The 118,541-nt window shown below is 35.2% G+C and overlaps 5 protein-coding genes across 6 annotated transcripts; 4 read left to right on the forward strand and 1 right to left on the reverse strand.

Annotated features, from left to right (window-relative positions):
- Positions 1-46,274: 46,274 nt before the first annotated feature.
- On the reverse strand, positions 46,275-54,880 carry LOC127847197 (protein PIF-like). Its single transcript, XM_052378934.1, has 9 exons — positions 54,825-54,880; positions 53,614-53,695; positions 51,648-51,842; positions 50,832-51,020; positions 50,155-50,307; positions 49,547-49,745; positions 49,014-49,176; positions 48,474-48,650; positions 46,275-47,885 (listed from the first exon to the last, which is right to left on the reverse strand). The coding sequence occupies exons 2-9, from the start codon at positions 53,687-53,689 to the stop codon at positions 47,832-47,834; spliced, it is 1,206 nt and encodes a 401-aa protein (XP_052234894.1). The 5' UTR covers positions 53,690-53,695; positions 54,825-54,880; the 3' UTR covers positions 46,275-47,831.
- Positions 54,881-60,306: 5,426 nt separating this feature from the next.
- LOC127847202 (sushi, von Willebrand factor type A, EGF and pentraxin domain-containing protein 1-like) lies at positions 60,307-69,581 on the forward strand. The gene is made up of 14 exons (XM_052378948.1): positions 60,307-60,400; positions 60,760-61,031; positions 61,212-61,485; positions 62,161-62,334; positions 62,569-63,348; positions 63,517-64,755; positions 65,045-65,212; positions 65,549-65,716; positions 65,965-66,204; positions 66,548-66,742; positions 67,068-67,229; positions 67,507-67,856; positions 68,245-68,415; positions 68,743-69,581. The coding sequence occupies exons 1-14, from the start codon at positions 60,307-60,309 to the stop codon at positions 68,794-68,796; spliced, it is 4,341 nt and encodes a 1,446-aa protein (XP_052234908.1). The 3' UTR covers positions 68,797-69,581.
- A 1,349-nt stretch (positions 69,582-70,930) lies between these two features.
- Positions 70,931-78,196, forward strand: LOC127847207 (uncharacterized transmembrane protein DDB_G0289901-like). Of its 2 annotated transcripts, XM_052378969.1 has the most exons (7): positions 70,931-71,124; positions 72,378-72,454; positions 73,100-73,151; positions 73,375-73,974; positions 74,212-74,706; positions 74,930-74,971; positions 78,059-78,196. In XM_052378969.1, the coding sequence occupies exons 1-7, from the start codon at positions 71,031-71,033 to the stop codon at positions 78,103-78,105; spliced, it is 1,407 nt and encodes a 468-aa protein (XP_052234929.1). In that variant the 5' UTR covers positions 70,931-71,030; the 3' UTR covers positions 78,106-78,196. The 2 variants fall into 2 exon arrangements, with proteins under 2 accessions (XP_052234929.1, XP_052234922.1); XM_052378962.1 differs by having other exon boundaries at positions 70,936-71,124; positions 73,375-74,706.
- An 11,855-nt stretch (positions 78,197-90,051) lies between these two features.
- On the forward strand, positions 90,052-97,059 carry LOC127847221 (uncharacterized). Its single transcript, XM_052378974.1, has 5 exons — positions 90,052-92,677; positions 93,522-93,704; positions 94,118-94,228; positions 94,783-94,869; positions 95,960-97,059. Exons 1-5 carry the CDS (start codon positions 90,071-90,073, stop codon positions 96,290-96,292), a joined length of 3,321 nt encoding a protein of 1,106 aa, XP_052234934.1. The 5' UTR covers positions 90,052-90,070; the 3' UTR covers positions 96,293-97,059.
- Positions 97,060-108,558: 11,499 nt separating this feature from the next.
- Positions 108,559-115,565, forward strand: LOC127847233 (uncharacterized). Its single transcript, XM_052378985.1, has 5 exons — positions 108,559-111,183; positions 112,028-112,210; positions 112,624-112,734; positions 113,289-113,375; positions 114,466-115,565. The coding sequence occupies exons 1-5, from the start codon at positions 108,577-108,579 to the stop codon at positions 114,796-114,798; spliced, it is 3,321 nt and encodes a 1,106-aa protein (XP_052234945.1). The 5' UTR covers positions 108,559-108,576; the 3' UTR covers positions 114,799-115,565.
- The last annotated feature ends 2,976 nt before the right edge of the window (positions 115,566-118,541 follow it).

Below are 118,541 nucleotides of genomic sequence, written 5' to 3' on the forward strand. Positions count from 1 at the left end.
CTGTTTTAAACACAAATTAAACGTGTATACTAAATCCTATTCTTTATATTAAATATCGAAAATAAAGCGCCAACCGAAATCCAATTTACCAAAGCGACACAGTGTGGAACACTTTATGGATAGATACATGCGATAGTGGAAAGAAATAACGGAACATCCTATGTGAAGACCATTTTCAGGCAATTCTTCCAAAGCTTCTATGTAATCAGACTTGAGGCTTTATCATTTGCCGTTAACAGTATTGCCAAGCAACCAACGTGGGACAAGGAACGGGCGAATCCATCGTTTACGATCAACCATTATTGCTCCCGATTCCGTAATAAAGCAAATCTATTGCCAAATCACATTTTCACCCTAAGCATTTTTCTTCGTGTCTAAATGTTATTGAAAGCCTATATAGTAAACAATCAGAGTTCCATAAATGCGTTTAACGGTCTGAGTCTGCCAAGCCCAACAGAGGTGCGTGTATCGACAAAACTATGGTGTAGTATGCAGCCATAAGAATAAATAAAGCACACTCAGTCTATCAGATGGTGTAATAACGTGACAAACAAGATGGCGACGTGCCGAAACAGGTATTGTTCGCCGTTTTCTACCCTTTTTTACTTTTATTAATTGTTAAAATGCCGCTAATGTTCAAGCCATATCGGTAACAAATTGATTGGCGTTTATATTATATTAATATTCGCTCAAAATCACTACTTTACTCGCTGCGAAATTTCAGCTCCCGCTATGAAAATTCGCAGCGAGAAAAAGCGAGATAAATACCGAATATTTATGCGAAATAAACGCTTTCTTGCATACATTTCTTTGACGTCATAATTTACAATTGCATACCATTAAAACTGTCTGTTCTTGTATCTTTGTTAATAAGCGCAATTCTTGAAAATGCAGTTTTTATGTTCACTCGTTATTTACACTCGATGATTCGACCAAAATCAACCTGGCTGGAAAGTGCGCGGCATTTTTACAAATAAGGGTATACAACGGCAAATAATACCTGTCTCTGCCAATCTCCGCGCAAAGATTTGACAGGAACCAGCGTAGCTGGATCAAATTCCTGCCTTCAAAACCAACCATGAGATGATAGCCGAGCCACGTGGTAAAATAGTTTTATCGTTGTCTTCTTATGGACCTAAACGTATACACTATTTTCAAATATAAAACAGATACTACTATTCATAATATCATACCTTTATCTAATGAAAAATAAAAGACTACAGAATAAGGAAGGATTTTCTTGTGATGGCAGAGATTGTATGTGAAAGCAAAGAACGACAACTCTTCTTGGAGATTGCTGTCTCGGCATGGACGTCGCCATCTTGTTAGTCACGTGATTACCCCTATATATTTTTATTATAAATAAACCCGTCTGTCATTTTTGATTAATTAAGTTTAAACTTAAGTATAATAGAATTCTGTTTTCAAGAACTGTTATCCATAAATAACAAGAATTATACTAAAGCAACGTAATTTGATATTAATTTATAAACGATAACCATTTTTTTCTGAAGATTCTCAGAAAAGGGGTTATCCAGCTCTAGTGTTGATACGCTTTTGATGTTGTTGTTTTCGTTGTTGTTAAATTGTTGTTTTTTGTTGTTTCTTTTAAACGATTCTCTTAAATTATACCTATAAACTATAAACATTCTTAAAGCGTATTCAAATAGCAAAAACCGCTCCGTGTTCGTATACCAAAAACTACATCATTGCATTTATTTTCCTTTTACCAAGCAATCGGAATATTTGGTATTAAAAAGGCTTGAGCTACAAGTCTAATTATTGGTGTTTTCAAATCATGGGTTAGTGCCAAGCTGTTTTATTTTTTTCGAAGATTATAAAGAAAAGCTAGATGAAGATCAATTATACAATTGCTGTTTTCAATTTCTCTGCCACGTGTTATAATATTCGACATTACGTCAATGTGGTTGAGTGCTGTGTAACCGTTATTTGTATTGTGCTTGGAACATTCTTAAGTCAGCTTAGAATTCTTTTTTTCTTGTTTTATTATTTCTTGGAACAAACACCTTTACCACTATTGTACCAACGAAACATGTTTACTTTCCTGATCTTACTTTTGACATAGAGGCTTGAAAGTAATTTCATAAATGTCCATTTTCACCACTAAAATATAAGTGATCGTATCATGTAGTTTTTAATTTAAGTAAACATTTGTCTGTGCCATTCTCCTTTTTACCAGATATACTGCATAACATATTCAGCCTCTCTCCTGTTATGCTTAACTATTTATAATTCAAATCTTTCCTATAATATGTTTCAATATTAAATCTCAGTAATACCAGAGCGCGTTTAATGCATAACATCACGTTGACTTGTTTCCGAATTGACACAAATAAATTCCTTACTCGCGTATTGATATTTATATAACATTATACCTCTCTTGACGTTGCGTGTCACTGTATATTCGTGAAAACACCGAAATAGCGGTTTGAAAATGGATTGAAATGTTGTTAAATATGAATTGTGCTTCTCATATCGTTGAAATATGAAAATTTGTCTCCCGCACGCAAAACCGTACAAAATCTGTTGGAGATGAATTGCTTACCATGTGCTTATTATCCGCAGCGCAAGTTTCACCGTGGGTTGTTATGGAGCAATATATATTTGCCTAATAATATACGAACATATTGACGGTTATGATGAAAACTGGTATTAAATTAATTATTTAGTAAACATATCGTGATACAGGTTCAAAAAATAAGTAGCTCCTCGTTTTCAACATCATTTCCCGATTATCGGTTGGCAATAATTTTCAGACAAAAGAATATTGCAAACAAAAACAATAACATACAGCTTTTAAAATTAAAATGGCACAAACTTGTGAGTTATGACGTCATACAAATGTCTACCAAATATCGTCATTTATGAGTATGGTGAACCTGTGTATTGGTATTTTCATTGATTTAAGGTAAACAATTGTTTGTTAATATTTAGCACTCATTTTCATTTGTCGGGGAAATTAACCAACATAGGTAGACAGATGTAGATCTAATTCATTAAAAAATGCTGTGATCGTTTTAGATCTCCACTACAGTGATAAAAACTTTAATTTATCACCGAAATCAAATTTTCTTTCAACAATTAATTTTATTATTACACTGAAACCATATGATACTTTGTTTTATTCCACAGCCGTTAAACAATTACTACATGGATTAATCTCGATGTTAAGTGGTTGTTGTTTTTTGTGTGAAAGAGTTCATTTTACAGGACTGTATTAAACTTCACAAGATTTGACACATGATAGTAAAAATCATGCGCCCTTCCTTTGGCAAACCTACAAACCAAAATTCCGAATCTGTCAATCAGATATCGTTAATCGCCATCAAAAACGTGTTCTAACCAGGCCTGTTTATTTATTGGCATATCGATGGATTTACTTGGTTATAACCTTGGTTATGTCAGTAGGTTCGTGTGCTACTCATTCAAACTACTTTTGTACTTTTCAACAAAAGAATAATACATGTATCATCTTTGTAACACAATTTCGACCTCGCCGGCTGAACTGGTTTGGAAAATATTGCGATTTGTGTTGTTTGTTTTAATTTGTTCCATTTTTACAGAGCAATAATATTCTTAGTTTTGTAATTAAAAATGTTTGTGTTCATTTTTTATATATAATATTATCTAAAGTTACCGTCGATGTCTTTATTTTCGAGTTAGCTTAATGACAGAATTGTGAATACTTGCGATTATATATAGTTTTCGTTATGTAACAACTTTTATCAAAAGCAGGTCCGTTTAAAAAAAAAAACATGATTAATAGTGTATTCCGTCTTGCATTATTTATATATAACTAAATTAAAAAGTCCGTGAATAACTCATTTCTTATATTTTACCCTTACATGCCTTCTTCCGCAATTTGCTTTTTTGTTAAAACATCGTTCAAAGTTGTATAAATACAATCACGCGCTATTCTTGGCGAACGATACGTTTAGATACAACATACATATTAAAATGTGTATTTAACATTAAAATATGTTTTAGCGATAGCTCACAAAAACGTTATAAAACAACACTCATTACATATGGTAACAAGTTTGACGCAGTTTTAAAGTAACACATATTAACGAATGCGGTTACAAAATTACGTATAATCATGAATTAGAAACTAACTTACTAACTTAACTTTCAAACCATGAATAACAACCATTTCTGATAAGGCTCATAACGTATGCACATTGTTAATAAATACTGTTAAGAAAGATTAATTATATACATGTAAGCATAAGATTATGAATTCAATGTTTGATATAAACGAATGCGTCAGTCAATGACAGGCGCCTCCGGTAGACGAGAATGAACATCAGCACTAAATGCACTAGAGGCGCTTGCATTCATTAAGTCACGTGGCACCTCAGTTGTAATTGATAAACATTATTAATGTAACTAAAATAACAGCTCGAATATAGAACTATGATTTTTGTTTATTATGTACATTATTACTTGATGTTAGGTGGATATTATTGCGTGTAAGTGACGTCACGTGAAGAGAGTTTTAAGTCCGAATAGCGTCAATCAACTTAAATTATCGCGATTTAATAAATGTTGAGTTCGGCCTGTATAAAGAGTCAATTGTTATTCTGGAGGTAGTTTGTCACCAGGACAAAACTAGTTTCAATGAAATTATACGTACGGATTACTACAAATAATATTGTTTAATGTGTTGGTTATTGCGGTAATAACAAAACGTTATGTGCTCATGTGCGTGTTATATAAACCTTTATATATAAAAGGGCCTTTATTTCTTACGCCAATTTATAACACTTAGAGAACAATTATTTGCATTTTCTTACGAATATACAAGTATATAAATCGCCGATGTAACGTTGGAACTATTTTTATTTACACTCCACCTTTTTTCCGCAAACGACATACGTGTGTCTTTTTCTGTAACGCAAACTAAGCACACAATTGAAACAGCGAATAATCAATATGATGGCATGTGTTTTGTTTACTGCAGTTAAATTATATTATTATACTTGTTAATAAAATGCAAAAATACAAAACGTTACCAGTTTTGTTAACTTAAGAATTTCCAATTTACTGCTAATGTGGTTTAAATGCGATATATAATGAGTAATTATTTGTTTGGGAAAGGTTGCTAAGTCGGGCGTTTTAGCACGTTCCTTTACTGAATAATGTCCTCTGATTTCCGGAACGTCTTTTAAAACATACTCCTTACATTCACTTAGGTATTTTTTTCACGTGTTTAATTAGCTTTAAAAAAGTGTCACTGAGTTCCAAATATGTAACTCCAGTTCTATTGGTGTTTAAAGGCATGCTTGATTCATTTAAAAGACTTAGAGTTTGATTAGTGCTTTCCTTATTTGAATTTATTTTCAGACACATCATTAAATGGCCCATCCATATTTTGAAGCTTTTATTGACAAACCAAGCTTGACACATATATACAATTATAAATAGTGTAAATATATACGTTTTTATCAATTTTGATTGACTTGATACTTTACAGAAAAAGTAATTATGAATTTGTTCTTTTATTAAAACGTGCATTATCAAATTGGAATGTGTACAAAAGAGAAATCGATGCTTCAATGTTTTCAAATTGATTATAATAACGATTACCTACTAGATTTCCCTAACACGTAATGCTTTTTCATACAAATCAAAGCTTACCTCATAATAAACTTTATACGACACACACTCTTTTATTACCCTACAGGTACGTTGAATGAAAGACTACATATTTCTAGAATGTGAGGCTTAGGTTAAGAACCGGATGGTGTTTGAAAAGTTAATGTCTTTCCGTGCAAACCTCCTTCAATTAGAAGGATAAATACAAGTACACGAAACCGAGAACATAAAATGTTCGATGATTTCTCAACCCTCGAGCAAGGATACAGCAAGAGTTTTACACCTAATGCCCAATGGGATGCATGTGAATGTAAATAAAATTTGAGTAGGTAAACATCTAAAATATATGTGAAGAAAGCATAATTAGGTGTAATACAAGTATCGAAAGCCACATTTTGCAGTTTTCAATAATTGTGAATATGTGAAATATTCATGTTTTATTAAATATGTAATTTCATGTTTAATCGAACGAGTAAATTGCTTCATTTTCTTAACTAGAAAATAAATATATAATGCGAATAAAACACACTTTATTATAAAAGCACCGAAAGCATAATATTAATGGTTATGTTGTAAATAAAATAAAAATGCGCGTTTGGATGACGTCGTTGTTTGAAAATTCATCGTCGGAACACAGGGTGTATATTCTTAAGGCACTTAGTTATATACCGTAGGGAAATTTGGTGGCAATTTTCATAAGTTCATTAATATTGATAAGCAAATTAATGGGCAATGAAATTATTCTTGAAAGTATTCACTCTTTGAATGAGGTATTTGAAGATAAGATCAGGTGAACGTATAACGTTTATAATTTCAAAGCGAAAGGATAACAGTAAATATAACAAAATGAACACCGAAAGCATTGCAACTTTGCATTTTAAAACGAGGTGTTGAATAAGTTAATTTGTCTGCATAGTAAGACACGTAAACCAATCCGTTGCCTCTTTAATTGTTCACGCCAACAAACGTGTGCTAGCCTCATATCTCGCAGTAAAGCACGAAGCGTATTTGAGTGAACGTGTATGGTATGTGTTGTGTCGTCAGGATTTCCATAATCCACCATTTGTACTGCTTCTGTAGGGTTTTATCAAAATCAATTTTAAAAATACAATCCACTCATTTGAAGTTGATACAGTGGCTATACGTTTTATTACAGATTGTCAATTGAACATATACTCCCCAAGTTTTTAGCATAACCGAAAAACATTAATCAATCGATTAAGTATTATTGTGTTTCGAAGAAATTTTGAATTAAGAGAAAATGCCATACGGCACAGCCTCTCATTAGTAACGTATTTTGTTGTTTTAATGCTTAAATGTTTACGTTATTATTACTGTTCAATTTTATTTAAGAAATAATAAATAGGATTTATACACGAATTCATATATGGTCATATTTCGTTACTGCTTGGGCTTAATATCACAGTTCTTATGAAATGTAATATTCACCTTGTTATTGTTATTTTTCAATTAAGTCCAAACGTCCGAAGTCTGCATTCGTCTGCTGCGTCGATCTATTTCTGTCTCGTTATATAAAAAGTCGTGTATTGATTGTCTTGTTGTCTTCGGGTATCGTCTGACAGCTGTAGTCCAAGCGTGCGTCATTCGTGCCAATAGTGTGATTGCATTTCTTGATAAATGTCGAAAACGTCTTACCAAAATACAGGGGGTCACTAAATTAATCGGACATCCTTAAATCGTCCGTGTTTTCTTGACGTTTTATATGATTGACAAAAATGATTACCAAACAATGTTAGATTGTGGGCGTACCGTTTTATGAAATAATTGTTTGCCGGTAATGTACTAAACACATGTAAAAGTACACGCTGAAATTTCGAAATTGTTATTGCATTTTTTCTAAACCACCAAATGAGTGTTTATCATTTGCTTGAAATATGATACTAATAAACACATAAAGTAAATTTAAAATTATTTTGATTATTTCATGACCTTATTCGCCCGAAGCAATTGTCAACCAGACTTTTTAAGCAATATTTGAAACTAATATGCTTAATATAATTCCACCAACAATATAATCCAACGTAACGTCTCAATTCCATCAATTAAGTGAATCAATCAATCATTAAGTACAGTAGCTATCCAATAAACATTTTTCTTCGTATTCTTGAAAGGTACTTGGCAATTTTATGGCGAGCTGTGTGAAGCTCCAAGAAAACAATTTTAAAGGTTCACCTTCAAGTTTAACTTGCTAGTGAATTACTAGGACATGATTTACAAAACCACACCGTAATATAATAAGTCTGAAGATTAGAAGCTGTGTATTTTTTTCATGACAACAGCTGGACATGTTCAAGTGTGGGTCAATTCTATGTAAGTATGACTAAACGAATGTTCAATAAGCGATACTGTAAATGCTAAACAGCGAACTTTGGTAACATTTCAATAAACAAGATCATCTTGCTATAAATAAAACAAAATGTAAAACATTGGCGTTTATATACCGCAATAAAGCGTTTATGTAAATTATAGTATGTATTTTCGATCCAAACCGACTTGTTTTATCCGTCAAAACTTTATTTACACTATGCTGCAATCCCGAATATTAGGCCAAACGTACACGTTTTTCCCAATGGAACTGAGTACATGGTCTATGAATTGCAAAATATAATAATCCATGAGATTTGTGCTACACTGCAGAGCTCTATAAGGTGATACGATCCGATCACCGAAAGCGCTGGCATTAGTTGCTTAAGGGCATGGGTAGGCAATCGGTTAAATCTTAGACAATATGTATATCAAAACTGTATGGAAACATGCAGACGAGAAATAAATACATTATATTATATTACAATAGAAAAAAAGTTATGTGAACAACGAGCAGCACATTCATGATAGCACGAAGAACGCTGTCGCTGTTTGCGGCTACTTTGGCATGTTTAAATAATCAGTGCGGCTTGATAAATGAACAAATGGTTTCTCCAGCGAATAAACTAATACAAGGTTTGGCATAAAATTCAGGAGACTGATATATATAAATGAGCCCCTTTATGTGCAACACGTTTTTTGTGGGGACCGTGTAGGTTAAACATGATAAAGTACGATGACAAGAAATCTTAGCACACAACATCGATTATATCTTAAGAAATTAAACAAACATTGCACTTGTCCAATACGCATTAAAAATATGCGTTACAATATATAAAACACGTCATTAATCAACTTCGGGCATTGAACTAAACATTGACGTTATAACGTTGTACAAATGTATACGCTTTTAAATGAATGTTATTTCAGATTGTCAAACAACCTCAAAAACATCCCATGAGTATCCAAAGAGATTTTACTGACGTTAAAATCAATTATAAGATGATAACATATATCGCCAGTTTTTACAACTTTAGCACGTCATTGGGACTAAATGATAATTTAATATTGCTTTTAAGTGGTCTAAACAAACAACAAATACATTAAGTTGTGTAAATATTGGTTCATAACGTGACAGAAACCAAAGTATCGGTATTATTGTCGGGCGAATGTTACAGATTCACAACGTTCTACGCATTCGTGGAAAAACAAAATTTAAAATAAAAAACGTATTATCATTTTGTCACATAAATGAGTTTGACTTCGATCATAAACATAAATTTGTCAGTAAACTATTCACTCTTAAATGCTTATTTAATCGTTTTTCTTGTGTTCGTTGAATCAAATAATGTAATTCAAATATACGTCAAAATGGGTCAATCAACCACTCGTTTAAAATAACATTGGGTTTAGTTAAAACAAATGGTATATCATGGTAATACTATTTTAAACTGTTGAAGAGATATATCAGGCAATAGGAACACAGAGTATTGACACTTATAATTACAGCACAACGCTTATGCCTCTTGCACTAAGACCCTAAATATATATGCTAAGTTTTCCCAAAAGGATTTCAACTTTCGCCATACAATAAATCTTTAAAATTGTATGAAAAAATATTGTTCGTGCTTTAAACCAATCCTCCAAAAAAACAATATACCGCAGTTGATTACAGCAAAGCCACAAAATGTATTTACAATTAATTATAAACCTTACATACATATGTAAATGTATTCAATTCCAATAATGTTTATACTCATTCAAATGACTTTGCCTCTGTTGTTCTGGTTGAGAATATATGTATTATATATATGATATATTTATATCAGTAAATACAAATTGAAAGTTTCTCCTTTTTATAACGGAAACCAACTATATTAAATAAAAAAATCGAATATGTGATTACCGCCTCTCAACGGTCCATGGTGGGTTGACAACGGATTTAAGGACTAGCCGAACCTCAGAATTTATCACAACCAAACACGCGTCTAAAACGATCTGAGCATAGAAACAAAACTGTGACGGACGAGTGAATCGAAAAATGGGCACAAACCTTAAGTGTACTTGTTTTGTTAGTATCGGACATGTATTAAACGGTGTAGGGGATCGGTTTTAATGTTATATGTTTACAAAAGTCAAATATGTTTCATCTATAAATATATTTAACTTTCGATTAAGCGATGTATCTACTGAAAATTCAAACTATATGTAAAGAAGATCGTTAATATATGTCATCCGCATTACAACAATAAGAACCTTTGCTTACAGTCTCCTATGTCAGAGTAATACAACATTACGAAATGCCTGGGGATACGTTTAATTAAGCAATTAAGCAATCAATTAATCTCCATTAATTTAATCATGAGAAAAACTTGTGATATCAACTATCACTTAAATGACAGAAAACCAACTATGACATATGATGATCAAAACAAGGATCACCACATTGAAACGGTCGGGGAGGGGTAAATTCGATGTGACGCTCCCCAAAGCTCACGCGTACTACAGACTTAATCAAAAATCGAACCCGTGATTAAAACATTTCTCAATCACATGTACCTCAGAAGACAGAACATGAGAACATGTTAGCCAACACGTGACGTGTGAATATGTTATCTTTTCTTTTAATTACAAGTGTCTTTAAGTATTGGAGTTTTTAAACGATTCGGTGATAGGTTTTAATGCCATTGATTTGCATTATATTATAATTATAAGATGTTTATCTTTTGCGATGTTTTTTGTCCTCGTATGTGGCCATAGTATTTTCTTTCATAATGTGAACAATTTTATACTATTATGGCTGTTTGGTACGACGCTCGGCAATAAAGACAGTAATACTGTATAGTTTTTATATCGTTTTATATTTTAAAGGTTGAACAATCTAATTTCCGGCTAACAACTCATTCATTAATAGCATAAAATTAATGCAGTAACAACTATTTGCCAAAATATGTATTAAAAATCAGATAATCAATTGTCACGTGTTTTACACAATGCAATTTACATTTCTCAGGATACTCTGCCAAGTGTTGGCTAGATATCAATGTCTCTTTTCAAAAGTACTATTCTCCCGGAATACCAAACAAAAGGCCTTATAGTTACTCCAAATCCTTCACATACGATTGCGGCTGTAAATTTGCGCATTTTAGATATAGGAACAATATGCATTTCGCAAATATGCCATTTGTGCTATGCACATGTTCACAAATAGTTGTAAAAGAAAGAAAAAGTAGCAAAGTGATCAACATATAAAGCTATGGTATTCATGTTGTTTGGTAATAATAAAAATAAGTAACCTATATGCAGCAAATTAGAGCAAACTGGTACTTTTCGTTAACCCAGATCTATATATAACCTGTTCAGCAAAGATAAATTTCCAGATCTGAAGCTGGAGGCGTCAGAACATAAACACTTAATGCGTCAGAAATTCCGGGACTTGTAATACGACGTTGCACCTGAAATGTAAGGGCTGGAATGTGCTAACGTAATAACGAATACAACTGGTCACTTCAGAACCGATGTTGATTTGACAGCTTGGTGAAAGGAAAAAATAATTCGCACTTGTGACATAACATGTTGAGAAATGTAAACATTAGCTACGTCCCACATCAGTTACATGTGCATGGCTTTTTTAAAGTGTATACGCTCTTTTTTTGTATTTTAAGACGTCTTGATATGTTGCTTGCATACATAAGATAATTATTAGATCGTAGTATGATAGATATGTTAAATGCTAGTTTAGATATTATTTTCGTTTTTAAGTCTAACTTAAAATAATATGACTGATTTGCATAATTGTTACATTTCGGAGTCCATAAACCAAGGGTCAAATGTTTCAAACTTGCGTTGTCGTTTACTTTTAGTTGGCATAGAGTATATAAAGTCATATGGAGTTACAATTATTGCAGTCACAGTATATATCGTTAGATGTATTGGAGTATTCTTGTTATGTAAAAGTCATTATATGCTATTGGCAACCAACAAGTGCCTGTTTTGTCTGATATCTTCAAATTGTATCAATACGCATAGTTTGAAGCTTGTACTTATTTAGACCTGTTATTTAAATAGAAATGACAAAATGTCAGCAAATTTTGCAGTATATGATATTTACATTTTTTCTTGAGAACGTATGTGCGTGTACTTTAAAGCATGCACGCCTTGTAATAATATACCCGATTATTATTTAACAACATCGACTTCCAAATGTTGTCAAGGACATGCACATGGTCCCTTAATTATCTTCTATCCTACAGTTAAATGAAATATTTAGAATTATCTTCACCCGATTGAATAAACTTTAGGTTTATTCAACAGAATACCTTGATACAACAGCTAGAAAATGTACATGGAAGTACTTTTTTGCCTTTCACCTCTGGTTTAATGTCAAATGCAGTTAAGACTAGTAGACGTTTTAACTTGTTAAAAGGTATCATGATATTGAATGAGCATTTTATTGTCAAAATACAAAACAGGAAAAACATTTATGTTGTTATTTTATTAAACTGTAACCAATGACAATAGTCATAAGCATGAAATAATAATACATCATTAAACACTATTACACACTAAAATACTGTTGTCTTCTTCAATCAAACATTCAACAAGTAAAAAGTATTAAATAAAGAAAAATTAAATAAAAGTATAAACAGAAGAACACAAGTGTGAGATAATATTTATAGTATAACATTTAACATTTTATGGGATGATCTATTGTTAAACGAAATGAAATATAACTTATTTAATACTACAAACGAAACAGCAAACGGGCAAATAGAAGACACCGGAAAGGGAGAATCGCAAAGCCCAGGTCATATTGCTCAAGACGTATCATTTATACGATTTTATTAAAATGTACAGATTCGATATAAGGATTCCTGGTGATACATTTGATGATGTAACTTCTAATGAAGTAGCCAGCATTCCAAATCCTGACCTAAATGAATGATTTGTGGACATTTGCATACTGACTGAAAGTATTTTAGACGGGAAAACAAATCAACATTGAAAAAATATGTTGTTGCGATATTTTAAACGGTTCATGAAATTAAAAGACGAGAGCAGATAATTGCATGTACTTAATATTGGTATTTTGGATAAATATGCTGCGAATTTCATTATTTTATAAAATACTAAGTCAGGAACAGATTATGAACCATCTAGTATTAGAACATGTTTCCTAACATAAATAGGAAACATTAAAGATCAATATAAAGGTCAAACACTGGCCCCGAGGTCAACCTATCTAAATATACATTCGCAACAAGGTCCACGAATCTAAAGAGAAAAGGCAAAGGTAACAAGCCAAAAGCTGCTGCTCCAAACACTGTACCAGATGCAGATTCTTAGTTGTCAGACGAACAGTTCCTTGCTGAATACCATGTGGCACAACAACTGTAGCCTCTTTGGCCTTCGGGGAACCACGAAGCAGTATAATATCTGTTTTAAGTAATTTATTATTCTTTTAGTCATTTCCTTTGTTTTCTTTTTATTGCCGAAAAAAACAATAAGGTAACACATATATATAATTATAAACATATAGTAAAACGTTTTACACAAAATAAGTCGGCAAAGTATATTTATAGCACACAGATTTTAGTTTATTATTTTAACAAGAAATTTTCAAATTACTTTTAACTTTTATTTGCTTTTGCTGATTTTGGTTTCAAACATTCAAACAAAATTGCCTCAATTTTCCTATGTTTCTAATGGTCATCTCTTTTAAGCTGAAAAGACGTAACTCTAAGAACGGGAGCAGATGGAACGTTGTTCCCTTAACTGAATGAGCGCCCAACCAAAACAAGGACAGGAGGCGGCATTTCAAAAATCCGCGGAAGGTGCCACCTAGGCAGTATGCCATACAACACGGCAGATGTTCCTTTGCAGCCTACAGACTGTTCGACTCTAAGCGACCAAAGGGATATTGTCAACCACAAAGTCCTTTCTACATTGCGCTCAGGACCAAGGCTTTGACATGATCAAATTGCGAGTGGAGTGGTTTATTATGCAAAGTTTTGACATTAATAACCTGGGGAAGATGGTTCAAAGAATGGCTGAGCAGTGGAACATCAGCGCCTGTCAAACCACTCTGTTCGCAAGCGATTTTTTCAAAAGATCGGGGACTAAAACGTTTCACCTACGGATATTTTGCATTTCACAGGTCCCAAAAATGAAATCTGTGTTGAATTATAGTTGCGATTATTCTTAATCAACACAGAAGGTAGGATCACAAACCATCACTGGGAAACGATGCAAACCAGTTATTGCGACTGTGACGTCCCCGTCATCACCATCAAGAATTAAAAATCACGATGATAACGATGCAGCTTCATTATTTTTCCACTCATCCGGAACAGAATCACGTGTTCCTTTCAATTTCAATAAAACTTCAGATACACTATCAGTTTTATGGGGAAGTCTTCACAATTCACAATTTCAAGTTTAACCAATAGTAAATCCAACAATCAGTGTAATTGGCATGACTTTTGTTTTAGTTTATGTTCAAGGTCCATTCGTGTGTATTAACACTTCCACGTGTGCTGTACATGATTCATTTAGGATTGCAAATGGCGACCTTTAAAAAAAGTAACTTAATTTTTTTATTATAAGTTAATACTCCATATTTAATAATAAAATGTGTATGTCATTGAATTGAATAATTTTAATTGAGGTATTTAATGTTAATCCCTTTATTTGTCAGCAATCTTACGTTTACTTCCAGAAATATTTCGCATTCATGCGGAAGAAGATCGACATGTTTTTTGTATATTAGTACGAGAGTAAAATATGTTAAACATTTAAAGGCATAATCTCCGTTTGTTTACAGTATCGTTTCGTATAGACTCGTAAATTGTTTTTATTATTTTGTAGGAGCGCCGTTAAAACCTTTCTTGAACTCGTAAAATAAATTCTAGTACACAATCACGCTAACATAGTTTTCTCTATTTGTTACTCTTAACAAGATCGTCAATCCTTAAAGTAAACATGGAACAGAATAGAGTGTAAAGACATTCCAAAAAATGTGGTGGGTAAACATTGGTTTTATAATTTAATCTTGGTGTATATATATGTATAAAATAAATTTAAGTATTTATAAACAATTGAGGAAAAATGCGTAGATTATTTTGATTGTCCATGACTTACCGGTAGTATGATTCATCATAAATGGATGCCTTCAACGCAAGACCATTCGAATTGCATTGGAACGTCTTTGTTCAGTGCGAGACGATTGTACTGTATATCGTGTTTAATGCAAGACATTTATGTATCTGAAATGTGTAAGCCTTATTGAACATGTCAATTGAAATGTTTATTCGTATATTCGCTTTGAGGCATACACAAAAACGGTAACGACTTTGTGGTAGAACGTGTGAAGATCGAACGGTTCATAATAGCCTTCCCGGTTATGGTTTATAAAAGGCTTCAAAAAATTCTGAAGGTATATTTATTATTCTGGTTTGATTAAATCAATGCTAAATGGAGATAAAATGATGAAAATCCATAGACATGCCATTTAGCTGTATGCTTGATCCTACAAATTACCTAGATGACTGTTCTCTAAAAGCATGTTTAGTAAAACCATTTTTTTACAGTCGTTTTCAATTTATTTCCTTCCCTCCGAAGTTAAAATGAGCCCAACTTTCCAGTTCGCAAAAACTTATCTTTAAACATCCCAACGTGTTTTCATGAGTTAACTTGGTCCTACATTAAAATCTGTTTAGTCAATTCTAAAGAATTTCATTTCCGCAATTGGTATAACAAATAAACGGTTGCTCTATTGTTAGAAAAATCATGTCAGCTCATGTTGAATAATAAAAACTATGAATATTACCTTTGCGTTCATTTCTGAAACCGACTTATGACAATACTCCAGTATTTCAAAACAAAATCCAAACGGAAAGTAGTATATGAATATATAATAAAACTGCCGCTTGTTTTCTTATTAGTGGAAAAAACACAGTTGTATGGTATTGTTATCAATAGCAACCGGATAAAACGTTTACACGAACGTATATACTTTCTAAATACGTACATGTCTGTAAATGTTGATCGTCCGGTAAAAAAGTCGATAATTCTTGATTATTCTTGAACATATTTCTTTTAAGAGGAGATACATGATTGTTAGTGAGGCTCACATTTCTTATCAAGTCAGGACATACGGGCACATACAGGAGACCCCGTTTTTTAGGCGTAGACTTGCTACATATTCGAATATATTCCCAATACAAATGTGTGAATAGGACGGACAATAGAAATTGTACTAAAAGCATTTTATTTGACAAGATAATAGTACATTTATTAATAAGTGAAAAAACTAGCTTCAAATGTGTTCCAAGTCCATTGCGTAACGAACTTTTTGCGACTATTAACCACGTTCAATATCTTAAATATACAAAGAACGTTTCTCCATACGCATTTATGTTCAAGAAACCTAAAATATTAATACTACAGTATGCTTCATACCCCGGTTATTCAAACATCAATCATGCGTATTCTTTTCGTCCAATAATGGTCAGCACGAGTTCAGTCAAACGCGAAATTAAAAAAAACAACGAGCTTCCCAATGTTCCAGCGCCCGTGTCAATTGCTAAGAGACACTGAATGATATATGGTCAAAGTTATTGTGCGGCTGGAGTGAGGCAACCTAAGCAAATATTGATTAAGTCTAACATCAACAATGACGTCCTTTTTGTACTAACTGGCGGGTAAAACACATTAGGGGAAATTGTAAATTGTAAAATCTTGTTTTACAATTACTAGCAATAAAAGCACGTTGTAAATGTAATAAATGGAAAATTATGTTGAATGTGTTTGTGGTGGTTAACTGTGGGAGGAATTTATGCTGACGCATGTGGTGATATTTTATACAATAATTGTTTGCTTTATGCAACCATGATTATGTATAACTCAAAAAATCATTTAGAAAAATAACTCATAAAAATAGATTATCTTGCAGCCGTCTGAGAAATAAAGATGATTCTGTCTCCTTGATATATAATGGAAAAACACTTTTGTTGCAGGTCCTGTCACTAATATAGGCAAAGTATTGAATGATATTAAAACTTGTGCAAAACGTATACAGTGACATTCCGTTCATTAAAAAGCCATTTTAGATTTTAAAAAAGCCACATTAATGACATAACAATTGAAATCGAGACTGGAAATTAGTATACAAAACTGTCAATGTGGATAAGAACTTCAATAAATCCTAATTCAGTTTGTCGAAAAAAGCGAAAACGATAAATCCGCCCCAGAGGAGCCAAAGATATTGAACAGATGGAAATGTCGAGTATACGGAGCTAAAAAGTTGTACAAGATTCTGCAATGCAAGCACACCACCATGATCATTATTTAGTGTTCATTTTGTTTAAATAATTAATCCTTAAATGACTCAATGTGCAAAACATTTTTTAACGTGATACGAATGTAAATAGCATCATTCCGATGACATATTTAACACATATAAATGAAAACCATCCAAGTAAACAAAAAATACCATTTTACAATATTTATCAGCCTAAAATATAGTTTCGTCGTCTGCAACAATGAGCGTAAACGTACCTTTAATGATGAAAAGTACAGATTCATGAAAACCAACGTTCTAGTTCATTTATGACCAAATTTGTTTTAGCATTTAAAATGTTTCAAAAATTGGTTTAGCAGTACCGTTGTTACAATATTCTATCATGGTATAACACAATATTTCGGCGGCACACTTATTAAAAATCATCGTTTTTGTGTTTACTGTAATTGTATCCATTATTGTGCGGATTCATCCAATTATGTTTTCAGACGACATTGAATTTCCTCTTATTTCACATCCAAGAAACATTTCTATGCATTACATGCGTTTTAATTGTACCTTCTTAAGTGTTAATTTGTTGTTGCTCTTACTAATTGATGTGGTACACATTCCATTTAGCACACTCGTATTTAGTCTTCTAAATAATAATACTAAAATTGCTCTTCCTCTTTGATTTGATGAATTAATATGTACATGTATTTCATGATATGTGTTCACATGTTGTATTTACGCGTATGTTATATATGTTACTTAAACAGTATTGTTAGGTATTATTAAGTTTTGTTCAATCAAAGTGCTTGTAAGGTGAAAGTTGAAACAAAGTTCATACACAAGCCTCGTATCGACATATTTGGCATCCATTATATACTGTAAAGATAGTTATTGGTCTGCCATTTTCAATTATATGTCACCCTTCTACGTCTTTAAGTCCGTATGTTCTAGTATAAACGTCTTGCTTTGTTTCATTTCCGAGTATATTTTGGCATCATTAGTACAAGCGCTTGCCATGAATGGCACTACAAAAATTGGTTTTCAGAATAAATGTCGAAAACGTCTTGTAGAAAAACAACGGTTAAAGGGGCAGTCAACCAGATTGACGAAAAAAGAAAAGTTCTAAAATATCGTCATTAAATGCTTTATATTGATAAATTTAAACATTGGATCTAAACATTTCCAGTAAAAACATCAAGAATAAAATGAAAGAAAAGAAAAAAAGTAACCCTGAACAGGGTTCGAACCACTGACCCCTGGAGTCCTGGAGTAAACAGAATACTCGGCCATCCATGCTCATACAATGAGCATTGTATGTTATACTTTACATAAGCAATCCTCGTAGTTTCACAAAATATAACGACAACAACAGAACTCTCCAAATTACCTGGTAAACATACTTAGTAAAATTGTATTACCAAATATACTGAAAATATGAAAACTGAACAACATTCTTCAAGTAATGTTATATACCAGTCGTGATATTTTAATTAATTATATAAACTAATAAGTGTAAAAAAATACAGCATTTTAGAACTGTTCTTTTTTTTCGTGATTTATAGCAATCTGGTTGAGCGCCCCTTCAACTGTATTTATCTGCCATTTTCAGAAGCAGTTGTTTCAAAAGCATTATTGCCGATTTTTGTTATGGTATGTGGGCGTTTTGTTTGATGCAAGATACGTTATAATCAAATTACATGTACTTACAGTACTGGTGAGTACTAACAGTACTGGTGTGACGATACTTTTGAAGAGGATGGATATATACAAGCATCAATTTAAGTTGATCTACATCATCACAATTGTGTATGTGGGTACGAAAAAAAATGTTGGTACACCAATTTTGGGAACGAAAAAAATTATGCCAAAAAAAATTTGGTTACGAAAAAAATTGGGTACGAAAAAAATATTGTAACAAAATAAAAATTGGGTATGAAAAAAAAAATAGGGGAAGAAACAACTTTGGTACGGAAAAAAATGGGGGCACGGGGACGTAGTTCCCCTTGGGAACTTGACCCAAAGTCAAGTCACATATTTCAATGTAGGCCATGTCAAACTCAAAGTGTCAAAGTCAAATGAAAGATGCGTTCATTAATTGTTGTCCCATTGTTTACTACTGCTGTGAGTTTTTATATAATATAACTGATGACCATCATGTGAGAGAAAACTCACATTAACTAAGTATATCTGGTTTAGCAGCCTTTAAGATAACAAAGTTGGCTAGTTTTCAATTTTGTGACCCCCCGGGGCTGGGTCAAATTTGACCCCAGGGGCATACTTTGAATAAACTAAGTAGAGAACTCTTAGATGTCACTACATACCGAATTTGGTAGCACTAGGCCCTACGGTTATGGATAAGAAGGTTTTTAAAGTATGCACACAACAGGCTTTATATAAGCATATGTTCATTTTTGTGACCCACGGGGCAGGGTCAAATTTGACCCCAGGGACATAATTGGAACAAATTTGGTAGAGGACTATTAGATGTCACTACATACCAAATGTGGTAGCACTAGGCCCAATGGTTATGGACAATAAGATTTGTAAAGTTTGCACAAAATAGGCTTTATATAAGCATATGTTCAATTTATTGACCCCGGGGCGGGGTCAAATTTGATCCCAGGGGCATATTTTGAACAAATTTGAAAGAGGTTCACCCAAGGAACATTTGTGAGAAGTTTTATCAGAATTGGACTTTTTGTTTAGAAGAAGAAGATGTTTAAAAAAAGTTAACGCACGCACGACGGACACAGGACCATGACATAAGCCCCGCTGGCCTCTGGCCAGTTGAGCTAAAAACACTTGATTAATGTTCGAAATAAAATCATTTGATTCATGACAAAACCATTATTTGAGCCATTTCACAGGGAAAGGACAGTCTAATCAGTATCCAATTAAACTATTTGTTATTGTCAGAAAACCACTTTTAAGCAAACAGCTTTCAAGCAATTGCAGACTGATATGGATCCAAACTGGCCACAATCACCTTAATGTCTATTTTACTGTGACACAGTTCATTTGACTTAAAAATGATATTTAATACAGTCGATTGGTGTATAACTGATAGCTTAGGACTTCGAGTCTCATTTCAACGTAAACACCATGCATTCAGTAATTAAACCTTTAAACCTCGAAAGACAATTGTCTTTCCAATTGAAACATGCCAGCGATTTTAAAATTCCGACAAATATTTTTTGTTTACAGCACAAATTTCCGGGTAAACTGATTCAGCAATTATCGGATCGCTTAGGTTTTTATCGGATTACATGTGTATCGTGTTATTTCTTGAAATTTTACCCAGCATTTGTAAAACATATTTCAAGATATGTACATTTCCAGAAAAGGAACTTAATTTCTGCGTTTAATAAGACCGAGCTCATGGAATTTCTGCACAACTGAATAAGTAATGGCTGTTCAAAGCTATGCACTCTATATTCGGGTCGTTTTTAGTTGAATACCTTGTTATATATATAGATTTGATAGTGAAAACTATGTTTTCAGAGAAATCGATTTTTCGTTATCATTTTACAATTTTTCTTTCAAAATGATGTTTTTACTAATATATATCATAGCCACGCGCCAACCCACATGTGTATTGGACAACTTCAATTGAGTTTTCATTTAGTTTGAGACAATCCCCGCATTCCCAAATATGTGTCGCCACATGTTCGTTATCCACTTAATCACGAGTTGCAGCTTTCATGCTTATTTTATGTGGTACGCATCAATTTGTTTTCTGAGCATTCTTACTGTTAGAAAGGACACAGTATACTACAATATTACATCAATGAACATAATGTTTACCAAACAAAATCTGCAAAATTCAGAACATCATACGTCTTCACATTTCCTTTCGTCACAAAAATGGTGGGTACACGTGACCTTGTTTTGCTATCGAAAAAAGAAACAATTGTAAGTTAAACATTGATACACGTCAACTAGAACATGAATCGACTGAACAATGATAGGAATTTTGTATTCACTATAAATCTTAACATAAATAAAAGTATTTTGCAAAGAACTTTTAACTTATCCTTTCCCCCCTTAAATCTGCTATACACCAATCGACTGTACTAAAATAGAAAGAAGAAATAATACAAACCCGTAATATGAGTAAGGACTTACTCACTCAGTAATCAATGATTTCAGGACATCTTGGTGATCTGCAAATCCCAAGTATATGTTGATATAGGGTATCATAGTCATTCAATAAGTCGCAAAATGCTCGAATACAATTTCCAAAGCAAAATGTGACTTAAATTGATAACCAAAATACCAGTCGAGATAGTCCTCGACCAAGTTTCTTCAAATTATGCCCCTGGGGTCAAATTTGACCCTGCCCTGAGGGTAAAAAAATTGAAAATTTGCTTATATAATACCTGTTTTGTGCAAACTTTAAAAATCTTCTTGTCCATAACCGTATGGCATGGGGCTACCAAATTTGGTATGTAATGACATGTAATAGTCCTCTACCAAGTTTGTTCAAATTAAGTCCCTGGAATCAAATTTGACTGTTCCCCACGGGTCACAAAATTGAACATATGCTTATATTGGGCCCATTTTGTGCAAACTTTAAAAATCTTCTTGTCCATAACTATTGGGCCTATTTCTACCAAATTTGGTATGTAGTGACATCTAATAGGTCACTACTTAGTTTGTTCAAATTATGCCCCTGGGGACAAATTTGACCCTGCCCCGGGGGTCACAAAAATGAACATATGCTTAAATAAGGCCTATTTTGTGCAAACTTTAAAAATCTTCTTGTTCATAATTATAGAGCCTAGGGCTACTAAATTTGGTATGTAGTGATATCTAATAGTCCTCTACCAAATGTGTTCATGACTCGCAGATGACCCCCTATTGATTTTCATGCCACTGGGTCAAAGGTCAAGGTCACGGTGACCCGAAATAGTATAATGGTTTCCGGATGATAACTCAAGAACGCTTATACCTAGGGTCATGAAACGTCATAGGTACATTGATCATGACTCGCAGATGACCCCTATTGATGTTCAGGTCACTAGGTCAAAGGTCAAGGTCACGGTGACCCGAAATAGTAAAATGGTTTCCGGATGATAACTCAAGAACGCTTATGCCTAGGATCATGAAACTTCATAGGTACATTGATCATGACTCGCAGATAACCTCTATTGAATTTTAGGTCATTAGGTCAAAGGTCAAGGTCACGGTGACCCGAAATAGTAAAATGGTTTCTGGATGATAACTCAAGAACGCTTATGCCTTGGATCATGAAACTTCATAGGTACATTGATCATGACTCGCAGATGACCCCTATAGATTTTCAGGTCACTAGGTCAAAGGTCAAGGTCACGGTGACTCAACTTAGAAAAATGGTTTCCGGATGATAACTCAAGAAGGCTTACGCATAGGATCATGAAACTTAATAGGTACATTAATCATGACTCGCAGATGACCCCTATTGACGTTCAGGTCACTAGGTCAAAGGTCAAGGTCATGGTGACTTTACACAGTAAAATGGTTTCCGGATGATAACGCAAGAAAGCTTATACGCATAGGATCATGAAACTTCATAGGTACATTGATCATGACTCGCATATGACCCCTATTGATTTTTAGGTCACTAGGTCAAAGGACAAGGTCACAGTGCCAAATAACGTATTCACACAATGGCTGCCACTAAAACTGACAGCCCATATGGGGGCATGCATGTTTTACAAACAGCCCTTGATATTTTTTGAGATGATGCTTTACAAAGAAAGATGCTACTTTTGTATTTGTAATAAATGTGTGAAAGGCTCTTAAGAAGGAACAAGATGAGCAATTTCTCCTTTTATCACAATTATTTCTACCCTACCTGATCATTTCCTTCAGATTCCATTACAGTTTAATTGTCGTCTGCAACCTCTTTCAAATTGGGAAAGTCCAAAATGTGTCGTTTGGTCAAGGGTTAATGCACTTTGATTCATATGGGTCTTGTGAATCTGTTTCAAATCAAATGCATAGATTTTAGCTTCAACATCTAAAAATATGTTAAATAGAAAGAACGACAATATCTTTTGGAGAGATAAATGTACCTACGTTATAAGCAAAATACCTGTGCAACAATTCCCGGGCTTTTGAGTCTGTTTAGTTAACACGGTAGTTACTTTTTCCATATATAAAAATGCTCACCCTGCCAACTTTAAGCGCCCAGTGGGACGAGGGATAGAAAGAGAAAGTCACATGCTTTAGTACATTTCAACCCATGCGCATTGCACGTTTTTTTCGCATAAAAAACAGTGGAGCGATACAGGGTCATCATGGCCCTCTTGTCTCAATCGGACTGGCTCGGTCTTTTACATAGGTTGCCATTGTGAAGATTTTTTTCATGGTATCATAACTTAGACGATGCTTAAACAGCATCGTCCAAAACAGTACATCGAAAAGAAGCGCATGACCGAAAATAAAATAAAAAACACTGTTATATGTGTTCTTAAACTTGTCTCACCACGCTAGAAAATTAAAGCAAATTTATCGGGAAAAAGTATGCACGGAAATAATTAAATTTAACTTAAGTTAAAAGTTCACTTACAGCTGTGATTGTTATTTTAAATTTTACCATTTTAAAACTTGAGTGGGACTTTATAGCTCTCACATTTAACAAACGATAAAATCATATTAGTGTATATAAGGATGTTTTTTTCTTTTAATTTTAAATTTAACAGTTAAAACTACGTGCTTTTCATATATTTTACTGTATATAATTGTATGTTTGTTGTTTCGTTAAATTAATAAAAATCACATGGCCTGAGGCAGGCATTGAAGATTCTATGTTATCATGACAGTTGAACGGCTGCTAAATAATCACGCCGGGTATGCGAATACTTCGTTGACGGATGGCACTTCACTAACAGAGAACAACAAAAGCCACGCGCGAGAGGTGAGTTCTTCAGCTTTTTTGTATTTATGTTCTGTTTATTTGGTTTTTAGACACAGAACATTGTTTGGGTGATTAATGGTATAGCACTTCGTATTGCGAAGAAAGAAATTCGCGAAAAAAAGGGTGAATTATAAAAAAAAACACGATAAAATTCCATCGATAATCAGCATGAATTGAATGATCAGTACATATTTTAACAAAATAAACATACTTGGAAATAAATCAAGAACGTGCTAACTATTCGAAATAAAAGATCAATATATCCAGTAATGTTACATGTTACATTTTAGTTTACTAATGTATTTGAGAAAATTCAAATGTTTTAAGAGTCGCATGCACATTTTTCATCTGCACTTCGTTTACCGATCATCTAAAAAACAATGGCACTTCGTTTCCCGACATCTAGACACTTTTTTCCAGATATAACACACTCGTTTTTTGTGAATCAAAAATGCAGAATTCGCTGTGGAATACTGTTAAAGTAAGCAGGCAATAAATAAAAATGTATGTACTTAGTACGCAAATAAAAAAAGAATTACCGAAGCATGTTCTTATCCCTTTGAAATATGATTATGATTTGGTATAAATGTGAAAGATAAATGTTAAACAAATTGGATATATCTAATGAGTAAAATCTATATGACCATATATTTTAAATTACGTTCTAAACGGCTGATCTAAAGCATTTATCTTCATGTCCAAATGAAGGTACTAAGGCTATTTACTTATATATTATATAATATGTCATGAATAATCCCTCTGCTTAAACTGCCTCTCAGAGATTATAATCAGCAGCGATGCAGGTCCGAAATTCTATTGGAACTTTTTGGCTCCATGCCAGTAAACGAAAATAGCAATAAAAGAACGGGCGGGGTCGATTTAATCACACGACAGTGGTGTAAAAAATTATGCATATCCGTCTTTGTTTTTAATATAATCAGCGACGACACTTTCCGCCTAAACTGGATTTTCGTCAAGAAGATATCGAGTCTTCCTCTAAAAGAAAAGTACAATAACGGCGCAAAGTGTCGTCCCTGATAAGCGTGTGTGTATTGCACAGGCTAATCTGGAACGATACTTTACGCCCATGCATTAAACCCCCTTTTTACAGAGCGAGGCTTATATATATGTATATATAAACATGTATGTGTGTGTGTGTTTGTTTGTGTGTGTTATGTACACATTTATTTAATACTAAATATTATCTCATTTGAAAATTGCAATTATAATAAACATAGTATAAATTAACCGTAATGTGATTTTTGAAAAATATATTTTCAAAATATTACATATGAATAGCCATAATATAAATAAATGCATTTAAGGTAGAAGATAAAACTCAGTTATTAGAATGCCCGCTTTGTTGAAAGTCTCCGTAATCTGAAGTGCCCTTTATCGGTAAACAAAGTGCCTGCAACTTTATGTATGCCACCTATTACAACATGCACTATCTTTGTTTATATTTCATTGAATACTATCAAACTTTCAGTATTTGAAGCACAGTGATTACTCTACATGCTGGAATAGCAAACACTTTCTTGCAATAATTCTAAGTAGTTTTATTTTGTTAAAATGTTTACTGTTCATCCAGTTTATGCTGTTTTCCGATCGAATTTTCTATTTTTTGGGGCAAAACTGTACCATTCTTCCGTGAAATTGTGTATTCCCAATACAAAAGGATACACCATTTATCAACTCGACCATGTGTCTTGTCTTAAAAACTAACTATAGGATACAACTTTAAATAAAACAGAGGAACTTACCTCTCGCGCGTGGCGTTTGTTGTTCTCTGTTAGTGAAGTGCCATCCGTCAAGGAAGTATTCGCATACCCGGCGTGTAATGGAAGGGTGGGGTTTAAATATCGCATTCATAACATTCAAAAATGATGTACTGGTACAGCATGAAGATCAAAAACAAAAACGCTTAAAGGGACTTTTTCACATTTTGTGTATGTTTTAGCATTCGTCATTATATTCTTTAAATTGATAAATGTTAAGATTTGAGTTTAAAAACTTCCAGTATTAAACAAAATCACAATTACAGAATGAAAAAAACAAAGTAATCCAAACTTGGGCTCGATCCATAGTAGTAAAAGTCAAGCGCTTTAACCACGCGGCCAGACTCGCTAACGTTACAGTAAATGTAGTGTATCCTTTATATAGGTAGCTAACGTTACAGTAAATGCAGTGTTTCCTTTATATCGCTAACGTTACAGTAAATGTAGTGTATCCTTTATATAGGTAATCCTCATAATGATACAAAATATAACAATTTATATTTGTTGGATGTTGGCTTTTCCATGATTAAAGGGAAAATATAATTAAATGCTAAAGTGACGGATTTGCTCTTTTGTATACTCTTTATTTAAATTACGATTTAATAAGATCGACGTCAATAAGATCGACGTGCAAGCAACTGCGTTTGACGTGGTCTCGATATTTTTCGTACACACAGGGTCTGTCGGACCGTATTTGGTACAAAAACGAATATGTACAAGTTTGTACCATATTCGGCCGAATATGGTACAACTGTCTAATTGTACCATATACGTATCTGCAGTTTTGGGGTAAAATGCCTGACCGAATATGGTACAAACTTGTACCATATTCGGATGAAAAATGTACCACATTCGTTCCGAATATGATACACACTCATCATCGTAATCATCATCATCATCATCATCGTTATCTCATCATCATCATCATCATCATCATCATCGTTATCTCATCATCATCATCATCATCATCATCATCATCATCATCATCATCATCACATCAATTATCAACACCCCAATGATCATCATCGTTGTTATCTTTACCAACACCACCATCATCATCACCATCAAAACCAACATCATCATATCCATTATCATGATCGTAATGGTGATCACAAAAGTTTTTTGTGTGATGATAATGACAGCGATGTTTTCGGTCGATAATGAGGATGTTGTGATGATGATGACGACGATGAGAATATCATCATCATCATCGGCCAATAAACATCGCCATCATCATCATCACAAATATTTTGTTATCATCATCATCATTATCATCATCGTCGGCCGATAAACATCGCCGTCATCATCATCTAAAAACTTATCATCATCATTATAACCATCATCATCGTCCGATAAACATCGCTGTCATCATCATCCCAAAACGTTTGTTATCATCATCATCATCATCATTATCATCATCATCATCATCATCACCACAATCATCAAACCCCAATCATCATAACCACTGTCATCATCATCACCACCACCATCATCATCACAATTTTTTTACCATCATCATCATCACAAATGTTTTGTCATCATCATCATCACATATTCATTTTACATTTTGTATTTTATAATTTGTTTCATTCAAGAGATTCAACAAACTTGTACTTTTTTCATTTATTGGTATACTGACAGGATTTTTCAAAGTAATATTGAAGAACATAGAACAGCATTTAAATTTTAATCCAACTGTAGCATTTTGACAAGACATAATATACATATATACATTCATTTTAGTAGCAGCCAAAATATCCCAAATGTGCTTCGTAAAAAGTTACCAGTAAATGAGCAAATGACAACAAATTTCCGGTAGAAGAACATAATCATCAATCACAAAAATAACATAACAGGTTTCCAAACACCGATATACATGTATATTTCACCTGTAATGTCTGTACATGACATCTATGATATCATACCAACCGATTCCACTAACACGCAAACGCAGCCATGCGTTTGCCCATTTTGGCCCCTTGATGATTTCTTTTATTGCCGAAATAAGACCGCTGTTTCTGCCCGCTCTTGTTAATAGGAAACGAACGCTAACAGGATTTCTGTTACTAGTATCTAGTCCAATATCCGGCCGAATGTAAATTCTAGGTGTTTGCAAACTCATTGACCTTATTAAATCTCTAAAGGGTTTGCCGACCTTCGCCAACACAAACTGGATTGACGGGTTTGATTGTATGCAGAACTTAAAAATTTCAACTTGAATGTGAAGTGGTAACATCAGAAATGGAAAAGTCGTTCGCTTCTGTGCTCTCCTATTGTTTATCATATCTTGAAGCTCTTTCAGGGCTGAACACACAGAGACGTCACCGTTGTCGCCAGAGTCACCGTTGTCGCCGGAGTCACGTTGTCGCCAGACGCAGCGTTGTCGCCGGAGTCACCGTTGTCGCCGGAGTCACCGTTGTCGCTGGAGTCACCGTTGTCGCCGGAGTCACCGTTGTCGCAAGAGTCACCGTTGTCGCCAGACGCAGCGTTGTCGCCAGATGCAGTGTTGTCGCCAGACGCAGCGTTGTCGCCGGAGTCACCGTTGTCGCCAGACGCAGCGTTGTCGCCGGAGTCACCGTTGTCGCCGGAGTCACCGTTGTCGCTGGAGTCACCGTTGTCGCCGGAGTCACCGTTGTCGCAAGAGTCACCGTTGTCGCCAGACGCAGCGTTTTCGCCAGATGCAGTGATGTCGCCAGACGCAGCGGTGTCGCCGGAGTCACCGTTGTCGCCAGAGTCACCGTTGTCGCCAGACGCAGCGTTGTCGCCTGACGCAGCGTTGTCGCCAGACGCAGCGCTGTCGCCAGAGTCACCGTTGTCATACGACTGTTCTAAGCGTGATATTATGTCCTTGTACACGCGTTGATTGATACGGATACTAACGTAATGCATGCCAAATCCTTCTGGGAAATACCCCAATGCAATTGTTCCAACATCACCATCGAACTTTCCATCTGCTGACACAATTGATGAGTGTTCTAGTCCTCGGGTAGAAACTACCAGGCACTGCAAATTATATTCTCTCATAAGTGCAATGAGCGTGAGGTTGTCGCCGTATGTCCCATTCTTAGACATATTCTTAACGTATTCATCAAATGTTTCATCATAGACAAAAGTTTCATAGAAATATCTGTTTTCTACAATGTGATGGACTGCTTCCTTACGTAAAGCATCTACGTCTTTGTATATACCAATTTTACCAAGTTGATGCGATATAGCAGCAAATTGACAATTTCCATCCGGATTTGGGTCCATGGCAATATTCACCCCATCCAACAACTGCAGATTTTCATGGTGTGTTAAAACATGATAGTACTTAGTTCTGTGATTTTGTTTCTCTGAGCGGTTCTGTTTTAATGAATGTTTTTTAATTTTTCGTTGTTTCTCTAACGCAACAGTTAGGCTAGTCATGTTTTCGACCCCAACCGATTTGCTTACGAATCCAAGTTCGGGTTTGTTCGGTACTTGAAATGACACGATATAAACACCATTTCGTTTTACTTTTTCTACCTTGCCTTCGATAACATATCTTTTGGTTGGCACCCTGGATTTTCGAAAGGGATAGCGAATTAATACTGTCTCTCCTACTTTGTACTTGCTTGGGGAAGTTGCGTTTTTCAACAGCGACCTGTAAGCCTTTTTATTTGCTCGCCGTATGGTTTTCTTTATTTCACGAGAACTATGACGTTCTTTGGTGGCGTGAGACCCCCAAGAACTCGTTTGAAACTTGTGTTTATGGCATAGGCTAAATCTTGAAGCCCTTCGACCCAGTTAAATCCACGTTTACTTTTTGTTGCAAATAGAATCTTGGCCTTTATAACACTGTTTGACCTTTCACACTTGCCCTGTGATTGAGGATGATACGGCCTACTATTGATCATTTTGATGTTGTACTTGTTCAACAAAAGTTTCATACTAGGGCCTTTAAATTCCAGTCCGTTGTCACATTGGATGATGTCAGGGGCAAGGTTAACCATCAACACGTCCTCTAATGCCTTTGCAACTTCACGCGAACTCTTCGTTTTCAGGGGTTTTGGCATAACGTACCTAGAATAAACGTCCACGACTTGTAGAATATAACTGTATGTGGACCCCTTGTAGCTAACACTTTGATTTTTCATGTTAATTATGTCAATCTGCCATCTTTTGCCTGGTTCCTCTTCTGTAATTGTATTTGGCTTTGGCTTGTTTGTAAATCTCGGATACTTCTCATGGTAATACTTGCTATTGTACAGTATTTCAAGGATAGCTTGTTCCGAGAACCCCGTGTAATTTACTTTCAGTTTGTTGTAAATAACCCTTGCTCCACATCCTTTGTTTTCCATGAACATCTTCTCAACAAATCTAGGAAGATCTTCTTTCACAAGGACTTGCTTTCCGCCACACAATAAAGAACCCCGGTCACCAAGCTCGAAGTCCTTACGTTTTCTAATCATGGCCAAACAATTATTCTCTTCAGGTGTCCGTTTCTTCACAGGGACATCGAACGATCCGTTTAAACATCTGACAATAATGTCGTACTTCGACCTGGGCAAGCACCCTAATTGCTTCCTTTTTCTCCTAATTGCTTCCTTCATCTGAAATTATATAATAAGTTATTATACATTTATACTTCATTAGTTAATAGAGCTTGTATTGAACACCGCGTGTCGAAAACGAATGTCTCACGACATGAGCTGAGCTAAAATCACTCGTCTGATAGCTCCGCTAAAATTTACAATCCGAACTTCCGGGCAATATGCGCAATGAAAGTAGCAAGTACTTCATGTAAAGTTTCATTGAAATCCAACCGAATTCAAATTCAGGGGAAAAATAGCGGGCAAACTTATGGCGGTCAACGGACAAACGGTCTGTAGAAACCAATGCTACGTGGATGGAAGGGATATAAAGAAGGGGCCCTGGGGGCCTAGGTCGCTCACCAGAAGTCACGACTAGGCAGGGTTCGAAGGTCAAAGACCTATAAACTCCATAAAATTTAAAATGTTCAAATCTACAGATTACAGGAGCTCGATCTGATTTTGGTGGAAAATACACTTTCGAAAAAATGACTGTAGCTTAAATATTTTAGCAGTTTAGGAGTTACGCACCCGGAAGGAATGCCACGGACAATTGGATAGACGGACGGACAACTGCAAATGCACTCTGAGGGGGGGGGGGGGGCATAAAACATAAAAATCAATGCATGTTAAAACATCAATGCATATTAAGACAACTGAAAATTAAAATTATGTACAGTACTTACTGTCAAGAATTCTTTTGAAGTTTGAAGAAAGTTTGGATTTCAATTCTTTCTAGTCGAAAATCACAACTTTTCTTGCCGACCGCCAAGTCAAATATGGTTACTGACTTCTGAGTAAGACTCGTGTGCAAAATTCCCGCCTTTTTTAAAGCGGCACGTTATCAAAGAAAAAATCGGAAACTTCAAAGCTTTGTCGGCTTCTCAGCAATATGACGTCGGAACGACAAATCAACTTTACAAAGTAATGTTTAGGAATACAGTCACACTTGTCTAAAGCAGCCAGTCAAACATCCTTATTTTTGGAGAGATATATTCATTTAAAAGAGCTCAAAATCTCTTAAATCGGATTTTGGTGAAAATACACTTTCGAAAAAAAAAGTTTTAAAAATTTGAAAATTGCTATTAATGATCTCCACGAAAGTATCTGGCCCGCCCGGGAATCGAACCCAGGCCGCCTGCGTGCCAATCTGACGCGCAACCGACTGAGCTAGCCGGCGAAACAGTTACACAACCAGCAAAATCCATGTAAAGTGTGGTTAGGTTAGCTGTTTCTGTTACTGCTAGTTACGACGACGACGACGACGACGACGACGATGATGATGATGATGATGATGATGATGATGATGATGATGATACTTTTGTCACTTCCAATATTAGGTTAATACAATGTATTTGAGTTTGAAAAAAAGTTTACACATCGGCAGACTATTTCATTTATTAAGAAATACATAATTTATGTACCATATACGTAGGCCATTTTCATTTTTATGAGTTTTTTTGGTATGTACCAAATACGTTTTGGCGAGCATAGAAAAACTTATTCCAACCGAATATGGTACAATGTTTGTACCATATTCGGTCGAAAATTGTACCATCTTCGGTCCGAGTATGGTACATTTGTACCATATTCGGCCGAATATGGTACAAATGTACCATATTCGTTTTTGTACCAAATACGGTCCGACAGGGTCTTCACAATTGTACAGACGCAATTTGAGGGTATTGATTTAATCGTTTCACACTCAGAAGCAAAGTGGAAAAAAGCTATGTGCAAACAGCATAAAAACCAGAACAGCCTATGAGTAACTTGCAGTCTGTTTCAGGTTTTATATTGTTTGCTGCTAATCAGTACCTAAGTGTTTAAAATGAAGCCTTTAAAACTTAAATATAGTAAGAAAGGCCTTTAATTAAGTGCTACTTTCTAAATGACTACACATGCGTCAAAATACCTATCTAAGGGGTAATGTTTAACAAGTTCATACGGAGCATCAAATTTTCATTATATATTAGAATAAATATACCAGCCCAGGCCGGCGTGTTCGGAATAATACAGTTTAATGTGTTATTCGTGTGTAACACGGTAATTAACCCATTCATGCCTAGCGTCTAGAAAAAAGGCCTTGGCAAACAGCGTAGACCCTGATGAGACGCCGCATGATGCGACGTCTCATCAGGGTCTGCGCTGTTTGCTCAATGGAATTTCGGTAAGAAATATTCTAAATATAGAAATATATAAATAAATATACTAGACATCCCTTATTTTGGAATGGGTTAAATAGGCCACACAATTTCGAAGTAGACCACCACATGTGAATCATCTTGTAGGGTTTGCATAGAAAGTATATAGAAGAACTTTCATCACCCCCCCCCCCCCCCAAAAAAAAAATAAAAAAATGTTGGCCTCATTGTATTGAACCAAAATAATGTTCTCGAATCTTTAAATTACGTCAACCCAGCACTAGTCTTACGCTAACACGGAGGCCATTATCAGTAGAATGACGAGTTTTCTTCAAAAATACAAGCTAAATATGACACATGTGATTTTTATATATGCTCATAAGTACAGACATTGAATATTTAAATGAAAAATACCCAACATGAAAACGCCTTGTCTCAAGTAGTTTAGGCACGGTAGTTATCGATTCATATCCATGCATTGCAGTTCTTGTACTATATTTGGGGCAAAATCTCACAATAACAAATACAAATATTTACTCAGAGAACATATGTTGTCAAACAACGATAAAGTTTCACATAAAGAAGTAACCGTCATATAAATAATTGTTTTCATAACAAACAACGGAGATTGTTTTCATCCAAACCATACCTGTACTGTATATTTGTTTCTGTATCCTGTGATTTTAATGAACCAGAACATAATGCCATACCCACTGTATATTCAAATTAAGTTCCAATGACGAGCTTCAAATGTGTTTGTGATATTCACTTACATATAATCTTTCTATATAACATTACAATGTTATAAAACAATATATAATTACATCAACACAGGTCATTTACTGCCCAAGATAACCTTGAGTGTCCAATCATTTCCAATGTACTGCATACTTTTATAATACTGGTGTATGTAAATTCTAAGTACTCATACATTTATTAAGTAAAGTTGAACAACTTAATAACAAGAATTACTGAATTTAATGCGTTCCTTACTAAACGAGCGATGGATATTTCAGAACTTTAAAAATGTTATATATAAAAACACTTACAAAATATGTTTAATTGTTCTTTTTATTTTATTTTTAATGGATAAATGTGACTTTAAAACTACAGCATCAATGTTACTCTAAATATTGACATACACGCCTCTAACACTAAATGACCATACGGTGCTGATCATACCCCTTTATCTCATAGCTATTTCCCTGACCGATGCATACATGGCTAAAAGGAATAATGACTTCTTTTGCACTTTGCATGTTTTTAAATGTATACGCGCGGTAAACGCTGCAATGCTAGAGAGAAACAATAAATTATAGCAACGCACACAACGCAAGTACTGAAAGCAATATCGAATATCGAATTTCTTAAACGCATGATTCCATATACACGCCGGATGTGGTCTGTCAAATGTGAAATTACATACTGGTCTTTCTTCAAACAGAAGACCATGTGAATTCAGATGCGCCTTTGAATTATATTGCCGGAATTATAAAGACATGTCTTAGGTTAGACAAACTTACTTAACCTGTGCGAATTGCTTATATCAACAACAACGGTTTGTCAGTCCTGAGTTAGCCTGTGCACAGGCTAATATAGGACTACACTTTACGCGCATGCACTTAACATCCTTTTCACAGAACACGGCTCATATTTCGAGTCAATCAATCAATGGATTTGTATACCTTTTTGGTTAAGGTAAACATTAAAACAGTCGTGCAATTATGGTAATACATGCTTAACACAATGTCCTTTGACGTCGCAGTGGCGTTGTGGATATGGTGTCCACCGAGCGACAGTGTGTGTGTGTGTGTGGGGGGGGGGGGGGGGGGGTAGTATGGGCATGAACATTAAAGTCACACATCAATAGTCAACGATCACGTTCAAATCCATCGGCAAACTTATCTTCTTCAAAAGCTGTATGAACACATTTAATTGTTTTTATAGCATTAGCATGTATCACTTTCGATAAAAAAAGCATCCTCAGAACCGATGTATTACTTTCGAAAAAAAGAATCTCGCGGTTTATCTGTAAGGAGTGATTACGCAGTGTCACAGGTCTCAGTGCAGCACAATTCTGTATTATTTCAGATAACGTGTATGTTTGTAAACACGATTTTATCCCGCATCTCAATACGTACAAAAATGCCATGTATTTGAATATTGGTTTAACAATAATTTTTTTGTTGTGCTAGATTATGGATATGCGTGTAACACAAACGAAACAGAGGAGTCTATAAATCATGCACATGAATATTTAAAAAAAACAAGTTCTTATAAGAAATCCCATGCAAAATATATATATGTTTAAAACAACACTTATACACGTTAGCCTTAGTAAAATATATGCAACACGTCATCCCAGTTTGTTATTAGTAGTAACCTTGTCAGAACGCAAAGTCACAATATATTTTCAGATAAGAGTACATGGATCAAACACCTGATCTGTCAGGAATGCCTTGATACCGTTCATGAAGCTGTACACCCAGGTGTACGACATGTAAGGAATATAAACCCGTTTCTGCCTAGTGGACTTTCCCATCCTTCTAAATTGGATCAATATATTTCCAAAATTAGGGATGTCTAGTATATTTATTTCTATATTTAGAATATTTCTTACAGAATTACTTTAAGCAAACATGCGGCGTCTCATCTGGGTCTACGCTGTTTGCCAAGGCCTTTTTTCTAGACGCTGGAAATAATTGGGTTAATATAAACACGAAATCAACTGACAACTGAAGCGGTGATGTAAGAATGTGAAATTTTTGTATGGGTAGAAAACGTACGTATTTGAAAATTGTAATATGAATGTCGATCGAAATTAGTTGTATGACGGTTGTTTAGTTAAAAAGTTCGTCGTTTTGTCGTTTGTAAGACGTGAATATCGCACACATTGTGTCTTGTACATTCATGCCTTTGTTAAAGTTGATCAGCATATTTGTATTAGTGAAGTTTTTATCAATTGTGTGTTTACCTGTGTTTTAGCTCGATTGTGCAATATAAGTCTCACACTGGAAAAACGGACTTCAAGCGCATGCTTATCTTAGAAAACACTTTAAGCACGTGCATTAGGCCCTGCATTCCCAGAGCGATGTTTTCATATGTATTTACGGTTACCGATGTCCAATTGCACTCCATAAATTATGCAATCCAAGACGAGGTGTTTGGATAAGCTATGAGTTCAGTTTAACTACAGTGCATCAATTCTTTCTCTGGATATTGTACGAACGCATTTTCTTTCTCTATTAAGTCCAAGTGACATTGGCACTAGCCCCTACCCGCTAAATAGGCAATATAAGGCGTGGTCTGGATACACTTAGTTTATATGGAGAATCATTTTTTAGTTTTAATGCTTCTTGTCATCCATGAAATCTAGATAAACGAAAAACTGTTATCCATTTACAGTATATTTAATAATTGAACTTTTTTATTCTGAAAAAGTCCATGACTTACCGAGTTTTCATCTGGAGTTACCTCACTTAGATTATTTTCATATTTTGTATAGGGAATAAATACAGTTTGTTTACAACAGGCGTACACGTGTACTCTTTGAAATATTTTCGTAATAACAAATACTTTCACATGTTTTGTTACACAGTATGTTAATGCATGTGCACGTACTTCAAATAGCGTAATAATGGAGATCTATCGAGTAAACAGGTTAATAATGGAGATCTATCGAGTAAACAGCGTAATAATGGAGATCTATCGAGTAAACAGCGTAATAATGGAGATCTATCGAGTAAACAGCGTAATTATGGAGATCTATCGAGTAAACAGCGTAATTATGGAGATCTATCGAGTAAACAGGTTAATAATGGAGATCTATCGAGTAAACAGGTTAATAATGGAGATCTATCGAGTAAACAGGTTAATAATGGAGATCTATCGAGTAAACAGGTTAATAATGGAGATCTATCGAGTAAACAGGTTAATAATGGAGATCTATCGAGTAAACAGGTTAATAATGGAGATCTATTGAGTAAACAGCTTCTTATCAGAGAGTGTCAGAACATAAATATCTGATAACCTCAGAATGCATGGATGTTATAGAAGAATGTGAATGTAAACAAGAGTTTGCAAAGGGTATCGTAAAAACATGTTATTTATCTTTCTTTGTCAGATGTCAAAATAGTTTGTTTTCATATGTAAATTAGTCGTTTATAGTTTTCTTTGAATAAAGCTTTAGCCCAAACGCTTGTCATGTAAGAATCTCTAAAAGATAAGTCTTGTTCTGCCGTCTTAAAAAGATGAAGGAATAACACGTGACATATACTATTACATATGTATACATGTTGATTGTAAGCATGTCATTGTGTGTGTTTAATAAACTTAAAATCTTGAGTCATTACTCGATATCAATATATTTGCCTCTGTGTAAAATGTTTATAAAAGTATTTTTGTATTTATTAAGAGATTACCTGCAGCAAATCTACTGTCAAATATGAATGAACAGACACGAAATTATGAAAAAGGTGAACTCATGACGGTCAAGTAGGGTAACGTCTGTAGTACACACTAAAACAAAGATAAACGAGAAACAAACATTAGTAGCTGTATTTCTTTCAGGCAATTTATTAATTTGTAAATGTATTACGTGGGCAGTGAGGAAATACGAACCTGTTATTGACATTATGTTTTAAGTATTCAGAACAATACTGTTCGACAGGTCAGTACTATTTCAATAAACATAAATATTCATTTTAAAATTTATTTTTTCGGCCAATTGTGTACGCATACCGACCACTGAGGTACATTTATCAGCAAATATGTATCCGTACAGTGATTCTTTCACTTACATGCTGGAACTGGTCATCCGAATGAGTATTCGAGACCAATTACCTATCTGAAGTGCAATGTTCAACACATGCTTTAACCTGAATCCTAAACTTATAATACTGAAACAACAGTAAAATACTTTAAAGGGGCCTTTTCACAGATTTTGGCATTTTTTTAACTTATTCATTAAATGCTTTATATTGATAAATGTAAACATTGGATCGTAAAAGCTCCAGTAAAAAATCAAGAAAAAAATTAAAAAAAGGAAAAGAACATTGCCCGGAGCAGGTTTCGAACCAGTGACCCCTGGAGTCCTGCCAGAGTCCTGAAGTAAAAACGCTTTAGCCTACTGAGCTATTCCGCCGAGTACACATTCTTGACGTATTTTATACCTCATATAAGCAATCTTCGTAGTTTTACAAAATTTAACGACAAAAACAGAACTCTCCAAATTATTCAATCGTTTCGCGTTGCAACGCTTTATAATTTTTAGGTTTTAAAATCGTCAAAAGATGCATATAATGGCTATATTAGAGCATGGTTAATGTTCAGTATTACTGTTTCCTCACAAATATGATAACTAAAACGAAAACTTACGAATCTGAAACAATTTTTTTCAATTTTGTCAATTTACCAAAGCGTGAAAAGATCCCTTTAAAGAACACCTGCCAAAAGTACAACTTTGATTACATAAAAGAAAACTTTTTAACTTTCGGAAATTGAACGTGAATATAATCATACTAGTATGTCGAAGTTAACAAGAACAACAATTTATATTTATTCATTTGGTCAAAATAAGAAAATAGAAAATCATTTCCTTTACGAGAAAACTATATTCTTCTGATATAAAAAAAATTATATGGTAACACTTCTTTACCAAATACACTTAAATAGTCAACGAACGGAAGTGAATAGCAAGTTATTAAACAATCTGATGTACGAGTGGAGTTATTACAAAAGCGATTCTTGTGATCAATGTTATACACTTGACGCTCACTGGGAGAAAAAGTTATGTGTTCGAAATACAAAGATAATGTGGTAAATGTTATTAAACAAAGCTCTCCGAAATTAAAAATAAGGTTGCGAATGATTATCCGAAAAAGAATGTTGCTTCCTGTGTTCATTCTAGTCTCTACATATTTCTGAATACAGCAAATTCATATATATTTTACCAAACCGTTTGTGTGCATCATTCATTGAACTTAAGTGACACTTGTTAAAGTTCTAGTTATATATTACCAACGTCGACCTGAACAGAAGAACACAATATAGTAACTACACGAAATGTACCAATAATGAATTTGTCAAACAGTTAAACCAAAATGAAATAAACTTCAAAATAGTTGATTGTTCAGAGATTGACAATTCAAATTAAAAGAGTCCCTTAAAACAGAGAGTCACTATCACGACTAAAATACTTGTTAAAATCCGTTGCCCTTTTGCATGGCTCTGACATAATGCATATACAGCACACGACAATAGATGCAAGACACAACTTTGAATAAATAAAACAATTATCCAAACTCGGATAATCGCCTTGAAGCACTCAATTGAAGGCCGGGGGGAATTGAACCGATTTATGGTTAGGCCAAACTCAGATCGGAAATTATCATAAATCATGCAGGTTTTAATAAACATAAATATCATAGCATCGCAATTTTAATTAAAACAAATCGAAAACAATAACAATGTTGATAAATAATTTTGAAGACATTATAATAAAATCACTAAATGCTGAAATTAAAGCACTGAAACATAAATGCAACTGTCTAAGGCACGATTTAATGACATATAGGTATCCAATTAGTCCCTTCTTGCTGAACTATTTAAGAACCAAGCTTCATATAGTACACGTTTCAGAGCATCGCGAGGCATCTAAGGAATAGGTGATATGTGCAATATGACACACCATTCAATACCATACAAACTAATAAAAAATTCATAGCGGTTTATTTATGTTGACAACAGATTGTACATATGCTTTTCATTATTTCAAGATAAAAGTGCGACAACGAAATATGTATTTGCTTGCAGAAAACGAAGACTAGTATAAATCATTTGAATGTATTTATTACATCTGTTTCCAAATGCGTGCGCATCATAAGCGGGTGATTAAATACAATTTGATGGTTATGCCAACAGCCCATTGCATTAACGGCGAGTTATAAATACTCATAAGACAACACTGAAAGCTTTGTTGACAAACATAAAGATGCAATGTCATTTGAAAGGTGTGAAAATGTGTGTACGTCTGTTGACAGAATCGGTAATAGTTGACATGTTGTTAAATATTAACACCTTTGAAGAATTATTCGAAAGCGTCATCCAGGAAATATGCTGTTCACCTTATTTGTAAAAGTGTGAGTTGACGTATACAGTCATGGTTCTCTATTATTAATATAAACAACATTAACGTAACATTGAAGCAATGGATACAGTTTAGTTATTAGTAACGGACAAAAAAAATGCACAGAAGCAAATACATTTTTAAACACACGAAGTCCCGGTGCACTTGCAAACAAAATCTCTATAGAGCAAAAACAATTACTTTTAATAATACTTTTGGGTTAATATTTTCATGTATCATATTTTCATTAAGTGGCTATCTACTTTGAAAATGTATTTAGTACTTGTGTACAAGTTTAGCTCGCAATATTGAACGGTTGCTGTATACGCATATATAACACGCTTGGTTTATGTCCTTTGTTATTTTTGTGTATGGCTTTAAAAGAAATTCGAATACTCGATAAAAACCGATTCCAGTACAAATATTAATTCTATCATCAAATCAGAACTATAAAATATGCATCCAAAATATCAGAATTCAAATTAAATGAAGCAAGAATGTATACGTGTATTCTCGTCATCCTTATAAAAAAATCTGCATTATATGAAACGCTTGCTGCGTGGCTCATGTGTAGGTAAAGATAATCTAATGAGTCGTGTTCTGAGAAAACTGGGCATAATGCATGTGCGTAGTGTCATCCCAGATTAGCCTGTGCAGTCCGCTTTTATGGTATTTTCAGTTTCAAGGAAGTTTCCCTTTACCGAAAATCAAGTTCAGGTGGAAAGTGTCGTCCCTGATAAGCCTGAGCGGACTGCACAGGCTAATCTGGGACGACACTTCACGCACATACATTATGCCCAGTTTTCTCAGAACGCGACTTTAATTTAGATGCTGAAAATTTCCGTGAAAGCTTAGAAAGAAACTCAATTTCTCCTTTATCTTATAATTATTGCCATATTTAAAAATGTTTGTCGTTGTTGAATTTAAGCTCAATATAATGTTTGCATGAATAAACTCATGTTTATGTATAGTAAATAATTGAAGTTGAATATGGATAGCCTATGCATTTTAATTTGCTTTTTAAGAAATTCTGCATAAATATTAATGTTAAAGTTGTTAAAAAATGTAGTTATTCATACCAATGGATTCCATGAACCTGTTGGAACCGATGTAATAGCCGACCTAATCAAACGGCAAATGTGCATCATTATTTTGTACAGTCAAAAATTAAAACTACATGTAAAACTCTGGTACCAGATATTTGAATAGTCTTACAAAGAAAGGTCCCTTGACATTCTATGCATACGAAAATACATGCATTGGTATTTGAATTTAGATCAGGTTACCAAGAACTTGAAATAGAAAGGGGTCGATATTCTTATATTCCATTACACGAAAGAATTTGTAAGTTTGTAATCGCAGTTATACGAACTACTTTTGTCTACTGAGTAGTAATACATCGTCTTGTCCATGTGCAATTCGTCAAATATGAATGGGACTATTACCCATTGAAGAAGAAGGAATCGCCTGTTCTGGGAAGGACAACACCTGTATGAAAGAGTACCCGGGCCCGAAGGATTTGGACAAGTACAGCAATCAACAAAAGTCTGGTGAGTCATAACGTAGATTTAGGTAAATACAAAACAAGTTGAAACGGAATGTCATTTTGTTCTCATTTGTCAAATGTCTAAGGATGTAAGGGCACGTTTTATTACGAGTAAATTTCGTAGAAATCCCAATGTTATGAAATTTAATATATAAATGTCAAGTCAAAATGAAACTTATATTAAGGACTTAGCATCGTATATTTATTTACCTTGCATTAGTTAGACGGAAGGAGTTACTTACGTTGTAGGGTAGCTACTTATCTTTTACTACATTTTCCAATCAGTTAAATCTAAACCAATTCATGCTTGCTGGTGTTATGCGCACACATGCTTTTGTATAATGCAATTATGTTCCATAACTTGTGTCAGGGGCCGGTGGCCTGTATATCACATATAAACCTTTGTTGTTGTGGTTGTTGTTGTTGTTGACAGTCGAACGCGTATTTTCATTGAAAGAATTTTGCATCAAAACTTAGTGTTGTTTTTTAAAAACAAGACGTTGGTATCGATGTAGCGAGCTTTCAATGCAGGCCTTTCGCATCTGAATTGCGTAGTTTAGCGAGAGCATGTTAATTCAAGACAATCGTACTTGACCGAGTTTTCAGTACAAAATGTCTGTATCTAAAATGCGTATTGTCAGAGAAAGACTTATCAAGCGAAACTGTATATTTTAGCTTTCAGCTTTTGCACTGAGTGTTTTCGATAAAATACTTTTGCTTGTACACTGTGCGGTTAAAATGCAAGAGTTTGGCATCCGAACTTCTTGTTTTTCAATGCACGACACAAGCATCTCAACTGCGTGTTTTTAATTTTAAATTTAGGCATATGCACTACATATCTTCATTGCAAGACGTTGGCATCTGTACAGCGTATTGTCATTGCAAGTCATACTAATTATTCTCATGTTACAGTAAGTATATATGTATATGTGATGTTATTTCAGTTGTCTTTGTTGTTTTTATTGGGTTGTCATTGCTGGCTGTTATATGGACACCTGTGAAGCTACGATGTCTACTGCAATATTGCTTTCCCCTAAAAATGTCGAAAACATCTTTAGCAAAAAAGGACTTCGGACATCCTTCCATATCCGTTATTGAAAAGCAGACTTTTTATGTTCAGCTTAAGTGCACGTAAGATTACGGAGCTTATCAATGGACCATATGCTTCAACTTCGGTGTGTGTGCATCTATAACCGTATTTCCGTTTTGCTCGTATATTTTAGCGGCAGTAAGGTTAACAATAAGATTGTCCTCAACTTAAATATTACAAATTATTTGGAACTAAACTTTTACAAAACTTGGTTTTACTTCATGATTCGATAAAATGTCTTATTGCATTCATTTTTGTTCTACATCGCAACAAAATCTAATTGCGATTACATATTTGTTTTAATTAAACAGCGTACAGAAGAGTCGACTTAAGGTAGTGCCTTAAGGTATTGTCACGTTTAAATGTATAGTATAAATATAACTTGGGATATGTATCACGAAACAAACACATCGTCAACGCATTACTACCGGTTCATCGGAACCAACACCGAAGTGCGGCGGTCTATATGTGATTATTTATTTCCATGTTTGGCAGTTGTAGGATCAGTTATTATATTAGTGTGATAGTATATGTGTATTTTTAACTTTGGTCAAAAGGCGATTTTGTCTAGGTATGTATAATAATACATATTTATAATGTGACAGTGTCATAATTATATTAGTTCCTTCGTTAAACCAAAACGGTTGCTCAGGAGTCCTCTCACAACATGTGCATTAACAATAAATGTGTCCTGTCTTGTCTTTTTATAATTGGTTAAGTCTAGTATCAATTAAAATATGAAAAGTCCTTCTTTTGAAAATTAGAATAAAAGCGATATGCCATGCAACGTGTACGAAATTTCGATTCGCCCAAATACAGACTCCTTCAGGAAACAGAAGACAGGGATTTGGCATTGAGATCTCGACTAAAGAACAATAAAACAAACGATGTCCCTGAAAACAAGCACCAAAATGTTGCAACCGCGCATCAAATAAACAAACAACACATGGGTGTGATTGATTAATTGCTTAAAACCAGAAAAACAAAGAAAATCTTAAAAAATAAACACTTTTTTCGACCATACTGAAAAACACAATTATTTAATGAAGTGTACCTTTAAAGGAAACTCAAAATTTTGCAAAAAATGGGGAAAAACGCATAAACATCATTATGGCTCTATTTGTCCTACACATATAAAATTGTTGGTGAAAACTACTAGAAGAATTACACAAACAACGCATTTGAATATGACACATGATACGCCATTTGGCTTGCGTTTTTGTGCTTGGATTCCTTAGGCAGCGCGAGATTTGAATCGCGTATAGAAAAACGTATTGAAAACGAGATTACCATCTTATAATGACTAATTTTTTGTCATTCAACAGACATTAAGTGATAAAAACTTGTTTAAGGTTTCTTCAGACACGATCGGATATGTTTTGCGATGCAAAATGGTAGTTTCGTTACTTCTTCTTTACATTAAGAAAACGATAAAAGGCTAAGAATTTCTTTCTAAAACAACTGCAACTTGTCAATATTACCAGTGGAGATTCGCACTTAGTGTAATCTTAAACAGTGAGAGATGTAAATATTCGCTACACATACTTGTTCAGCACCTTCAAGAAATTGCGTTATACTTTTACAATGATTAAATACCAGTATACCCTTCTTAACTTTGTTGTATTGTATCATTCCACAGATGTAAAGTATTTCTCCGATTTGGTCAAATTGTTTGCACATTTTTTCATTTGTTTATACCGATGAGCGATGAGCTTCCACTATAGCTATACTCAGTAACCCGCTGCAATGAAAACACGACACACATCAATTTGTCATTGACATTAGAGATTGTTTTGCTGCATCCGATTTGATAGCTTATAGGGGCAAACTTGTTCTCATAAAAAGGCTGTTCAACTGGGACGTCCGATATCGATTAATTATGAAACACTTTAAAACTGATGTTGATAACAATATTCGGAGAACAATGCCTTTTAACACGAAGAAAAAGAAACAAATCAATGTTTGAGTAAAGCAATGAAAGTGATCATATCTCTTTTGGGACGTAAAAAAGAAGACCTAGACTTATGTGAATGAATATTGCCAAAGTTACTCACAAAAAAGACAATCCTATGGGATCAAATAGGATATAACAGACATTTAATCAATGAAGATAACAGTAGTGTTAATTTTGTTATGCATCAGCATCGCTTCCTTGAATAAACAAATTGACTTGCTATCTATTTTCAAACCTAACATTGACTGAAATATGTAGGGCAAAATTATATCTCAAATAGTTAAAGACAAGAACAGGAAAGATGTATGGGTGTCCTCTTTCATTCAGAAATATATTCGTCAAATAAAACTGTGGAATTTTCAAGCGTGTTACCATTATTTGAGTCGAGTTCTGAGAAAACTGGGCTTAATTCATGTGCTTAAAGTGCCGTCCCAGATTAGCCTGTAAAGTCCGCACAGGCTAATCAGGGACGACACTTTCCGCTTTAATGGTATTTTTAGTTTCAAGGAAGTCCCTTCTTACCGAAAATCAAGTTTAAGCGGAAAGTGTCGTCCCTGATTAGCCTGTGCGAACTGCACAGGCTAATCTGGGACGGCACTTTACGCACATGCATTATGCCCAGTTTTGTCAGAACAAGACACAATTTTGCATTCAAATACGCTGTTTTAAAGTGAACAAAAGTAAGTGTATTTTAAATACTTTAAAAGCAAAACTGTATAAGAGACTGTTAGAGTAAATAAATGCAATTACGATAACTCAGTCTCTTAATTGTTCGATTGTCATACCACATGCTCTAAAGTGGACTCAATCACCAAAATTCTGTAATTCTAAAAACAATAGTGTTTCCAACTCACAATAAACTTCATATTAAAGTGATATTATGGGCATCTAACAGAATATAGGTGTCTATCGCAACCGTTGTTTATTTTTGGTGTTTTCACTTCATTTACACTTATGTTTGTTAATGAAGCATCAACATACTAAACAATATCCCGGAAAGAGAAAAATAATCCATTTGAATATCAACCGTACTTTCGTTTGACAACTGACGACAGAAAAGATTCGATGTACGATGTGAGTCTAAATGTAGTTTTCATGCAGATTCGTTCATACGACACAAAGACACAATTTTGTTTTCGGATCATTTCCGTTTAGAGGACTGAGTGAGTCATGTAAAATATCGAAAATGATATATATTTTTTATAAACAACTGGTAGCAAGATGAATTGCAGATAATTGGTCAGTTACCACAATTTAACTTATTCTTTCCAGCTCAATTCAACAGTGAAAAATGCCCATAATATCACTTTAAAGATAGCAAAAAAAATAGAAAACCAACATAAGATAAAAGAATAAATTGATATCTTTTATGTGATGGCAAATTTGAGATATAAATAACACTTTGTTAAATACATGTTGAACAAAAACATTTTCATTTCAGTTTATATACAAAAACAGTTTTTTACTTCATAAACACATGCACAATATACATCGTGTATGGTATTGACGCTGCCATATGGTTGTTACGAACGTGTGACATAAACAGGTGGACTGCAATTTCTTTTTATGCTAAATTTATGTATTAACAAATAATTATGTAAGTTCAAAATTGTGAGCACCAACGTCGCGCAGTCATCAATTAAAAACGCCTTATGCAATCATGCAAATTTGCATTAAAACGAAATGAAAACAAAACAAAAACGATACGCCTAATTGATTTCAGATTTAGTTTAGATTTAATAACAAAATCGCATGATGGGTTGTAATATTCGGAAATATGGGAATTTAAACCGTCGCTTTAATAGGATTGTTCTTTTATGATTGACACTTGCTTATAGTGCATAACGGGGACGGACACGTGTGCCCTAACAGATACTTTTAGGGAAGTCTTAACATATTGTACAGTATTATATTGAAATAAACAAAAATGGGAATGGTTTAAACACGTGTTGATTATGGCGACAATTGTATGTTTTGAATGCGCACAGTTTAATACAGTTTATCAATGAGACAAAAAGTGATTGTTTTGCATTAGGTGACGACCTCATTTATAATCCGTGCTATGCTTTGAGGTGAAATACATGTTTTAGTTCTTATTTTATAACAAGTTGGTCCTTTGAATCAAACAGTGAACTTTTTCGTTATTATAAAAATCGAAAATAAGTGGCCATCAATTAAAGACTCACATACACGTGTATATTAAACAGTTTATTTAACAAAATATGTCAGTAAAATAAATAAAGACAAATGATACATAAATAATGGAACATATAAATGCATGAGGAACTACATTCAATACGATTAATTGTGAAATTTTTTACAGATCAAGGTGCAAACATCTACATGTTATGCTTTTTGGTACATAAAAGTTAGTTTTCTCAATATAATCATTGTTCTGAATGGTGTGTTTGGTGTAGACAGTTTTTTGAAAATATGGAAAATATAATGCAATTTGAAATCACAGAATATATATATAACATTAATGCACATTCAGTGCATGTTGTAACATGTGAAGTTACAAGAGCTACGCATTTTTTAAGCAACCAACTGTTCAAAATAAGATCATTTGTTTGTCTATTACTTGAAATTAACATATTTGATTATTATGTCCGTTAATTGTGAAAGACAGGGAAAACGTAACATGTGTACATTGTTACGGATTTAATGTGTTACATTAAAGTCAACCATAATGACGTATACAATTAACATGTGACAATACTCACTTCACAAAAATTAACCTAAAAACACAATGACATGAAGAATAAGGATTTATGTATCATTACAATTACATGTTCATTGATGGAAACATGAAGTTTGTGTACGGGATGTACATCGTATGTTTTGGAGACGTATATAATTTAAATATTGTCTTCAGTGAAACGGGTTGTAATCCTGACAGTGTACCAATATAATTCTGTGTTGAAATCGACTTACATTAGAAAATGCTTTACTGGAATGTTAATTATACGGTGTAGAGAGGCGGGATATCGCAAGAAATTAATGCAATATTATAACAGACCAAAGCATTAAAGGCTGGTAATAAATATTCAACTGCAGAGCTAAAAGCTTCGGTGACAAACACAAATGACGTCGAGTTTTTTGTAAACGATTATGACTAGGACAGCTCAAACATTAAATTGGAGTAGATCATACCCCTCATTCTTGACAATAATTCGTTTTTAATGTAATCATGAATATAATCTTACAATGACAAGAACTTATTCAAGTGTGGCTTCCATTATTTTAAAGTAACACTGGTTTCAGGAAGCAAAGAATCGTTTGAAATACAACTACAAATAAATAAAACAGCACATATAAAATACGTTGTATAAAAAATTCACAAACGATGCACACAAAAAATATTGCGACATTTTTCAGATATTTCTGAATAAAAAAAAACCTTAAAATTATATTCACGGACTCAAATTGTTTGAAGTACAAAACATAATTACAACACACACAAAAGTGTTACACGTATGGTTTGGCAGAAAAAAAGTCTTTAGATCTTAATAACCAACGTTTACCACAGCATCAAGTGGCTTGCACCTGTATATGGAGATCTGAAAGAGAGAATGAAAAGTGAATCATAGACGGTAATTTATTTCCAATTGTTGCCTCAGCCTGAAAATCTTAATTATGTGTGCACCAATATTGTCTGTATCAGCTATGTAGATCGAATATACGGTGGTTATGCTCTCCCGTAGTAAATTGACACTGACAGGCTGAATAAATACTTTAAGATGTGGAATGTTAAGAGTAGTAGCCGAATTGAAACGACGTGTAAATGATAAAAAAAGAGTCTACTAAATATAAACAAAGTGATCATGTAACTCATAACACACGCTCACGAACAAAATATACGCCACACCTTTTGTATTTTATATATCCTTAATCACTTTGCCAAATGTACCGTTAATGTTAGCGAGCTTCGAAATAATTACAGCAGGAGACGACTGGGAATGTAAATGGTGTTTTGATAAATTGACTAAATAAAGGAATGCCACATCAACATGATGGATAACATGCACAGAAACTTTGTTTGAAATCCTATTGCGAAGTCGTAGCAATGGTAGAAATATGTATATAAACGATGACGAATTTGGTATATTACAACCATTTTTAACTTATCAGTTTTCAAAGGTTCGTACCTCGTCCAGGGCCCCAACGAAACCTATGTAAGGTTTGATATCAACCGATCCAAACTGGAACCCGCAAGGAGTTGGCTTAAGGTTTCCAACGCAGAATTCGTTCTTAGTGGCGCCACAAACCCTGCCCTCGAGTTTCACCTTGTTGTGGATGTAAATGATATCCTTCCATTGTTTGTCCTGAAAAACGTATTTCAACATTATATACTCTTTCCATGACAAATCCATATCTTACTAGACACGTATTATACCACACGGAAATATTCTCACATCGTTCTTTTTGAACGCACATATTAATGTAAAACATTACAAACTTATAATACGTAAAATTATTTATCGAGGTGTTGTATGATCCTGTTAAATTATATATATTTGTATATGTGTTCAAAATAGTGTACAATTAATGTTAACGTTCGAATAACTGAATAGTTAATTGACATGTCTGTAGACATACATTTAGCAATCAAATGATTTAATGATTTAATAATCGAAATCCTGTAAAGTTTTAATGATTCTGAAAGAAAAAGCACGAACGCCACTTACGACTATGGGCAGTTCAATTGATCTTGAGAAGTTGGCCTCCGCCCCAAGAACGATCACGTTCTGTGCCTTTACAACCAAGACAGAGGGCGTGACTGGCGATTCCTTGCCACAATGACCATTGGTCAGAATGCCTTGCAGGCTTGAAGAATAACGCTTGTCTTCCCTGTAAGAATATACAACCGCCAAACATAATAATGATGCAAACACGACTTCATTAACACTTGATTTATTCGTGTAAGAGTGTTTATTTAATACGAGTGTTCACTAATTGAAAAATAGAGCTGCGATATCATAAGACAAAACCTACTATACAACGTGGTAATATATTTATTGGACCAATTGCAAAACAGTTTGACAGACACAAAAACTAGGAACAACCCACAAACAATACTTAAACACAACAATCGTAATAAAACTTTGGCCACCACCTTAGAACGGTCAAAGCAAAGTATTTGAAGTTAATACAGGTCCTATTTTGAAGAAAGTCAATCTAGTAATTATAAAAGATAACTATTGATTACGCTTAAACTTACATAAACTTCATCTTGATGACCAAGTCTCCCATATCGTAAATGGTTGGTTTCAGGGATTCGATGATGAGCTTGGAGCGACCGTTAAAGTAAGCTGCGTTATCCTTTAGAACGACATTCGTAAGCTTGACCACGTTTCCATTGCCGGATTCGTCTTCAGCTGTGCCTTTGTTGAATGACAGCACAACATCCGGTTTGCATTCTTAAATGGAATGGCAGTTATTCAGATATTTTTTAAGAATGACTCTTCAGTCAAACATATGTATGGTTAGTTTAGTTTAGGTTATATTGTATGGTCAAATAGATGCCAATGTTGTAGAATTTGGTCTTTAATGTCATCAAATTTTCTTTATGCTGTTCCTGGGTGTGAAAATATTTGAGACAAACAAAATTTAATTGTTGTTGAATTCGTATATAAATGAAAGGACAGCCATTATTTTATTTTTATGCACGACTATTAACAAAGAGAAACTTCAACTGTCCTAGTAAGAGAGAAGCCAGATAATAGTATGTTGTTTCTTGACTTATGACAACGCACCTTTTGCAGAATAAAAGAATACAAACCCCAGAGCAGCATTTTTTTAACTTTATAAACACGTGATTTTGCTTACTGTAAGTTGATGATATGATCCCGGTTATAGAGCACTCGCAATCATTAGGGTTGTAAGCCCGACCACTGGGGCACTTCATCTCCTTCCAGATACCGTTGTCAGTGTACTGTTCATACTTGGTCGCAGCTCCGGAAATTGGCCGTCTGCCGCACCCTGTTCGAACATAAATAAACGCCAGATGTTTTTATTGCAAGACTATTGTCCCAAGCTCGGCTAGATGCTTTGTGTTTTGATGTTCGAATTGTACTGTACTGCAATTGTAGTGATATCTTGCTCATAATAAGGCACCACTAGAAGAATATTAGATATATCATCGTTTGCTTAGTGCTTGCATTATGCATCCTTTACAAAGTCATCTTTATGGTGATCTACTAATGGGAAAGACTCAATGAATGAATATGCTATGATAGTACGAGTTATTTATTAACGCTTCCCTGCCTCTATATCAAAACATCTCGTGTTTTTATATAGGTGATTCTTAGTGCCATGTTGGAAATCTAGTTAACGCTTACGAATCGATTACCTTGTTGATAATGGCATTCCTTTCTAATGTTTGTTTATCTTATCATTTACTATCAATGTTTGAGATGTTATTATCTATCACTTCAATAATAGTTAGTTCATTCAAGTCTTAAATGACAATACGCAAAACATTGATTCCTTTAATGGGAGTATACCTGGAACACGATCCTTAAGGGGGCACATGTCGGTACATGTTTTGCTTGCGACGCACCCCTTTGCTGAACTGTAGGCCTCGCCGTCGGGACAGCAGCGGCCGTACGCCTTTCCGTTCAGGCACTCCCAGAATGCTCCGCATTGGTTCCGGTCCGAGTGCATGTACGACTTGACGCCCGTCTTGCATTTGTCTGAAAACGAGTGTGTCTGGAAATTTTAGTTGCGCTATTTTTTGTGTACATGAATTCGGTATTATTCGGTAATTAGTGAAAATGCTTAAAGTGATATTATGGGCACCCAACAGTTTATAGGTGTTTATCGCAACCGTTGTTTATTTTTGGTGTTTTCACTTCATTTACACCTATATTTGTACATGCAGCATCAACATACTAAAACAAAGAGAGAAAAAATGTATTTGAATATCAACCGTGCTTTCGTGTTGACAGCTGACGACAGACATGATTCGATGTACGATGTGAATCAAAACGTAGTTTTAGTGCAGATTCGTTCATACGACACAATGACACTATTTTGTTTTCCGGATCATTTCGGCTTAGAGGACTGGGTGAGTCACGTAAAATATCGAATATAATATAGATTTTTTATATAAAAAAAAACTGATAGCAATATGAGTTGCAAATAATTGGTCAGTAACAACATTTTATCTAACTCTTTTGACCTGTTTATTCCTTTCAGCTCAATTCAACAATGAAAATGCCCTTAATATCACTTTAAATAGGATGGAGGGATAGAAGATAACTTGAGTTTATTTTAAGACAAATGGATCAAACACAAATCTAAACAAGACTATAGTTTACCGTGTGGGCAGTTGACACTGTCAGCGGGTAGACATCGGAGCTTGGCGTGGTCCCAGAACTGCCCGTACTCACACGACCTGTACACGGGGCTCATCCGACCGCCCGGATACTCGAAACATTGAACGAACATAGAGCAGTCGGAGGGGTGGGGGTTGAACCCGACGCCATGGCGCATCACCGCACCATCGCACACGCCTGTGAGGGAAAATGAGTTATTTGAGTATTAATTTAAATGCCTTGTAACAATTTCGTTTTGTGCAAAGCAAAGAAATCAAGTATCTACATCCAATGTGGGTTATTGAACTACTATTCATTGGTAACCTGCAATTGATCCAGTAAAGACCTGCAAACCATCACCAGATGATGTAAGACAATAACAATAGCTGTAACAAATATACTGATGCATTAACTGAAACCAAATCAATACCGCATAAGCTGAAAGTAAGACACTGTCGTAAGACCTGAATCCAAGGTACTGACACAATATCAGGAAATAATGCATGCCGAAATAGCTGACAGCCATGCAATTCTTTTATAGCTGAAATAAAGTTTATATCGCAATAGCAAATGTTCCGCCGAAAATGACTCAAACTTATACAATGCCGCGATGGCGGTTCCAAATTAACTGCTGCTTTTAAAACATTACAATAAGCAATCGCTCAGTCAGCCGAACAAAACGATTGCTGGTTGGCATGATTGTGATCGTCAAAACATGGATTGGGATGCCCTATAAAGATATTACACATTCCTGAAAGTAGGCCGGTACATAATATGTTACAAATCGATTCGTTCAGTTACATTTATATGAGTGAACAAATGATCGTAACGTTTCTTTCCTACAAAATGATTGTGAAATGAGATGAATAAAAACGCTTTACGAAAATTGAAAATGATAACATATCTGTTAGGAAATCGGTGAGGACTAGACCGTGTAAATGAATATTGCCAGCATAACTCAAACAAAGAATCATTCCTCGGGGATCCCAAGGGATTTTACAGACGTAAGAATAAATGAAAGTTGTAAGGACAGCAGTATCGTCGCCTCATATCGATAAACTGCGTTTTGATTTTGTTTTCACGTTTTCCAACCACACTTCGGATGTATTAAGGTACAAACAGCATCTCAGAGTGATTGACAAAAAGAATGAAGTGACATGTGTTATTTATATCTTTGAACGGTTACTTAAAACAAAAACGATACGCTGATATTAAAACATGGTTCGAGGTGTTTTATTTGACAAAAATAGTTTAAATAAAAAGCATCAATAGGTCCCAATGCGATCAAAGAATTTATCAATGTAATAAAGTAATAAGTAAAAGTAATATTCTAGCAGAGCTGCTTTATGTACCATGCCATTAGCTGTGGTTTCAACAACAAACATATTGTCAAAACAGCAATAACACTGGCACCATATTGACGTAGATATTAGGATAAAAAGCATCCAAATATATTTATTGTACATTTTCAATGTTCGGTTCTTGAAATTGTTGCCACAGCGATTTATCACATTTTCGTTTGGCAAACAATACCATGCATTTAAGCTACGCGCCTTGTTCATTTCATGTTGAATAACAAGACGGCGTGATTGATGTTACCACAATTGATGAAGCGAGCTTGAGAATTTCACGGTGTAATGTTCCCCATATGTAAAGAGACGATTGAACGCCTGCTTTATTCTATTCCAACCAACGATTGCGTATCTCACATTATTCAGAAATTAAAATCAATAGCGTTTTCCTAAACCTATCACTCTCAGTACGGTGCTTCTAAGTTATACAAACACATTTTCTACACGATTTTAAGTGTAAATTCAAAATGATGTTTCAATATTTGTTTCTTATTATCAATAACGTACATACTAATAGTATAGTTTCATTAAATACTTTATTTTATAATTCTAGTCCTTTCTATTCTACTCAATTATGGTATATATTGTCAATTCTAGCCCCTGTGGTCGCAACTTACTCGGATCTTTGGTTCCTTGGACCTGAGCCTGGACTGTCTGCAGGATCCACAGTAAGCACACCGCCTGCAGTCTCATGGTGATCTGAAATGGTCACCGAGTCACATTTAATATTTTACTCAGTTGCTGTGTAGTCGATACTTATGCTGCTTTGTAATATGAACAAGCCTTTGATTGTAATATGAACAAGCCTTTGATTGTAATATGAACAAGCCTTTGATTGTAATATGAACAAGCCTTTGATTGTAATATGAACAAGCCTTTGATTGTAATATGAACAAGCCTTTGATTGTAATATGAACAAGCCTTTGATTGTAATATGAACAAGCTTTTGATTGTAATATGAACAAGCGTTTGAGCCCGCAACGTCTAGAATTTGATCCTCACTGTGGTCGTACTTATTTCTAGCTGGGTAACAATATAATTATTTCCTGCCATATGTAACGTAAATGGTCACATGTATCGTGTTTTTGTAGTCATAAAATTTTATTCTGAATATTTAATTGAATATGACGTGCACAGGACAACAAACGGCATGCATTAAACTGCAAACATAAACAAGTAAAAAATTCCAACGGTTCTGCAGAGCATAGTAAAATAGATGTGAGCCGTGCTGTGGGAAAAAGGGGTTTAGTGCATGTTCGTAAAGTGTCGTTCCAGATTAGCCTGTGCAGTACGCACAATCAGGGACGGCACTTTCCACCTCAACTTGAGTTTTGCTAAGAAGATACTTTCTTCAAACCAAAAACATCATAAAAGCGGAGAACGTCGTCCCTGATTAGCCTGTGTGGACTGCACACGCTAATATGGAACTACACTTTACGCACATGCATCAAAACCCTTTTTCCAGAGCACGGCCCATGTATTATTTTCATAACGAACTATTGAACTGGTCTTTTTTTAATTGAAATACTAATTGCATTATTATGATTCATCGGCAAAAACGCAATCAACGTAACATAAAATATTCAACACTTCTTTTGTATAAGTTAAACATATTTAAAAGCCAACAATAGATAAATTATACAAACTAGCAACAACTTAATATATTGATAATAATTAAAATGTCACTTCTTAAAAGTCAATCGAGTGATAAAAGAACTGTCTTATAATGTTTTCAATCAGTTACATATTTCGAACAAACACACGAATGACAAAAACATACATTAGTTCACATTATGTAATTATATTATTTTTTCAAAGACACACTTACCTATTGAATAAATATGAGATAAATACTTTCGACAAGATGATCCTCCCAAGTAAACGAATTACAAAACTGACTTTAAACTCTATACGAATGTATTTATATCAAGCTTCAATGAAAGCGCGACGCGATTGGCAAACGTAAATAAACGCGTTGACGTAAGCAAGCGTGAACTATCGTTACGCTGGTCGTGGTAAGACTTTAACGTCAATAATATTTTTTTTGTTTTACGTCGTCGTAGGCAAATATGGTCGATTAATTATCATTCATTTTGTAAGCATGGAAAATAAGGTTATGCAATGACTATTAAATCACTTAAATTACTTTGTAAAATTTTGAGAGTAGAACAACTGGTTTTAAGTAGATAAACGCACTATTTTAACATAAAAAGGGTGTGCCACATAAACATTCCAATTTAACGTCAACGTAAGCAATGTTTTCTATTTCTTAGTTTTTATGTTACCTTAAAAACTAATGTAGTTTTCGTACTATTAACAAAACAAATAAATAATATTTCGCAGTGACAAAGTGGATATGGTGTCCGCCTAGCGACCGGAACGTCATGGGTTTGATCCTTACCGTGGAAGCGTTCTTTACATCATCCCAAAAACACTTTAAGTACTGGCTCTTGCCCCAGAAAACGCACTCGAAAGCATTTCAAATAAGCCTTAGGCTTTTGATACTATCGAGCTAATATAAAAAAAGTTAATACTTAAAAAAGAAACAAAAAAATGAATAAAAAACTCGGTCAAGAATGGAATGAAACCAACTAGAATGTAATAAAGTATATTAGAATTGAATAGATTATGATATAATAGAATAGAATAGTATATTTACATTGAAAATCAAATGAATAAATATATAATAATTGATTGTTCTTGGACTAAGAAAAACCCACGTTTGAAAAACGGGATGTAGTTGCTTAACAGGTCGGCTTAATTTATACAGCCGCGAAACTTCTTTTGGTATTTGTTCTGATGTATTGACATCATATATATGAAATTTGCCAATTCTATTTGTAAGCCACTGACACAAGATTAACAAACACGGGCCCCAGCATCGTTACGAAAATCTAAATAACACATTACTGAACTCCCCAAAGAAAAGTGTATGAGGTAAAGTACATTAATCTGCCAATTTCTCATTCATTGACGCGTCTATATGTTTGAGACGACCAGCAAAATCTACGTAATACGATGAGATTGATATTAAATTCTTATCTTAAATTAAACAATCTTTAGATGGAAAGATTTGTACAAATTGAAAAAAAAATTATGATTTCCCGTTGTTGTGTGCACTGATTAACACTTGACGTTGAGTCATGCGATGCGGTCTGGGCAAACCGCAAATATACGTGTTTTTGTATATCCGATACATAGGATGATGTCCACGCTCAATTTGACCATACAGACTTTCCGCATTGTGCGGTCATGTGGCATGCCATGCCTCTTAGAAGATGTATCACACGTATTATATTATTTATATTACATATAAACCTGGCGAATGTTACATGTTGTTACATGTAACATTTATTTTATTTAACGCCAATATTCAAGATTTCACAAACCATCTCTTTTAAGTAATAACAGTAATGATGTTTACGATAAGATCGTCACTATTAACTCATGTAAATTTCGACGTAACTCAGTTTTAAACAAATTTACAATATGTATCGTTGTTTAAATATTTCATTTGTATTAGCTTACCTATTAAAAATAGTGTTGAGCGAAAATCTTCATTGAGCATAGGAATGGTAGAATATAATAAAGTTTTCATTCCAAATATGATCAAATCGTGTTTCATGTTTAATATGTACAAGATTATGTTCCTCCAAAAAACTTTATTATATTCATTAGCGCAATTGTCCAATCATCGCATTTGGATAGATTGGTTTTGAAACTTAAAGTATCTGATTGCATAATATTTGTAATATGCACAATAATAGCACATACATGATTGTGGTTTTGATGAAATAGAAAAATAAACAATAGAAAAAACTCCGAACAACGGACTCTTGCAATAATTGAATCAATTTACAATGTACTCTAAACAGCAGGTCAAATATCCACATGAATCATCAAACAAAAGCAAAACAATAAAGCGACAACATGAAATAGTTCATTCAATTAACTTGGCAATGTCGATATCCAATTTCAATACTTTTTACAAAAGTAAATATTTGTTTCACTTATTTGAAAACACGAATGTGTTCACATCACGTGTTAATATTTGTCCAACAGTATGCGAGTATTGTATTCTTAGAACATGTATTAGACGAGTTTGTATAAATGAATAGTCCGGCAACTAATTGGGATACGCATACAGAAAACGTTGTTTTTTCGTATTTGAGTGTTGAATATACAGTGTAAATTCATTTTGGTGGATGGATATTTGATGGGAACATTATTTTAAACAAAATATTGTATTTATTTAAAGTTTCCACTTGTAAAAAAAGTTTTTCAAAATGAAAAGACGGCCCTTGATAGCAGGGACTCAACTACCTTGATTCTCTCGAGACATCCAATGTCAAATATCATGTGTGTATCATCTTCCTTGATTCTCTCGAGACATCCAATGTCAAATATCATGTGTGTATCATCTACCTTGATTCTCTCGAGACATCCAATGTCAAATATCATGTGTGTATCATCTACCTTGATTCTCTCGAGACATCCAATGTCAAATATCATGTGTGTATCATCTACCTTGATTCTCTCGAGACATCCAATGTCAAATATCATGTGTGTATCATCTACCTTGATTCTCTAGAGACATCCAATGTCAAATATCATGTGTGTATCATCTACCTTGATTCTCTAGAGACATCCAATGTCAAATATCATGTGTGTATCATACAAAATAGTATTTTGGGTGTCTAAAAGGTTTTATTTATTTTGATTGTTGCTCGAAAATGAACTCAATTGTTTATGAAATTTGCTGAAACCTGTTTCCAAATGTAAAAGGCAGTATTTCACTAAACTAATGCTTTCGTCACACGCATATCGACAGGTTCGAAGATGAATTTTGCCTTAATTTCTTCAGTTAAATAGTTTTTTTAATACATATAAATACATATAATTTGATCTTATCCTTAGAGCAAAACATGACTAAGTACATGACTGCTGCTCAATATTCATATTATAAATCAAACAGGCATATGCAATTTTCTATTTTTAGAAATGCCTAACTTTAGATTTCGTCCACACATACATTTCCTAATTTTGTGGACAAAACTATATCCGCATTCCGTAAAATTGCGCATGAAGTGATATCATGCTGACATGTTTCCAGGAATAGATTTTACAAATTTTTGGAATTTTAAGAAACACGTCAAATAATAAACTTGCGTGGTTATGTGGCTCATGCCACATCTTCGTATATGCGTGATAAATGATCGAATTTGTTAAATCATTGAACGTTATTTAACGTAATTTACCAATTGTTCATCACCTGTACATCAATATGCATGTGTTTTGTATATATTCATAGTTTTTACACTTGTTTTTCTGCGAATATATATGTTGACATATATCAATACCAACCACATGTGATGGTGAATATGTAAATTGTGCAAATCAAATAAAATGTCTGTCTGTCTGGTCTGGTCTGTCTGTCTGTCTGTCTGTCTGTCTGTCTGTCTGTCTGTCTGTCTGTCTGTCTGTCTGTCTGTCTGTCTGTCTGTCTGTCTGTCTGTCTGTCTGTCTGTCTGTCTGTCTGTCTGTCTGTCTGTCTGTCTGTCTGTCTGTCTGTCTGTCTGTCTGTATGTCTGTCTGTCTGTCCGTCCGTCCGTCAGTCCGTCCGTCCGTTCGTCCGTCCGTCCGTCCGTCAGTCCGCCGTCCGTCAGTCCGCCGTCCGTCCGTCCGTCTGTGTTTAGTGTTTAATAGTAACCGTGTTGTTCTGATGAAGAGGGAGTTGAATTTTCAAGTGTTTTTGATTTTTACACATTTTTGGGGTAATTTTATGTTTTTTGTCCAAGACATCTCCTTTCCACAGTTTAAATACATTATAATCTTGTACTAAGTAGATCATTGTGCTTTACTTGAAAATCTAATACGAACCATTTTTATAAAAATGCGAAAACATTAATGACATCATATTCGCAAAATTGTAGAAAACGCATTTAAGTGGAATAAAATAGATCTTCTGTCCAAACTAATAAGTATTGGGTATCTCGGGAATTTATTCTCGGTCCTCTCCTGTTTTCTATTGAAAATACTACATCGCATACATTCTGCACAATTCAGCCACTTATCCGTAGGCCGATGTCTCGACAATACAATCACTCGCACTTACAAATTGAAACTATTCAAATTTCATTAAACAACAATGAGTTTGACACCATTTGTACTTGGTGTGCTGTAAATAATAAATCTGATATATACGAATAAAACTAAATGTATTGTACAATCAAAATATTGTGGTTCACCCAACAATCTTACACTTAGTATTAACAACTTGCATAACGGTAAAGAACGATTGCAAACATCATTATGCACATTATAATCATAATCAACATCAGCAGCTGTCGTAGCAGATGTAGTATCATCATCGGCTTTATATGCATGCAATGTGTTCTGTAATCGGAGACCACGTTGGAAAAAAGATATATGCTACTCATCAGATATTTTATTATTAGTTACAATTATTAAATGAACATTAAGGTATCGTATTCTGCAACGAGTAACATTTCAAAATTAATGAAACGTTGAAAAGTGGTCAGCGGCGACAAAACAATAGTTTTAAAATTTCACCAATAACAAATAAAACTGCAAAAAGAGTCATGAACGTCAAACTCCGAATCCCGTTTCAATTTGTTTTTTTGTATTGCGTTATCAGACAGGTAACGGAGCGTATATGAACGTCAATGCGTGTTTAAGTCGTGAATTTATTACGTTAACGTACAGCGCAATAACTGTGCGGCTGTTGATTGGTTAAATGATAAAACACACCAGTTTATAAGCGAAGACCGAGGCGATGTGTGACATAACTTGCATTGTTTAAGTGGTTGAAACATTTACAGTTGCACAGATTTTTTATAAAGATATTTACTTTACAGGTATTTAGTCTTTTTTTGTTTTATTTTTATTAATACAATTTGAAATAAACTTTACGTGAATAAGTTATACTTTCAAGACAAATCTATTTATTTTAACAATTATTTCGTATAGATGTATTCTGAAGGGTTAAACAGTTAAATAAATACTGACATAAATTTAATCACTCTTTGATAGCATTTGTGTGAGTTCTTACGAATGTTAAGCCAGGTTCTAGTTTGGTTTTTGCTTTATTGTGTTTTCTCCGTGATGCGAAATTTGGTATTTGCGGTAACATTTAAATAAAAGCATAGACAGTTTAGTTTTTTAAGCGGTTATTTCTGTGTGTTTAAGAATTTATTTTTTAAAAATTCCAAGCGAATATCATTCATTTCGTTATTGCTTGAATTGTACATAAGTATCCCATGTAAAATCTTGTCGCGTTTCAGACTGACATGTTAAAAACCCGGGATGTTATTCTCTCGTGCGTTTTCGTCGTGCACGTGGTTCTCAGTGGACGTGCCCCTGCAGTGGGGACTGACCCATCAGGTATTTACTTACTTAACGCTAGGATCGTGTTTACTTGAAATCGAACTGTAATTTTGATATCCGTGCTAAAATTGGTTTTCACTTTTTCTGCATTTTGTTTTGTTACCATTCCTGCTAATATTCTTGTTTTCTGTTCACTATTACATAGATCATCGGGGAATTCTTTCATTTAATTTCATGAAATTGTATTGGTATATTAAGGAAATACATTATGTTATATGTTTTAATTAAACGCAACCGATATTAACAACAAAATATCGAAGAATGTTGATAAAACGTGCAATTATTTGGGGTACTTTTACTTTTTTGTTTTATAAGCATATGCAGGCATTATGTATATAATGTATTGAATCTCTCAGAATGCCGCTCACTGATGGACATGTATTTCGTGATTGACGGCTCCGACAGTATATCCGCCCCGGACTTCGTTACCCTCAAGAGGGCGATGGCCGGCATGGTTCCCCAAATCGATCTGGGCCAAAACAAGGCCCGGATAGGAATGCTCGTGTACAGCTCCAACGTTCCGGTCATGAGCAAGCACAGCTTCTCATACGACGCGGGCTATCTCATGAATGCCGCCAATACCTTGGAGCACCCCAGGGACGGCACAAACACCGCCCTGGCAATCAAGGTACACAAGATATGTCTCGTCCGTTGTTTATTATTTTGATATTCTTAATAAGCAATATTTAAAAAAAGATCAAAATATGTCTTCAAACTATTATTAACACAACATTATACATTCCAAATCCAAAACAGAATGTGCGTGCATGCAATAAAACAACTTCATTATTAAACCTTTGCGTTGCAGGAAATGACAGAAATCTTTAAAGCTAACGGCCGCCCAAACGTCCCATGGACATGTGTGGTCATCACCGACGGTATCAGCAAGGATCCGTTTCAAACTATGCAAGAAGCAAAGAAGGCCGAACTGATGGGAATCAATATGTTCGCTGTGGGCGTCGGTCATCTCATCGCCCGCGAGGAGCTGACCAATATTGCCTCCACGCAGCTCCAGGTGATGACCATCGACAACTTCAGCCAACTCAAGGACAAACTGGCGAGCATGATGACCACCATTTGCCGTAAGTTTTGACCATTACCAATTTGATATCTGAGTCGAGTTTTGATAAAACTGGGCTTAATGCATTTGCGTAAAGTGTCGTCCCAGATTAGCCTGTGTAGTCCGCACAGGCTAATCAGGGACGACACTTTCCGCTTTTATCACATTTTTTGATTAAATGAAGTCTCTTCTTAGCAAAAATCCAATTTAGACGGAAAGTGTCGTCCCTGATAAGTTTGTGCGGACTGAACAGGCTAATCTAGGACGACACTTTACACACATGCATTATGTCCAGTTTTGTCAAAATGCGACTCATATTTATTTTTACCCATTGAGCGTATGATTTCACCATATTCCGTAAGCTTTGACAATTTACCTTTGTACAAGTTTAAGCACGGGACGTACGCTTTCGCGTTAGTTTCGACTGCCAATAACCCGAATTTGCTTTTCATTGATAAGAAGTACTCATTCCACTTTGTTGCGAGCAAAGAATATCAAGACATGTATCGTGAATAATTCGTTTAATCAGCAGGCGATAAGTCAGTTAATATATTTAATGATGCACACTCATTCTATTACACTTACGCTCCCAGGTATCGATTCTTATAAGCATTCTTTTTTCTGTACTTGAAATGAGACACTCAAAACTATGATATTTTTAAAACTCAAATGATCACCTTACCGTATTTCACTGCAGCATGCCCCATTCCCCCCGTCGTAACTTATGCGAAATGTTCCGATGGCGCCCGCGCGATAGGGACGGTGCGACAATATCAGTGTCTGGACGGGTACCTTCAGAGGGGAAACGGTGCTATCACATGCCAAAACGACTTCACCTGGACCCATCTAGCAACCGACTTCGAATGCGTCCGTGAGTGTTTTTACTATGTGTTTTGTTTTAGTTGACGAAACATTGGTTTTGTTCGACAGTTTTATATAACAATATCCATCACAACAGAAAATGGTAAGTCAAATGAAATTTTAATGCAGGCCTTTTCTCCATTGATTTCTAAATTGTTTAAATACATTTATACATGCATATGTACATTTACATTCTTTTTATGGATCTGAAAGGTAAAGATAGTATTGTTTTCCGAACTTTCAGCCTGTTCCGATCAAACCCCGGTAGTTCAGCACGGAACATGCGGTGGAGGCGATGTTCTCATCGGGTCAACGAGACTTTTCACATGCGCACCCGGTTATTTGGCAGTTGGAAATCCGATGATCACATGTAACCCTATGGCGCAGTGGACAGTCCCCGACTTTAAATGCATACCCTGCGGTGAAACCCCAACGATTCCATACGGAACGTGCGGCGGCGGTGACCACACGCTTGGAGCGACCCGAATGTTCACATGCGAGCCCGGTTATTTGGCCGTAGGTAACCCTATGATAACTTGCAATCCCCAAGCACAGTGGACAATTCCCGAATTCAAGTGCATCCCTTGTGGTGAGACTCCAGTCATTCCTTTCGGCAGCTGCGACGGTGGAGACTTCAAAATCGGTGCAACCAGAAAGTTTACATGTCATTCTGGCTATCTGGGCATAGGTGACCCTATGATCACTTGCGATCATCAAGCGAAATGGACGCAGCCTTCGTACAAGTGTGTCCCTTGCGGTGACACTCCAACTATTCCACACGGCACATGCGGTGGTGGTGACTACACCATCGGTGCGACCAGGGCGTTCACGTGCAATACCGGATACCTTGCTGTCGGAAATCCAATGATAACCTGCAATCCTCTGGCGCAGTGGACACTCCCCGACTTCAAGTGTATACCCTGCGGTGAAACCCCAACTATTCCATACGGAACGTGCGGTGGCGGTGATTACACGCTTGGAGCGACCCGAATGTTCACATGCGCCCCCGGTTATTTAGCCGTAGGTAACCCAATAATAACTTGCAATCCCAAAGCTCAGTGGACACTCCCCGACTTTAAATGCATACCCTGCGGTGAAACCCCAACTATTCCATACGGAACGTGCGGTGGCGGTGACTACACGCTTGGAGCGACCCGAATGTTCACATGCGCCCCTGGTTATTTGGCCGTAGGTAACCCAATGATAACTTGCAATCCCCAAGCTCAGTGGACACTCCCCGACTTTAAGTGTATACCCTGCGGTGAACCCCCAACTATTCCATACGGAACGTGCGGCGGCGGTGACTACACGCTTGGAGCCACCCGAATGTTCACATGCGAGCCCGGTTATTTGGCCGTAGGTAACCCTATGATAACTTGTAATCCCGAAGCTCAATGGACACTCCCCGACTTTAAGTGCATCCCTTGTGGCGAAACCCCAACCATTCCACACGGAACGTGCGACGGCGGTGACTATAAAATTGGAGCGACACGGAAGTTCACGTGTGAAAACGGATACCTGGCTGTCGGAAATCCTTTAATAACATGTAATGATGCTGCACAATGGACGGCACCCAACTTCCAATGCATTCCATGTGGAGATACACCTGTGATTCCGTACGGCTCCTGTGACGGAGGTGACTACAAAATTGGTGCTATCAGGAGGTACACATGCGCGGCCGGATACCTGGCTGTAGGCGAGCCCTCTATCACCTGTAATGCCCAAGCACAGTGGACGATGCCTCAGATCAAGTGTTTGCCCTGTGGACCAACTCCACAAATACCCAATGGAATTTGCGAGGATGGTGATTATCGACTTGGATCTAAACGTACCTTTAAGTGTGAGCCGGGCTATTTTGCAGTAGGTAATAATGTCATTGAATGCAACGCCAACGCCCTCTGGACACCTGTCGACTTTCAGTGTATCCCTTGCGGACCGACGCCCGTTATTTCACACGGTCAGTGCGGCGGCGGAGAGTTTACGATAGGCTCCCGGCGTGCACTCACCTGTGATGTTGGCTACTTGGCCGTCGGTGATCCATACATTCAGTGCTTGGACAACGCACAGTGGTCGGCGTTGAACTTCATGTGCAAGGCTTGTGGCGACACCCCACTAGTTGCTAATGGTGAATGTGGTGGCGGCGATTACACCATAGGCGCCAATAGATTGTTCTCGTGTTTACCTGGATACAAGGCTGTTGGAACTGCTGGTATTGTTTGTCGCAACGACGCCACGTGGTCAGTGCCGGATTTCAAATGTGTGCCATGTGGCGCAACACCGGATGTTGAGCATGGTACATGCGGAGGTGGTGATTACACAATAGGCGCCAAGAGAGCGTACACATGCGCAGAAGGGTACCTTCTTGTTGGTAAACCGGACATTGAATGTACTGCCGATGCTGTTTGGTCAACTCCCTCATTTAAATGTACCCGTAAGTATTTTCAAAATATCAGTTTCACCGTGCTTTTAAATCATCATAAGTTGTTACAAATCTAAAGGTTATGTAATAATTGACCAACAGAGTCGAGTGTGTAATTATCGTACACTGCTTTAATCATCGAAGTATCACTCCTCGCGTGTATAAAAAACGCATACTAGTATATGCCATTGTAAATTTAGATAAGCAAACTTTCCTATTCTGATAAACATATTGTCTTTTAATTTGTCGTTAGAGTATAATAAATACCTTTATAATGCATTCATCTTTTTTGCCGTTGTAGCCTGCGGTGAAACTCCTGTAGTGATGAACGCGAACTGCGGGAGCGGGTCTCACCTCATCAACAGCGAGCGGAAATACGCCTGCCACACGGGCTACATCGCCAAGGGCGACCCTCACATCACGTGCCTGTCGAGCGCCTCGTGGTCCGTGCCGACCTTCCAGTGTTTGGGTACGTTCTGAGAGTTTGCACTTTGTTGAAAGTTGTGACCACTTGTTGAAATAAACTTTAAATATAACAAAAACAGTGAGTGAATCGCTCACTAGTTGACTTTATCTTAATAAACTTTTACCTTAAATTAAATAAATTCATCATCACTAAATCACAATCAATTGTTTTGCCGAATGAATAATGCATGGACTTTACTAAGTTTTCCGCGGCCTTGAAAATTATTTTTTAAATGTGAAATTCAATATGTTGGCTAAAATAAATAACAAGTTTTAACGGAATATGAACTATACAAATATTTATAAGAAAAATAGTACGACTATTTTTTCTCTTTAACAGACTGTGGCCCTGTGCCCGTCGTGGCCAATGCCTACGCTGGTCTCGGATCCGCCACTGTTGGAAGCAAGGCCACATACGTTTGCAACCAGGGTTACACGATGTCCGGTCAGGGCGAGAGCGTGTGCTTGAACAGCGGTCAGTGGAGCAAACCGACTTTCACCTGCGAAGGTAGGATGACTAAAACATCTATTAAAAAAATCGACCAATCATTATGCCGAAAACAGAGAGTCATATTTCGGTTTCTGTACAGTTTCTTTTTTATGTGTGGGTGAACTCCTCAAAACCTCTTTTCTTATTTTGACATACTTTTAGGGGGTAATGTATATAAGTTTCGACCACGTTTGACAAACTTTACACGTAACTACCATTTTTTAAATGAGGGCAAAACATTACATTTCTCCTATTCAAACTTTCAGTTAAGGTTGCTCCTGTCCCAGTCTATATCCCGATTGCCGTCGATCCGACAGTTTGCGACGCCTGCCGCTACATCAACGGCGTTGGCTACAACCGACACCCGACGGACTGCAACCAGTACGTGCAATGCTTCGTCGGCGCCAAGGGTCTCGAACCCGTTTACAGGCGCTGTCCGTTCGGACTGTTCTGGGACCAGAACGTGCTCACGTGCAGACCGGCCGACCAGGTCGACTGCCCGAATGGTGAGTAATTCTTTGCCTATAGGAAAGGGTCCTTTCATTTTACAAAACCCAAATAAATTATAACGTGCTTATGCATCTTCTAATTGAATATATGTTATGGTTTTTGCTTGCTGGTATATTTAAAAAGTGTCCGGAATCGGCTCATGTATGCTCAAACTTTGAAGTTCTATTACTCTTGGCGATGCATGCCAGCAAATTATCCTTAAATGTGATAATTTAAAAACCGACGTCATTTGTCCTTTCGTGATTAGCTTAGCTTTGATTAACAATGATAAGTGAGCATGTGCCGATACATAAACATCGATACAAACATCCCATAACTCCAAGTGTTCACTATTTCCAGATCAGTGCAAGATTTCCGGCATGAAGGTGTACAAGCACACGGACCCGGACAACTGCTGCGCCTACTGGAAGTGCCAGAACCAGCGATCGTTCGGCGAGTGCTGCGGCGAGGGCTTCTCCTTCGACGCTTCTGCCCAGATGTGCGTGCGAAACTTCGCCTGTACCGCCACATGCCCGTACAAGGACGAGATCCCTGGTACGCATTGCCCCTATTTTATGAAAGGTTTAAATTCCGGTTGACGCCGTCTTAATGTCTGGACGGAATAAAAATGAATCAATTACTGAAAAATAAATTAATGTAAAGCAAGTAGCTGGTCGAATATGAAGAATGGGAAGGGTTCGTTCGAAATAAATGGTTGTCTATAAATGTTCAATTAATTTGTTATTGTTGTTATTTTATTTTTATTATTTTTACAGGACATAGAGCTAGCACAAACAATCTTCTTTTACTGCATACAGATATCTCTAGTAACTGAACCAGAGAGCCCAAGTTCTATCAAATATTTGCTTATCTCCCACAGCTTGCGACAAGCGCCCAGCCGCCTCTGAAACCATGTACCAGCAACATATCGGCAACAACTTCTGGGTGGACATGCCTTGTGCCCCGGGTACCGCCTTCCATCCACTAGACTGCGGATGCTCCTTGTTGCTAATGACCTTACCCGGAAAGACTAGGCAGCAAGGTAGTGCCTTTGGCAGATTTTTTGTATACAAGATTAATTCATGTGTATATCTATAAGACAAGAGGTCTGTGGCAATGATAATAACTTGCATCAACAGAATGATAATCGTCATAATCTGTTTTTCTTTAAATCGTTTTATGAAAAACATGAAGCGCGGAGGAAGTTACTACTTCAGTTTATTATTGAAGTTCATATGTTTTATGCTTTAATACAGCTCTTATACTGGCAACTTCATTTTACTGACGTTTTGCAATCATAAGACTTATTTGCATTTTAGTGTGCAAGCCAGAACTCTACATGCCCTTCACAAACGGACTCGACGATAGGTCGGGCAGGAACGTTTACGTACTTCCGGAAAACGTAAGCGTCTCAGACGGCGCCGCCATGTTCAATGGACACTCCCGAATTCTAGTCAACCGCTTCGCCAACACGGAGTTCTTCGGAAACCTCGTGATCAAGTTCCGCTACAACGAGTTCAAGACTGGCTCTTACTACCAGCAACTGCAGGCTTTGGTTACCAACGGCGACTGCGGTGCCGATCCGTCCATAGTGATCGCGAAAATGCCCAACTTCGTGCTCATCGGCGCCAAGACTGACAAACCGAAATCTCTGGCACTGCCAACCACGGTGAGAACTGCATTACACAATGCCTTATCGTATTGTACCATGCTGTTTTTGCAACGGCAATATGATTTCAGGGTAGAAGAAATATCTGGTGATTTTATTCCAAACATAATACGATATTCCTTTAATAAAAAGTGTAAAATATGCACATTATGTATTAGAATTATGTCTTCCGCATACCATTCCTTACATAGTAATTTTATCAGTTTTATCAGTGATTAAAATAATCAGTGTAGTTATTTGGTGTATAGGATTTATATCTTTATCGCATCACAGGCAAAACTTGCCATTAAAATTGTGTGATAAACACGAAATTTATTTTGCTTTTTTTCAATAAATATCACCATCTCCTGACATTATAACAATCCAGCATATTTTCCCATCCCAACAGGACAAGGTGTGGAAGGAGGTGATCTACATCCACGACGAGAAGAAGCTGGAGGGTAAGGTGTGCGGCGCCTCGTTCAACAAGTGGTCCGTGGGTCCCATCCAGGCCACACACTGCGCCCTCCAGATCGGGCGCGGCACCGGGCTCACCTCGTACCACGGGCTCATGGACGATGTAAGTTACACTTCATTGAAATATTTTCCTCCTAGACGTGTGTATGACTGTTACTTAGTTTATAGTACTGTTTAACCAGCTAAATCACCTTTGCTTGCACCAGTTTATGAATTTTACGTTAATCGCACATCGTACATCGCAAATTATTAACCCAATGAAAATCAACGCTGGACTGTAACAAGCATTCGTATCGGTTAATAACGAACATTTGTAACTCGTTTTCTTGTCTGTTTTTGTTTTTGCGTAGTTCTATGTGTTTGTTTGTTTATTTTTTGTTTTATCTTAGAGTACCATAGTATATCATGTTGTATTTGTTTCCCATTGCAGCTGTACGTCTATCAGTGCCGCCCACGTGAAGACATCCTGAATATCGACTACTAGGCTGTGATACAAACTTTATGTAAAGCCCTCGTATATGATTGCCAAAACCGTTCGGCTTTGTAAAGCCCTTATATGTAATAGTACAACATTACGTTCTGATGAAAAAAAAACGCTGAGTTTATTCGTGCAACACAACCTTTTTTTATATAAATCTATGCTATTTGTAATTTGTATCGGTATCAAAGTGGTAATGATTAATACCAAAGCGAAAATGTTTTAAAAGTACAGTGTTTGAGAAAGATTATTTATGGAAATTTATTTTTTCTCTTAATTCAATATTTTACAACCAAATTACTTTTGTGTGTGTTTGTTGAAGAACGTGTATTTTGAACTGGTGTCTTAACGTAAGTCTTTACGTAACTACGTAAAAAACTGCGTCTTAACGTAACTGCGTAATAAACGTCCTTTAAGATATGCATAATAATCATGAAAGTCCATTTGTTATGCGGTTTGTCAAGCCCATAAACACAATGATATATATGAGCTGAATGGAAATACGTCTTGACTTAGCTTTAAATAGTTAAAATTTATTGTGAAATGTGTATGTGCGTTCAGTTGTGGTTTCGTTCCATCAAATTTAATTGATTATATTAACCACATACTCTGTTTTGTTTTCGTTTTACATATTATTTAATTCATCAATTCATCCTTTTGTGTGAATCGTGTATGCATATTTTGTTTTATAGTTGTGTTATATAATTGTGTGCAATACATTTTCTCCATAATCGTATTTATCTTAGTTTTGATACATGAAATTAAGTGTTCATAACATGAACATGTATATAATGACGTTGCTAAAATAAATTATTCGTTGAAATGCAGTGTCCGCTTTCTGAGTTCATCGATCAAACCGCTTGTGTTTTTCGCCATCAAAATTGAGTATAACTATTTTGGAGGTATCTATCTCTCTTCTACGCAGGTTCCGAATCAGTTAACCAATATATCGTAGGTTAATTTCAATTCAGATTAAAGAAAAAGTTAGCTTGTACCACATAACCAACAACGATCCAGTTGGTTATTGGCATTTCGGGGGATATTTTATTGTGTAGTCATTTTAGCCAGTCAGCGATTTTATGAATAAAGTTAAATACAGCTTTCATTTTTATAACGACACAATCGGCGATATAACCTAAACAATACAAACACTGCACATGTAATACAAATTAGAAAAATAGATTAACGATTTCAACTTCTTTTTTATGTAAGATATATTAAATTTAAAAAAAGGACGACCATGTTGCCCATTTATTTTATCATTGCATCCGTTGAGCACACCATTCTTGCATTTAAAAAGAACAAGTTGAGAGTTAACAGATAATCGTTTAAATCCTCACAGTTGTATCACTTAATAGATTTTCTAAAAGTTTTCTCCCTTTTGCTGAACGAATCGGACTGGTGAACAAGAATATGACATCCATTATTGTTTTCGAATGTAGAATTACAGAATTCGCTTATTTACAAATTTAAATATACTTAACAGAATTATTTAAAGCACGTATAATTAAGCAAAACAAAGTTTAATTTTCTCTAATTTGAATAAAAAAATAGGTGAATAAAATACCTATGTTTAAGGGAAATTTTCAACAAAGCTTTATTTAACGTGAATAATAACTGGTCGATTATTCATACACGGAAATATATGCATTAGCAAGCAGAAAATCCTTAAAACAGACATAATGTGTCGCTTTTGTAACATATTGTAGGCACAGTTACCTTGAAAAAATACTCAATATTATAAATTAATATAAAATTCAATTGATTGTGTTACTGCGGTCACGTGTTTTTTTTTGTTATATCTAGAAAGTGGTAAAGTAATTTGATGTGTCATGTCAGTCACAAAGATAGCAGTGATGATGTCCGTGGTGGTAGAGGTTGCGACAATATACTTCAGCTTGGAACATAAAGACTTGTACGCTAGGCTATATTTGTTCTTTGCGTTTAAAACGCACTTTAAAATCGTAGTCAACGCAGTAGAAATATAATTTTTTGCCGGATCCAAATATGTTTTCGTAGTGGTTGATTAAGTGCAAACTTACATAATTGAAGAATATAGTTTATCGTACTCTACAATGTATACTGTTACAAAATTCAAGTCATGTCTGTTTCTTAATTTGGACAATGGCACGATACGAATCGGAATTATGCAACACGAGATAAGACTGTCTCCAATCTAGTTTATACACAAGTAAAACAGGAGAAGTCACAATTCAGTCATTCTCAATTTGGACAGAAAAATGGACAGCAAACATCTTGCTCAATTGTGTGTATTCTTCGTTGTTTTCGCTACTGCAAATGCCTTCCCGACGAAGGTGACCCTTTGCCTATGTGGTAAGCATTATTACTTAAAATCATTGGATAAAATGGTTTAACCGTGGTTGTCGTAATCTTGTACAATTGGTGCACATTCATCAGTAAAGACGAATTATCAACCATTCGAGCATGTTAAAATTCATTCATGAGAAAAGATCATCAAAAAGTTAAAATACATTTATTTGCAGTTTTATGGGTAAATGTCGATTTATTGGCAGAGCTAGGTTATGAACTTATCCGTTTAAGAATATTTCCCATACAATATAAAGCACTTACAAGGGAACCCAATCGGAAGTAGAGTGTCATCGTCCAGGCAGTTAAATTGACAACGATCCATGTGGTGTCAGCAATGTTAACGATAACATAACATTCAACATTATTCAGACGATAGCTTCACAAATACTTATAATTTGAACAATGTCAGCATATGTCTACGATTCAATCAAATCACTGCTCGCTGTAGCGTAGTGGATATGGTGTCCGCTGAGCGTCCTAGAAGTCACGGGTCCCCACTTGGGGGCGTTCTTTAGATCTCCCAAGAGACACCAAGTACTGGTTCTAGTCCAAGGAAACTGACTCGAGAGCGTTTCGAATAAGCCTAAGACTGTCTATGCAATCGAGCTAAAAATAAATACGGTCAAACTTATCAAATGACTAGTTTGCTATTTTTGTATGTCTGTTGTTTATTATTGATCGTCTATTTCTCGCATTCCGATTCAAAATGTGAACATAATATAATTCCTTTCTTTTTTTATCTAACGGACATATAATACATGATTTTACCTGTTTTGTCTCTACGCGATAATGTGTAAGAACCATAGTATCTTTTGAAATATGAGAACTCACAGGTAGCCACAAGTCAAGCTTTTTCTGACGCATAAATGATAATTGAAATTTTTATAAGAACGAATTATCGTTTAGGGGCAACAAATACACATTTATTGCTAGTGTTACTGAAATCTATTTGTCTCCCTTTGATATACAATGTGTGAGTCCTTTTAGGAAAAAGGAGTATCAATAAATATCCGATTAAAATGACGCTGAACTCTCTGTTAACTAAGCTGTTTACACAGAGAAATGGTCGTTTTTCTAATTTATTGTACAATTATCCATAAAGTAAGTCTTAATTGTTTGCGAAACCATTACAAACAACATGACTGTGTCAGTCCAACTAATGTTATGCGTCAAACCATATTCATAGATCAGCTTTCACAGTCACTCACTCTGTATTGGTTTCCTAAAACATGTACATGATATAAATGTATATTCAGAGGATGAACTATGCGGTCTGTTCACTGGAAGCCTGACAGACGAACACTTCCAACTCTTTGATGAGGCAACGCAAACGGTACTCACAGCTCTTGAAAATCTACTGTTTAATTTTTAAATTGAACGCTACGATCTTATAGGTCTACTAAGGTTCGATTTGTCAGCGTCGGCTCGAGTACTTCTTAAATGTACCCCGGGTACTCTTAAGTATACTTAAATGTACCCTGGGTACGGAAAATATTCACGTACCCGGCCAATTAAGACTGTACCCGAGTATTATTCCCGCCAAAAAAATCCGATGTCGTAAAGCGCGCTACGGAATGCGAACCAAAATTATCTTTGAAAATAAACTTCCTCAGCATTCATTTTTGAGCAGGAGTTTCGATAATAAAGACGCTATTTAAGATAATATTGCCATAAATGTAAACATAATAATTTCAAAAAAATAGCCGTCAACGTTCAAATTTAGCGTTATAATTCCCGGGTACGTGTTAGTATATTTACCTTACCCGGGGTACATGTAAGTATACTTAAAAGTTCCCGGGGTACATGTAAGAAGTACCCGAGCTGACAATGACCAATCGAGCTTTACTTAGGTAACATTAATATAGTATGTATGATAATAATAATAGAAAAGAAGTAGTACCATTAGTATAAGGAGTAGACTTTATATATAAATATATACATAATTTTTACATAGAAACCCTTTTTGTTGTTTTTTAAGATTGTCAAGATTCCAATAAAAGATGTGCCGATCGCCGAAACACACTTGTGTGGTATGTTTGATTTATGTTTTTTATATAATTTTACGAAAATGCAATCGATTTATTGATTATGAACTATATTGCTTTCATGATTGTTGAAACTGTATCATGGTATTAGTCTCTGCGCAGTCCGTATATAACCGTCATTAACTGTAATTGAATACAACAAGATCGCACTCGGAATCATTATTAAAAAATTATAAATAACTCCCAACACAAAGACATTTTCCTATAGGTAAACATCACTCGAAGAGGATACTGCAAGATAACCTCAAAGTAGATTCAAACGGTATTTCCGGCAGCCTAAGTGCCGGTAATGTCTCGGCGAACCTAGGCGTCGGCAAGGATGGGATCAAAGCCGACGGAACCGCTTCGTTGGGCGGAGCCACTATCAACGGCAACATTCAAAGCCAAAACGGATCGACATCTGGGGGAATCGGCGGTTCAATCAGTGGTCCGAACGGTAACACGTTTTCGGGCGGAATTACTGTCGCCCCCGATGGTTCAGTGAGCGGAGCAGGAAGTGCCAGCATCAATGGGCCCAATGGGAACAACTTTAATTTGAACGGCGGGTTCGATCCAAACGGATTTAACGTAGGAGGGACAGCGAACGTGGGCGGTAACACCTTTAATGGGAATTATCAGAATCAGAACGGACAGTCGAGCGGAAGTTTTGGTGGGACCATAAATGGACCAAACAATAACACGTTCACTGGTGGTGTTAGTATCGCACCGGGAGGAGCGGTGAGCGGGAGCGGAAGTGCAAACATTAATGGGCCAGGAGGCAGCAACTTCAATTTGAATGGTGGTTTCGATCCGAACGGTTTCAATGTAGGCGGCACAGCGAACGTCGGTGGAAATACGTTCAACGCCAACTTACAGAACCAGAACGGATCGTCCAGCGGAAGTTTCGGTGGAACCATCAATGGACCAAACGGCAACACGTTCAGTGGTGGTGTTAGTGTCGCACCAGGAGGAGCAGTGAGCGGGAGCGGAAGTGCAAGCATCAATGGGCCAGGAGGGAGCAACTTCAATCTGAATGGTGGTTTCGATCCGAACGGTTTCAATGTAGGCGGCACAGCGAACGTCGGTGGAAATACGTTCAACGGGAATTTCCAGAACCAAAACGGACAGTCCAGCGGAAGTGTCGGTGGAACCATCAATGGACCAAACGGCAACACGTTCAGTGGTGGTGTGAGTGTCGCACCGGGAGGAGCAGTGAGCGGGAGCGGAAGTGCAAACATCAATGGGCCAGGAGGGAGCAACTTCAATTTGAATGGGGGTTTTGATCAGAACGGTTTCAATCTAGGCGGCACAGCAAACGTCGGTGGAAATACGTTCAACGGAAATTTCCAGAACCAAAACGGACAGTCCAGCGGAAGCGTTGGTGGGACCATTAACGGACCGAATGGAAACCAGCTTTCTGGAGGCGTCAGTGTGGCACCGGATGGCTCCGCAAGCGGAAGCGCAAGTGGCAATATGAATATGGGACCCCTAGGGACGGCGAATTTCAACGCCAACTCGCAGGGCAATTTCCAAGTGAACTTGCAAGGCGTGCAAGCGGGTCGTAAGTATATACACATTAAGATTATGCCACTCTATCAAATAATAAACTATTTGTGTGGTTCAATTCCCCTTTTTCACGAAAGAAAATAATGTTTTTCCACCTAACTAATTTTTTGAAAGGTACTTTGAATAAACGTAAATTAACAATATACATTAACATAATTATAAATGTTTATTCATTTCTATAAGTTTTTAAATGCATTCTTGTTTTTTTGTAATTGCAGAATCTGGAACTGGCTTCAATCCTGCAACATTTTTCTCACAAGGTAATTTACGTTAAAAAAATAGTAATATGTACTCTGGTTACACATGCAATTAAGGAGCATTCCTGATATAAACCATGCATCACTATTTGTTTAGAATATTTATATTTAAAAAACGCACTATTTGAGTAGGTTTCACAGGTAAACTGATTGTCCTTCTCAATAATTATACAAAACAATCATCATAATCATCGTCATCATTTACCATTCACACGTTATTTTCCACTTAAAAAAGGAATGTTAAAGCGGGTATATACGATTTTTTATATGTGTTTAATTGTAATATATTGATAAAATATGTTACAATAACACAAAATAGGCAAGAAAAATTATACATTAAAGCCGAATTTCATAAAATGCAGCAAAGACAAATTAGTACCCCGAGCCGATAGTGACGTACATATTTTCCTATAATAACCGAAGCATTCGTCTTTGTATTTATAAACCGTTAAACTACGAGGGGTGTTCCAGAAGTTCGTGTGTTTTCGCTATAACTTATTAGTTTGCTGGTAAAAGTATGAGCTTAACGCGAATTTAAATTTGGTTTAAATGTCGTTGATAAACAGAATTTACGGCAAATTTCACGTTACAGCGGCTTAGTCCTCCTTACAGCCCGGATTTGGCCCCTATGGACTTCCGCGTCTTCCCGGAAGTTAAATCACAGTTGCGCGGTATTCGCTTTGCAAGTAAACAGGAACTTACAGTTGCAGCATAGCGAATCGTGTCGTCTTTTGACGCTGACTGGTATAGAGACACTTTTGACAAGTGGATTTCCCGACACATAAAGTGCATTCGCGTTGGAGGTGATTATGTGGAAAAGATTTGACAGTTGTTAACTTCATAACGTAATTGACGTTGAACAGAAACGTTACACGTGGGTCGGTGTGCGCATTGTGCACATGTTTAAATCTCTGATATATATTTATTGTTTTATGTATTTCCATGATATTTGGAGAGTATATTTGGAAAGGACGAAATATTCTTAACATGCTATTTTTTTTCCATTTATGTTACCAAATGAAAGTTATAGCGAAAAGCCACAAACTTCTGGAACACCCCTCGTAAGTTAAGATGCACATCGTACATGTATGGTTTACATGCTGGCGAATTCGGCTGTACAGCCGTTTTCAATTTCAGAATTAAATATCTGGCTTATTTCGCATTTTTCGACACATGCTCTTCTAAACTTTTATTTTAATTTATATTGAAATATATATATAATATGTTTTTTTACACAGTTTATATAAATTCATAAATATTTGACAAAATCGTATATACCCGCTTTAAATGTATTGAAAACGAGTGAAATCTTCAGTTGTAATATCAAAACCAAGGTTAATGATCCACACACAAAAGAAGGACGTTTGCTTTTATGGAAACTTACGAGTTGTTCAATGCCTAGTACGAAACTCTATATATTCGTTTACTCTATCAATATATAATTCAAATTAAATCAATGTGTCACGTTTTATCAATACCGTTATGACACTTGATCGATTACTTTTGGTACCGCATTCTGTCATGTCTTTATTAAAATTGGCCATCAATGTCTGACGAAAAGTATACATCGACTGTTAAAGCGGATGTTAGTCCTCGCTTACGCACATTATTTATTTTGTAAAACATTTATTCATGATTTCAAATTGCTGAAAATCATTGCTTCGTGTGCTATATTAAATGGATTAATGTACATCGATCAATAAATCCAAGAGATACACAAAATGCACGGTTTAAAATGTCTTTGAATTGAATCCCTGACTTGAGTTCCTAGAGACAATGTGTGCACAATGAATGAACTTCGCGAGAACCCCGCTGTGGTGACGCAACCTCCGCGCAGAGATTTGACTGAAACCAGCATAGCTGGATCAAATCCCTGCCTTCATAACCTACCATGTGATGAAAGCAGAGCAACGTTATACAATAATGTTCCAGTTGTTAGTTTTCATTTTTTAAATTCATGTTATAAATTTTTTATTATGAACCTAAACTTATTCTTTATTGTCAAAATATAAAGTAAAATGATACTACTTTTTATAATATATCTAACAAATAAAACCCTACCTTATCTGGTAGTTTTTTCTTGTGATGGCAGAGATTGTATGCGAATGCATGGAAAGAAAACTTTGCATGGAGATTAGTGGTGACGCTATAAGAACATCCTATGTCTTGTGTAAGATATTAACGGACGACTTATGACCCAGTGATCAGGGAAAACTGTAAAGCGCATTTGAACGCACATCTCGAGTATGAAAAGGGCGCTATATAAATGTGGTATAATAATAATAAGAACGCTATAAGAACGCCATAAAAAACGTTCGGAATGCGCTGTGTGAGCGCCATAAAGAACATGTAATATATTGTCAGCATATTTCATGGCGATCACATGGCGCTCTTAAAGTGTTGTAGAACACCCTGCAAGCGCTCTTCTGTGTAAAAGGTCATTTAATAATTAGTTGAATGCCATCTTGGGCGCATTTAATCAAACCGACTATCAAATCTGCATGTCCATATGCTTGTTTGTGTATATATTGATGAATATTTGAACATGCCTACTTTTAAATAATTAATATAATTTTACTTAGAAATTGGCATATATTTAAAAATTAGATTATTTCGGACCCATTTAATGGTGCATCACATTATCACTTTCTGTTAATTTTAATAACCCTCCGTACACTGTTATGTGTTTTTCGTCAATTTCCCTTATCATTCTAGCACTTGTTTCTTGTCTGTGGGGCTATACTCTTACGTATAGGAACTTTTTTAGAAATTGTCAAGTTAACTATTTTGCCACACATCCGAAATTTTAAAATAGCTATGCATGCAATGAAGACCACGGGCTCTAGATGATTAATATACGCTCCGTGATGAAGACAAATAACACTACGAAAAAATGTATCTAATGGAAACGCACGTTCCGTTATTAGTAATCATCTTTTGATAAAGATAAAATAGTCAATCGTTCCAAAAGGGGCAACGATTATAATTTGGAGTTATTTTTTTATTCGAAAACAAATGCAAGAAAACTGAGAGAAAGACCATTATTATTGTGGCCCAATCATTAATATTTGTATTATATTTTTTTGACAGCTGGAGTCGAAGAGTTCATGAAGCAAATGCAGGCAGTCGGTAAATAAAGAGACTACCGGGTCAGAAGGAAACACAATAAGAATAATTAAATGTTGGGATCAAAACTAGAAACAGGAAAATAAAACACTTGTATGATAATTGTGTGTTATTTTGAGTATGTTAACAGGGTTATTATTTGAAATTATATAGAGGTTTTAAATGTATGTTTTTAGATAAAAACATTCATGAACTGGAGGATAAATTGCTGACCGATCAGTACCACTCTGGTGGTACGAAGTGATATTATTAGTATAGTTGTTTGTCCCTTTCTCCGTATTCTTTATTTATTTTTTCGAATAAGGAAAAGTTTCTCACAATAGTACTCAAAGAAATTATGCATACAACAAATTAGTATCAGAGCCATTTTGGCATCGTTTTCAGAATTATTGCATTTGTTTATCTGGTTACAGGCGGTGATATATATTTAGTATTAAAACATTGAATAATTTCTTATATACACGAAAGACAAACACAGAAAGGGAATATGTTTATGTGTGTACACGTTAAAAGAGTATAAATGTGAACAATAGTTTTTCTTTCTGCCTTACAATCTGTTGTTAACCTGAGTGTTTGTACTTATTTGGTTTAGCTGTCTTATGCAGGTTTTCATCCTTATAAAAGGATGGATAAATGTAAACTCGATTTCTACTACTAAATTGGTGTACTTGAAAATGATATTGATGCAGCATCGCGTTTTACAACGATGCCTGCAAAATGCTGAGCGTGAAGCATTTACAGATATCGTGAGTTGGCGAATCAGTTTTACAGTAAAGGCTCTAAATAAATAGTGTGTGTGCGTGTCTCTTGTTGTTTGTTTTTGCCTGAAAATGCATACAATGCAGATGTGTTTCTACCTTTAAAAATTATTTCCATATTGGAATATGCACTAATGTCTTTGATATCATGTGATTATTGCTATTCCGATTGGTTCCCAACCATAATATACAAACACAAAGGTTTATGCTGGCATACACAATAACACTTTATATCCTTGGGTTTTGTATAAGCCATTGTTTAAGCACAAACACTGTGACTTTCTTGAAACGTTTGACATTCCATCTCACGAGATATCAAGGTCAGTGCGGGGTCAGTCTGCAATGACATCGTCCCTCTAAACCAGATAAGCCTTCAGTTAGTTATTTTACCGTTTACTGTTCAAGATCCAGTCTAAATATTTCTAACAGTAAGTATTGTGGTTGGATTTTCATTTAAACACGCAAAATGATATATATATATGAGTCGTGCTCTGTGAAAAGGTGGTTAAATGAATGTGCGAAAAGTGTATTCCCATATAAGCCTGTTCAGTCCGCACAGGCTAATCTGGGGCGACACTTTCCGCTTTTATTTTCTGTTTAAATAATGTCTCTTCTTAAAAAAAAATCCAGTTTAGACTTAAAGTGTCGTCCCTGATTAGTCGGACGGCACTTTACGCATATGCATTAAACCCCTTTTTCACAGAGCATGGCTCTTATATGTTTTATTTGAATATGTGGAAAGAAAGTTGCGTCATTATTAAATACTTACATACCATACGGTTAAATCGTAGAACAAACAAACGTTGACTTCATTATTTGTCATGTGAGGACACTTTAAATATGTTTTATGTGAATATGTGGAAAGATAGTTGCGTCATAATCAGATATAGTGACATACCAGAAAAATAAATCGTCAAACAAACAAACGTTAACTTCATTGCTTGTCATGGGGGTCACTTTTAATATGATCCGATAAAGTATCATTTATATCTACGTACACATGTTTGAAGATTGAATAAACATATACGTAATGGATAGTTTATATATATATATATATATATATATATATATATATATATATATATATATATATATCTATATATATATATTTATATATATATAGGATTATCAAAAGTACAGGGCATGAGCTACTCATTTTGAAATAGTTTAACTTTATAAACAAGCATTAGATATTGCATTTATAAATATGCACTACACTACACAACACACCTTTCATACAATGGACGAGCGACTAAAATTTATTAAAAAAAAACAACCTTTGTTTTCAATGTAGTACAAGTTCTTGAGGGGACAATTAAATGCGAGGTTGAATTTATTCACGCTACATTTAGTTGGGCGTCATAAAACAAAAAGTTGCAATGAAAAACTTCGGTCAAAACAATGATAGAAAGGATAAGGCTTACCCTTAATTTACTTTAATAAATCAGTTAAGATACCACCGCCACAACTACTACTTCTACAACAACAACAACTACTACTACTACTACTTCTACTACTACTGCTACTACTACTACTACTACTACTACTACTACTACTACTACTACTACTACTACTACTACTACTACTACTACTACTACTACTACTACTACTACTACTACTACTACTACTACTACTACTACTTCTACGACTACTACTACTACTACTACTACTACTACTACTTCTACTACTACTACTACTACTACTACTACTACTACTACTACTACTACTACTACTACTACTACTACTACAACTACTTCTACTACTACTACTACTACTACTACTACTACTACTACTACTACTACTACTACTACTACTACTACTACTACTATCACCACCACCACCACCACCACCACCACCACTATTACTACTATTACTACTACAAGACCATACCATTACTATTTAATTATTGCTTATTTATTGGTGTAAGCAGGTAGCCCCGAGCATGATGGTTGGTGTGCACTCAATTTATTTCAGTTGAAGAGAAATGTCTCACGACGTTTCACGGGTGAGTGAAATGAACCGCGGCATTAAATATACAAGTGTGCTATTATTGGTTTTGTTTGTGTTTGTTTCATATGCTTTTTATAGAAAATCTTGAAAGTAACGAAAGTAAGCTTTTTGTTCAGGATATTGAATATCGATTTCATTCCACGAGTGATCCTATTACCTTATTTACTACGCATGATTTAAACATCGATATACTGATATCAGTTTTTGAAGCTAATATAATCGGAGCAATACATACACTTGTGCTATGTTGTGGACATTTTTTGTTTATTTCATCTGAAAATTAACTAACAGCATAAATATGTATTGAAGAAAAAACTTACGCAAAAGGACGTTGGTGATCATGTAAGTTGAAATTACGTAAAACGTTTTAGAAACCGTCCATGTAATCCATCTATGTGAATTATCAGTTAAAAAGGCACGTATTGGAGTAGAAAGAAATGCTGGTATTATCAACACCAAACCATTTAAAGGACTTGGTCATATCACAATGTGCGATCTGGATTTTTTTTGTTTGCGCATGAAATAAACACATTGTACTTCGAATTGTTTGATTAGTACACGCGCATTATTAGTTCGTGTGGACTTGAAATGCACATCAATAGGAGTAGCGAAAGTGTAGTTATAAGTGATCATTTTACAGACAGCTCGTCTATTTAAAAAGACATACGATGTACTGAATGTGAAGGTTGGTGTTACACTGTAGTCCTTGGAGTAAATACTATACGTTTGAATTAATGTATGAAGTATGCATATTGACATCTTCAATCTACTGACTGCTTAAATGTTACAGAATATGGTTCGGTATTATAACCATTGAACAATGTTTTCCTTATTCAAAACATATTTGTCCGCAGTGTACAAATCTCAATTTTGATCAACCTAAAAAGATGATGAGACAAAATTTGAACTAAAGATTTATTTTAAATTACAAACATGTTGACTTCATACCTTACGTTCGCGAATCTCGGACTTCTGTGTGTGATTATCCTCGCATCTTTCGTCTTGTGTTTATCCCGACGTGCTCGAGATCGAACGAGACACGGGCCGAAAGGTTACCCTTTTTTTGGAATATTGTTACAACTCATGCCGTTGAACGTCTTACACAAGACGTTGACGTCAATCGGAAAACGTTACGGACGTACGTTTCAGTTTAAACTACTTGGAGAGCGAGTCGTAATTTTGCGGACGGTAAGCATCATGAATACGGCTTTCGAAAATGGACGTTTCGACGACAGAAAGCAGCCATTCTTCCAGAAGTATATCCTCAACAACAGCGGCTTCGCGTTTGCTGATTACAAAAGCTACGTCTCTGAATTGCGAGATCTGTTCAAGTAAGTGATATTAAAGTGACGTGTTCTCATGTTTTGCATCTTTACCGTTTGTAATTAAATGTCTTAACTTTTAACAGTTAGCCGAAATAAGGAGGGCAATATAGCGAAAGGTTGATACTTTTAACCCAAACAATGTTGTGATGTTTCTCCGGGAAGTGAACTGTGGTGGTTCGGATTAAATTGCTGAAGCTCAAACATATGGGATAACCCGCAATGTTTTTAATAATGCGTGTTAACTTGATTAATAATAGACATAGATTTAAACGAAAATAACAGAAATATTAAAGACTACTCCATCGTTTTCATTTTTTAAATGTTTTATAGTTTTTTAAATGTAATGTATTTAATATGTTTTACTAACTTACTTATGCTGGTCCTTTCGCTCGTTTTTGAAATTGTGACAAAACGCTGATTAAAAGACCGTTTACCCTAAAGATCAACGAACATTTCGTACAGTATTTCGATAAAACAAAGCTAACACATACAAAATCAATCTTCTTTATTTTCGGGACAATATACTCAAGATATGTTCATTTACCTAGTAAGTGTTCGAATGTCGTTTGAATAAATATCGTTGCGAGAAAATTAAATGGAATATGGTATGCCACAAAAAACAACTATTATTATATTTTTTTAAGTACTAATATCGATAGTGAATTTCTTTTTCAGAAAAGTTGATTTTTCGTTATAATTTGAATATTTTTATTCTAAAAGATGTGTTTACTTATCAATATTATAGCCACATGCTAACCACCTCCGCTATGCATCATTGAGCATTAACATGTTCATGTTTCTTATGTATATGAAAACAGGTGCGCTTATTGTTGCGTAGAAGACACAAGTTAAATAAAAGCAATTGGAAATCGATGAGAATTCATGGAGATGTGCATGTGTTAATAGCATGTATACGTCAGAATATATGTTTGGTATTGCATACTCAAAAGTTCGACGCAAGCTCGAACGTTCAATCGGTGAAGGGATAAGTTGGTAACGCCCCTCTTTATAACCTGATAATTGAACTTAATGAACTAAATGTTACCTTTTGGCGTACCATTCAGCGTATCACCCCAAGTATATCTAGCGTGGAGATTTCAGGTCGTGATTTGTCATACGACGCGAAGCATATGCATAGCGTCCAGGAAAAAGCCTTGGCAAACAGCGCAGACCCAGTTGAGACGCCGCGTGATGCGGCGTCTCATCAGGGTCTGCGCTGTTTGCTTAAAGGAATTTCTGTAAGAAATATTATAAATAAAGAAATAAATATACTAGACATCCCTAATTTTGGAAATAAATTGATCCAATTTACAAGGATGGGAGAGTCCACTAGGCATAAATGAGTTACATAAGACCGAATGTTATTATATCAGTTATATCTACGCATGAACCCGTATCATGTTTGCAGCTATTATTATTATTATTATGTTTATTGTCTTCATCTTAGCATCTTTTAAGTGTTTCTTGTTAAATGAAATGTACAATTGAAATGTGACCCGTCCATATTGAATGAATCAGCTTTAATAACACAAACAAGTTCTGCATATTAAATATCCGAAAATGTTCGCCCCAAAAATATGATTCCGAATAAGTCTCTGGGAAATCCGAAACAAATGAAATTGACTAGGTTTAAAGTAATTCTTTATGTTTATAACTTTTAGGAAAATCGGATAGCTTTAAAATAAGAGACAGTGATCTTAATCTTTGTCTCGTATTCCTTGTTTCAATTTAAAATAAGGAAAAGTTTGTTACAAACCTTTGCGTTAAGAAATTATGCACATAACTTTATAGTATTTAAGCACCGTTTTATAGCTGCTGCACTGCATAATAATGGTACAGCGTGCGATAAGAAAAGTTTTTAATACATTACACAATTTATATTACAAAACGATGAGCACAAAGATGCAGAACAAATGTGCGTTTGTAAACGAGCACTGTTGTGATAGTACCACGTATATATGAGGTGCCCTTACGTGAGGTCGAACTGCGCCAAGCCCTGAGTACCACGTATATATGTGATGCCCTTACGTCAGTTCGAACTGCATCAAGCCCTGAGTACCACGTATATATGAGGTGATATTACGTCAGTCCGAACTGCCTCAAGCCCTGAGTACCACGTATATATGTGGTGATATTACGTCATTTCGAACTGCATCAAGCCCTGAGTACCACGTATATATGAGGTGCACTTTCGTCAGGTCGAACTGAACCAAGCCCCGTGTACCAGCGCCAAGCTTTATGCACCACGTGTTTATAAGGTGACCATGCGTCAGCGCACGATTAACATACCTGTAATTTTCAGGGTTTAAATATGTTATAATTTGCAATTATTTACAGATCTGAACTGGTTTCCTTCGTCTAAATCCAATATCTATTGAACACTTATAGACCAACACAAGGCATTTAACTGTAATTTTAACCCTTTCGCAACAGTTAGATTTCACACTTTATAAGCATGATGAATAAATATATATTCGAAAATGCTTTAATACACCCTTTTAAAATCGTAATCGCTTAAAGGGGCCTTTTCACAGATTTTGGCATGTTTTGAAGTTTGTCATTGAATGCTTTAAATTGATCAATGTAAGCGTTGGATGTGAAAAGCTCCAGTAAAGAATCAATAATAAAATTAAAAATAGAAAAAAAAGGTAACCCTCAGCAGGACTCGAACCACTGACCCCTGGTGTCCTGGAGTAAAAAGGCTACCTCTTAGACCACTCAACTATCCTTCCTGATACAATATCAGACGTATTTATACTTTATATAAGCAATCCGCATAGTTTCCCAAAATATAACGACAACAACAGAACTCTCCAAATTATTAATTCATTTCGCGTTGCAACGCTTTAAAATTTTCGGGTTTTTAAATCGTCAAAAGATGCATATAATGGCAATTTAAGAGCATGGTAAATGTTCAGTATTACTGTTTCCTCACAAATATCATAACTAAAACGAAAATTTGCGAATCTGAAAAAACTTTTTTCAATTTTGTCAATTTACCCAAACGTGAAAAGGCCCCTTTAATCTAATGGGCACTTTTGTAACCAATTAAGCATTCAAATGCAATTTCGACATCATAAAACCATTCATGGTTCAAAATTGCATACTGTAAGTGATGTTTTGTACAATTATTTATTATTCAAGTATGACATCTGGTATGTACTGTATTTATATTAGTTTAACATAATGGTCTTACGACTATACACGCTTGAGTTAAATTATGCGGGACATTAAATAGACTTGGGTACTTATGTTGCTGATGTTTATACAATCGCCTTTAAAATTAATTTAGCAAGTAATTAGCTGATATTTTACGTTTAGGTTTCGGAATATCGCTATTATTCAATGAGTGATCATAATGGCTATATAATTAAGCATGTCGTTAGTCTATTTAAATCAATCTTTTAAGTGAATTTAATTAAAATGACTTGCGTCCGGTTGTGTATATGTTTGTTAATTTCATCAGAAACGTGCAGTTAAACAAAAATAATTATATCATGAGACACTGACTTACAATTACGTAGATGAACAATCCAGTGGAAATAACGTAAAAAGTTGCGAAATCGTTTCATCAAATCCGTCTATTTTTTGTTACAGCTATGAAAAGCGCGTTAGTCAGTAACAAGAGAAGTTTATTATATCGGGAAAAACATTTCAAGTTGTTAAAACATTTCAAGTTGTTAATCGTCTGACAATCGGCGATTTGAAGCTGAGAGCGCATGAAATAAACCACTGATGCTTAGAATTGCTTGCTTTATAGACGCAAATTATTATCTTTCTATTTTTTCTGCAATTCACATTTTTGGATTTGTTAGCGTCTTATTATTTTATATAATTATTAGTTTTACAAAGATGTTATTAGTGCTCTATACTTACGTTTAATGTCATTTCCGACTCTTCGTGTTGACTAGCACTCGTTTTTAGTGAAAGCTTTAAAAGCACAGAATATTTACATAGCGTATAATCAAATGGTTAATACGGGCTATTGGATTATAGGAGTCGCGTTCTGAGAAAACTGGGCTTAATGCATGTGCGTAAAGTATCATCCCAGATTAGCCTGTGTAGTCCGCACAGGCTAATCAGGGACTACACTTTCCGCCTAATTTGGATTTTCGTGTAGAAGAGACTTCATTTAAAGTGATATTGTTGGCATCTTAAAGTTTATAGGTGTCTATCGCAACCGTTTTTTTGTGCTTTCACTTTATATACACTTATATGTGTTAATGCAGCATCAACATACTAAAACAATATCCCGGAAAGAGAATAATAATGCATTTGAATATCAACCGTACTTTCGTTTGACAACTAATCATGCATGTACGAAGTGAACCTAAATTTAGTTTTAGTGCAGATTCGTTCGTACGACACAAAGACACAATTTTGTTTTACGGATCATTTCGGCTTAGAGGACTGGGTGAGTCATGAAAATATCGAATATAAAATATATTTTTATAAACAACTGGTAGCAAGATGAGTTGCAGATAATTGTTCAGTCACCACATTTTAACTAACTATTTTGACCTGTTAATTATTTTCATCTCAATTCAACAGTGAAAAATGCCCATAATATCACTTTAAACGAAAAATACCATAAAAGCGGAAAGTACCGTCCCTGATAAGCCTGTGCGGACTGCACATGCTAATCTGGAACGACACTTTACGCACATACATTAAGCCCAGTTTTCTCAGAACGCGACTCGTAGGGTTGGTGTTGAATAGTATTGGATGAAGTAAATAATTTACATATAAATAAATATATCAGCTATGAATATATACACCTACAATCTACCGACTTATTTAAGTAATAGAGTAAAATCGGTATTAAAACTATTTAATAATTCTTTCCTTACTAAAGAAAGATTTCTCCAACGAAAGTAAATTTCACAACAGATTGACCTTATATGATGAAAAGAAATATTTTTAGTCAAAGATTTATTTTAAATGTTCAGCATGTTGACTTCATACCTTACGTTCGCGATCTTCGGACTTCTTTGTGTGATTATCATTGTATATTTCGTCTTCGTTTCATCCCGACGTGCTCGAGATCGTAAGAGACCCGGGCCGAAAGGTTACCCATTCTTAGGGATATTCTTACAACTCAATCCGTTTAACGTTTTACACAAGACGTTGACGTCAATCGGAAAACGTTATGGACGTACGTTCCAGTTTAAACAACTTGGAAAGCGAGTCGTAGTGTTGCGAACGGCAAGCATCGTTCACACGGCATTCGAAAATGTGCATTTCGACGACCGAAAGCAACCGTTCCTGCAGAAGTATATCCTCAACAACAGCGGCTTTGCGTTTGCTGATTACAAAAGCTACGTCCCGGAATTGCGAGCTCTGTTTAAGTAAGTTAAAACCGCCATAATAAAGGGATTTTTTCCGCATTATTTTGCATGTTTAACGTTTGTTATCACATGCCTTAACTCTGTAGATTTAATGGATATGAAGAGTTCAAAATAGCAGATACAGGCAGATAGTATTAAACTCAACTTTTTTGTTAATGTTTAATTGGAACTGGTGTGGTATGGACCCAACTTGCGTAGCTTTAAAATCTATGATGTTTTTAGTTGCCCGCCAATTTGTATATCATGCGTATTTACTTGATAAATTAAAGACGCACATTTTTACGAAAATAAACAGATATATTAGCGAGTATCACATGTTTATTTTTTTCTATGTTAATCATTATCAAGCAGTTTTGGATGTTTGCTCACTTATTATGTGTTGTTTTTCTTCCTTTTTGAAATTGTGGCAAAAAGTTGATTTATGCCAAAATGTTATTTAAGCAAGTCTCTTTGAGAAGAACAGTTATCTGAGTTGCAAAATGGATATATAAAAATGTGAGATATACCGCAAAGAAAGAACATTAAAAAAAATATTCAAACGTGCGACTGAAACTTATGTGTATACAAATCTTTAAAAGATTAGTTGATCATACATCGAAACAGACAATATAGCGCTTTAATAAATCTGATCGTTGCTTTTTTTTAAACAGGTTAAAGAAGTGATTGTGGTGGGAATTTTTTTTGAAATTCCATAGTAAAATAATACATGTTTCAATTAGCATGTTCTGCTTAAAATAAAAGCAATGAGTGATTTTGTTTCACGGAAGATTTCTTTATTAATTATTTTACATTACAGTTAAAAGACTGTTGCAGGTGCGAAAAAAGGTTTTAAATCAATGTCAGTTTCATACATTATTAAAAGGTTGAAAATGGCAACCTGGCTGATAACTTAGTTTGTTAAAACGCACTATGTGACTAGAAAAGGCCATAGATATATCAGCTTATTCCACTTGCTTGTTCGATCGGCTACCCGTGTGACTTCCAAAAGCACCTGTGTGCGATTATCGGACGAATACCGGCGAAGACGAATTATATTACTCTATGGTTTCGAATGTAACAATTAACTCTCAATTTTACACTGAACAACAGCCGACTAAAAGGTACAATGCCTTTAAAGGGGACCTTTCACAGATTTTGGTATTTATTGAAGTTTGTCATTAAATGCTTTATATTGATAAATGTAAACATTGGATCTAAAAAGCTCCAGCAAAACATCAAGCATAAAATTTAAAAAAAAAAAGGAAAAAAAAGTAGCCCGCAGCAGGGCTCTAACCTTTGCGTTACGGCGAACGTCTCCAAGCCCCGCGTACCACGTGTATATGAGGTGCGCTAAGCCCTGAGTACCATGAATATATGACATATCCTTACGTCCCGGCAAACTGAAACATGCCCCTGTGACAAGTACCGCGGAAATTGTATACAGTCAATCTTGTATTTAGAGACCCCTACAGGGAGTAACCAAAGTGGTCTCTTAATAAAATGGTTTTAAGTTTAAAAAAGGCCATTTGTGATGAATGCGGACCTTTGATTTTAAATCCAGATATCGGATTATCTCTTTTTGACACAGCGATTTCTGCTTTTGTAATCAAATGAATCTAAATATAAATAAAATTAATAAAACAATTTGTTACTTAAAATAAGTTGTATTTGTTCTCTCTAATTTAACATACAGTGTACATTGTTAGCACGGAGAATGGGTTTTTTCCGACTCCAAACTCATTCGCGATTTAATTTACGTGCACTTTTACTCTTCGACACTTCACATACCCGAATTTTCTCATTTTAACGTTTATACTTTCCGTTTTGACATTTTAATTTCTGCATGTAAGCTTATATATAACTGACTCGATTATGGTACATATGGAAATAAATAAAACACCTTGATTTAAAACTAAATAAACACGCCTGAATGGACAATTTGCTTACACAAACTAATTAGCATAATAACAATTACATTTTTTAATGAACATATTTCGCTACATGTTACCGATTAATTATTTTTTACACCTCTCGAGAACACTGTGAAAATTTTTGTCGCGTCGGCGCATTGTTTCTGCAATAAAATCGGCGATCAAATTTGTCACTTAACGTCCCAGATAGTAAACTCTTTAACCCGTAGACTGTTGGCAATACCTCATTGTATTATTCGACACCACAAAATGATACGCAGTCAGCATTAACACCGGTCAGAACCGGCCATCGAGACAAAGGAAAATGGCTGGTGTGAAATCACAACAAAGGTGTCATCGTTCATGTTATCGGCTTAGATAAACAATCAACACTGCTTTGTCCCTGAACGGTCAACAGATTTACCAATTTTACCTTAGGCCACAACAAATTGATTAAATGTTCGTCGGATTTGCCGCACCTAAAAATCTTAAAACTAAATAAAAATATTTTTATTTTTATTTCGCGCCCGCAGCAACAATTTTGCTCCGCATGTATTTGTTTACAGATTTAGTTTAATTTAGCCTACGTATTTTACGACTTTTATAACGCTTTGCGATAATAATGAGATTGGTTTATGGTAAAATAATGGCGGCGCTCGTCTGCATAGTCGTGTCGGCGAAAGACACCAATGGTAATTCAATTTTTTCTCCTGTGGCAATGTGTCACCGGATTACGGACGATTTTAGCGATTTATTCATCGCAGCCGCATCATCATCAGGCCTCGAAATGTCGCCCGAATGCGTGAATTCTGTAAATATCTGCAGTAAAGTTGGTAGTAGCGATAGAATAAAAATTTCGAACATCAACATGCAACTAAATGTCGCAGTAGAACTTGACAAAAAAATGGTCGAATATACAATTAATTCTGCACGACTTCCATCAACAAGTTCAAACTCCAATGCATTCACAGTTTTAATGAACAAGTCCAAGGTATACATTATGCCCAAAAAATATGAAGTAAACACAAGCTCAAAAGTAAAGAAACTTTCTGGTCCACAACAACTGTACTGCGACTTGATTGATTGGGCCCAAAGTACTGGGTGTGGATGGCCATCTAATATTGTCGAGGACAGTGGAAAACAAGCCCTAAAATCTCTCAGCAATGCCTTGTGGTACGTAGATCACTGCCATGCAAGACTGAAAGATGCCAGTTGTCATGTTCCAACTGAATTAAACAAATTTCAAAATTACAACAGCTACAAATTACTTAGGCACAGACCACCTATTGTAAAGGCAGCCAGACTTGGCGAATTGGTTGGTGATCTATACTCCGCCCTTAGTTTGCCATCATTGAGTGATAAACGAAACACAGTGTTAGCCAAAATCATGGGTGAATTAGCAGAATCTCTAAAACAATACAAAGACAGACTTGAAAATGATAACCAAAAACACCAAAACATAAGTCATAAAAGAGAAACAGCTAACTGCGGTGACTCGAACTCGGTTTGCATAGATCCTGTAACACCGTCCAATGTTAAAGAAGAATATAGTCATTTAAACCAGACAGTAGTGAAAACATCAGATTATACCTATGTGCACCTTGACAAGTTTTGTCCCGATAATCGTATTGAACGTCGCAAATTCATCAAAAACCTTCGTTTGTCCAAACCGATTATGTTGTATAGGGTTGCTTATGGAGGAAGCATAGGAACATTAAATTTCATTTGGAGTGTTCCAGTAGGTCAAACAGAAGACAAAACATCCCGCAACATGAAAGTTATCTCTCAAATTTCAGAAGATCTTCCGACGTTCTCAAGCAGGGCTATGAGACAAGAATTTATTGACAAGTTTATAAGTTATGTGAAATGCCCAAAGTCAGTCGTTAGACACATGTATTTTAGCCTAACAGGGCATGAAGAAAGTGCCAATTCTTCCAGTGAAAAAGAAATTAATGAAAGGGTGTCGAAGATCATAGGCGCAGATGACTCTCAGTTATTGATTGATTTACGAGCAACTAATGGCTCTGATACATATTATGATGCCTTTTTTGAAGAAATGGGAAAGTTCTTTGAAGAACAGGTTTTACAGGTCAGTGAAAGACGAAAATGTGATGAAATGTATTTGCCATTGGCAATTTCAATAGAGACTTTAAAGAATGACATTTGTAAAAGAGTGCCTGATGGAACACCCATTCCTAGCAATGAAACGATCCGACTGCAGTTTTGTCCCAGTAATCCATTTCATAAGACTGCTTTAAGGTACACTGGTCAGTTCAATGTTAAATTCCGTGTGCAGACACGCCAGGCAAGAGTTTCACATCCTGATTCACACTATGCTGCAAAATACTTTCAGTATATGAAAGAATTTTGTGTGATGTTTAGAGACAGTGCTATGTTCTTATGCATGGACGACAAGGCAATAGTTCCAGTGGGAGAACCAGGAATCCCTATATCAACTGGAGTAAGAGGGCATAACAAGGTTCTAACACCTTCAGAGGGACCTGTATTAGTTGCAACTGACCATGATTTTCATCTTTGCGGTCTTGTTCCTTCAGTTGTTCTTGTCACAGAAATTCCTAGGGACTCGAAAGACAGCTTCTTTTCAGGGGACATGCATGTGACAACAAAAGAAAAGGTATTCAGCCCATCTAGCCCATTTAGACATGCTGCTGAAGTTATTGAACTCGTAAGATTAAATGATGCCTACTCTTCAGATGGATTAAATTTGAGAACCCCAATCATGTGCCTTTATACTGATGGAGGACCGGATCATAGAGTCACTTATGAAACGGTTAAGTTGTCGCTCACTCTTATCTTCATGCATTTAGATTTGGACATGCTAATTGCACTCCGAACGGCACCATCACATAGTTGGACCAACCCAGCTGAACGTTGCATGTCCATTTTAAATTTGGCCTTGCAGCATGTTGCGCTAGACAGAAATGAAATGGAAGAGAAGTATGAACAGATGGTTAAAAACTTGTCTTCTCTAACTGCAGTAAGAAACCAAGCCAGACTAAAAGATGGTCTGAAAGAGGCTTTCAAGAAAAGTATGGAACCAGTGGTTGATCTTGTGAACAAACGTTTCTCACAAATGAGCTTGAAAGGAAACCCTGTTAAAACTTTGAAAGGGGTATCAGATGAAGAGATCACATCCATCTTAGATATCACTGGTGTTGGCTTTGGAGCAGATAGTCCAGTAGCCACAGCTGACACAAAAAGCGCTGAATTGAAGAAAAGCAAGCATCTGCAGGTAAAACAAACTAAATTTATTTTTTAAAGAAAAATGCATAGATAATGTCCTGCTTGTCTGGAAATGATATAATAATTGTTGTTCTCAGTAAAATTATATTGATATAACTGTATATTGCCCTCTACTAAAATTGCTTATGGTCACTGGTTACATAATGCATATTAATATTAGTTTTTAATATGTCACTTCCAATTTAAGTATTTGTTTCGCATTAAATTAATATGCGCCAGTGCGTATACTATTATCTGACAGAAAAACAAATAAAGGTTTTTAACATTCAACCTTAAAATATGCATCTGGCACAGGCAAGCAATTTGTCTAGGTTATGGAAAGTTTAACTGTGTCGCTTTCTGAGAAAACTGGGCATAATGCATGTGCGTAAAGTGTCGTCCCAGATTAGCCTGTGCAGTTCGCACAGGCTAATCAGGGACGACATTTTCCCCCTATACTGGATTTTTGCTAAGAAGAGACATTATTTAAACGAAAAATTCCATAAAAGCGGAAATTGTCGTCCCTGATTAGCCTGTGTGGACTGCACAGGCTAATCTGGGATGACAATTTATGCACAAGCATTATGTCCAGTTTTCTCAGAACAATACACAATTATTCAATTTTAAAAGTTAAATGTTTACCGGGTAACATTATTCATTTTTTATTAAATATTGGATATTGTGAAGGCTATGCTGTCTTATTAACAATATTAATGAAAACGTGTGTTTATTATATTTTATAATGAAAAATCAACCTATGTATAAAGATACATCTTGTTTAAAAAATGACAAAAAAACAACATGTTATTAATATGGAAGAGCGTCTATAAACATCAGTGTCCTTTCTTCTAAAGGATTTCTTTGAGAGGCATGCAGAATCCAGCCACTACTGCTTCCAGTTAAAGAAGTGTTCATCCGATGAATGTGGCTACTGCTCCGTTAACCCAGTCCGAGATCAGGATGTTTTTGACCGCCTCAGGTTCCTCCCTGAACCAAAGCCTGACGAAAATGGTGAACACTACCTACCATTCAGTGAGGTAAATTTATCGCATTTGTATTCCATTATATGACATATTTATTGAATGGATGAAGTTGTGTAAATTACAAATATATTTTGGAAACTTACTTTGGCATTTGAAGGTTGTGTACCTGTGCAAATGGTCAATAGTTACAATTAAATTTGAATAATCAATTTACTCATGTTTACTTCATTGATCTGACAACATATTATGTTCTGCCTTTTGTTTAATAAAAAGGCATAAATATACTTAACTATATACCTTGTTGACATTTTAGTTAACTTAACTTGTCCAGCTGACATGTAGTTAATTTAATGATTTAAATGATAATGTGTGACTATTGTGTTTAGAAACTGGAAGCAACATTTGAGATAAGGTTTAAACATGCCAATTCAATTATATAAATTATAATAACATAATAATAATTCCAGTTGTTTGGGAAAGCCCTGACCCGTGACAAGTACAGACCCTCAACCAGACCATGTGGAACCTATGATGAGGAATTACAAAACCATGATAAAGAGAATCGAGAAATTTTGAGGGTAATGATAATTATAATATTTTAGAAGCTCGCAAATAACTTAACACTTTATTTCATGTTTATATTATTATATTTAGGTCAAACTGTCAAACCTTATTGTAAGGTCGCCTTGGCAAAGTGGATATGGTGTCCGCCTAGCGACCGAGAGGTCACGGGTTCAATTGCCATAGTAGGAGCGTGCTTTAGATCTCCCCATAGACACCAAGTACTGGTTCTAGTCCCAGGAAAAGGACTCTAGAGCGTTTCAAAAAAGCCTAAGGCTTTCAATGCAATCGAGCTAAAATAAATAGGTTTAAACTAAACCTCATTGAATTACAACTGTGATATTAAAATAAAAATCAGAGAAATATTCCAAGTGCATTTTTGTTGCAGTATACATCCGTTCCTTCTTCCACCTGGCAATTGGCAACACCAAGAGAAAAAGTGATCATGTCAAAATGATATCATGTTGTCAACATTTTTGCAGGCTGGAAATTGAAGCGGGCATTTTGCCATAAAAAGCATTTTTTAAATATTTTTGCTTTCATTACACTATATCTTTCCATGTTGTTTTAGAATGAGAAGCTTCGAGATGCTGTCCTTTGCGGAGAATGTAGCAGGCCAAGATGTGTCTTCAGTCCAAACAAGCTTGACCGACAACAGGTAAACGTTTTGTAAAAATACAATCTACAGCGTGTTTCAACATTATAGGATCATAACATGTTGGTTACATAATTTTTAAGAGTCTAAATTTACATTTAAACATCACAGTTATACACAGTTTGGCAGGATTATAAAAAGACACGTATTGATCCAATAAATTGATATGAATGATACATATTTTTACAGATCAGAAAAAAGCTCTTTGGCTTGTTGGTTTGCAACTTAGAGCCCGAATATTTTTTGTTAATGTCTGATCAAACACGGTATGTGTTAATATATCACCAGATTGACATTGCAAAACATTGTTTTTTATTTCATACCATCAAAGGCCCATTCAAGATATAAATAGTTGTAAAACAAAAAATGCATTGGTAAATGATAATCTTAATATGAAGGAAATGCATTCGTTTTTGCTTTGATTTGAATAGGTTTCAAGTCTAATAATGCTGCAAACACAAAGGTTGGGAGGCAATTTATTGGAGTCACTCTGTCGGTCAATCCTTCTGGCAATTTGTTTGCATGCGAATCACCATGAAGTGTAGATTAACATGACACAATTTTCACACATATTGATTCACTTATTCCTTAGTTACATGTATGTGCTCTTGAACTTATCCAAGACATAGCTGCCATCAATTCCATGTCTATGAAGAGGCTTTGGAGAAGTATTACAGTAATAGAAATTTAGTAATATGGGAAATTTTACTAGCCTGAGTCAGAATTTTCGAGCGCAGCCATTTGTGTACATTTTGTTCAAAATAACAGACACAATTTTTTTTTAATTTTATTTAATCCTTCAAATACATGGCAATTTTCTTCGTACTTTCATCTTTCTGAAAGTAAGCTTCTAATGGCAGTTGATTAAAGTTGCTTAAAGTTGCTCAAATTCTTTTTGGAAAAAAAATAGCGAAAATAAAATTAGAAATTGTTTAATATCTGTTTTATGAGTTTTACAAGCACTTTAGGCTGGTAAAATTGGGAATTTCTATAAGCCTGAAAAAAAGACCATAGATTTTTTCTGTTTGGATAGGGCGAATAATGATGACTGTCAATTTTGTGAAAAGCTCCATAACATTTCACTTCCTTGCAGGAGGAATTCTTGCGGAACATTAAGGCATGCCATTCGTATATCTGTGGAGATCAGTTGGAAGATGCACCTGACCTGTATGTTCGGAGATGCGTGACCTGCAGCTCTGAGGTGGAAACAGCTTATTTCTCAGCCAAGTGTCGGCATTACCTACCACCAGTGTGCATCCACTGTGGATCTCCTGACTGTCTGTTAGATGACAACGATGCATATATTGCAGATTTGTATACAAAATATTCCATTGTCAGGCCAATTTGTGTGTCTTGTCGACATTCTGGAAAAGAGGCAAAAACATGGGGCGCCAAGAAGTTTTTAAAAAAACAAAAAGTCAAATGAACTCATTCAAGCCTTCAAAAGTTCTTACTTTGATTTGGTTTGTAAATGAGACCAAAGCAAAAGTATGTGTTTATGATGACCATCATCATCATGTTTATAAATGTTAACATGTTGTGATTGAAAATGAAAAATCATGGATTGGAATAAAGAGCAAATGCTTTAACTTTTAAAAATATTAGTGTTTCGTATTTTCCAGTTTAATTTCTATTTCTACAGATTTTAATTGTTTTGTGTTAAGATTAAAGTTGATACTAGTCATTTGTGATTGCACTTTTCTTGGAAAAGTATGTTTTATTGTAAATTGATGTGTTTTACAAATAGTCACGCTAAATATTGTTCTACTACTATTGTTATAAATATATATTATAGTACTAGTCATTTAATAAATATACTAGAACTGATACTAGTCGTTTTATGCCCCCGGTAGGGTGGCATATAGCAGTTGAACTGTCCGTCTGTCTGTCCGAAAACTTTAACATTGGCCATACTTTTTGCAATATTGACTTGATATTTGGCATGCATGTGTATCTCATGGAGCTGCACATTTTGAGTGGTGAAAGGTCAAGTTCATGTAAAAAAATAAATATATATTTTCAAAGCGGCGCAGTAGGGGGCATTGTGTTTCTGACAAACACATCTCTTGTTTGGCACTCAAATTAGACAAATATATGTCACTGTGCTATGTTAAAATAAAGGGCTCCTACTAATCACATCTATAAATAGTTTTGATTAAAAGGCATGTGTTTTATATTAAAATAAAATAACTATCTGTTTCTTATTGTTCTTTCATTAGGAAGTTATGTTTTTTTTTACTTTACAAAACTTAAACTTCTCATTTCTAATTTTAACATTGCTAAACTAACCAAAGTAATGCATTTGAGTATAATGTATACTACTATAACCTATGATATTTAGAACTAATACAAATTGAAGATATTTCTTACGCTTGATGTTTAGCATATTATTTATTGTCATGCTATTTAACTTTCATTGACAGAAGACTGAGCTTCTTATATAACTTTGCTAGTGAAAAGTACAGTGTACCATGTTAACATTAAGTAGTCACTACCTGTTGTGAATAAGCAGAATAACTATTGGAGAATATTTTGTTTATCATACTTTAACAAACATTGGACTAGAGTTAAAATAAGTTAGTACTACTAAATGACCTTGTGTTTGTATTTTGAAGATATCATGCATTTATTTGGCAACAAATATCAATTTACAGAGACAATATATCTATTTTTTATTTTTCGCTCTTCGCTCGCCTGTGATTTTTTTAAAAATAGAATAAAAATTAATTTATTTTTATTTCGCTCGCTCGCTCCATTTTTTTTGGCTAAAATCCGTAGAACAAATCATCAATTTGTTGTGGCCTTAAAGCGGTCGCTTAATTCCAGACTTGGGCATCAAAATACACTAAAATCAGCGGTCGCTGGGTGCGTAAGACAAAAGCCGCTTAATACAAAGACCTATTATCTATAGGTCTTTGCTTAAAGGGATCTTTTCACGCTTTGGTAAATTGACAAAATTGAAAAAAGTTGTTTCAGATTCGCAAATTTTCGTGTTAGTTATGATATTTGTGAGGAAACAGTAATACTGAACATTTACCATGCTTTAATATAGCCATTATATGCATCTTTTGACGATTATAAAACTTAAAAATTATAAAGCGTTGCAACGCGAAACGATTGAATAATTTGGAGAGTTCTGTTTTTTTCGTTAAATTTTGTATAACTACGAAGATTGCTTATATAAGGTATAAAATACGTGAAGTATGTGTATTCGGCGGAATAGCTCAGTAGGCTAAACCGCTTTTACTTCAGGACTCTGGCAGGACTCCAGGGGTTACTGGTTCGAAACCTGCTCCGGGCAATGTTCTTTTCCTTTTTTAAATTTTATTCTTGATTTTTTACTGGAGCTTTTACGATCCAATGTTTACATTTATCAATATAAAGCATTTAATGAATAAGTTAAAAAATGCCAAAATCTGTGAAAAGGCCCCTTTAATACAATATGAAAATATAGGTTAAACGCCACCATTTAAAGTGGTCGCATAAGACAAAAGTCGCTTAATTTAAGTGGTCGCAAGCACAAGATTGACTGTATATAAGATGCGCGTGCATTTTAGCTAACTGCGCCAAGTCATGATTTTCACGTATATTTATAATGCCCTGACGTCAAGGCGAAATGCGCCAATCGCCGAGTACCACGTATATATGAGATGCCCTTTCAGGCGAACTGAACGTCTTTGAATTTGTCGAGTGTTTAATATGTTATTGTTTACAATAAATGTACAAATCTTAACTATTGTCTAAACTCTGAACCTCGTAACTTAGTGAGTCTCTTTTAACAACAAAGCTTAATAATGCCAATCATTCGCAACCGTAAGATTTCATACGATATGCACAGGATGAAACCATTTATTAAAAAAAAAAAAGAGCTGTGTTTGTGAAACACAATGACCCCTACTGCGCTTGTCTAAACTCCGAACCTCGTAACTTATTGAGCCTCTTTTAACTACAAAGCTTAATAATGCCAATCATTCGCAACCGTAAGATTTCATACGATATGCACAGGATACTGCGCTTTGAAGCCGCACGGCAGACATTTCAGAAATCAGGTTATATTTTGAAATGTTATGGTCACCGTGACTTTGACATTTGACCTAGTGACCGCAAACCATGTTTAAGTGTAGATCTCAATGAGATGCATGTACATGTGAAGTTTGAAGAACACAGACCCAATAGTTTTTATTTTATGAGCAAGGTTAACGTTTTGGGACAGACAAACACACACATACAATGACAGACTGACCGACAGGCTTAAAACAATGTACCCCCGATCATTCGATCTGGGGGCATAAAAATGCACAATAAACAAATTTCTAACAACTTAATCTCTTAATTTATTGAGCCTTTGTGGAACCAATTAGACATTTAAACGCGATTTTAACACGATTACATTTTGTTCGGACATTGTATACGTGATGTTTTTGTAGCAGTGTATCATCTGCTATTCAAACAAGCTGGTTTATGCTACCTTTATTTCAGTTCAAGAAAGGTGTCTCACGATTGTATACACGTGAGCGAGAGTGTGTCTGATTTTATATAAACTTCCGTACGTCTGTAGTTGATGTTGTCATAATTGCATTTAATATTACTTCTACGAAGTTAAGTAATTACGTGTGATGTTAATGCTCTTGATTATCGATATTATTCCAAAAGTGCCTATGATGTTTATATGATAACGGATGTTTAACCGTCCATATTCTACTGAAATAAATCTGTGGAGCGAATGTTATCAAGGCATAAAATAGACTTATGCCACGTTGTGAATAATCTAAATGTTATTTATTTCATCTAAATGGTCCGGTAGCAAAAATTTTATTTTCTGAGAAACTGACGTAAAATTACGTGCTTAAACAATCCAGTGGAAATTACGCGATAAAACGTTGCAAAATCCGTTCATAAAATCCGTCTTTGTTTTGTAAACGTATCTTTAAGTGAACAGTTTTCAGCGCGTCTAATCATAATTGAAATACGACAACTGCATCAGAAAGTTGGTGTTGCAAGGAATTTGCTGGAGGCAATAATGTAATTTTTAATAAGTAAAGAAACTGTGAATATTGGCAGCTACAATCTACTGACTTCTTTTGGTATTTTTATAAAAATTGAATTTTTAAAAAATGTGTTCCTAATTTAAAAAAGATTTCTCATAAGTGATCCTTAGATCGACCTCAAATTATGACAAGAAATCTTCTGAGTAAAAGATTTATTTAAGTAATCTAACATGTTGATATCATACCTTACGTTTGTGATTCTCGGACTTCTTAGCGTGATTATCCCCATAACGTTCGTCTTGTGTTTATCAAGACGTGCCCGAGGTCCTACTAGACCCGGGCCAAAAGGTTACCCGTTCTTGGGAATATTCTTACAACTTATGCCGTTTAACGTCTTACACAAGACGTTGACGTCAATCGGAAAACGTTACGGACGTACGTTCAAGTTTAACTTGCTAGGGAAACGATTCGTAGTTTTGCGGACGGTAAGCGTCTTGGAAAGGGCTTTCGAAAATGTGCATTTCAACGCCAGACAGCAGCCATTCTTTCAGAAATACGTTCTCGAAAATAGAGGTTTTGCGTTTGCTGATTACGAAAGCAACGTTCCGGAATTGCGAGCTCTGTTAAAGTAAGTTATGTCATCTATAAAAAAGGGACTTGTCCACATATATTTTTCAATTTAAAGTGTGTTTGTAAATATTTTAACTTGATAGATTAAACGGAAATAAAAAGCTTATTTTGAAAATATGCAAACATTTTAAATCCCAAATGTTTTATAATGTTGCCTACATGGATCGGACTATGATGGCCCGTATTAAATTACTTTAGTTTTACAATATTTGCTATGAAGTTATTGATACAATAATTAAGTGTAAACAGTATGTGAAAGAATCGAATCAATATTCCAGATAAGTCCATTTTTGTAATTGTATTACTTAAAAGTTTAAAGTCAGCCAGATTGACGAAAAAAGATAAGTTCTAAAATATCGTCATTAAATGCTTTATATTGATAAATTTAAACATTGGATCTAAAAGCCTCCAGTAAAAAAAATCAAGAATAAAATGGAAAAAAGAAGAAAAAAAAGTAACCCTGAACAGGGCTCGAACCACTGATCCCTGGATTCCTGGAGTAAAAAGAGTAAAAATTCTCCCTTTTAGACCACTCGGCCATCAATGATCATACAATTAGCGTTGTATTTTATACTTTATATAAGCAATCCTCGTAGTTTAACAAAATATAAAGACAACATCAGAACTCCCCAAATTACCTGGTAGACATACTCAGTAAAATTTTATTACCGAATATACTGAAAATAGGAACACTTAACAACGTTTTTCAAGTAATGACAATATAAACCAATAATTGTAAAAAATACGGTATTTTAGAATTTTTCTTTTTTCGTGATAAACCGGAATTTGGTTGACCGCCCCTTTAAAACTAAAGCAATTTATTTGTAATATTATATGTACTTAAATCTTTTTTCTAAATAAAACAAACATTAAAGTATGACGTGATACGGTATTCGTCTTCTAAATCGTTTAGATTACATAAAGTACAAATTATTTTGTTTCTGATGATGTTAGAATGTCTGTTAGTTTCAATAAACAAATAAATAAATGTGACGATAGACGTATTTTTGTTTGTAACCTAGAAAACGAGGTTAATAATTAGCATTCAATCGGCCTCTTCACAGATTTTGGCGTGTATTGAAGTTTGTCATTGAATGCTTTCTATTGATAAATGTTAACATTGGATCTAAAAAGCTTCTTTGGAAAAAAAATCAAGAATAACATTTAAAAGAAAATCAAAAATAATTAAAAAAAGAACAAAGTAACCCTCAACAGGGCTCAAACCACTGACCCCTGCAGTCTTGATGTAAAAGTCTACCATTTAGACCACCCGGCCATCCGTCGCCATACAATGATGGATGTTTTTTAACGTAGTTTCACACAATATAACGGCAACAACAGAAGTCTCCACATTATTCAATCGTTTCGCGTTGCAACGCTTGATCATTTTCGGGTTTTTAAATCGTCAAAAGATGCATATAATGGCTATTTAAGAGCATGGTAAATGTTCAGTATTACTGTTTCATCGCAAATAATCACAACTAAAACGAAAATTTGCGAATCTGAAACAACTTCTTTTAATTTTGTCAATTTACCAAAACCTGAAAATGCCCCTTAAACTCTCCACTCAGATATATACTGAGTATATTCTTTAACAGAGGAATAAACACTAATAAAACACTCAGTAAATAACTACATCTGCAAAACCTGTTTGTTTCATAATATGGCAAACTTACGATAACCAATTAACTTTGTCATTTTGCGTATTAATGTATAATCATTGCCTTTAGAGATAGTGCCCGGGTTTTCAAAATTTTGTATGAGCGACTGGCCGGTTTGTTAAAAATAATGCAGGAGAGACTGTCCGGTTTGACCAAATAATGCAGGAGCGACTGTCCGGGTTGTCAAGATAATGTAAGAGCGAACGTCCGCCTTGTCAAAATAATGTAGGGGCGAACGCCCGCCTTGTAAAAATTAGCGTAGGAGCGATTATCCGTTGGAGCAATGGTCCAGATATTATTGTTAATGATATAATTTGCTTGTTTATTTTTATTAAGTTTAAAAAAAAATATAGGCAACATATACTTTTCAGGTTTTTAAATCGTTAAAAGATGCATGTAATGGATATTTAAGGGCATGGTTAATGTTCAGTATTACTGTTTCCTCACAAATATCAACACTAAAAACTACAAAGAAAATTTGCGAATCTGAAATAATTTGTTTTTAATTTTGACAATTTCAAAACGTGAAAAGGCCCCTTTAATTTACTCAGGTGTATTCTGTATTTTTCTATATAAACATTAGAAATGCGAAACTAATATTCGAACAAAAATATACTAATATGACGTGAAATGACGTTGTTGATTAATCAATATGTCTGCCACATATATTTTGAATGAAGTTATCAAAATACCTTTGTTTTTAAAGAAGAACGATAAACATTTGAAAGTCACGAAACCTTGTGATAACAGAACATTGTAGAAACATATGAGGCTCAATATCGCATACAACTATTGTGTCCAGTTTTGTTTTACTGCATTAAATTCGAAATCATTTAGCATTGAACTGTTAATTACACTTTGGTTTGTTGATGTTCAGGCGAACTTATTACTTTATACCAATGTTACATTATGTTTAATGCACTTATTGTTTTCACTTCACATCGATCCGTTTAAGATAACATTAAATCGTTTTTTGCACTATTTTTCACAGATAAAGTATATTTTAAAATGGTACGTGAATCGGTTCTATTGAGCAATCAAGGACAGCAGGCATACTTAGTTTATAAAAAAAAATTCGATTGTATGCAAACAATCCCTTAACATGTAAAATTGTTCAAAAGTTCGATGATCATACGTTCCATTGTATACATTTTTATTTTTTGTGGTAAGACACTACCTTTCTAAAAATTCATTACCTTTGTTAAAGTGTTATTACGTATTAGCTTCTACTGTTTACAATATTAAATAAATATGTTTTCGATTTAAATTTATGTTATTCAACGGCATAATTGCAAAATGTGATCATATCGTCTTAGTTCAAAAGACATGATTTTTTGCGCCTATATCAGCCCTCCATTCCCCTCTAAGAAACAATTATCTTCTAAGTCGTTTACATGTAAAAAAAAAACAGCATCGGTGATAAACACTCGACTTGCCTCAGACTTTTTAATCGCGGTTCCTGTATTCTTATTTAAAGTCTTACGCTAGTGCACACGTGAGGGCAAAAATCCTAGCCGTACTCCTCCACTTGTATCAGCCTCCGCGCAAAGATTTGACTGGAACCATCATAGCTTGATCAAAAACTTACGAAATACCGTCATGGCCATTGTGGTTACATATTAAAATCCAGAGGGCGACAATGCTATATAGCATAATATAAAGACAACTCTTACGGATATAGTTTAGTATAATACAGTAATGTCCCTTTAACTATTTCATTAAAATATGGAACATCTGCCCTCTTTTCAAAAAAATGTTTTCTTGGGAAAATAGTTATTTGTACATGTGTATAAACATTAATTAGCGCAACACTGGTGATTAATCTAACACACTGCTAGTTCATGTTAGCACTTGATAACGCTGATAACCTTTCTCAAGTTCTCTCTAAAATGACACCGATTTTTGCGTTGTTCTAGTCAAATCTTAAACACTGTTGATATATCCAATTAACAATGTAGAAATATAATCCATAATGTAACTTTCTCAAGGGATTAGAAATGCCTTGAAACTTCACAAATAACACCAGTTTATTCTTTTAACACTTTTGTTCCTTTACAAAAATAATTGCAGCATGAGAATATTATGGCTTGCGTACATAAAATACAAATTTTAGCATGTTATGACAAAACATGCATGTACAATATTAAATATACACATTATTAAATCAAAGTACACCTGTTTCACATGTCTATTATCGGAGGTTGCTTGACTGTTTTGCCCGATCTAGTGACATATAATTATTGTTTCCCTGCCTGTATTTGGCTGCTACTACCTTTTGGTACCGATGCATGGTGTTGCTGTGGTGGTTGTTGTTGTATGTCATTATTTGGGATATTGTTGGGATTGTTACTGATATGCAGTGGTTTTGAATCGAAAATATGCAATGTTTATCATTTGTTAAACCACGATTTCTTCTATAAAGAATTTTGAGGCAAAGCAAACAGGTTTGTCGCTTTGAAGTAAAACGCTACCAGGTCCATGTTGTGATGCATCAATTTGCAACACAACAACTAAAGTATGTGTCCTGGGTTTTGAGTGATAACCCTTTTTATTTTGTTAAAGGCAGATTCATGCTCCGGGTCCCACCGGAAAATACTTTCCTTTTTCAACAAGTGGCTCAGTGGACTAGTCATTTCAGCACGATTTGGTGCAAATCTTTGCAAATAAGTTATATTCCAAGTATTGCCTCAAGTTAAGACTTTAACTGTGGAGATGGCATTTCCTGAATTGCCCTTTCTTTTGAATGATCAATTTTCAGTCCATTTTCAGTAAGTACATGACCACATAATGAAATTTCTGTCTATCCGACTTCATTTTTGTCGGCATTCAACTTTAGTCTAGTCATATGTTCTAGTCTGTTACGACAAAAACAAACAATATCATCAACAATGACCTTGATGCCTTGTAGTCCTTCAAGGCATTCGTCCATTTTCGAACAAATATTTCATGTGCGCAGTTTATCCCATGTGGTAGTCCCAGACACCTTTGTCTCCCAAATGGAGTATTGAACACTGTCAAAAGTTGAATTTTTGTTCAATTTGACTGACCAGTAGCCTGTTCGTGCATCTAATTTTGAAACCACTTTAGCGACAGTCAGGTCACACAAAATGTCGTCGATTGATCTTGATGGATAGTGCGGTCTCGTTATAGCCTCATTGGGATATTTTGGGTCAATACACAACAAAGAACCACTGTGCTTTTCAACAGTGATCATACTGGTGGCCCATTTTGACGGTTCAGTAACTATGGTAATAACACCATCCTTAACCATTCTTTTTAACTCTTTTAGCTCACCTGAGCACAACGTGCTCATGGTGAGCTTTTATGATCGCCTTTGGTCCGTCGTCCGTTGTCCGTCGTGCGGCGTCAACATTTGCCTTGTTAACGCTCTAGAGGCCATATTTATTGTCCAATCTTCATGAAATTTGGTCAGAAGATTTGTCTCATTGATATCTTGGATGATTTCGAAAATGGTTACGTTTGCTTAAAAAAAACATGGCTGCCAAGGGGCGGGGCATTTTTGCTTAGATGGCTATATATGGCTATATTATAATCTTGTTAACACTCTAGAGACCACATTTATTGTCCAATCTTCATGAAACTTAGTGAGAAGATTTATCCCCATAATAACTTGGACGAGTTCGAAAATGATGCCGGTTGGTTGAAAAACATGGCCGCCAGGGGGCGGGGAATTTCTTTCTTATATGGCTATAGTAAAACCTTGTTAACACTCTAGAGGCCACATTTATTTTCCGATCTTCATGAAACTTTCTCAGATGATTTGTCCTAATCATATCTTGGATGAGTTCAAAAATGGTAACCTTTGCTTGAAAACATGGCTGCCAAGGGGCGGGGCATTTTTCCTTATATGGCTACATATGGCTATAGTAAAATCTTGTTAACACTCTAGAGGCCACATTTATTTCCGATCTTCATAAAACCTCGTCAGAAGATTCATCCCAATGATATCTTGGACGAGTTCAAAAATGATGCCGGTTGGTTGAAAAACATGGCCTCCAGGGGGCGGGGCATTTTTCTTATATGGCTATAGTAAAACCTTGTTAACGCTCTAGAGGCCACATATATTTTCCGATCTTCATGAAACTTGGTCTGAAGATTTGTCCCAATGATATATTGGATGAGTTTGAAAATGGTAACCTTTGCTTGAAAAACATGGGTGCCAAGGGGCGAGGCATTTTTCCTGATATGGTTATATATGGCTATAGTAAAATCTTGTTAACACTCTAGAGGCTTCATTTAATGTCCACTCTTCATGAAACTTGGTCAGATGATTCATCCCAATAATATCTTGAACGAGTTTAAAAATGATGCCGGTTGCTTGTAAAACATGGCCACCACATGGGCGGGGTATTTTTCCTTATATGGCTATAGTAAAACCTTGTTAACACTCTTGAGGTGACATTAATTTCCCGATCATCATGAAAGTTGGTCAGAAGATTGTCCCAATGATATCTTGGATGAGTTCGAAAATGGTATTGGTTGCTTTAAAAACATGGCCAACAGGGGCGGGCATTTTTCCTTATATGGCTATATATGGCTATAGTAAAACCTTGTTAACACTCTAGAGGCCACATTTATTGTCCAATCTTCATGAAACTTGGTCAGAAGATTTGACCCAATAATATCTTGTTATCTCAGGTGAGCGACTTTGGGCTTTTCATGCCCTTTTGTTTGAGTCTGCCTTTGATTGCTACAAGAACACGTCAAGGTGGGTGAATAAATGGAACAGCATTGTGTTATATGCAAAAGTCAGATTCCCTTGGAATAGTTCCTAGACCAGTTAATACAGCAAAGTATTTAGATACAACCGTGTTCTTTGTGTAGGTTCAATTTCAAATTTGATTAGATTCATAGACATACATGTGTCTGACCCTAATATGGGAGACTGAGGGGGATGTATACAAAGTAAAAGTCCTAATATGACGAATCATGCCATGAACCTTAAGTGATGTTCTATTTTAACCTGATAATTTGATGTTAGTGTTTTTGAATGGACCTTCAACCCCTAACGATGCAAATTTATGTAATGGAATGATATTGACCTGTGCTCCGGAATCATTTGTGGACATTATGTTTGTTTATTGTGGGCAAACATTGAGTTTAACATGATCTTGATTCTTTTGCATATCATAAACGACCGAATTGATAAATTATAGATTATTAATGTCACTTTGATCTGATTCAGAAAAGTCATTAACCTCATTAATTTTGGCTCTATGTTTATGTCTGGTGTCGTTGTCCTTGCTTTTCTGGAAACACACTGAAGCAAAATGGTTCATCTTATGACATGGCTTTCCCTTTGCCGGACAAAGTTCTCGTGTGTGAGGTCAACTACCACCACAGTTTGTACATTTTTCCCTGTTCGCGTCGTGAAGCTTATACCGTCCCTTTCGTTTTGGCATTGATCCGTCTTGTTGGACGTTTAGATCCACTGGCGACAGCATGTATACACCTGTTGTCCATGGACTTCACCTGTCTTTTCGTCATCTCGTATGTTCTGGCAATGTCGAGAAATTTCTGAAGTGTTAGATCATTACCTTCACTGGCATTCTTTCGCGTAATTGTTGGGTACGTATTCCACATATTATATGGTTCCGTGTCATTTCTATGATTTCAACAGGGTAATCACAATCTTTGATTAATAATCTCAACTCTATAGCAAATTGTTATAATGTTTCTCCATCCTTATGTATTCCCATTGGTTGTATCTGAAGTGTTTTTACGTCTGACATAATGTTGTCTAGCCGGTGTATTTAATACAACGCATGGCGTATGTGGCTACATGTTTATTCAATAATGTCCAAGCTACAAGCGCCCAACAATCTATATAGCACAATCATATAAAGACAACTCTTACGGATAAAGTTAAGTATAATACAGTGATGACCCTTTAACAATTTCATTACAATATGGAACATTCTTCGAGATATTAACAAGCGATTTATGATCCGGAATATAAGTTTTCTTTTTCAAGTTAATGGTTTTTGCATTCATTTTAACAATACCGTGTTGAACTCTGAATTAAACGTAATGTTTGAAGCATTTGATATTCAATTTACATTGGAAGAAGTAATGAAAACCATCTTCAATCTTACAGTTGGGTAAAGTTCCAGATCAGATAAAATATTTAAAGAATTCTTCATCAACTCCAAAACGGAGTTTACATCCTTTTTAGTGCCACTTTTAACCTGTTTATGCCTAGGCCACAACAAATTGATTAAATGTTCGTCGGATTTGCCGCACCTAAAAATCTTAAAACTAAATAAAAATATTTTTATTTTTATTTCGCGCCCGCAGCAACAATTTTGCTCCGCATGTATTTGTTTACAGATTTAGTTTAATTTAGCCTACGTATTTTACGACTTTTATAACGCTTTGCGATAATAATGAGATTGGTTTATGGTAAAATAATGGCGGCGCTCGTCTGCATAGTCGTGTCGGCGAAAGACACCAATGGTAATTCAATTTTTTCTCCTGTGGCAATGTGTCACCGGATTACGGACGATTTTAGCGATTTATTCATCGCAGCCGCATCATCATCAGGCCTCGAAATGTCGCCCGAATGCGTGAATTCTGTAAATATCTGCAGTAAAGTTGGTAGTAGCGATAGAATAAAAATTTCGAACATCAACATGCAACTAAATGTCGCAGTAGAACTTGACAAAAAAATGGTCGAATATACAATTAATTCTGCACGACTTCCATCAACAAGTTCAAACTCCAATGCATTCACAGTTTTAATGAACAAGTCCAAGGTATACATTATGCCCAAAAAATATGAAGTAAACACAAGCTCAAAAGTAAAGAAACTTTCTGGTCCACAACAACTGTACTGCGACTTGATTGATTGGGCCCAAAGTACTGGGTGTGGATGGCCATCTAATATTGTCGAGGACAGTGGAAAACAAGCCCTAAAATCTCTCAGCAATGCCTTGTGGTACGTAGATCACTGCCATGCAAGACTGAAAGATGCCAGTTGTCATGTTCCAACTGAATTAAACAAATTTCAAAATTACAACAGCTACAAATTACTTAGGCACAGACCACCTATTGTAAAGGCAGCCAGACTTGGCGAATTGGTTGGTGATCTATACTCCGCCCTTAGTTTGCCATCATTGAGTGATAAACGAAACACAGTGTTAGCCAAAATCATGGGTGAATTAGCAGAATCTCTAAAACAATACAAAGACAGACTTGAAAATGATAACCAAAAACACCAAAACATAAGTCATAAAAGAGAAACAGCTAACTGCGGTGACTCGAACTCGGTTTGCATAGATCCTGTAACACCGTCCAATGTTAAAGAAGAATATAGTCATTTAAACCAGACAGTAGTGAAAACATCAGATTATACCTATGTGCACCTTGACAAGTTTTGTCCCGATAATCGTATTGAACGTCGCAAATTCATCAAAAACCTTCGTTTGTCCAAACCGATTATGTTGTATAGGGTTGCTTATGGAGGAAGCATAGGAACATTAAATTTCATTTGGAGTGTTCCAGTAGGTCAAACAGAAGACAAAACATCCCGCAACATGAAAGTTATCTCTCAAATTTCAGAAGATCTTCCGACGTTCTCAAGCAGGGCTATGAGACAAGAATTTATTGACAAGTTTATAAGTTATGTGAAATGCCCAAAGTCAGTCGTTAGACACATGTATTTTAGCCTAACAGGGCATGAAGAAAGTGCCAATTCTTCCAGTGAAAAAGAAATTAATGAAAGGGTGTCGAAGATCATAGGCGCAGATGACTCTCAGTTATTGATTGATTTACGAGCAACTAATGGCTCTGATACATATTATGATGCCTTTTTTGAAGAAATGGGAAAGTTCTTTGAAGAACAGGTTTTACAGGTCAGTGAAAGACGAAAATGTGATGAAATGTATTTGCCATTGGCAATTTCAATAGAGACTTTAAAGAATGACATTTGTAAAAGAGTGCCTGATGGAACACCCATTCCTAGCAATGAAACGATCCGACTGCAGTTTTGTCCCAGTAATCCATTTCATAAGACTGCTTTAAGGTACACTGGTCAGTTCAATGTTAAATTCCGTGTGCAGACACGCCAGGCAAGAGTTTCACATCCTGATTCACACTATGCTGCAAAATACTTTCAGTATATGAAAGAATTTTGTGTGATGTTTAGAGACAGTGCTATGTTCTTATGCATGGACGACAAGGCAATAGTTCCAGTGGGAGAACCAGGAATCCCTATATCAACTGGAGTAAGAGGGCATAACAAGGTTCTAACACCTTCAGAGGGACCTGTATTAGTTGCAACTGACCATGATTTTCATCTTTGCGGTCTTGTTCCTTCAGTTGTTCTTGTCACAGAAATTCCTAGGGACTCGAAAGACAGCTTCTTTTCAGGGGACATGCATGTGACAACAAAAGAAAAGGTATTCAGCCCATCTAGCCCATTTAGACATGCTGCTGAAGTTATTGAACTCGTAAGATTAAATGATGCCTACTCTTCAGATGGATTAAATTTGAGAACCCCAATCATGTGCCTTTATACTGATGGAGGACCGGATCATAGAGTCACTTATGAAACGGTTAAGTTGTCGCTCACTCTTATCTTCATGCATTTAGATTTGGACATGCTAATTGCACTCCGAACGGCACCATCACATAGTTGGACCAACCCAGCTGAACGTTGCATGTCCATTTTAAATTTGGCCTTGCAGCATGTTGCGCTAGACAGAAATGAAATGGAAGAGAAGTATGAACAGATGGTTAAAAACTTGTCTTCTCTAACTGCAGTAAGAAACCAAGCCAGACTAAAAGATGGTCTGAAAGAGGCTTTCAAGAAAAGTATGGAACCAGTGGTTGATCTTGTGAACAAACGTTTCTCACAAATGAGCTTGAAAGGAAACCCTGTTAAAACTTTGAAAGGGGTATCAGATGAAGAGATCACATCCATCTTAGATATCACTGGTGTTGGCTTTGGAGCAGATAGTCCAGTAGCCACAGCTGACACAAAAAGCGCTGAATTGAAGAAAAGCAAGCATCTGCAGGTAAAACAAACTAAATTTATTTTTTAAAGAAAAATGCATAGATAATGTCCTGCTTGTCTGGAAATGATATAATAATTGTTGTTCTCAGTAAAATTATATTGATATAACTGTATATTGCCCTCTACTAAAATTGCTTATGGTCACTGGTTACATAATGCATATTAATATTAGTTTTTAATATGTCACTTCCAATTTAAGTATTTGTTTCGCATTAAATTAATATGCGCCAGTGCGTATACTATTATCTGACAGAAAAACAAATAAAGGTTTTTAACATTCAACCTTAAAATATGCATCTGGCACAGGCAAGCAATTTGTCTAGGTTATGGAAAGTTTAACTGTGTCGCTTTCTGAGAAAACTGGGCATAATGCATGTGCGTAAAGTGTCGTCCCAGATTAGCCTGTGCAGTTCGCACAGGCTAATCAGGGACGACATTTTCCCCCTATACTGGATTTTTGCTAAGAAGAGACATTATTTAAACGAAAAATTCCATAAAAGCGGAAATTGTCGTCCCTGATTAGCCTGTGTGGACTGCACAGGCTAATCTGGGATGACAATTTATGCACAAGCATTATGTCCAGTTTTCTCAGAACAATACACAATTATTCAATTTTAAAAGTTAAATGTTTACCGGGTAACATTATTCATTTTTTATTAAATATTGGATATTGTGAAGGCTATGCTGTCTTATTAACAATATTAATGAAAACGTGTGTTTATTATATTTTATAATGAAAAATCAACCTATGTATAAAGATACATCTTGTTTAAAAAATGACAAAAAAACAACATGTTATTAATATGGAAGAGCGTCTATAAACATCAGTGTCCTTTCTTCTAAAGGATTTCTTTGAGAGGCATGCAGAATCCAGCCACTACTGCTTCCAGTTAAAGAAGTGTTCATCCGATGAATGTGGCTACTGCTCCGTTAACCCAGTCCGAGATCAGGATGTTTTTGACCGCCTCAGGTTCCTCCCTGAACCAAAGCCTGACGAAAATGGTGAACACTACCTACCATTCAGTGAGGTAAATTTATCGCATTTGTATTCCATTATATGACATATTTATTGAATGGATGAAGTTGTGTAAATTACAAATATATTTTGGAAACTTACTTTGGCATTTGAAGGTTGTGTACCTGTGCAAATGGTCAATAGTTACAATTAAATTTGAATAATCAATTTACTCATGTTTACTTCATTGATCTGACAACATATTATGTTCTGCCTTTTGTTTAATAAAAAGGCATAAATATACTTAACTATATACCTTGTTGACATTTTAGTTAACTTAACTTGTCCAGCTGACATGTAGTTAATTTAATGATTTAAATGATAATGTGTGACTATTGTGTTTAGAAACTGGAAGCAACATTTGAGATAAGGTTTAAACATGCCAATTCAATTATATAAATTATAATAACATAATAATAATTCCAGTTGTTTGGGAAAGCCCTGACCCGTGACAAGTACAGACCCTCAACCAGACCATGTGGAACCTATGATGAGGAATTACAAAACCATGATAAAGAGAATCGAGAAATTTTGAGGGTAATGATAATTATAATATTTTAGAAGCTCGCAAATAACTTAACACTTTATTTCATGTTTATATTATTATATTTAGGTCAAACTGTCAAACCTTATTGTAAGGTCGCCTTGGCAAAGTGGATATGGTGTCCGCCTAGCGACCGAGAGGTCACGGGTTCAATTGCCATAGTAGGAGCGTGCTTTAGATCTCCCCATAGACACCAAGTACTGGTTCTAGTCCCAGGAAAAGGACTCTAGAGCGTTTCAAAAAAGCCTAAGGCTTTCAATGCAATCGAGCTAAAATAAATAGGTTTAAACTAAACCTCATTGAATTACAACTGTGATATTAAAATAAAAATCAGAGAAATATTCCAAGTGCATTTTTGTTGCAGTATACATCCGTTCCTTCTTCCACCTGGCAATTGGCAACACCAAGAGAAAAAGTGATCATGTCAAAATGATATCATGTTGTCAACATTTTTGCAGGCTGGAAATTGAAGCGGGCATTTTGCCATAAAAAGCATTTTTTAAATATTTTTGCTTTCATTACACTATATCTTTCCATGTTGTTTTAGAATGAGAAGCTTCGAGATGCTGTCCTTTGCGGAGAATGTAGCAGGCCAAGATGTGTCTTCAGTCCAAACAAGCTTGACCGACAACAGGTAAACGTTTTGTAAAAATACAATCTACAGCGTGTTTCAACATTATAGGATCATAACATGTTGGTTACATAATTTTTAAGAGTCTAAATTTACATTTAAACATCACAGTTATACACAGTTTGGCAGGATTATAAAAAGACACGTATTGATCCAATAAATTGATATGAATGATACATATTTTTACAGATCAGAAAAAAGCTCTTTGGCTTGTTGGTTTGCAACTTAGAGCCCGAATATTTTTTGTTAATGTCTGATCAAACACGGTATGTGTTAATATATCACCAGATTGACATTGCAAAACATTGTTTTTTATTTCATACCATCAAAGGCCCATTCAAGATATAAATAGTTGTAAAACAAAAAATGCATTGGTAAATGATAATCTTAATATGAAGGAAATGCATTCGTTTTTGCTTTGATTTGAATAGGTTTCAAGTCTAATAATGCTGCAAACACAAAGGTTGGGAGGCAATTTATTGGAGTCACTCTGTCGGTCAATCCTTCTGGCAATTTGTTTGCATGCGAATCACCATGAAGTGTAGATTAACATGACACAATTTTCACACATATTGATTCACTTATTCCTTAGTTACATGTATGTGCTCTTGAACTTATCCAAGACATAGCTGCCATCAATTCCATGTCTATGAAGAGGCTTTGGAGAAGTATTACAGTAATAGAAATTTAGTAATATGGGAAATTTTACTAGCCTGAGTCAGAATTTTCGAGCGCAGCCATTTGTGTACATTTTGTTCAAAATAACAGACACAATTTTTTTTTAATTTTATTTAATCCTTCAAATACATGGCAATTTTCTTCGTACTTTCATCTTTCTGAAAGTAAGCTTCTAATGGCAGTTGATTAAAGTTGCTTAAAGTTGCTCAAATTCTTTTTGGAAAAAAAATAGCGAAAATAAAATTAGAAATTGTTTAATATCTGTTTTATGAGTTTTACAAGCACTTTAGGCTGGTAAAATTGGGAATTTCTATAAGCCTGAAAAAAAGACCATAGATTTTTTCTGTTTGGATAGGGCGAATAATGATGACTGTCAATTTTGTGAAAAGCTCCATAACATTTCACTTCCTTGCAGGAGGAATTCTTGCGGAACATTAAGGCATGCCATTCGTATATCTGTGGAGATCAGTTGGAAGATGCACCTGACCTGTATGTTCGGAGATGCGTGACCTGCAGCTCTGAGGTGGAAACAGCTTATTTCTCAGCCAAGTGTCGGCATTACCTACCACCAGTGTGCATCCACTGTGGATCTCCTGACTGTCTGTTAGATGACAACGATGCATATATTGCAGATTTGTATACAAAATATTCCATTGTCAGGCCAATTTGTGTGTCTTGTCGACATTCTGGAAAAGAGGCAAAAACATGGGGCGCCAAGAAGTTTTTAAAAAAACAAAAAGTCAAATGAACTCATTCAAGCCTTCAAAAGTTCTTACTTTGATTTGGTTTGTAAATGAGACCAAAGCAAAAGTATGTGTTTATGATGACCATCATCATCATGTTTATAAATGTTAACATGTTGTGATTGAAAATGAAAAATCATGGATTGGAATAAAGAGCAAATGCTTTAACTTTTAAAAATATTAGTGTTTCGTATTTTCCAGTTTAATTTCTATTTCTACAGATTTTAATTGTTTTGTGTTAAGATTAAAGTTGATACTAGTCATTTGTGATTGCACTTTTCTTGGAAAAGTATGTTTTATTGTAAATTGATGTGTTTTACAAATAGTCACGCTAAATATTGTTCTACTACTATTGTTATAAATATATATTATAGTACTAGTCATTTAATAAATATACTAGAACTGATACTAGTCGTTTTATGCCCCCGGTAGGGTGGCATATAGCAGTTGAACTGTCCGTCTGTCTGTCCGAAAACTTTAACATTGGCCATACTTTTTGCAATATTGACTTGATATTTGGCATGCATGTGTATCTCATGGAGCTGCACATTTTGAGTGGTGAAAGGTCAAGTTCATGTAAAAAAATAAATATATATTTTCAAAGCGGCGCAGTAGGGGGCATTGTGTTTCTGACAAACACATCTCTTGTTTGGCACTCAAATTAGACAAATATATGTCACTGTGCTATGTTAAAATAAAGGGCTCCTACTAATCACATCTATAAATAGTTTTGATTAAAAGGCATGTGTTTTATATTAAAATAAAATAACTATCTGTTTCTTATTGTTCTTTCATTAGGAAGTTATGTTTTTTTTTACTTTACAAAACTTAAACTTCTCATTTCTAATTTTAACATTGCTAAACTAACCAAAGTAATGCATTTGAGTATAATGTATACTACTATAACCTATGATATTTAGAACTAATACAAATTGAAGATATTTCTTACGCTTGATGTTTAGCATATTATTTATTGTCATGCTATTTAACTTTCATTGACAGAAGACTGAGCTTCTTATATAACTTTGCTAGTGAAAAGTACAGTGTACCATGTTAACATTAAGTAGTCACTACCTGTTGTGAATAAGCAGAATAACTATTGGAGAATATTTTGTTTATCATACTTTAACAAACATTGGACTAGAGTTAAAATAAGTTAGTACTACTAAATGACCTTGTGTTTGTATTTTGAAGATATCATGCATTTATTTGGCAACAAATATCAATTTACAGAGACAATATATCTATTTTTTATTTTTCGCTCTTCGCTCGCCTGTGATTTTTTTAAAAATAGAATAAAAATTAATTTATTTTTATTTCGCTCGCTCGCTCCATTTTTTTTGGCTAAAATCCGTAGAACAAATCATCAATTTGTTGTGGCCCTAGCGTATAGAAAAAAGGCCTTGGCAAACAGCGTAGACGCAGATGAGATGCCGCATAATGTTTGCTTAAATGAATTTCTGTAAGAAATATTCTAAATATAAAAATACATATACTAGACATCCCTAATTTTGGAAATAAATTGATCCAATTTAGAAGGATGGAAGAGTCTACTAGACATAAATGGGTTAAAAAAACAACTTTGATATTCTCCAGATAAATGTACGGAATGTAACCTTGAACCAATTCATAAAGGGGAGCCTTAGTGACCCAAACGATTTCAGAGGTATTTCTTTTAAGCGTAATTTGTTTACTTTGTACATTTATCATCCATGCGAAATGTTCATATATGGAAAGAATCGTATCACATTATATTACAAGCACATGCAGGATTAAGGGCAAAAATGGGAACTTCACAAACTCTATTTTGTCTACATGATATATTAACGCATTTCAACAGAAAAATAAACAGGTATATTGCACGTTCGATGATTGCACGACTGATATATTTGTCAGGGAAATCCTTTGATTTAAAATTTTATTTCCGTTGTAGGTTTTTTTCGTTTATTAAATCGATTTCATGGAACCACAACCCAGCATTGCTTAATATGCAGGACACAGTCTAAGGGGTGTGATTCACTGAATAAATGTAAGCTCGTGACCAACATATCTGGGTTATAAAATATTCTAGACCTTTGCCCAGCATGGGGATGTTCGTAATTAAGTAATGTGGATTGCCTTTAGCCGAGTAGTTGTTTTACGATGATAATTGGCATGGGGACCGTTTCAATAAACATCGTAATACACATTTACGATACGATACGTTTTTCGAAGATGCATACTTGTCCAAATCATATGTTTATAAATGTTCAGTACTTTATTACTTACATTTGCTTCTCTAGCGCCGTATATATTTGACGAGCATAGCGAGCTAGTCCTTCTAGTTATTAAGATAACAAAATTCTCTCGTAAGTTAACCTTGTAGTACGATCGTTTGTGAAACGGCCCCCTGGGTTGTAAGTCGTGTACATTTTGTTTATGAGTATCGTTATTTCTTTTGAAAGCTTAGTGAGCATTTTTTCTTATATAGGCTAAGAAGCACAGGAGGGAAGCCCATATCATTAAAAAAAAATTCCATATATATGCTATAATAGAAACAAGGAGTGCAACTTCATTTGCCGAAAAACTACACCATCTTTACTGTAAACCATGTAACTCGAACAATATTTAACGAATCAACTACACACCGTAGATAAATGTGTTAAAAAAGTAAGAATATTTTAAAGGGACTTGTTCATAGCTTTGCAATTTTCAAGAAAAGTCATATATTCAAAATATAAATGTATGCATTATATTCCAGAAATCAAAACAACTCTCATGAATTAACAAATGTTAAAGTGATATTATGGGTCTCAAACAGTTTATAGGTGTGTATCGCAACCGTTGTTTATTTTTGGTGTTTTCACTTCATATACACTTATATTTGTTAATGCAACATCAACATACTAAAACAATATCCCGGAAAGAGAAAAATAATGCATTTGAATATCAACCGTACTTTCGTTTGACGACTGATCATGCATGTACGATGTGAACCTAAATTTAGTTTTAGCGCAGATTCGTTCATACGACACAAAGACAATTCTTTTCAGCTCAATTCAACAGTGAAAAATGCCCATAATATCACTTTAATAATGTACATGTTCGTTCATTGATAATCATGCATCGAAAGCGTAAATTTTTAAACCCATTTATTCCTAGCGTGTAGAAAAAAAAGCCTTGGCAAACAGCGTTGACCTTGAGACGCCGCATGATGCGGCGTCTCATCTGGGTCTGCGCTGTTTGCTTAAAGGAATTTCTGTAAGAAATATTCTAAATATAGAAATAGGTGTACATGACATCCCCAATTTTGGAGATAAAATGATCCAATTAAGAAGGATGGGAGAGCCCACTAGGCATAAATGGATAAACGTTTGTAAAGCTTTTTATCTATCATTCAGCCCAAATGTGTGTTACAGACAAAGGGTTTTAGCTACAACTGTAACGCAGCCTGTATGATCTAGTGGTATCATATTGGTTCATGCTTCTTAAGGCCCATGGTTCGTTCCCGAGGAGTTTCACTTTTCCTCTCTTTTGTTTTCTTGATTACTATAATTTTAACATTATTATTATTAATACAATCTGGAGAGTAAATCAATTAAGGGTATTTTGTATGTAAACAAGACCGTTGAAACGATTCGAATATAACTGCACGAAACAACGGCGAACCTCTTTAAAAAGGATAAGCGATTATATCATCAGTGTATACGTGTAAAAACATTACACGTATACACTGATGATATAATCGCTTATCCTTTATTATTAATAA

This window comes from Dreissena polymorpha, chromosome 1, assembly GCF_020536995.1.
Source record: "Dreissena polymorpha isolate Duluth1 chromosome 1, UMN_Dpol_1.0, whole genome shotgun sequence".
NCBI classification, from domain to species: domain Eukaryota; kingdom Metazoa; phylum Mollusca; class Bivalvia; order Myida; family Dreissenidae; genus Dreissena; species Dreissena polymorpha.

Bases quoted from the DNA above. Each gene is read 5' to 3' on its own strand.
- LOC127847197 (XM_052378934.1), bottom strand. From the start codon at position 53,689: ATGAGACTGCAGGCGGTGTGCTTACTGTGGATCCTGCAGACAGTCCAG. The intron at 51,843-53,613 runs GTAAGTTGCGAC...TTTCCCTCACAG, and splicing joins CCAAGGAACCAAAGATCCGA to GCGTGTGCGATGGTGCGGTG. The intron at 49,746-50,154 runs GTAAGCAAAATC...ATTCCATTTAAG, and splicing joins GATCATATCATCAACTTACA to AATGCAAACCGGATGTTGTG.
- LOC127847202 (XM_052378948.1), top strand. From the start codon at position 60,307: ATGTTAAAAACCCGGGATGTTATTCTCTCGTGCGTTTTCGTCGTGCAC. The intron at 61,486-62,160 runs GTAAGTTTTGAC...ATTTCACTGCAG, and splicing joins CATGATGACCACCATTTGCC to CATGCCCCATTCCCCCCGTC. The intron at 63,349-63,516 runs GTAACCCAATAA...ATTTGGCCGTAG, and splicing joins CCCCGGTTATTTAGCCGTAG to GTAACCCAATGATAACTTGC.
- LOC127847207 (XM_052378962.1), top strand. From the start codon at position 71,031: ATGGACAGCAAACATCTTGCTCAATTGTGTGTATTCTTCGTTGTTTTC. The intron at 71,125-72,377 runs GTAAGCATTATT...ATGTATATTCAG, and splicing joins GGTGACCCTTTGCCTATGTG to AGGATGAACTATGCGGTCTG. The intron at 74,707-74,929 runs GTAAGTATATAC...TTGTAATTGCAG, and splicing joins GCAAGGCGTGCAAGCGGGTC to AATCTGGAACTGGCTTCAAT.
- LOC127847221 (XM_052378974.1), top strand. From the start codon at position 90,071: ATGGCGGCGCTCGTCTGCATAGTCGTGTCGGCGAAAGACACCAATGGT. The intron at 93,705-94,117 runs GTAAATTTATCG...TAATAATTCCAG, and splicing joins ACTACCTACCATTCAGTGAG to TTGTTTGGGAAAGCCCTGAC. The intron at 94,229-94,782 runs GTAATGATAATT...ATGTTGTTTTAG, and splicing joins AGAATCGAGAAATTTTGAGG to AATGAGAAGCTTCGAGATGC.
- LOC127847233 (XM_052378985.1), top strand. From the start codon at position 108,577: ATGGCGGCGCTCGTCTGCATAGTCGTGTCGGCGAAAGACACCAATGGT. The intron at 112,211-112,623 runs GTAAATTTATCG...TAATAATTCCAG, and splicing joins ACTACCTACCATTCAGTGAG to TTGTTTGGGAAAGCCCTGAC. The intron at 112,735-113,288 runs GTAATGATAATT...ATGTTGTTTTAG, and splicing joins AGAATCGAGAAATTTTGAGG to AATGAGAAGCTTCGAGATGC.